This window comes from Myotis nattereri, assembly GCF_964212035.1.
Source record: "Myotis nattereri genome assembly, chromosome: 6".
Classification (NCBI taxonomy): Eukaryota; Metazoa; Chordata; class Mammalia; order Chiroptera; family Vespertilionidae; genus Myotis; species Myotis nattereri.
This window is the reverse complement of record NC_138081.1, coordinates 29,428,117-29,572,295: the sequence shown is the minus strand read 5'-3', so window position 1 is coordinate 29,572,295 and position 144,179 is coordinate 29,428,117. Positions and strand designations below refer to the sequence as shown.

At 39.8% G+C, this 144,179-nt stretch overlaps 1 protein-coding gene across 2 annotated transcripts; it reads right to left on the bottom strand.

Annotated features, from left to right (window-relative positions):
• Positions 1 to 30,126: 30,126 nt before the first annotated feature.
• On the bottom strand, positions 30,127 to 127,127 carry PHF3 (PHD finger protein 3). Of its 2 annotated transcripts, XM_081093642.1 has the most exons (16): positions 126,700 to 127,101; positions 113,435 to 113,703; positions 78,368 to 78,529; positions 65,728 to 67,501; positions 57,046 to 57,355; positions 53,296 to 53,479; positions 50,543 to 50,690; positions 50,304 to 50,460; positions 48,774 to 48,890; positions 44,861 to 44,992; positions 42,976 to 43,111; positions 40,246 to 40,441; positions 39,610 to 39,757; positions 36,472 to 36,561; positions 34,120 to 34,315; positions 30,127 to 33,754 (listed from the first exon to the last, which is right to left on the bottom strand). In XM_081093642.1, exons 2-16 carry the CDS (start codon positions 113,676 to 113,678, stop codon positions 31,650 to 31,652), a joined length of 6,099 nt encoding a protein of 2,032 aa, XP_080949768.1. In that variant the 5' UTR covers positions 113,679 to 113,703; positions 126,700 to 127,101; the 3' UTR covers positions 30,127 to 31,649. The 2 variants fall into 2 exon arrangements, with proteins under 2 accessions (XP_080949768.1, XP_080949769.1); XM_081093643.1 differs by lacking the exons at positions 65,728 to 67,501; positions 78,368 to 78,529; positions 113,435 to 113,703 and having other exon boundaries at positions 126,700 to 127,127.
• Between the last annotated feature and the right edge of the window lie 17,052 nt (positions 127,128 to 144,179).

The window sequence follows — 144,179 nt, the reverse complement described above, 5'->3', positions numbered from 1 at the left end:
TTTGTTGATGGTTTCTTTTGCTGTGCAGAAGCTTTTTATTTTGATGTAGACCCATTTGTTAATTTTCTCCTTAGGCTTAGTAGAAATATCTCATAGTAAACATATTGCTATGAGAGATGTCTAAGATTTTGATGCCTACAGGTTCTTCAAGGATTTTTATGGTTTATGACTAACATTTAAGTATTTTATCCATTTTGAGTTTATTCTTGCGTATGGTGTAAGTTGGTGGTCTAGTTTCATTTTTTTTGCATGTATCTGTCCAATTTTCCCAACAGCATTTATTGAAGAGACTGCCTGAGCTCCATTGTATGCTCTTTCCTCCTTTGTCAAATATTAATTGAGCATAATGGCTTGAGTCGATTTCTGGGTTATCTGTTCTGTTCCATTGATCGATGTGCCTGTTCTTGTGCCAATACCAAGCTGTTTGATTACAGTGGCTTTGCAGTATAACTTGAAATCTGGTATTGTGATTCCTCCAAATTTGCTTTTTTTCCCCTCATGATTGCTGCAGCTATTCGGGGTCTCTTTTGATTCCATATAAATTTTTGGAATATTTGTTTTAGCTCTGTGAAATATGCCATTGGTATTTTAATAGGGATTGCATTGAATCTGTAGATTGACTTGTGTAGTATGGACATTTTAATGATGTTGATTCTACCAATCCATGAACACGGTATATTTTTCCACTTGTTTGTATCTTTTTCTATCTCTTTTTTCAATGTCCTGTAGTTTTCCAAATAGAGATCTTTTGCCTCATTGGTTAAGTTTATTCCTAAGTATCTTAATTTTTTTTTGTTGCAATAGTAAATTGGATTGTTTAATTTCTTTCTGAAGATTCATTATTGCTGTATAAAAAAGCCATCGATTTGGGGTGTTGATTTTGTAACCTGCTACATTGCCAAATTCATTTACTAAATCTGGTAGTTTTTTTAGTGGAGTCCTAAAGGTTTTCTATGTACAATATCATGTCATCTGCGAATAATGAGGGTTTTACTTCCTCCTTTCCAATATGGATGCCTTTTATTTCTTCTTCTTATCTGATTGCTATGGCTAGAACTTCTAGTACTGTGTTGAATAAGAGTGGTGAAAGTGGGCATCCCTGTCTTGTACCTGTTCTTAGGGGAAATAGTTTTTGTTTTTGCCCATTGAGTATGATGTTGGCTGTAGGTTTGTCATATTGGCCTTTATCATGTTGAGATAATGCTCCCTCTATTCCCACTTTGCTGAGAGTTTTTATCAAAAATGGGTGTTGGATTTTGTCAAATGCTTTTTCTGCTTCTATTGATATGATCATGTGATTTTTGACTTTCAATTTGTTTATGTGATGTATCACATTTATTGATTTGCAAATATTGTACCAGCCTTGCATCCCTAGAATAAATCCCACTAGGTCATGGTGTACGACCTTTTTAATATATTGCTGGATGCGTTTGCTAATATCGTATTGAGGATTTTAGCATCTTGTTTATCGGGGATATTGGCCTGTAATTCTCTTTCTTTGTAGTGTCTTTATCTGGTTTTAGAATTAGGACAATCCTGGCTTCATAAAAAAAAAGAATGAAAGGGTTTCTTCCTCTTGACTTTTTTGAAATAGTTTGAAGATATAGGTGTTAGTTCTTCTTTGAATGTTTAGTAAAATTCCCTGTGAAGCCATCTAGACCTGAGCTTTTGTTTGCTGGGAGTTTTTTTTATTACTGCTTCTATTTCATCAATTGTTATTCTCTTATTCAGGTTTTCTTATTCCTCTTGACTTAGTTTTGGGAGATTGTATTTTTCTAGGAATTTGTCCATTTCATCCACATTGTCCAGCATGTTGGCATATAGTTGTTCTTAGTATTTTCTTACAATCCTTTGTATTTCTGTGATGTTAGTGGTTACTTCTCCACTTTTGTTTCTGATTTTATTTATTTGGGTCCTCTCATTGTCTCTTGATGAGTCTGGCTAACAGTTTAACAATTTGTTTATCTTTTCAAAGAACCAGCTCTTAGTTTCATTGATTTTTTGTATTGTTTTTTTAGTCTCTTGTTACTTATTTCTGCTCTAATCTTTATTATTTCCTTCCTTCTACTTACTCTGGGGTTTTCTTGTTCTCTTTCTAGTTCTTTAAGTTGTAGGGTTAAATAGTTTATTACTGATTTTTCTTTTTTGAGGTATGCCTGTAGTGCTATGACCTTCCCTCTCAGGACTGCTTTTGCTGTGTCCCAGAGATTTGGGGTTTCTGTGTGTTCATTTTCATTTGTTTCCAGGAAGTTTTTTATTTATTTCTTGATCTCGGTAACATATTCATTGTTTAATAACATGCTATTTAGCCTCCAGGTGTTTGAATGTTTTGGGGTGTTTTTCAAACACCCAAATTCTGCTCCAGAAAACATGCAATAGAACACCTCTCCTTAGAAGATTTTGAAAGCAGGAATCACCAGATGTCTCTATCATAAAGCAATCAAGTGATTTTATAGAGTACTTAACTTTTAAGTACTAACGCCCCATCTTGAGATCTGCAAAGATTGTTTAGAACAGAATAGCCACCCAAATAACTGAGTTAAACAATTAAAGACGAGTTGTTCAGCATTATCCATCTGGGCGCTAAAGAAAGCCTGACTAAAGGGATAATTTTTATTTTTTTCAATAATTGACACTTAAGCATTCCTTCTGTTAGCAATTAGCCAATAGGTTCAATTGCTTGTTCCCACCACTCCCAGTAGATTCTGATAATAATTCAGCAAAGAGAAAGGATGTTTATTTTCCATTTTTGCTCCAGTAATGAGGTGTGTGCTCAGTTAATCTAAAATTTGTCAAACAGCTTAGGTTGAAATGGAGAAGTAAAGTCTTAAGACTTCGTATGACATTAGGAAGGTTGAGAATCACTGGTCTAGACTAATCATGTAAGGCTAGGTTATGATGCAGTGAGAAACAATCCCAAAATCTCAGTATCTTAACAAACAAAAATGTGTTTCTTGCTCACACTATGCGTCATCAAGGAGGCTTTTCTCAAACTACTCAGGGACTCAGGTAGGTGGAGGCTTTTTGTGGAGTTTGTTTGTTTGTTTGTCTGTTAGTATATCTGATGCTTCTACAATCACTGAGCCCAGGAAGGGTAATACAAAGCTTTACCCTGGTTCTGGCCCCTCAAAAGGGACAGGAAAGTTCAATCCTATTATGTGCTGAAAAGGAGAGAAAATCTGAAATGTTAGGTGAGCAGCCTTCATGATTTCCACACCTCATCCCAATAACAAAGACCAGGAGAATTTCACACAAAAATATCTTACGCTGGAAATAGCTGAGAGGTCTTTTTAATTCTTTAAGTTGCCTTTTAAACTTTTAATATGGATGGCAAAAAAAAAAAAAAAAAGTAAAATCTGTCCTGGCTGGTGTACCTCAGTTGGTTAGGTGTTGTGCTGGCACCAAAGGTTGCCAGTTCAATTCCTGGTCAGGGCACATGCCTGCATTTCTGGCTCGATCCCGGTAGGGGGCGTGCTGCAGGAAGCTAATCGACATTTCACTCTCACATCGATGTTTCTCTCTCTCTGTGTCCCTTCCTCTCTCTGTAAAAATATTTCCTAAAATACAGTAAGTAAAGCCCTAGCTGGTTTGGCTCAGTGGATAGAGCATCAGCCTGTGAACTTTCAGGGTCCCGGATTCATTCCAGTCAAGGGCACATGCCCAGGTTGAGGGCTCAATCCCCAGGAGGGGATGTGCAAAAGGCAGCTGATCAATGATTCTCTCTCATCATTAATGTTTCTTTTTTTTCTTTTTTGTATCCTGCTTCATTCGAAATTCGTTGATTAAGTCTAGTAGTTTTATGGTGGAGTCTTTAGGGTTTTTTATATCAGTATCATGTCATCTGCACGTAATGAGAGTTTTACTTCCTCCTTTCCAATATGGATGCCTTTTATTTCTTCTTCTTATCTGATTGCTATGGCTAGAACTTCTAGTACTGTGTTGAATAAGAGTGGTGAAAGTGGGCATCCCTGTCTTGTTCCTGTTCTTAGGGGAAATAGTTTTTGTTTTTGCCCATTGAGTATGATGTTGGCTGTAGGTTTGTCATATTGGCCTTTATCATGTTGAGATAATGCTTCCTCTATTCCCACTTTGCTGAGAGTTTTTATCAAAAATGGGTGTTGGATTTTGTCAAATGCTTTTTCTGCTTCTATTGATATGATCATGTGATTTTTGTCTTTCAATTTGTTTATGTGATGTATCACATTTATTGATTTGCAAATATTGTACCAGCATTGATGTTTCTCTCTCTCTCCTTCTCCCTTCCTCTCTGAAATCAACAAAAATATTTTTTTGAAAAATAAGTAAAATCCGACACTGTAAAACCTGAAATGTTTAATGATCCCTTCCTGGAGACTATGTCTTTTGAATTTTCTGAGTCTCAACTGTAAGATCCTTTATATAACTTTGGTGGATCATGACCATTACAGAGAGTCACTCAGGCAGGATCTGATGCCCAACCACACAGAGCACTTAAAGAGACTCTGGAAACAAAGTAAACTGGAATAGGGGCACACAGGCCCTGGGACCACACACTAAAAAATTACAGTCAACCAGTGGGTTTTTTAGATTTCCATGCAAGTGCAGTCCCAAATTTTGACATTTCAGCAATATGAATTTTAAGAAGATCAAAGTGACCATATTCTACAAACTTGAAGTTGACTAAAGATACTGCTAAGGTTCATCAGCCTTGTCAGGAACTGCAGGTCAGAAGTGCCCTGAGTGGAAGGACACGGAAAGGTCCAAAGGACTATCTGATGCGACGGAGGACATTAGACAGCTGAGTAAGATGACAAACAGCTGCAGACAAAAAAGACCCTTCCGGTCTTATCACTGATCCTTAGTGTCATCTTGGAAAAGCTAAAAGCAACAAAGCAGCAAGGTGAGGGGGGGAGAGCAAGCATTAGCACAAATCAAAAACAAAAATAAAACACCCCGCTCCCCCTGATTTCATTTTCCAAGCTCAATCTGAGCTGTGGAGAAAGAATTGAATTAATTCAAATTGAATGGGATTTCATAATACCTGAGTGATAACATTTCATGTGACCTGAAAATGGTCAAAAAGCTAAGGAATTTGCCCAGGATATCGCCAGGGATGAGAATAAAAGATCCCACAGAGCATGTCTAAAGGGCAACCATAGGGGGAAAAGTCAAGCTACTTTCTGAGTGCCTCCTATCAAGTCCAGCTCTTTCAATAAATCTTTTCCAAGTCCTCACATCTTTCCCGCGATCTTTGATAATATGCCAACCTGTGCTCTTCCTAAAGCAATCTTTGCTCATGCTAAAAATGTCTTCCTCTGATGTCCCATATCCCCTACTCTGAAGTGTTTTGAAGAGATCTACAGAGGTGGGGGGAAATAAACTTAACAGTTGTTCATATAGAAAATAATACAATAATTAATAAATAATAATACAAGAATGAAGTTTGTGTTTTGCATACTCATAATTGTAAACCCACTTTTGCCCATCCCTATATTTACTCAAAATATTGTTGTTTTAGAAATCTATGGGTTCTTTTAGTCAGGTGGCGAACCATTGCAATCCAAGTGTTTACACCTCACGAATCAGCCCATTCTGCTTTCTTTTTTTCTTTCTTTTTCCTTTTAAACATGTTTCTATTGATTTTTAGAGAGAAAGGAAGGGAGAAGGATAGAGAGATAGAAATATTGATGAGAGAGACACATCAATTGGCTACCTCCCGCACACTGCCCCTCCCCCCACCACCACCAGAGATTGAGCCCGAAACCTGGGCATGTGCCCTGACCTGGAATTGAACCTGGAAACCTGTTGGGTCATAGGTCAATGCTCAACCACTGAACCACACCAGCCACACCATTCTGCTTTTTCCTCAGATTGCATTGGCCTGGTTTCAGTCAATGCCATGTTGTGAAACAGTGGTAAATATTAAGTAATTTCTCTAGGAGTCCTTTTTATAACAAATAAGGTCATGAAAGTGAGGTCATGAGTGAAACTTATGTGATTTGGAAGTTATGGGAATCATTAGCTATTATTCCTCTGAGAATTATCCCTTCTGAAACTGCCTCTCACGCTGACCAGCCCTGAAGCTATTGGCCAGAACCCAGTAAATGAGTTGTCCAAGAAAAGGGGTGTTGGTGTTTTTTCTTAACTAACCTATATTGATTAGCAAAGTCTCCTAAAGATGATTCACTGTCAGAATGACTGTGAGTCACTGGAAAACCCGGACTTTTCCCAAATTCTATCTCAGAGTGAAGAATAGTGGAAATGTTCTGCAGTTAATTTAGGAACGATAAAGATGACTTACTGAACCAGAGTTCTTTCAAGCTCTCTGTGTAGCTTCTACCTGTGTCCACAAGGCAGACCTACTCATATCTAAAAGGCATCAAAACTTTCAGTATCCTGCTTAAGCTGTAACAATTTAATGTACAAAATCATCATAATTCAGCAATAAAAGGTATTGACTAAGCATTGAAACAGTAGGTAAAATGTGCTAACATCAAACTTTCATGAAAATAAATTATTGAGTGGAAAAAGTATGTTGTGGCTGAGCCGGTGTGGCTCAGTGGTTGAGTGTCTCGACCCATGCACCAAGAAGTCACGGGTTCAATTCCAGTTAGGTACATGCCTAGGTTTTGGCTTGATCCCCAGTAGGGGGTATGCAGAAGGCAGCTGATCGATGGTGATGTTTCTGTTTCATGTTGATGCTAGTGTTGATGCTAATATCTCTCCCTCTCCTTTCCATTCTCTCTAAAATCAATAAAAACATGTTTTTTTAAGAAGTATATCATGCAAAGTTTATCTGTAACATGGTTTCATTTATGTGAGTATCAGATACTACTAGATATGCACACACAGTCATTGTATATGCATTGAAAACTAAAGTCTGGCTATCTATTAACAGGGGTTCCTGGGAATTAAGAGAGAAGAAAGCACAATGAAATTTCACCTTTTTATCTTACGCTCTTCTGTACTGTGTAAATGTCTTATAATGAATATGTATTACTTTAGTAATTCCTACAGGAACAATTTCAAAAGGGCACTCACTTTTTAAACCTGTATTTTTTTAATTAAATTTTATTGGAGTGACTTTGGTCAACATGAGCATACAGGTGGATTACTAAGTTATAGGCCCATGTGCCCACCACCCAAAGTCAAGTCTTTTCCTGTCACCTCATATTAGGACCCCTTCCTCCCCCTCCCCTCCCTCCCTCTGACATCCACCACATTGCTGTCTGTGTTCATAAGTTTGTTTTATATTCCACATATGAGTGAAATCATATAGTTCTTAGCTTTTTCTGTCTGACTTATTTCACTTCACATAATGTTCTCAAGGTGCATCCATGTTGTTGTAAATGACACTATGTCATCCTTTCTTATGGCCGTGTAGTACTCCAGTGTGTATATGTACCACATCTTCTTTATCCAGTCCTCTATCAGAGGGCACTTTGGCTGTTTCCAAGTCTTGGCCACCGTGAATAATGCTGCAATGAACATAGGGGTGCATATATCTTTGCATATAAATGATTTGGAGTTTTTCGAGTGTATACCCAGGAGTGGGGTTGTTGGGTCATGTGGTAGCTCTATTTTTAATTTTTTGAGGAATCACCAGACAGCTCTCCATAGTGGTTGTACCAGTCTACATTCCCACCAGCAGTGAATGAAGGTTCCCTTTTTACCACAACCTCTCCAACATTTGTTGTTGCTTATCTTGTTGATAATGGCCACTCTAACTGGTGTACGGTGGTATCTTACTGTAGTTTTAATTTGCATTTCCCTAATTGCCAGTGAGGTTGAACATCTGGCATATATGTATTATCTATTAGCTGTTTATATGTCTTCTTGGAAGAGGTATATTTTCAGGTTCTCTGCCCACTTTTTGATTGGATTGTTTATTTGTTTGATGTTGAGTTTTATCAGTTCTTAATATATTTTGGAAATTAAACCTTTGCCAGAGCTACTGTTTGCAAATATCATCTCCCATCTGGTTGGCCGACTGTTTGTTTTGTTGTCCATTTCTTTTGCTGTGAAGAAGCTCTTCAGTTTGATATAGTCCCATTCATTTATTTTTGCCTTTACCTCCCTTGCCTTTAGGGTCAAGTCCATGAAATGTTCTCTACCACCCAGGTTCATAAGTTTGGTACCTATATATTTTTCTATGTGATTTATAGTTTTGTGTCATAGGTTTAGGTCTTTGATCCATTTTGAATTAATTTTTGTACATGGGGACAAACTGAAATCCAGTTTCATTTGTTTGCATGTGGCTTTCCAGTTTTCTCAGCACCATTTATTAAAGAGACTATCTTACTCCAATATGCATTTTGGCTCCTTTGTCAAAAATTATCTGTCCATTTACGTGTGGTCACTTTCACCACTCTTGTTTGACATAGTACTGGAAGTACTAGCCATAGTGATCAGATAAGAAATATAAGGCATCCAAATTGGAAAAGAAGAAGTAAAATTGTCCTTTTTCTCAGACGACATGATACTGTACTTAGAAAACCTTAAAGACTCCATTAAAAAACTACTAGACTTAATAAATAAATTCGGCAATGTAGGAGGATACAAAATTAACACCCAGAAATCTATGACTTTTTTATACACCAATAATGAACTCATAGAAAGAGAAACTAAAAAAAAAAATCCCATTTACTATTGCAACACAAAAATTAAGGTACCTAGGAATAAATTTAACCAAGGAGGTAAAGGACCTGTACTCAGAAAATTAAAGGACGCTAAAGAAAGAGATAGAGGAAGACATAAACAAATGGAAGAATATACCATGTTCATGGATTGGTAGAATCAATATCATTAAAATATCCATACTACCCAAAGCAATCTATAGATTCAGTGCAATGCCCATTAAAATACCAACGGCAAACCTCAAAGATCTAGAACAAACTCTTCAAAAATTCATCTGGAATAAAAAAGAGCCTGAATAGCTACAGCAGTCTTGAGAAAGAACAAAGTTGGAGGGATCACAATACCAGGTATCAAGCTACATTACAAAGCCACTGTTCTCAAAACTGCCTGGTACTGGCACAAGAACAGATATATAGATCAATGAAACAGAACAGAGAATCCAGAAATTGACCCAAGCCATTATGCTCAATTAATATTTGACAAAGGAGGCAAGAGTATACAATGGAGTCAAGACAGTCTTTTAAATAAATGGTATTAGGAAAATTGGACGAATATGTGCAAAAAGAAATGAAACTAGACCACCAACTTACACCATAAACAAAAATAAATTCAAAATGGATAAAGGACTTAAATGTAAGATGGGAAACCATAAAAATCTTAGAAGAAGCCATCAGCAGCAAAATATCGGACATTTGTTGTAGCAATGTCTTTACCGATACAGCTCCTAGGGCAATGGAAACTAAGGAGAAAATAAACAAATGGGACTACATCAAAATACAAAGCTTCTGCGCAGCAAAAGAAACCATCAACAAAACAACAAGAAAGCCCACTGCATGGGAGAATATATTTGCCAATGTTATCTCCGATAAGGGTTTAATCTCCAAAATTTATAGGGAACTCATACAATTTAACAAAAGGAAGATAAACAATCCAATCAGAAAATGGGCAAAGGGCCTTTCCAAAGAGGACATACAGAAGGCCCAGAGAGATATGAAAACATGCTCAAAGTCACTAATCATCTGAGAGATGCAAATCAAAACAACAATGAGATACCATCTCACACTTGTCAGAATGGCTATCATCAACAAATCCACAAATGACAAGTGCTGGCGAGGATGTGGAGAAAAAGGAACCCTCTTGCACTATGGTGAGAATGCAGACGGGTGCAGCCACTGTGGAGAAGAGTATGGCGTTTCCTCAAAAAATTAAAAATGGAACTTCCATTTGACCCAGTAATCCCACTTCTAGGAAATATCCCAAGAAACCAGAAATACCAATCAGAAAGGATATATGCACCCCTATGTTCATAGCAGCACAATTTACAATAGCTAAGATTTGGAAACAGCCTAAGTGCTCATCAGCAGATGGGTGGATTAGAAAACTGTGGTACATCTACACAATGGAATACTATGCTGCTGTAAAAAAGAAGGAATTCTTACCATTTGCAACAGCATGGATGGAACTGGAGAGCATTATGCTAAGTGAAATAAGCCAGTCAGAGAAAGATAAATATCACAAGATCTCACTCATTTGTGGAATATAATGAACAACATGAACTGATGAACAAAAACAGAACCAAAGTCATAGAAGCATCAATTAGATTGTCCAACCTATGAGGGAAGGAGGGCGTAAGAGATCAACCAAAGGACTTGTATGCATGCATATGAGCATAACCAATGGACACAGACAGGAGTGGGGATGGGGGCATGTGCTGGGGTTGGGGTGGTCGGGAGAGGTCAATGGGGAAAAAAGGAGACTTATGTAATACATTAAACTGTAAAGAACTTAAATTTTTAAAAAATGACATTGAGATTTTATGGGGCTTGCATTAAATCTGTATATTGCTTTGGGTAAAATGGCCATTTTAACTATGTTGATTCTTCCAATCCATGAACACAGGATATTTTTCCATTTCGTTGTCTTTTTCAATCTCTTTTAATAATGTTTTGTAATTTTCAGCATATAGGTCTTTCACATTCTTTGTTAAGTTTATTCCTAGGTATTTTATTCTTTTGATTAAGATTGCAAAAGGAATTGTTTTCCCCATTCCTTTTTCTGAAGTTTTGTTGTTAGTAAACAGGAAGGCAATGGATTTTTACACATCGATTTTATATCCTGAGACTTGACTGTACAGTGGGGCCTTGACTTACGAGTGTCCCAACTAACGAGTTTTTCAAGATACGAGCCATCTCTCGGCCGATTTTTTGCTTTGAGTTGCGAGCTAAAATTCGGGTTATGAGCCAGCTTAAGATACCCCACCGCTAGTTGGCGCAGCGAACGTCACAGTGAACGCCACAACATCAGCCCAGCATCACGTGTTTCACTCGTTCACTTTTGATTTGACATACGAGTAATTTGAGTTACGAGCTCCATCATGGAACGGATTAAACTCGTAAGTCAAGGACCCACTGTATTTGATTATTGTTTCCAGTTTTTTGAGGTAGAGTCTTTAGGGTTTTCTATATATAGCATCATGTCGTCTGCAAAAAGTGACAGTTTGACTTCTTCCTTCCTATTTGGATGCCTTTTTTTCTTTCTCTTGCCTTATTGTTCTGGCTAGAACTTCCAGTACTGTGTTGAATAAGAGTAGTGAGAGTGGACATCCTTGTCTTGTTCCTGATCGTAGGGGAAAAGCTTTCAGTTTTTCACCATTGAGTATGACATTAGCTGAGGGTTTATCATTTATGGCCTTTATTATGTTGAGATACTTTCTTTCTCCTATTTTATTGAGCATTTTAATCGTAAGTGGATGTTGTATCTTATCAAATGCTTTTTCTGCACCTATTGACAAGATCATATGATTCTTAGCCTTTCTTTTGTTAATGTGGTGTTCTTTTGTTATGTTGATTCATTTGCAATTGTTGAACCATCCTTGTGCCCTTGGAATGAATCCCACTTGATCATGATGCATTATTTTTTTGATGTATTGTTGTATTCAATTAGCTAGTATTTTGGTTAGGATTTTTATGTCTGTATTCATCAGGGATACTGACCTGTAGTTTTCTTTTTGTGTGTTATCTTTGCCAGGTTTTAGTATCGGGGTTATATTGGCTTCCTAGAATGTGTTAGGAAGCCTCTTCAATTTTTTGGAAGAGTTTGCAAAGAATAGGCTTTAATTCTTCCTTGATCATTTGGTAGAATCCACTGGTGAAGCCATCTGGTCCCGAACTTTTGTTTTTGGGGAGGTTTTTGATGGTTGTTTCAATTTCCTCACTGCTGATCGGTCTATTTAGATTTTCCAGTTCTTCATGATTTAGTCTAGGAAGGTTATATATTTCTAGGAACTTACCCATGTATTCTAGATTATTGAATTTGGTGGCATAAAGGCTTTCATAATAGTTTAGTATGATCCTTTGTATATCTCTGATGTCTGTGGTGATTTCTCCTCTCTCATTTCTGATTTTGTTTATATGTTTCTTTTCCCTTTTTTCCTCAGTGAGTCTAGCCAGGGGTTTGTCAATTTTATTAATCTTTTCAAAGAACCAGCTCTTTGTTTTATTGGGTTTTTTGTATACTCTTTTTGTTCTCTATTTCATTTAATTCTGCTCTAATTTTTATTATTTCCTTTCTTCTGCTAATTTTGGGTTGCTTTTGTTCTTCTTTCTCTAGTCTTTTAAGGTGGGTGTTAGGTTGTTTACTTGAAATTTCTCTTGTTTCTTGAGATAGGCCTGTAATGATATAAACTTCCCTAGAGGTTTTTGGTGTTTTTTTTTAATGTATTTTATTGATTTTTTACAGAGAGGAAGGGAGAAGGATAGAGAGTTAGAAACATCGAAGAGAGAGCAACATCAATCAGCTGCCTCCTGCACACTCCCCACTGGGGATGTGCCCACAACCAAGGTACATGCCCTTGACCGGAATCAAACCTGGGACCCTTGAGTCTGCAGGCCAATGCTCTATCCACTGAGCCAAGCCGGTTAGGGCCCCTAGAGGTTTTGATATGTTGTGTTATCATTCTTGTTTGTCTCTATATATCTTTTGATCTCACCTTTTATTTCTTCTTTGACCCAGTCATTTTTTAGTAGTATGTTGTTTAATTTCCACATATTTGTAGGTGTGGGTTTTTTTTTAACCTCTTTTTGCAATTGATTTCTAATTTTAAGGCATCATGGTCAGAAAATATGCTTGGAATAATTTCAATCTTTTTGAATTTGTTGATGACTGTTCTGTGACCCAACATATGGTCTGTCCTTGAGAATGTTCTATGTGAGCTGCACAAGAATGTGTAATCTAATGTTCTGAGATGAAATGTTCTGTAAATGTTGATTATATACTTTTGGTCTGGAGTTTCATTTAAGGCCAATATTTCTTTATTGATTTTTTGGGGGTTTGGTTGATCTGTCTAGAGCTGTCAATGGAGTATTTAGGTCTCCAACTATAATTGAGTTTGATCTGTTTCTCCCTTTAGATCTGTGAGTAGCTGTTTAATATATTTCAGTGTTCCCTGGTTGGGCACATATATATTAAAAAGTATTATGTTTTCTTGATGTAGTGTTTTTTTTATCATTATAAAGTGTGCATCTTTGTCTCTTGTTATCTTTGTTTTCTTGAGATCTATTTTATCAGATATAAGTATGGTTACACCTGCTGTTTTATAGATGTTATTTGCTTGGAGAATCATTTTCCATCCTTTTACTTTGAATCTACCTTTGTCTGTGCTTTTTAGATGTGTCTCTTGTAGGCAGCATATGATTGAGTTTTGTTTTGTGACCCACTCTGCTACTCTGTGCCTCTTTACTGGTGAATTTAGACCATTTACGTTTAGGGTAATTATTGATGTATGAGGATTTCCTGTAGCCATTTTATCTTTTGTTTTCTGGTAACTCTGTGCTTCCATTGGTTCTCTTCCTTTATGCTTCTATCTGTTGTTTTTGTTTGGTGGTATTCCATACATATTTCTTCTGTTTCTTCTTTTTTTAAGCTATATGTCTTGTTTGGGGGATTTGTGTGTGTGGTTGCCATTAGTTTTATAAAAAGCAAAGTTGCGTATATACCATGGTTTTTTCCCTTTTGAGTGCATCTGATCTTCATCTTCCTTTACCTACTCATACCTGTCCCTCTTCCCTTTGTATGTTTTTGTTGTCACAAATTATCCCTTTTATGCTATGAGTTTTTTGGCAATCCTACTGGTAGTGTTATGACCTTATGTTCTTTGTTTCCGGTAGAATAACTCCCTCCTGCAATAGAGGCTTTCTAGTGATAAAATCCCTCAGCTTCTGATGTCTGAGAATGTTCTTATTTCTCCTTCATATTTAAAGGATAATTTTGCTGGATATAATATGTGTGGCTGGTAATTTCTCTCTTTCAGATATTTGAATATTTGGTTCCACTCTCTTCTGGCTTGTAGAGTTTCTGCTGATAAGTCAGGTGAAATTTTTATGGGTTTTCCTTTATAGGTTACTTCCTTCTTTTCCCTGGATGCTTTGAGGATTTTTTCTTTGTCACTAATTTTTGATAGCTTCATTACCAAGTGCCTTGGAGAGGGCCTCTTTGAATTGAGGTCACTAGGTGTTTTGTTTGCTTCTTGGATTCGAGGATCTAGTTCTTTCCATATATTTGGGAAGTTCTCATCCACTATTTGTTTTAATAGACTCTCCATTCCATACTCTCTCTTCCTCCTCCACTATGCCTTATGATTCTGGTGTTATTTTATTTTTTTATGGAGTCAGAGAGATCTCATAGGGCTATTTTGTATTTATTTTTATCAGGTCTCTCTCTTCTTCCCTCTGCATCATTTCTTGATTTCTATCTTCAATATCACTAGTTATTTCCTCTGACTGGTTGGTTCTGTTTTCTAGGCTCATCAGCTCACTCTTAATTTCTTTAATTGCCTGCTTCATTTCCAGGATTTCAACTTGATCATTTCAAATTTCAATTTCTTTGGAGAAATACTCATTTTGTTCATTGATTTGTTTTCTGAGTGCTCTGAATTGCCCGTCAGTATTTTCTCACTTCTCATTGAGTACTAGAGGCCTGGTGCATGAATTCATGCACATTGAAAGGAAATTAATTAGAAGAAATATTTTAATATCGCTATTCGCCCTTTCTCTATAATAGAGGTGTCAACCAAATTCACGATCGACAATAACAGATGGAAACACATGCGTGCGTTGGTGCCATTGAGAGCTTTATATATATAGACTAGAGGCCCGGTGCACAAAATTTGTGCACTGGAGGGGGGGAAGTCCCTCAGCCCAAATTACAAGAGGGCAGAGGCTGAGGGACCCCACCAGTGCATAATCGGGTCCAGGGAGGGACACAGGAGGGCTCCAGGGCATGTCTGGCCCAATCCCGATTGGCCAGACCCCAGCAGCAAGCTAACCTACCAGTCGGAGCATTTGCCCCTGGTGGTCATTGCCCCTCATAGTGACTGGTCAACTGTCTGCCCCCTGGTGGTCAGTGCATGTCATAGCAAGCAGTTGAGCAGCCTTAGCATATCATTAACATATTACGCTTTGATTGGTTGAATGGACAACTGGACACTTAGTATATTAGCTTTATTATATAGGATAAACTTGCTTAATTAGACCTGCTTTCTGATTTAACTAAACTTTTTCCATCCCAGTGAAGCACGCCAATTTGTCTTTCAGGTAATTGTCAGAACACAGCAGTAAATATCAACACAAAGCAGATTATTATTGTAGATCACACAGGGAGAACAAAGGGTGAAATATTTAGCTGCAGCAGTGTTTGACTATATTCTGCACAGTGAGAAAACCTGAAGTCATTTTCAAGTTCCACCATTTCTTCTTTTCAGTCCGGTCAAGTTTCTAAACTTTCTAAATCTCCATTTTCCAGCTAATGAAAAGAAAATAGGATTCCACCGAGTCTCCTATTTACCTACTCCAGGACTTCTGTGAGGATCAAATGAGATGAGGCACGGGAAAATGCTTCACAGACATTTGGTTAAAGTGTAGTGCAAGTCAGTTTCCTGGGCTGAAGAAACTCCAAGGAGGCTAGTCGCTAGGGAGAGGAAGCCGGGCATTGCTACGTGACATCATTACCCAGCGCCCACAGCCACTGTTTCCAGGCTGGGCTGTGGGCTGCATTTTGTGCCATGGGATCTCGGCAGCATTAGCTGCAATTTGATGGGCTGTCGCTCTGGGGTGGTGGTGGGGCCTGTGTCCCACTTGGGAGAAGCCGAGTGTTGCTTCGTTGGTGCCAGGTCCACGGTGCTGTTTCTTTGTAAATGGCCAGTGTGTGTCACAGCAGCTCCTGTATTAAGCATCTGCTCCCTGGTGGTCAGTGTGCGTCATAGTGACAGGTCGGATGGTCGGAGGGACACTTAGCATATTAGCCGTATATATATATATAGATAGATAGATAGATAGATAGATAGATAGATAGATAGATATATTTATGTATGTGTGTGTATATATATATATATATATATATATATATATATATATAATTTTTTTTTTCTTTTCAGAACTGCAATCTTGAAATCTCTTTCAACTCTCATAATTCCATGTATTCCAGCCTATTTTCTGGGGATTTTTCATTTTCTTTCTGGTCATCGTTGTTGTAGGAGTTGTTCATGGCATTCACTGTTCTCCTTTGTTTTCCCATCTCTGAGGAGGTCTTTCTACTCCGTTCCAGTAGATGGCACTGAATTGCAAGATTTTTTTATCCTCTTTGGCCTCATAGTTTTGAGCCTCTGCAGCTTCCGTAGGGCTGTACCGCCTCTGTTGCTTGGAGGTGAGGTTTGTTTTTCTCTCACAGTAGTGGCAACCACTGACCTCCACAGGTCCATCCCAAGTGCCCCTCCTGGGGTTCAGTCACAGAGGGAAACTGAGTTTCTACTGCAACAACTCTTGGCCTACAGATAATTCACTGCTGGAGCCAACTCCAAGGGCAACAGGAAGCACGATTTTGGAATCGAGTCAGTGGCAGGGCTCTGTGATTTACTTTCTTTGCCTGAAAGCCCACAGCCAGGCCACCCGTGTGGAGCAGCTCTGTAGGGCATGTGTCTGCTGACTCCAGCTCACGCATGCAACTCAGACCCCATTCACAACGCGCCCCCACGATTCAGACACCCTCTCACTGCTGTGTGCATGACCACACAATGCCGCCACTCCAGTGGCTACTCCAACAGCCAGCCACTGGCTGGGTTTGCTCTCTGTTCACCCTGACCGGCTGAGGAAAGGGCCCGTAACTGCTGCTGCCAGTTCCCAGCTGCACTGCAGACACGCTGCTGCACTGTGGCTGTGTTCGGCTTCCTCCCTTCTCATCTCCCCACTTATTCCAGGGAGCCCAACTAGTTCCAGTGTGCAGGTCTCTCAGGCATGCATCCGTGTTGAGCAGGGACTTATTTGTTGAATTGTAGGTGGTGATTTTGTTGAGATGTTAACAGGGAGAGGATAGACACGCCCTTACACCGCCATTCCTCTGACCTCCACCTAAACCTGCATTCTTAAAATAAACTTTAGTTCAGTGTTTATGAACATGGGTCTAAGAAACACTATGTCAGAGACACCTGTGTGTTTATGAAAAACATGCTTCCTAGACCCCACCTCAGCTTTAATAAATCAGACCCTCTAGGAGAGAGGTACACGACTTCCCATTCTTGGCAACCCCACCACGTAGATCTAATCCAGCCATGGGCAAACTACGGCCCGGATCCGGCCCGTTTGAAATGAATAAAACTATTGAAAAAAAAAAGACCGTACCCTTTTATGTAATGATGTTTACTTTGAATTTATATTAGTTCACACAAACACTCTATCCATGCTTTTGTTCCGGCCCTCCGGTCCAGTTTAAGAACCCATTGTGGCCCTCGAGTCAAAAAGTTTGCCCACCCCTGAATTCTCTACCATTCTGAATTGCAGTGAATCAAAATGAATGATGTTGTTGCTTAAACATCAGCAACTGCCAACATTTCTTTGATGAACACACATCAGTTGCCTATCAATCTAAAAGTGAAAGTAAAAGTTAGTGTAGGCCTGGTCCAAAGGGAGAAGAGCCCAAGTAAATAAATGAATGGCTCAAAGCACGTGGTGAACCAGAGCACGCTCTATGCAGCACTGTCTCATTACAAACAGAGGAAGAAAGAAGGAATGTGGATTCCATAAGGAGGTAAAAACTGCCAAGTGCTCAGAGCTTCCCTTCTTCCCCTCATGGTCCCCGTCTGGTTGGTTGTACATAGACGCAACAACTCATATCTGATGGACTAAAAATAGATTAATGACTCTACTTCAGTTCATATTGAAATGAATCTTCTCATGCTTAACATGAAGCAAAACTCCAGAGTTAGCACTTTCTGAGAAGAAAGGGGCCTAAGTTATTCTCAAGTAAACTGACATTTATTTTCATTCATGTAGTCACTTCAAATGTATCTTGACTTGATTACACTCTATATTTTGATCAGCGATATAGAAACAGAAGAATAATTCATATAGCAGTGCCTTCTATGTTCCACTATTTGAACCATCTTTCTGAAAGCATTGTTCATGTGAGACATCCCGAGAAGCTCACATTCTTGAGATAAGAACAAGACATTCTCAGAATCGATGCATCTGATGCCTGTCTGTCCACAATGCACTCTAGGGCAGAGGATTTGTGTCACACAGTGCCAGCAATAGGAGCCTAGGTACCAGAAATAACAGCAGGCTTTTCAATAACTGGCCCCATTACCAAGTGCCTACTGTTAGTGGGATTAGAACAGAGTGACCAAGGTTCAATGTACATGCAGCAGGGAGCAATCCTTGGAAGATAAGGTAAGTGGCAAAATTTTGAGTTCACCGTACTGATGCATTAATGAGCAAGATTGTTTTTCCAAACTGGTTTTTGTCTTGTGTTGTTCTTTAGTTTTATCTATAAGTGACCCATCTTTCAGAAGCCATGAATTATCCTGGATGTCTTTTGCTTTCTTTCATATTTGTAAAAAGACACATATTCAAATGCAGTTCCAGGTTTTTTCCACAGATGGCATCCTTCTTTACGTGGCACAACACCTAACAGCACAATCAGGTAAAGTTGACAGGATCTTTGTTTGCAAAGTGGAAAAAATCCTAATGAATTCCCGATAGTCCATTAAGTAATAGGTGATGAAGTATTTTTATTTTAAGTCACCTCGCCTATCAATATGTAATCACTTGATACTTTCATGTTCTATGGTTACTCTGAGCGTTATGTTTATGAATTGACTCCTTAAATATAAATGTTAATAAAATAGCAAGAGCTTTGTTAGAATTAAAGTTATCAAAATCTAAATATAGTATAATCTCAGCTTTATAATAATCCCATCAAAAAGCGGTTGAAGCCATATCTGATAGTCTATGGCAAAAGGAACAAAATATGCATATAACAGATTTGTTTTTTTAAAAAAAGAAGGCATGCTGATAGTTTGCCAATAAATCTGTCCAAATTAACAGCTCCAAAAATTTTTCTTTAAGTTGTTTTGTCTTCTAAATGATAAAAATGTAGGATCTACATCCCAAATTAAGTTTATAAAAAATCTTAACTATAAAAATTTGCATAACTATTGTAAAAGAATATGAAATAACAATATCTAAGTACTATGCTTCAGTTTTAAAAATTAATATTTGAGTTTTTACTTTGTTCTAAATTACTTTTTTATTTTGTTCTCCAGAACTTAAAAAAGACATTTGCATGCATTTTTACTGCAAAATATTTTTTAAATTTTACATTTAGGATTTTTTTTTCTTTTTTTTTCTCAGAAAATGAAATTTTTGTATTGAGAAATACCTCAGTTTTCTTCTCATGGTCAACAAAAATAGTACAGGATTTTCACAATATAATTATTTTTAAGGTGCTTTAATATGTTACTAAGTGATAATATCAGAGAATTAGACCAAAGTGGTTCCATCTCAATGCACTGTTGAAATACCTTCAAAATTAATTCAAGGAGAAAAAATGATACTCCCCCCCCCAAAAAAGGATAACATGATTGTGTTACAAAATATACCTTAGAAGACATTTTTCTCCTGAGATTTGATATTATATTTGGTTTTAAATTCATAATTAATTTAAATATCTGTAAAAATGCTAAATGGGAGAATCATGCACAAATAGAAATTTTCTGTTTATAAATCAAGAGACATTAAGAGGTAATTGGCTTCAGTTATATTGCTCATTAAAAATACCCTCAGAGTTAACCTTTGTACAGTAAGGGCAGAAAATCAAGAAATATTTGGGACTTGCTAAGAATGCTGTACCATAATTTTATAATTAGTATATATACTTCACAGTATATAAAATTAAAAGCCATACATACACATTAATAATCATAGGAGGCAAGAACACTTTTTGCCTATTAAAAAGTATCTTTTTATATTTTTAAAAGGCATTGTATTACAGTTCATGAAAGTCAAGATTTTCCTTTTATCTGCCATAGACACAATTTACAAAGAGAACTAAAAATATACTAATTAGTTTTATGTCATGATTGGTGCTATATCTGACACTTAAGTAAGGAAATAATAAAAACTTTAAAATGTAAAAAGAAAATCTAAGCTCTACATTTGTAGACTTAGATTAACCTAAAGGTAATTATCAGTTGAAAGGCATATACTTATTTATTAGCAATCAAGTGGTGTAACGAGGGGTGAAGTATGTTTCATTTATTTAAGGTTGCATAAAATAAAGGTAACTATCCTGTACTTTGTACCTTCTCTAAGAACCGCATCTGATGGAAACATTAACTGAGCCTTCTAGCTCATCCTCTGCTAAGAAGAGCTATCCTATCTAATAAAAGGCAAAAAGGGTAATTGACCATACCTTAGCTACGCTTCCCATTGGCTAATCAGGGTGATATGCAAATTAACCACCTACAAAGATGGCGGCTAATTTGCATACTAGGCTCCAAGTGGTGGAGCGAAGCTAAACGTACCCGAAGCCTGCCGAGCAACGAGGCCTCATGCCCCCGGATCAGCGGAGCGGCAAAGCCTGACGGCTGGGGGGGTGGGGGGGGGGGGCGGGGAGCTCTGGCCGGAGCCCAGCCAGAGTGAAGGCCTGGGTCCCGGGTGCCAGAGGAAAACCGGTGCCAGCAGCCAAAGGAAGGGAAGGCCTAGTGCACGAATCCCTTCATGCAACAGGCCTCTAGTTAATAAAAATAAAAAAATACCCACCCTGGCCAGTGTGGCTCAGTTGGCTGAGCATTGACCCATGAACCAAGAGGTCCCAAGTTCGATCTCTGGTCAGGGCACATACATACCGGGGTTTCTGGCTCAATCGGCCGTGCAAGAGACAGCAATCTATGTTTCACTTTCACATCAGTGTTTCTCTCTCTCTCTCTCTCTCTCTCTCTCTCTCTTCTCCTCTATCTCTCTCCTTTCCTCTCTCTCTAAAAATCAAAACATAATTTTTAAAAATACCCACTTAATACATAATGTCAAAAATCACAAATTTAGATTTTCAGCAGCCAATTAGGCTTTCATATGCGCCAAACCAAATTCTTAATTAACAAGGTTTCTGTCTTTTTAGAGGTAAATAATTGGAGTAATCTCAAATAGTGTAAAATTTAAAACAAAGGATCATTTGAAAATTACCATAATTTATTTTAGATCTCTGATTTTGGAAAGAGATAAGTCTATGGCACCTGTTTATCTGTTTCTGCTAAATATTTAATATCATAAAACTAGTTTTTGACACAATATCATGTTAAGCATAAGTTAGTCACAGTTGGCTGAATTCATCTTGATATAGTTATAATCCTCCCAAATGTGTATTAAAAAGCCTAGTCAACTACAATGTAAAGTTAAAGCATATTCAAACAACTGAATAATAAAAGATAAGTTCTATTATCGTTGCTTTCCTTTTCTAGAGAAAAAAGTATACAAAATTTCCCTAATACGCTGCCTATAGTGTCTTCACAAATGTTAGGGCCTCCCAGGTTTCGTTGAACTGGGATGCATGGTGGGGGCAATGACAGCACCGAGCAGGCAGGCGGGGCCCTCGCCTGGTTAGACGTGGTTAAATAGCCAGAGCACATTCACTCATGATCTTCATTCCGCTTCTGAGCGCACTTTCTTGTAAGGACCATCCACTAGTGGTGAGCTTTTAACATTTGTGTGCCTAATGCCAATTTTACTCATGACCCATGACTACAGCACCATTTCCTAGCCAACTAAAATAAAAGGCCTGCGTGCCAAAGAGCTGCAAATACAGCTCAGAGCAATTTTAGCTCCCAGGGCCACAGAGGGAGAGAAAACCCCTTTCTTTGTCAATTCTTAAGAATGTACCAGCAAAGCCCTGTTAAAGTAAGTAGTTCTCCTTACTTTTCTTCCAGGTGGCAACTTGACCAGTGATGTAATAGATCACAGCTTCAGCTTTCCTAATCATGTTTTAGCTGCTTTTTATTCCAATGTAGCGCTTCACTGTAAGATTGTTTGCTATAGGACAGTACAACAAAGGTAGCAACAGAAACTTCTCCCACTGTGCTGTGAAAGAGAATTGTGTCCACTTGCAAGGCACAAAGTATATTCAAAGTGTTATGAATTTTTATTTTTTTATTGATTTTTAGAGAGAGGGACAGAGAGAAAGAAATATCCATCAGTTGCCTCCTGCACATGCCCCAACCAGGGATTGAACCCACAACCTGGGTATGTGCCCTGACCAGGAATTGAATCTGCCGCCTTTTGGTGTAAGGGACAATGTCTCAAACATCTGAGCCACACCAGCCAGGGCCAGAGTGCTATAAATTTTTAAGACTTAATATCAATTGTTTCATTATTCTAGTTTCTTATGGGATAAACATTTTAAGTAATTCTACCTGAATTTAATATTGTCTTATAAAATGTTTGCATTGCTGCTTCTCTTTCTTTAGACTTAAAATGTGTTCATGTTAGAAAATATGAAATAAATTGAATTTCTTTCTCTTTGGGGAAATTAACAATTTTAAAATTCATGTAGTATAGGATTTTAATGCCAGAAAACCAGTATTTGGGAACTATTCAGTAATCTCACCCCACAACTATACAAATGTATTTCTTAATGCAGCAATTACTTATTGAGTATCTCATTATGTGCCAGGCACTGTGCTCCTGCTGGGGGCCAACTGTTGGGCCAAATCAGATACAGCCCCTGTTCTCATGAAGCTTACAAGCTAGTGAAGGCAGCCGCTATTATTCAAATAATAACAGATGTAATGACATAGATTATATCCACCAGAAATTATGAGAAAATGTTTGAAGCAGGAGTGTCATACTTTGCATTGTCTCAGGTGGAAATGATACGTTTAGGACCATAGAGCTGCCAGGTCCCCACCCGCCCGAGAGTGGTCTGGTGTGGGCCACAAGGGGGAGAATGAACATTATTTGCAGGTGGGAGGTGAGGCGGCCTGGCACTTTGAAAGGGGGAAGAGGAAAAAGTAGTAGCAGGTGCCAAGAAGTCTTCTTGAATAGAAGAGGAAAGAACTTTTCACTGGTCGTGAAATGACAGGGGAAAGGGAAATGCTCTTTTGAGAAAGATTCCCGTGGGGTTTGCTGTGTCCACCACTCGACTCCCTCTAGAAACAAGACTGTGCACTGAAGGCCTGCCTCGTTTTCCCAGGCGGGGACAGTTGCATTTGCTTTTCCTCTGAGTACCTCAATGCAGCTTCATATACACGCTGGATCATTTGTTCAAATGTTTTCACACAAGACTATATAATTGTGAGATAAATATTGTGAAGGAGAGAGACCTAGTGCTATTAAAACACTAATAGGAAAACAAAACAAAAAACCCTGACCAAAAAAGACTTGTCCGAGGAAGTGGCATTTGATCTGAGAGCTCAAATAAGGCTGGAGTTGCCTCGGTGAGGTGGAGGGGTGTTCCAATAAAACAGCATGTGCATGTGCGAGGGTTCTGAAACAAGAGGATGAAACTCTCCAACAAGGTCAGTGTGGCTGGAGTCGAGTGGAGGAACAGGGAGAGAATACACTCCAGGCAAAGCTGGAGAGAGGGGCCCAGAACCTGCAGAGCCTTTGTCGAAATGTCAAAGATTTTAAGTTCCTGTCCCAGCAGTAGTGAATGCCATTAAAGGTAGGAGAATAATGAGAATTTCACTTGAAACAATCACTTGAGCTTCAATGTAGACGAGAAAGTCAGCTGGAAAGGGAGAAGAGATGATAGTCCATTTAAAGTGGCAGGAGAGAAGTGGACAGAATCAAGATGTTTACAATGAACCCAAGTGCTAAAAAATCTGTTTGATCAGAGACCCATGTTTGGCAGGTTATGTGTGGACCAAAGAAATGATGAATCCAAGGATCACACCTAAATTTCTGGTCTGAAGAACGGGATGGAGGGAGTGACTCACTGAGTTGGGGAAGACTAGAAGAGGCCAGGTGTATGGGAGGCGATTCACACACTGAGAGACAAACTTGGAGTTTGAGGTGCCTTTAAATCCCAAGCAGAGATCTCAGCTAGGGGTCTGTGTGCTTGATGCCAAGGGCATGGCTGAAACATGTACACTATAATAAAAGGTTTTCAGAGCATAACTATGAACTGCTCTTGTTTCTTTCACCTACCTCCCCAATCTGTCAAAAACAAAGTCAGTGGCTTGGAGCAAACGTTGCTTATTTTTACACATTCACCCTTTACTAAAATTATTAAAGGAACGCCTCTCTTTAACTTAGTACCACCATACATTCATTCACTCGATGGAAAATATTTATAACTAGGGAAAACTTATGTGGCCAATTCCGGAACAAAAGAATACAGAATGTGTGAATGAATGTACTAGTATACACATATACTTTGATCTGTAAATGGAAAGAAAATTCTCTACCATAATTATGACCAAGACTTGTTACCTTCTTTTTCCAAAACCACATTTTATTCAAGTGGCCAGAAAGAGCAAGTGTTTTTAATGGAGTGACATTTCACTGTTACTAAACTGGTTTTCTTTCTCAACAGGTGATTTTTTATGTATCCCTTTAGTAAATGGTGCTGTTCAACTTCCTTACAATCTGGGTGACATAACTGTCATTCAAGAAACTCTCCAAAAAGTAAGTACTAACGGAAGCAGTTGGCATGTGATTAAAGCAGGACGAGCCGGTGCAAAAGGCTACCTGGATCTGGATGGGATAAATGTAACAGAGAAGGCCGACGTTAAAATTAGCTACCTGGACACAAACACTGACTTCTATCTATATTGGAGGAGTGTCTTCCTTAAGTCTTGTAAATCCCATGGCAACAGCCAATGGACCGGTAGGTTTTCAAGGTTGTGTCCGAGAAGTTATAATCAAGAATTACAATTAACTGAACTAGGAGCAAAAGGTGGCTCAAATGTAGGTGACTGTGATGGGACAGCCTGTGGGTACACTGTGTGCAGAAATAGGGGTGAATGTACAGTAAATGGCACTTTCTTGTGCAGATGTCCACCACACTGGACTGGAAACACATGTGACCCATCTGTGTACTGTTTGAGTCACCTTTGTCTCCACCAATCTGTGTATACCTGCTGGCCGTTCTCTTACAGTTGTGTTCTTTGGGTTGGGTGGGAAGGTTTTGTGAAAGCAAAACTTCATTTTCAACTGCAAAATTTATGGGTAATTCTTACATTAAACACATTGATCCACACTATAGAAAAAGAAACCTCTAGCTCACTACTGTATCCTTAAATTTCAGTACTACTGAAAGAGCGGCTTAATTGTGTGGATAGGAAAAGTTCAAAGTGAAGTGATTTTCTGGCAATTGGTCTCCATAATCAGACTTTGAAAATAGCAGTTAACTTAGGAGAATGCAACTCTGTACCGATGATTTATAGCAATGGTACATTCTGTTGTAATAAATGGCACCATCTACACTAATAAAAGAGAAAAATGGTAATTGGCATACGGCGATACCTTTTTCATTGGCTAATCAGGGCTATATGCAAATTAACTGCCAACTAAGATTGGCAGTTAACTGCCAACAAGATGGCGGCTAATTTGCATATGTAGGCACAATGCAGGGAGGCGAAAGGGAAAGCAGGAAGAAGCCCCCTGCCACTGACAGTGATCGGCAACCCAGGGGGGAGCTAAGAGCTGGGGGGCAGGGCAAAGGCGGCCCTGGGGCCGCCTTTGCCCTGCCCCCCAGCCATGATTGGAGAATCAGGCGCCTTTGCCGCCCTGGCCAGTGATAGCAGGAAGTAGGGGTGGAGCCAGCGATGGGAGCTGGGCACGGTCGAAGCTGGCAGTCCCAGGAGCTAGGGGCCCCTTGCCTGGGCCCAAAGCGAAGCCCACGATCGCGGGGCCGCTGCAGCTGCGGGTCCCCGCTGCCCGAGCCGGACTCCTAGGCCAGAGGTGTCAGGCCTGGGCAGGGGCGGAGCCTGCAACCGCGGGGAGCTGGGGGTCCCCTGCCCAGGCCTGACACCTCTGCCGGAGGCCTCAGGCCTGGTCAAGGGGCCGATCCGGTGATTAGTGATCGGAGGGTGATGAGGGTCAACTCCTCTGGCTGAGGCATCAGGCCTGGGTGGGGGGCGGAGCCGGGGATTGGGGGGATATGATGGTCCCCTTGCCCAGGCCTGAAGCCTGGGTCAGAGGCGTCAGGCTTGGGCGGGGGGTGGAGCAAGCGATCAGAGGGAGATGGGGGTCCCCTGCCCAGGCATGATTCCTGGGCCAGGGGCCTCAGGCCTGGGCGGGAGCCAGAGCCAGTGATCGGGGGGAGATGGGGGTCCCCTGTCCAAGCCTGACACCTCTGGCGGAGGCGTCAGGCCTGGGCAAGGAGGCGATCGGAGGGTGATGGGGGTCAACGCCTGAGGGCTCCCAGTATGTGAGAGGGGGCAGGCAGGGCTGAGGGACACTCTCCCCCCCCCCCACCCAGTGCACGAATTTCGTGCACCGGGCCCCTAATATCATTATAAGTCAAAATCAAACTCTTATTAAGGCCTTCCTAGATGGCAAGCTAATTCTCTCTGAGGATATTGACCCACACAAAAAAATTTGTTGCTCTGAACTATGATGGTATTAGTTACCTAGGGGGTTTTGAATATGGTCAAAAGATAAACATTGTTACTCAAGAGATTTTTAAAATAAATTTTGTTGGTAAAATTAAAGATGTATTTTCTCAGGATTCAAACAAATGAGTTAATTGAATCAGAGGGGTACAGAGTTTATAATGGAGATTAACACAATTAGGTTACACAAACTTATAGTGGTTACTTTAATATACTATATATGTAAATGTAGTTGCTTTGTTAGTAATTTCTTTAGCACATTATTTTGCTGAAAAACAACTGTTTACTATTATCTGAAATAGTCATAAATGCTAACACTTTTATAAGCTTATATAACTAAAGAAAGATTCTGGTTGTTTTTCCGACATCCAATTTATCTGTATGTTGATTGCTAAATTTTTACTCCATTAGTTCATTCATTAATTCATTTAGTGTTTATTCATCTGTGAATTTTTTTAAATAAAATTTAGGTGGGAATGAATTATTGATATAAACGAAGAAAAATAAAATAAGCAAATGTTATTAAAAAGAAAATTACATAAGAAAATATTCTATTACATAGCTCAGCTATAAATATTCACATGATTGGCAATGTGAAGTTTGAATATTGACTTAAAAATTACATGAATGTGGGAAGGTGGAAGGTGGGGAAAGGAGTTGGCTGGTGAGAGCTAAATCCTTATCTTCTACATTGTCATCAATAAATATTGGTTTTTATAACCATTTTTAAATAACATATAAATATCACTTACAAATATGACGGCAAATATCCTAATGTGTAAAATACTGAAAGTCAAGTCTACATGTCTCAAAATTGGGCAGAAAAAGAGGTTCTAAATAAAGCCATTGTAAATTTTCTTGATATCTGTACTGTTAAAGGATAACTTGAGAAACTCAGTTTTGCCCAATATCAGTGATGGATATAATTGTGAATAGCATTTTCACCCCACCTGTACTCCACCACCATTATTGCTGTTGTTACTTAACGTTTTGTTTAATATTTATAATAATTTTGCCACTGACAACACAAGAAAGCAACTGACAACACATGACTGATACAAAGCACTAATAGACAGGACTGTGGAGCAGAGAACTTACTAACAATCAGCATGTGACGTTTAAAAGGAAAAACAGTAATTATCTGTTAAACGGAGAATTTACAAAGAAGACTGGTGCAGTTTAACGTCTTAATGCAAAGTCTGCCTGCATGGGCTCCAGCCTATACAAAGACACTAGGTAAGTCATTTGAAGAACTTTACAGGTAATTTTTTTTTGCCTTATTTTTGCAATCAGAAAGCGATAGACATTCTTGGAAGGCCCGAGAACTAAAGCTGAGAACTTTGGCACTATTGCTGCCAGACATATCATTCTTAACATTGAAGAGTGTGTGAGCAAAATAGGAGGTGGGATTCCAGAATGTCTATATATTGATTCAAAGAGGGTTTTGTTTGTTTGTAAAAGAAACCACAACTCTACCCAGTGTTTCCTGAAAAACTCAGACCTTTTCTGTTTTGGTCCATACCACTTCATTTCACTCTTGAGATATTAAGATCATAAGGATAACTGCTCTAAAAAACTTCCTTGATAGTGATAATGAAATCTAACTTTTAAAGATACACATCTTATAGCAAGAAAGCTGTTAAGCCATTCTCTTCTCTATTATTGGCATTATTTTCCTTAACATCTAAACATACTTACTATAGCAGTGATGGCGAACCTTTTGAGCTCGGCATGTCAGCATTTTGAAAAATCCTAACTTAACTCTGGTGCCGTGTCACATATAGAAATTTTTTGATATTTGCAACCATAGTAAAACAAAGACTTGTATTTTTGATATTCATTTTATATATTTAAATGCCATGTAACAAAGAAAAATCAACCAAAAAAATGAGTTCACGTGTCACAGGTTCGCCACCACTGTACTATGGCCTTAGATGTTTTATAACTCCCAATTTTTAAGATTTATTATTTCACCCACAACTGAGCTACAATTAGTGAGTCAAGAGCTGTGATGAGTGGAACGGCCCCCAAAGTTGTCCACATCCAAATACCTGGAACCTGTAAATATGTTAGATTACATGGCAAAGGGGAATTAAGGTCACAGATGGAATTTAGGTGCCACCTTGGCTTAGCTGGGTGGGCCCCAGGAATCACAAGGGTCCTTTACGGTAAAGAGGGAGCCTCAGCGACAGCAACTTGAGACTCAGGCCCATATTGTTGGCTTTGAAGATGGAGGAAAGAACCGTAAGGCAAGGAAAATCCATGGCCCCTGGAAGCTGGAAAAAGCAAGAAAATGGATTCTCCTCTAAGCCTCCAGGAAATGCACACTCTGAGACATCTTGATCTCAACCCACTGAGACCCACAGCAGACTTCTGATTTACAGCAGTGTTAAGGGAATAAATTTGTGTGGTTTTAAGCCACCAACTTTGTAGTAAGTTTGTCGTAACAGCAATAGAAAATAAGGGCTGCAGAATTAGGATTTGAGATGAAAATAAACTTTATAAATCTATACAAGAGAACCCACAAGATTTTGGTTACTTTTGAGGAATGGATTGCTCTGTAAAGGGTTTCAGATAGCAGAATGGGGAGGAAAGGGCTGGGAAAGGTATACCATAACCAGGCTTGTCCCTCCTGCTCTCAATTCTCAGAGCACTGCTGCCACACATAATGACTTTGGAGAAAAATAAAACTGAGCTAGAATCCCAGTCCTGATCACAGCAGTCTAACCTTTCCAAGCACCAGTTTCCTCAGTTCTAATATAAGCCTTTACCTCTCAGGCTGAACAAGGTTTACATAAAGCACTCGGCACAAGGTTTGCAACAGGGTTTGTGGAGGCTTTGTTGTTGCCACAAAGGGTGGACTTTATAGATACTGAGTCACCCTAGTACATTTTATTTCAACAGAGGTATGTATAAAACTGTCTGGCATCAAACTTTTCAAAGAGCAAGTTTTTCTTAAAACAGAAGTAACGATGAACTTCATATAACTCGCTAGTTTGTAGAAGGCTGGCTTTGAAACTTAAGGACAGAGAATGGCTTTGGATCTACTACTCATTGAAAACTTTTCTTATTCCCCCCTGCATTCCTCAGAAGTTAAAACCTTAGCGAGTCCATATGCCCATACTCTCCCTACTTGCCAGTTTCAGTGAACCAGGGGTTAGGAGACACGGTTCGAATCCTTAGTAGTCCCATAATCCCAGGAGATGGTTATCACTAATAGGGGCCTATAGAGGATGTGACACGATCCAATGAGATATGAATAAACAACTTTAAAGTAAGCATCACAACAATATGTGTAAGGAACCAGTTAAGAGGCAAGCAAAACTGACTTTAAGGTTTTCTTCACTGGTTAACCCATTCTTGTACTTTGCAAAAAAAAATCTGGTGTCTGAACAACCTCCTACCAGATCAGTAAAATCAGATTTACTAAACAAACATACATATTTGAAATCAAAAGGCTAATTTTGGAGGATTTGGGTTAGGTGGGGGTTTTTTTTTGGGGGGGGGGGGTGGGGGCGGAGTGGCAGGGGGAATTCCTGACAATTTTTTCCTGATTATACAAAAGATGACCTACCAAATTGTTTTGTTTACACTGTTTTTAAGTAAGTTAGTTTCCAAAAGAAAAGCAGACCAAAATTAAACAAATTTTATTTAAATACAAGTCTTCTGTTTCAGAACTTTTATGATGAAAAACTTCAGAGAATAAGGATGACAAAAAAGATGCAAATTGTTGAAATTAGACAAAATGTATGGTTTTGAATTTCCACTCCTTCTTTCGCCAGAGAGAATAACAAAGTTGATTCCATTTCAAACCTATTTTTAACTCTAATCCTTGGACTTTTTAGGAAATCAAACATTACCTTCTTAATTTTGTGAAGCCATTTATATTTTTCTTCTTTAATATAGGTAAGTAAAAATACCGGTTTCTTTTTTGTTGGCCTCAAGTATTAATCACGTGGTAGCCACTGCTTTAAATTTTATCAATACAATGTGTAGTTTAAATTGTAAATAACTTTATATTTGAATTAACAATAGCCTCCATATGCTTTCTATATCAAACAAAACTGCAATTACCTCCAAAACAAATTAGGGTTAATTACACATTTTACAAAGAGATTCACAACACATTTCTCGTAAATTTCTAATCACCATGATTAGTCGGCGTACCAAATTTTGAGAGTGACAAGTCTTCAGAAACATACCTACAAAATGGGCTACTCGCTGCAGTTTTTCATTGGTAGTTCAAAATTCTACCCCTTCAGAACATGATTTTTATCAGAAACCTCTAATAGGTGAGGTTTTCCCTTCACCTAATGTCTGACACAGATAGCTATGCCTGTATGTATGTTCTTGGCTGAGTAAAAAAAAAAAAGTAGGAAAGTAAAGTTTTAGAGAAGAAATTCTTTTACTGAATTTCAAATCACACACACAAAATAGGTGAGAAATTCTTTTTATCATATTTAGAATCAAAATATCCCTTAAAATATTTACATTTTACAGTAAAAAGGATAGCAAAACACAAGATCATGTACAAGCTTAAGTATTCAAGTTCCTGAAGAGGCAAAAAGGAAAAGGAAACTACTGGTCTACCACAAAGCTGTCATATACATGGTAATAAATGCCTTCAGGGAGTGCAGATTAAAGCAGTAAATGTTCTCCTTGGGCTTCTGATTCTTGATCAGAAACTGCCCAATAAACTGATTAATATAATCTGATTATGAAGTTGCTTGTCTTTGTGTTGCTTCTCTAGTTTCTTTAAAAACAGTGCAATTTAAAACAAACTTACAGAGTACACATTACTCTCAAATTAGTCATAAAGAACATTCACTAGAGGCAGTAAATATATTCCAGAGTTAACTATATTTACCAATTAAGGAATAAAACTAAAATTTCTAAGCCTTTATTGCATATTAATAAAACAAATCTTTGAATATACAGCAATGTAAAACTTTTAAAAATATTCCTATAACTAGGACAGTTGGTATGAAGGGACGATGAGCACTGGTACAGAGCACTCCGCACCAACACATGGAATTTATTGTTCTGCAAACCACCAATAGTAAGTCTGAAAGATGGCACAATCCTAGCAGGCAAAGTTTTTAAGATGCAATATTTAACATTGACTTAAGAGTAATCTTGAAACAGCTGGCAGATTTTACCTTTTGCTTTTAGCTCTGTCAGTGTGGTCCCTATCTTTGTGGTACCTATCTCTGTCCTTTTCTCCTTCTCTATATTTACTTTTCTCTCGTTCTTTGTCCTTTTCATGGTCTTCACTTTTAGGTTTGTCTGGTTTCTTACCATCTCTGCTTGCTTTTCCATCTGCTCCACGATCGCTGTGTGACAACCGTGGCCTCTCTTTTTCTTTGTGCCCTTCCTCCCTGCTTTTCCTGTCTCTGTCCTTGTCTTGGGATCTGTCTCTGCGTCTATGCCTTTCAGATTCTTGCTCCCATTCCTTTTCATGTCGCTCTCTCTTCACGTGGTGTGAATCACTATAAAATCTCTGGCGATCCCCTTTGCCCCTATTAAATGACCTATCCAGTTGCTGTTGGTCTTGCCTATTACCCCAAGGGTCACTATGGCGCCTTTCTGGTCTTCGAATGTCTTTAGCCTGGTAAAAATTTTGTGGGCCTACATATCTTGATGTTTGTGAAAGGGGACCCATCATACGTTGAGGTTGGCCTGTCAGGTGAACAGGTGGCCAGGGAACTATGGGATTTTGAGCAAAGCCAAAGCCGGGAGGGGGGAGTAATGGGGGTGGCAAATGTGGTGGAAATCCAAACATGCCTTGTGGGGGAAAATTAGGAGGCCCCGGAAATGGAAATCCAGGGGGACTAGACTTGAGATGCTGAAGGTTTGGTTGCTGTGGCCTCATGGGTGAAAAGTTTGCACTTGCTCTGGGACTGCTGCTTCTGGAGGTAAAGTTGATGCTTTTAGAAGGAAATTCTGATTGACTTGTGTTTTCAACTTCAAAATGAGATGTTGTTGCTGCTGATCCTCTTCGAAACGGGTGCACAGTTTCAATATTTTGCATTGAAATATTCTCCTCTGAGGGTTTTGCTTGTTCTGTTTGCGAAGTGTGTTTGTCTTCTGATGCCAAGTTTTGTGCAACCCCTGAATTATCACTCTGCTGAGCACTTGAGTTTTTCTCTACGGAAGACAACTTTTCCTCTACATTGGTTTGTTCTGGTAAGTGCTCCTTGTGTGACGGCCCGGGCGGGGTGTGCTTTTCTCCATTCCCGCAACTATCTCCTTCTTTGCTTTCTGAAGCAGTTACCTGCTGACTTCGTCCTGCTGCCTGCCTAGGATCCCTTTTCAGATTGATAAACTGTGGGGACTTGGCTGTGTTGGCAACAAGGTTTTCACTGCCACTCACACTACCCTCTGTGTTTCCTTTTCCTATATTCGACCTGCATGGAGAACTAGTATCTGAAGTCTGATTATCTTGCAAATTATTCTCCTGATCTTGCAGCAGCTGTCTTTTTAATGGTCTCTCTTTACTCTCCACAGCTTCCTCTTGTTTTGACTGAATGGATAAATTTGTTAGGAAAGCTTCTGTAGAAACATCTGGTGGTTTGCCTCTGAGACTAAGACTCGCCGAAGGTCCAGGAGAAATGGAGGAGGGCCCCGTTACCGGGGTTTCTTCGTCTACTGGTACTGAATTACCTGAAGATTCTGAAAGATTATCTACTTTACCCTTTACCTCCTTAGCTTCACCATCCATTGCTTCTACTTTATCTACGTTCTCTGCTTTGGGGTCAGCTTGCTCACTGATAAATGGAATTTCGTTGATAGTGTTTTGTTCTGTCACTGACTGAGCCTGTTCATATACTTCACCAGTAGTGCCCAAAAGGCTCTGAAGTATGTCGTCCACAGGAAGAGGCTTATTTGCTAATTCCAGAGTGGAAGGCTGACTTTCCCAGCCAATCAATACTCCAGGAAGGAATCTTAAAGGTTTTGGTGGCTCCTGTTTGGTGACTTCCACTAAAGGTTCCACTACAGCTGGAAGGTCTTCTTGAACAGCTTGCTGAGGCTTAGTTCTCTGCTTGTGTAATACAGTTGTGAAAGAATTGAAAAAGTCATTTTCTTCCTCTGGTGCCTCCTCTGTGGAAACTTCCATTTTACTTTTTTTTTCAGGTGGCAATGCTACCGGTACACTTTCAGAGTTCTCAGCAGTATGGCTGGCACTAGCACTGTGTTGCCGCTTCAGTTTTTGGCGAATAATTAAGCCCAACAACAGATTAGGTCTATGCAGTTCAAGCCCTGTATAAAAAACATATAAATTAAGTCACTTTCAATTTCCTAAAATAAAGGGTAAATTGCCCTGGCCGGGTAGCTAGTTGGGTAGAACATCATCTCAATATGCCAAGTTTGTGGGGTTGGTCCCCAGTCAGGACAATAAGAATCAGCCTCTGAATACACAAATAAGTGAACCAATGGATCGCCCCCCCTCCCGTCTCTCTAATATCAATAAAAGTGTAAATGTTTGCATCTAGCATATTACAGCCTATTAAGTGGGTGTCCTTCCCTGTTGGGTCAGCTCCAGAGACCTGGATCCCAAGACAAGCAGAGTCAGTTTTTTCACTCTGGTCCCACCTCCCACTTTGTTTTATTCACTCTATACCTACCAGGTCCATCAAAAGGCACGAGAGGGTGTGGAATTTTATCTGTGGCACCCAAAGGAATAAGGTACATGTCCTTAACCTGCTTCATGTTGTTAGCAGCTACTCCATAGCGTTTTCTGCTACTGAAGTATGCAAACAGCAAAGTATAAGAAATTTGATCTTCTTCAGTTACAGGTGTGAAGCGAACCACACAAATTTCCTGTTCAAGAAAATAAATGGTTGTTTAAAATAATAACCTAAACGATAGCTTGGTTTTAAATACCACTTCTCAGCCAGTTGAGTTGTATAATGATGATTACCAAATAACGTGGTATACCAACTTAAATGTAGAGAAGAATATTAAAACAACTCTTGGGAAAAGGTCTTTGTTGACCCATTGATGGACTTACTAAAGGCATCCCATAAGAAATTACATCCCAAGATAATGTGTTCAAAATGACACACTTCTCAGTGGCAGAGATTTTTAAACCCAAATCTTTCGATATCGATACTATATCCTTATTTCCAATGTTACCACCTCCACTGAGAGCTGCCTGTATTCTCCACATACAGCAAATTAATAGCACCTACCATCACCACCCTACCATGTACACATACCCACAAATTCACTGATAATCCAATCTACAGGGACTGAATTTAGGAATAAAGGGACTGGGTGAAAAGACCTCAAATGCACATAGGCCATATATTTTGGAAAACCATTTGGTTTACTTCAGGTACCAATGCGCTTGCCTCCGGGTTCTTGGTTTTGTTTCAGAGAAGAGAGTCCCAATTTGGTAGTGTAAAAAAAAAAGGGGGGGGGGGGATTCTTTTTCACGAAGGTATACTGTCAAAATGGGGAAAGCTAGATCTGTTACAAGCTTAAATTATGCAGATCCTATAGAAAACATGTGAATGAGCTGAACTATGGCTCTACCTCTTATTAAAAGTCTATCATCTAAACTGTCCTTTTAGAGGTAACAACTAGTATAATGTTTTAGTCAGTTCAAGATGGAGGCATAATATACAGTGTTTGGCAGTAATATATGAATAGATCAAGAGGGATTCCCAAAATGTATAAGAGTAATACTACTACCCAATACTTTCCCATGACTTTTGCTGTCATGAAAAAGTGACAGCAAAAAAAAGTTAATTTTTTTAGAGCTTCAAAGTTCAAATGTATTCTAATACTATCAGTTTCAATTCTAAAATCTATATTGGAAAATATTCTTTTTAGCTTCAGATCCATTTTGGATTACTTCTAATCTTACTAGAGACTTCTAATCTTATTTTAAGAGAGAGATAAAAAAATTGTTTGCTTACTTAAAATTTATTTTTTAAATGTCTATAATATGCTATGTACTATCATCCTTGGAGGGAGAAACAACTTCTTCTAATGATTAATTTTTCCCTTTTAGTACTGTTCTATGAATTAAAGAAATGATAAAAAATAGAAATTATTGTTAAGTGGCTACTAATGATCTCCTAGTATCTATTCCCCTCTTTTCCTCCTATTACAAAGAGAAGCCCTTAACTTTTAGCTAGCACATGGCCAACCAATACTACATTTCCAGCCTTCTTAGCAGTTATGTGACTAAATCTTACCAATGGAAGGTAGAGGAAGTGAAATGATACTTGCAATTTCTAGGTCTGAACAGGCACTGGCCAGTGTGGCTCAGTTGGTTGGGTGTTGCCCCGTGCACCGAGAGGTTACTGGTTCAAATTCTTCATCAGGGGTATATGCCCGGATTGTGGGGGTGAGGTTGAGGTGGGGGAACAGGAGACAGCCACTCGATGTTTTGCTCTCACATCGATGTTTCTCTCTCTCTCAAAAAAAAATCAATACAATTTTTTTTTTTTAAATAACTGGACAGGCATTCTTCATTTTTGTCACTGGTGCTGCAGATAAGGACAACACTCTTAGAACCAGCAAAGTAATGAGAGAAGAGGCTGGTCCCTGAATAATTTGTAGAACCAGAGTCGCTGAAGCACCTTGAATGAATGGCCTTCCTAACATAATAAAAAAATAAACTTTTGTATTTTTGAGGCATTATATTTTAGGGTTTTAGCCTGTGCTCTCACTAAAACAAATGTCTATAATCAAAGAAAGGTAAAATTCCAGGATGAATCTCAATATTTACTCTAAAACATTTCTTCCAAAACACTGAGGAAGTCACTGAGAAAGCACACCAGGAGGGGAAAAAAAGAACACAAAAGGAATAATGGGCTGTTCTGAGCTTTAGCAAATGGCTTTAGTTCAGTTTTGTCAACCACATTATTTAGATTTAGAATTCGTACTGGTCCCCTCCCCAGGGGACCTTGCATAAGAACTCTTAGTAGTTTACTTTCCAAATACTCTCTCAAAGTTTTCCTTACCTTGGTTCCTGATGCTTTAAGTTTTTCCACATAATCCCAAACTGTCTGAGGTGATATCCTGCCACCTACTTGAATACTGTCTGGTAGATCCTGTGGTAAAAATGAAGGTGATTAATGTGTAAACATATTTATTATAATCATAGCTCATACAAATTTAGCTCTATGACTAATTTGAAATAGTAATATAAAATAAGTAAATAAAAAGATTGTGAAACTGCATCATCAGAGAACAAGAATGCAGACAGTAATTAGACTTTACCTCAACTGTCAGTTCCAAATGAATTAGGTGGATGCCCAAAATACAGTTAAACAATCTGAGGTCATGTTCATTTTCAGAAGGAAAGAGAAATAGTGGAAAACACTGACAATCCAGGAAAAATGCAGAATATTTCAGAATATTAGGGGAGACTGTTTTTTTTTCCCTCACATACATCTGCCCGCTTATTTGGTGGTAGTGGTCAGGGGTATGCCTTTATAGTATACATTTTTGCACAGAAAAGAATATCACTAATAACATAAGGTTCACTTTTATTAAAGGCACAATTTTTCTGAAAACAATTACAAATAAAATCAATTAAGAACTGCAATTAAGAATATTTAAAACTTTAATCAGAATACTATTTTTTCCATGGACTCAAAAATCAAAAATTATAATTGATATTAAATTCAATTAAGATTAAATTATTAATTGCTTTAAATATTTTATTTGGGGTTGTTGTCCCAACCAAACTAAAAATATGCAGAAAGCAGAAGTGGAGTTCTAGAAAGCAATCACATAGAAAATGGCTCATCACCCTGGCCCAGTAGCTTAGTTGGTTAGAGCATCATCCTGATATACCAAGTTTGAGAGTTTGATCCCCGTTCAGAGCACATACAAAAATCGACCAATGAATGTATAAATAAGTGGAACAAACTGATGTTTCTCTCTCTCTCTAAATCAGTGGTTCTCAACCTTCCTAATGCCGCGACCCTTTAATATAGTTCCTCATGTTGTGGTGACGCCCAACCATAAAATTATTTTCGTTGCTACTTCATAACTATAATTTTACTACTGTTATGAATCGTAATGTAAATATCTGATATGCAGGATGTATTTTCATTGTTACAAATTGAACATAATTAAAGCATAGTGATTAATCACAAAAACAATATGTAATTATATATGTGTTTTCTGATGGTCTTAGGCGACCCCTGTGAAAGGGTCGTTCGACCCCCAAAGGAGTCGCGACCCACAGGTTGAGAACCGCTGCTCTAAATCAATAAATAAAAATTTTAAAAAAGAAAATGGCTCAGAAAATAGAATAATAGTTTTGTTTAAAATCTAAAGGGGCCCATAGTTCAGGACTTAATTCTCCATTTAAAGGAAGAGGGATCTTCACATTGGATTGATCAAAAACTAAGTTTATAAATAGATATGTTCAAAAAGAAGAGCATTATGGGTCTACTTAATCTTTCTCTTATAAAAGTGACAAACCATACATAAAAATAATAATTACTCATTAAAAACACAACCCCTAAACAAACTGATCAATATCAGATAATCAACATTACACTGAGTTAAACTACAGCCTAATACAAAGAAAAATTTATGATAGTCTTAAAAAGAATAAACATAGCCCTGACAGGGTATGGCTCAGTTGGTTGGAACATTGTCCCACATAACCAGAAGGCTTTGGGTTCGATTTCTGATCAGGGCACATAACTAGGTTGCAGTTCAATACCCAGTTGGGGCACGTATGGGAGGCAACCAATTGTTTATCTCTCATATTTATGTTTCTCCTTCCCATCCTCTCTCTAAAATTAAGACAAAGCACATCCATGGGTGAGAGAAAGAACCCCCCCGCCCCCCCAAAAAAAGAAAAAGCGCCCAGCCAGAGTGGCTCAGTGGTTGGGCGTCGATCCGTTACCCAGGAGGTCTCGGTTGGATTCCCAGTCAGGGCACATGCCAAGGTTGTGGGTTTGAATCCCAATAGAAGGGAGGTGCAGGAGGCAACCAACTGATGATTCTCTATCATTGATGTTTCTATCTCTCCCTCTCCCTTCTCCTCTCTGAAATCAAAACGTTTTTTACAAGCATATATATGTTTAGGCTTCCTGAATTACTGAAGAAATTAAATTTCTTTTTAACTTTTGCCTTTATGATCAGTGGACTGAGAATGGAAAAGGTTAATGTCAGATATGAACATGATTAATAGAAAAATATACAGTATAGGAGCATTGATATATTTTCCTTCTGCATAAACATGAAAAAAGCAAGCTTCAGTGTTTAAAAATTATACTTTCTCATTTATTATACTATATATAATACTACAGCTGTTTATTTTCCATAAATATTGCATCATAGTCCCTATTCCCTCAGATAAAAAACCAGCTAAGCTCTTGGACCCCTTCTCTCTTGCTGCTCAAGCATGACTCCCGGCTTTCAGGGCTCTCAAGCTCCCATAAACAACGGACTGATGGACTGGAATTAGTCTGATGCTATACTGGACCCAGCTTCGCCATGGAATGGAAACTCGGGACACTGGCTTTGCTTTTAGCTCTACTAAAGCCCCAGCTGCACCTTTTCCAGGACTGGTGTAAAGGAAATGGGACTTTGAAAACCAAGGGTTATAATTTCACGCAAATAAAGCTTTCTACCACATCCCAAAAAATAATAATAAAATTAAAAACCAGCCAAGGATACCACTACAGCCAACTACGATCATTGGTCTCATGGGAGTGTCAACGAGCTCTCGAGTTTCAACTACAGTCTATATCTCACTGACAGCAATAGGTAAGAACTGTAGTCATGAGTTGAGAAAGCAAGCAGTAGGAAAATTAGAAGGCTTGTTAACAATGAAAAATCTTCCTGAAAGCTATAATTTTTAAACAAAAATTGTACTTAACAAAATCTTAAATATCCATGCAGATTCTAACATGTGGATCTAACACTTTCAGAGCAGTTTTCTATAGTTCTAAAACTCTATTTGGGAACTCATAATTCCATTAATTGAAGGGTCAATCAATGTCAATAAATATTTTTATTCTGAATAAAAATGAAGTATTTTTATTTAACATTTTTATGATATTTATTACGTTGTTTCCTTGCTACTGCTTTCAGAAACACGTATGTCAAGAAAGGCAGAAAAGTTCAGTTACCTCTGTCAAGTACTCAGGGGAACCAGACACTGGGTAGGCTTTGGTAACAAATTTTGCAACAGAAGGCATGTTGATAAAACCTTTCCAGATGAAGTTCAATCGAGCCAAGAATGTAGACTCAACTTCAACAGTTCCAGGCATCTCTGGACTAAAAAGATGACATTAAAAAGTTTTCAGCCTACAGATATGTTCATGAATAAATGTATTTTCTACACCGTCATCAATTATTTCTCTATTTTTACATGTCAAAAAGGCTAGAATATGTAAAGGCTATTAATTAAAATATATTTTCACTTTATAAAATTATACTCATATTTACATGGTCATGCTTTACAATGTCATCCTTCTTAGTTGGCTTAGAAGTGCCAACAATTTTCCTTTAATGACCTTTCTCCTGCCTTTTGGTATGAACATAATTAAAGGCAGTTTTATAGTCAAGTCCTCACATATTCAAATCTCTAAATTAACTTTCCCAGTGTTGTTCTTTTATCTCAATTAATTTAGAGCATAGGGAGATACAATTACTTTCTCAACGGTTCCTAAAAAATATATCATTTTTCTGTTATTGAAGACCTCCATGTGTAAGTTGGCAAGTATTTATAATAATCGTTATAGGTTATATTAAGAAAAAATTACCGTGGAGCAGGAGAGAATGTTGACTTTGGAGACTCTTGTTTCTCTTCCTCAAAGAATTCAGAAGTCAAAATATTTGAGGTTGAAGACAATGCATCTGCTATACTTTCTGCTTCATTGTCTGAATGTTTACGAGATACTCCAACAACAACTTTCACCTTTTTTGGAGAAAGATCATCCACAGGTGGTGCCATTCGACCTAAAGCCAGAAACACCAAAATAAGCTATATTTGTGAACTGAAATTTGTGTAACTTTATTCATTTTTACTCCTAAAGTTATTCGGTTTCTCTGACTGAATTGTTGCATGACCATACATTTCCTGGAGTAAATTTTAATCATATAATTTCTCATACTGATATATTATACCTCTCTGATTAATGTGAAAAATTAGATAAAAAAGGATGTTAAGCAGCTCAGACAAGCTGAAATGGAAATATAACTGGAACCTAAAATAGGTTTCATGATACCCTAGCAAATTTTTTAAACTAAATGACAACAAATTCCAACAATTTTCAGAAGTATCTTAAGAACTAAACTAAGTAAAACAAATCCATAGCCTACTTTGTGGTACATGAGTAGTTCATGTAACACATGCATAGTGCAGTGCGACTTCATTACTAAACATGAAAAATATTAGTAAAGTTTAGAAAATGACAATGCTATTACATCAAAAAGAAAAAAAAAAATCACTAAAACGTTCAGAAAATACGCCTAGTAGCATTAACCAATGTTTTGTGTGCTACCATTACCAAACAATTGCCATAAAAATATTTAAAAGTAATAGAAATAACTTAAAGTATTTTTATTAAGATTTTTCCCAGATAAATGAACTGGGTATATTTAAATACTAGTAAACATCGTGGATAGCTTTCTTTAGGGGTAACAGTGTGTAAAAAAACACTCTGCCCTTGAGTCTTTACCACTGTACAGAGACTGTACAATTCTGGTAAGATATTTTTATTATAGGAAATTACATAACTTATAATACATTTCATCTAGTCTCTAGTATAATGATGGAGAGCAACAATCAACTAACTTAAAAGAATTTTTCATGTTCTGAACAAAGTATTATTCCTTTAGTATACTACTGTAAAAATATAAACATTGAGAACTATTATCTCTCGAGTTTAAAAAAAACTCTTGATCCTTTACCTTAATGAATAAACTGAATATAAATGTAAAATCTTCCTTAACACATGACCATTTCTTAGGCCCTAACTCCAGTCAATCTCTAACGTGTTAATATTACTAACTTGGGTATTTTCTCAAAACCCCTACTTATTTCCATCTCCAATGCTACTACTTTAATTAAAATACCACCATCTCCCACTTGGACTCATCTATTCTTTCTCCTTTCTGTTAACTTCTTCCACTGTAATCTCCAGGCAAAGTCAGATATATCTTCATAAAATTCCAATCTTATCAAGTCATTTCCCTTCTAAAACCATTAAGTCACTATCCACTGCTCTTAGGTAAAAAAATAAAATCTTTAATGTGGCCTACAAAAGTAGATTTTTCAGCATTTTTTATTATGATCTCTTTTTACAGCATGATCTCTTACTACAGGGGTATATGTACATGTGCTTATCCTTTATAGATATGCGTGTATGTATGTCTGTATTTTTTGTTATATATAAATAACTGCTTTTCCTTGAAATTCTAGTCACTGGATTTTATTTCTACTATTAAGTTACAGTCTGCAGTTTGAAAAGCAACGGCTATAAGATACTATGAAATCTGATTTCTAAATATCTCTTAAAACAAATCATGTGCCTTTCTCTTTCTTGAATTCAAGTCAAGCTCATGCCATTCCCAGTAGAATGGTCTATTCCTCTCTTTGCAGGCATAGTTCTCAACCTTCATGTCTCAGTGTAAATGTTAATTTCTCAGCCAAACCTCCCCTAACAATGCAATCTAGGCCAGGTCTTTCTGCTACCCAAATACATTGATAACAACTGTACTTCTGTAACTCAAATCATCACCTGTCTGTCTTTTCCATTAGACTACAGTTTCTCTTAAAGCCTGGATAACATCTGTTTCACTACTACTATATTCCCTTCTTCCAGCAAAGTGCCTGGCAAGGATTTATTAAATGAATGACCAAAAATACAAATATTAGAGAAGCCATAGCCCATTTGACTCAGTGGACAGAGTGTCAGTCTCAGAACTGCAGTGTCTGTCACAAGCTCAATCCCCAGCAGGGCACATGCAGGAGGCAAACCAATGAATGTGTCTCTCTCACATCGATATTTCTCTGGCTCTCCTCTCCCCTTCCATTCTCTCTTAAAAAAAAATTCAAATGGACACATATCCTCGGATGAGGATTAGCAACAACAACAAAAATACTAGAGAAAAAGGTAATTTCTGAAGTTTCATTACATATAATACGTTATGAATATTATTTCACTCCTTCACTTACTAAATGACAGTACCATCACGACTGCTCTCAATTTCTGAAGTCTATTGTAATGGTTAAATTTTAGTCATTTGACAATGGGTTGATAAATTCAGATATTATATAATACAACTGATTTTAAATAGTAAAGTACACAATAGTATAAAATTACATGCCAAGCCTGAAGTCACAAACAAAAAATGTGCTATTGCTCAAAGGGAGTAGGTAGGTGTTCCACCACCAATACTGGGAAAACAAAAATCTACTTAAATTATAAATACAAGTAACCCCCTTTCCAAGTGAAAGCAACATTTTAGGAAGAAAAATTTCCATTTACCAATGCAAATTTTGCAGTTAAGATCAAAAAGATGTTGTCTGTGTTGACTTGTGGTATCTTTAGACATAGAGTCAATCTCCTCCTTTTGTTTTTCAGATCCTTCAGTCTTTTCCAAAGACTTGTTACCTGCAGGTTCCTAACAAAAGTTAGAGCAAAATTAGTTTTAACAGATAAAGTTTGGCCTCAATTAACATCAACTTTTATTTCATACTGGCATTTTTCTAAAATGAAACTGTTCCATTTACAGGTTGTTTTTAACTACTTTGTTAAATAACAAATGTTTAGATATTAATTGACTTAAAACAGAGCAAAACTTAAACATTCCTTTCTTCAAGATGTCTAATAAGATTTCATATTATTTTCTAATATCCTCCTATCTAATAAAAGACAAAAAAGGTAATTAACCATACCTCCGCTACACTTCCCATTGGCTAATCAGGGTGATATGCAAATTAACTGCCAACAAAGATGGCGGCCAGCAGCCACACAGCTGAAGCGAACATGAAGCTTGCTTGCTCCAGTGATGGAGGAAGCCAAGGTTCCCCGCCTGCCTTGGCCCGGCTCTGAGCCCAAAAGCAACAATGTTTCAATTATAGCTAAACAAACCCCAGATAACTGCTTTCAGTGGCTGAGGCCTCAGAGCTGGGAGCACCAGTGACGGCAACAATGTCTCAATTATAGAAGGTAAATAAATCCCAGAAAAAAAAAAGAAAAAAAGGAGAGGCTGGGAGCTTCAGTCCGGGCCAGCCTGAAAACGGCCCTCAGCCCCTCACCCAGGCTGGCCAAGCACCCCAATGGGGACCCCTACCCTAAAGGGGGTGTGGCCAGCCTGAAAACAGCCATCAGCCCCTCATCCAGGCTGGCCAGGCACCCCAGTGGAGACCCCCACCCTAAAGGGGGTGTGACCAGCTGCAAACAGCCATCAGCCCCTCACCCAGGCTGGCCAGGCACCCAAGTGGGACCCCCACCCTGATCTGGGACACCCTTCAAGGCAAACCAGCCAGCCCCCACACGTGCACTAGGCCTCTATCCTATATAGTAAAAGGGTAATATGCAAACTGACCCTAACAGCAGAAAGACTGGGAATGACTGGTCACTATGATACACACTGACCACCAGGGGGCAGACGCTCGACGCAGGAGCTGCCCTCTGGTGGTCAGTAGCTCCCACATGGGGAAGCTCTGCTCAGCCACAAACCAGGCTGATGGCTGCCAGTACAGTGGTGGTGGTGGGACCCTCTCCTGCCTCAGCAGGGCTAAGGATGTCTGACTGCAGCTTAGGGCTGCTCTCCGCTGGCAAGTGGACATCCCCCGAGGGCTGCCGGGCTGCCAGAGGGATGTCTGACTGCCATCTTAGGCCCAATGCCCCGGGGAGCAGGCCTAAGCCAGCAGGTGGTCACCCCCGAGGGGTCCCAGACTGCGAGAGGGCACAGGCCGGGCTAAGGGACCCCCATCCCGAGTGCACAAATTTTTGTGCACCGGGCCTCTAGTTTATAAATAAGAAGTTTCACTTCTTATTTAAAAAAAAAAGAAAAAAGAAAAAAAAAAAGTTTCACCAGCTCTCAAACTACAGTCTGCCTAAGAAGCACTTACACATGTCAAGGCCTACTAAGGAATTCACTACGTCATGAAGACCCCAGGAATATACATTTTAACAACTGCTTAATAGCTGCCCATAATACAGATAGTCTATCCACTACATACAGAGAAACAATACTTTAAACACTCCCAGAAATCCTTTAAACCAAAAAAAAAATAGGCTACTTTAAAATATATACATTTTTTTTAAGACTCTTCTTTCTACTTTAAAAACATTAGGCAAAGAAACCTTTTCTGAATCTGTATGCTTTGAGCACTATAAAACACAACATTTTTATTATTTTTACCTGAATCTCCATGGCTGCTTCCTGTTCTTTCATTGGAGCATCACTCTCAATTTCTATTTCACCCTTATGAGTTATTTTTGTGATTGGTCGTCTTTCCACTTCTCTCTGCTCTTTCTCAATCATCTCTATGGTCTAACAGAAAATATTTTAAAAAAAATAAAGCTCAGCAATAAAACATAATAAAGAACGTGTAGCAAGAACTTAAAAGGTAGATGAGAATGCAAGAGGTTAAGGAAGGTAAAGATGGGTCCAGTTATTTACCTCACCTTAGTTTAATACAGATCATCATTTAAAGAAAGAAATCAGGTACAAGGCCTAAAGATAAACAAGCAGGTCTTTACTGCAGATGATACTTACAGCCCCAGTTTCAAAGAAGAATGGCATGTGCATATTTGGGATATGGAGAATAAGAAGAGGAGATACTATTTTCAAAAAATAAAAAATAAAACAGCCCTGGCTGGCGTGGCTCCTTTGGTTGAGTGTTGTACCATGCACCAAGAGGTTGCCGGTTCAATTCCTGGTAAGGGCATGTGCCCAGGTTAGGAGTTTGATCCCCAGGAGGGGGCATGCAGGAGGCAGCCAGCTGATGGTTCTCTCTTATTGATGTGTGTGTGTGTCTCTCCCTCTCCCTTCCTCTCTCTCTCACTAGATTAAAAAAAGATTTTTTTTAAGTAAAATAACAGGAGAAATTACACAGTCTGAAAGTAAAGAAATATGTGAAAAAGCACATAGGAACCAAGATGACGGCATAGGTAAACACGAGAAATTGCTGCCTCGCACAACCACTTCAAAAATACAACGAAAAGACAAAACGGACATCATCCAGAACCACAGGAAGGCTGGCTGAGTGGAAATTCTACAATTAGAAGGAAAGAGAAAAGCACACTGAGATTCAGAGGAGCTGCAGAAGTAAAGTGCAGAGGTACGGAGGCACACACGGAAAGGGATGGCAACTGAGGATGTGGTTGTCTTTTTCGATCGGGAGGGAGTCTCGAGCTCCCAACAGCTCTGAACTCCAGTTCTGGGAGAGTCTCTGGGGTCCCAGACTCATACAGGGAGAAACTGGACTGTCTGTCATCGGGCGGAACTCGAGGGCAGCTTTCTCTCAGAGGAGAGCTTGTAGCAATTACTGTGGGACACTGAGACCTGGGGCCACTTAGGGCAGGACTGAGGATCAGCCATAGCTGTTTGCTCCACCCCCCTACTGATTCCCTGAGACCCTGCCCCACCCAAGCTATGCGCAGAGGCTTTTGCATATGAATGGTTTGGCCCTTTGAGATCTAAAATTACCTAACAAACTGCAGCTGGATCAGAGAGACCCAGAACATCCAAAAGAAGGCCCAAGGCCCCACAGCAGCTTCATTGCTTCACAGCTGGGCCTCATCTGGGCACCTCCAAAACCCAAACAAGGAAGAGGAACCTACAGATCTCTCCATAGCTCCTGCTGGGTAGCCTCAGACAGAGGCTAAATTAGCACCTCTTTAAAGATCGAAGAGCCAGTGGACCCAGTGGTCAGAGTGGGACCATCCAGATTACAACTCCTCAGATCCATAAGAGACACACTCGGGACAGACTCAGTGAGCACCAAAGCCCCACTGAAGCAAGTCTTGCCCCAGAAGGGTGTCTCCAGCACAGAAGTTCTCCCACGGCAGACAGCTGATTCTCACAGCCAATTGGCCTGAAGGTCAATTCCTCCCAGTGATACCTACAACAATCAAGGCTTAACTACAACAAGACTGTGCACAAAGACCACAAGGGGGTACACCAAGAGTGTCCTCCTCAGGTAATTGGGGAGGCTGAGCCACTGGGGCCTATAGGACACCTAGCACAGAAAGCCACTCTATCAACACGGGGAAGCAGCCAGAATGCGGAGACAAAGAAACAGGTCACAAATGACAGAAATGGAGGAAAGCAAACGACTGGATATAGAGTTCAAAACCACACTTTTAAGGTTTTTCAAGAATTTTCTAGAAACCGCCGATAAATTTAGTGAGATCCTCGATAAATCTAGTGAGACCCTTGAGGATTTGAAAAAGGACCAACTAGAAATTAACCATACACTGACTGAAATAAAGAATATTATACAGACTTCCAACAGCAGACTAGAGGATCACAAGAATCAAGTCAAAGATCTGAAATACAAAGAAGCAAAAAACACCCAACAGGAAAAACAAAAAGAAAAAAGAATCCAAAAATACAAAGATAGTGTAAGGAGCCTCTGGGACAGCTTCAAGCGTACCAACATCCGAATTATAGGGGTGCCAGAAGATGAGAGAGAGCAAGATATTGAAAACCTATTTGAAGAAATAATGACAGAAAACTTCCCCTACCTGGTGAAAGAAATAGACTTACAAGTCCAGGAAGTGCAGAGAACCCCAAACAAAAGGAATCCAAAGAGGACCACACCAAGACACATCATCATTAAAATGCCAAGAGCAAAAGACAAAGAGAGAATCTTAAAAGCAGCAAGAGAAAAACAGTTAGTTACCTACAAGGGAGTACCCATACGACTGTCAGCTGATTTCTCAATAGAACCTATGCAGGCCAGAAGGAGTGGCAAGAAATATTCAAAGTGATGAATAGCAAGAACCTACAACCAAGATTACTTTACCCAGCAAAGCAATCATTCCGAATTGAAGGTCAGATAAAGAGCTTCACAGATAAGAAAAAGCTCAAGGAGTTCATCAACACCACACCGGTATTAAATGAAATGCTGAAAGGTATCCTTTAAGAAGAGGAAGAAGAAGAAGAAGGTAAAGATACAAATTATGAACAACAAATACACATCTATCAACAAGTGAATCTAAAAATCAAGTGAATCAAAACAATCTGATGAACAAAATAAACTGGTGATTATAATAGAATCAGGGGCATAGAAAGGGAGTGAACTGACTATTCTGGGGGGAGGGGAAGAGGTGTGGGGATGCGGGAAGAGACTGGACAAAAATCGTACACCTATGGATGAGGACAGTGCAGGGGTGGTAAGGGCAGAGGGTGGGGTGGCAACCGGTAGAGGGGAGCTATGGGGGGAAAAAAGAGGAACAACTGTAATAATCTGAACAATAAAGATTTAATTTTAAAAAATATGTGAAAAAGTATAATATATGAAATCAAGGCCTTTGGTACTTCAAACTAGATTTGGCAGAAGATCTACTTGTAAACTTAATACCTAAGATGCAGATAAATATTATGAAGAATCAGGTAAATTATGTAGAGTTAACATGAAGTATAAGTAACCAGTATTTTCTAGAATAAAGGGCTAATGTTCTGAGGCCATTGTAATAAAATAGTGGATGATGGGTTACCTCATACCTCAAGTCACATACATACTCACTTAAATCTTTAAAGGTATTTCAAGTTCACAACCTTCAACTAAAAACTCTTAGCATCAGTGACTTTGAGAATTTTTTAGTTTTAAAAATGCAATATGGTGCACATATTGTATATGTTACATAACATTCCAGTTAGTGCTACTTAATTAAATACACAACATTTCTGTGAATACATTAAGACATGGCAATTCAGGTCAGTTTTATCAGTAAATTTGTTATAGGAAAAAACACTTTTCAGATCTTTCGGCATTTGAAACTTCAAATGGGGATTATAAACCTACAAAATTTTCATTCTGAATTAAATCTGGCTCTCCAAATTACTAATACTCATAATACTTTCAAACTGGGCTTCTGAAAAGTCAAGATGTGATTAAGGTGCACCTATTTCCCCACCTTCTGCTTTACAAATTATATAACAAAACACAAAGTATTTATGTAACCTGAAAACTTGAGAAAATGAAAAAAAACAGCAGAGATCAAGAAAAATGAAAGATAGCATTTAAGAACAAGGCTAAACAACTAGAAGGCTTAAAAAATATAGACTTTAATATAGTCAAACACATATTCATAAGTAATCTTACATGTCTGTTTTCTCTTCGTCTCCAAGCAGCTAACTCTTTGGAAGCTAGTTCTTCTGGACTCATTCTTATAAGATGATCAGGGGTTACTTCTCCTTTCAGTACTTTTTTAAATAATATCTGGAAGTATTTTAAAATGGGAAGGGGAGAAAAACATTTTCAGGAGAAAAAAAGCGGCTACCCAGAAACTTGTAATAAATAAGATGCAATTTTGAAAACTGATTTATAAATGTTTTATAATTTACATATTGCCTACTGTAAGATTAAAAGACAACCTTGTAGCCTAGGAACTTATCGAAGGCAGCAAAATACACATCTCATAAAAAGCAACACATGATGCAGAAGCACATACACTGGAAACATTACAACATCTATCCCAAAGCTGTATTATGTCTTCCCAAGGACACCCTGTTATAACAAAGTACTACATAAAAGAGCTTTACTAAATATGATGTCTTTCATATTTTTAAGATTGCATATGTTTAAATCTTAGCAGGCCTGTAGGAATTCCAGAGGGAAGAATCAACTGAAAAAAAGAAACCTAAAGGAACTAATTTCTTATTGAAGAAAAACTTCCAGATTATACAATTCAGAAAGTAATAGATCCCCTAGCCAGTGGTCGGCAAACTGCGGCTCGTGAGTCACATGCGGCTGTTTGGCCCCTTGAGTGTGGCTCTTCCACAAATACCACGTGCGGGCGTGCATGTACAGTGCGATTGAAACTTCGTGGCCCATGCACAGAAGTCGGTATTTTGTGGAAGAGCCACACTCAAGGGGCCAAAGAGCCGCATGTGGCTCGCGAGCCGCAGTTTGCCAACCACTGCACCATAAAGTAAAGATTCTACACTGTAGAATTCTCTTAAGTAGCTGTTAGAATATTTCAAGAAAATACTTAAACTACATACTATAGCAAATATAGGTATGCAAACTGACAAACTGCTATCACTTATGTGAAAGCTTTGTCAAATTTAACCAAATATGCAAGGCATTTGCATCTACACACACACACACTTTTAGATACTAAATCACAAACAAGAAATCCCAAGAAAGTTAAGTTTTCATTGTGAATGTTTACTCCACTGATAAAAGATACTTAGAACTAAAGTCATATTTAATGTAATAAAAATGTCTTAAAATAGTTTTGTTTTTTTATCTAAATGCAATTTATTTTAAGGAATGCAGTTATTTTCTGATTTAAATCAGAAGTATTAAATAGTATTGTCAATTTTAGCTTAATCATTTTTGAAGAATACATACGAATTCTTTTTAACAAATTGGACTGAACAAGGAACATAAAGCAAAGAAAATTCACATAAATCAGTTAAGACAGATTTAGTATTTTATATTTTAATAGACTCATTCTATAGTACTAGTCACCACTAAGCAGAATTCAATCCAGAAGCAAAAGACTATTAAAATTCCATGGTCTCACTCCAATAAATTATAGATCTACTGTATTACAATCTTAAATCCTTATGCATTCAGTAAAGTAAGAAGCGTAAGTATCTATGAACATGAACAAAACACACTTACATTGTTTTTAGGATCTTTCAGGTTGAACATCAAACTCCTATATTTGTTCTTATATTTAGCATCTGTGTCCCGAAAAAAAGAGAAAAGCTCTTTTTCAATTTTTGTGGCAACTTTTGCTGCCTTTTCCTCTGGTACCTTCAAATTTGAATCTGTAAGTCTTAAAATTAGAACAATTTAATTATTTTTCAAATACAAGAAGCACATATTATTCAATCTTCCACAACAGTAATGTGTATTACCTTTTCATCAGAATGTCTTTGAGAGAGTGTCTGACACTCTGTCGGATCTGATCTGCAGAGGGCTTGGCAGCAGGGGCAGCAGGAGGATGCACATTAGGCGCTCCTTTTTCAATCTTCTTCTTTTTTACCTCTTGCTTCTCGTGAGCACCTAATTTAAATAAATATAAAAACACATTACATTGTTTCTAAAAACATATTTTTCTTTTTAATACAGACGTAAATTTATAAACAAAACTGACTGATTAAAAATGACTATTTCTAACTACTCCATATTGAAATATTCTTGACATTCTAAATCTATATATGGTGACAGATGTGGTGATCATTTCATAATATACAGAAATATTATATCATTATGCTGTATAGCTAACGCTAATAACGCTGTGCCAGTTATACCTCAAGTTTAAAAAAATTTTAATTAGAAATTAAATAACTAAAGCTAAAAAATGATACAGCCTCTTTTCCATTTTAAATAATGGCTTTTAAAGCTAGTTTCTTTTCACATATATGCATTAACTTTTAAAAAACTATTTAGAAAATGTGGCCTGAACTTATTAAGAGAGCAAATAATGTAATGATCTTACTACTACCACAAAATTCATGAATCTCCTCTGGTTTTAAAACAAACGTACTTGGCCCTAACTGGTTTGGCTCAGTGGATAGAGCGTCGGCCTGTGGACTGAAAGGTCCCAGGTTCGATTCCGGTCAAGGGCATGTACCTTGGTTGCAGGCACATCCCCAGTGCAGGGTGTGCAGGAGGCCGCTGATCGATGTTTCTCTCTCATTGATGTTTCTGACTCTCTCTCTCCCTTCCTCTCTGTAAAAAAATCAATAAAATATATTTAAAAAACAAACAAACGTAGTTGATTGATATTGTAATTTGAATGTTAAGCTTTTCAAATGATTTTCCAATCCACCATTACTAATTCCTGTGCATCTCCAAAAAATGTCGAACATTCCACTACTCTGACCTCCTATCACACCAACTTATTCTAAAATCTCCTTCCTCATTCTTAAACCTATCCTTTTTATCGTCTATGCCAGTGATGGCGAACCTATGACACACATGTCAGACGTGACACGCGAACTCATTTTTTTTGGTTGACTTTTCTTTGTTAAATGGCATTTAAATGTGTAAAATAAATATCAAAAATATAAGTCTTTGTTTTACTATGGTTGCAAATATCAAAAAATTTCTATATGTGACACGGCACCAGAGTTAAGTTAGGGTTTTTCAAAATGCTGACACGCCGCGCTCAAAAGGTTCGCCATCACTGGTCTATGCCCTCACTCTCCCACATAACCAACTTTGATTAAACAGTCCAACACTATTACCACTCCTTTGCATACTTAATGCCTTTATTCTCTCTCCTTTAAACCTCCGCACTGGCAAAATCACAACACCGAATAGCCTACGAACAGCTTAAGATAACTGGAAAAAAGCTCTGGTGTGGACAGGTCTCACTTTAAATTTATAAGCCACAAATCTTAAGTAGATAACTCAATCTATTGCCTTAGTCCTGTTAAATTTTCTCAGAAAATTTCCTCTCCCACTTTCAAAACATCAATTTTACTCGTGTTCTCCTCTCTTCTCAAACCAACAACGCTTTTCCTCACCTTCAACCTCATTTGATTTTCTCACTTCATATTTTTACTAAGAAAACAGAAAAGTGTCAGCTATCACATCTTCCCATCACTAAATCAACCTGTATCTGTCCTCCCTATCATATACCATCTTCCTTTTCTATAACCTAACACTTCAATGTGAATCCCACCCCCTCATCTCATGGATTTTTAAACTTCATCCATCACATAATCTCTCCTATATCACCAAATTCTGTTTGTCTATGGGATCATTGCCATTAATGCTGTCTATATCTCCTTAAAAAAAAAAAAGTCCTGGGGCAGGCTATGAGTTCAATGGGACAAAAAGGTAACACAGGTAATACTTCCTCAATAATAAAGATTTTTTCAAAATAAATAAAAAGTGCTAGATGCCATATCCACTTCTAGTTAGCACACTATCTGTTCCCTTTAACAGCAAAATTCCTTGAAAGAGTTATCTGTAATCATCTTGTTCCTCACTTTCCATTCTTCCATAAGCCACTACAATTGGTTTCTGTTCCCACTGCTCCACCAAAATCATTCTAATCAAGGTTACCAATAATCTCTATTTCACTAAACCACATACTTAATCTATGTCCATCTTATTAAATGTCCAGACCAGACAGCATTTGACATGGTTGATTATTTCTTCCTGTATCAAACTTCATCTTGCTTCCAGGCCACCATGGTCTCTTACTACTCTTATCTCACTCAGGCCAACTGCCTCTTCTTCCCAACTTCTAAATGTAGATGCTCGCCAAGGGCTGTGCTTCTGTCTCTTCATTATTGAACTCTACCTGTATATATCTAAGTTTGGACTTTAAATTACTATGCACTGATAAATACTGTGATTCTCTATCCCATTACTCTACCTTTTCTTCATAGTGTCTAAATTCTGTTAAATAGCATACCATTTTCTTGTCTGTCTTCTCCCATTGGTATTTAAGTGCCATGAAGGAAGGAGTTGTACCTTAAATTCATTAGTACTTCCCCAAAATTTAAAGTAATGGTTTTTAATTTCAAGTAAGGTTAATCACCAAAACATTAAAATGTTAAAAATTTTTAATTTCCCTAAATATTTTAACTGATAGTATATGAAATAAAATATAAATACATTAGTATATAATAATTTCTATTAATCTCACTACCTGGTTTTGAAGCTTTTTCCCCTGTGCAAATAACAGCTGTGGAATCTTTTGGTATTTTTTCACTTTTTTCGTCTGAGGATCTCCGAGGTAAAACTGGTTGTCCCATCTTTCGAAGAGGAGCTAGCTGCCATTTTTTCATTTCACTATCTCTACAGTCTGATGAGTTTTTACCTTCACCAGATTCCTGAAAAAAAAAGAAGAAAAAAAAGTATTTAATTACTAGAATTAAAATTTCTACACTATCTTTAACTCAAGCCTCAAGAGATATAGACGAAAAAATTAAACTTTATTAGTATTACAACCTATAACAATATCAAACATTTTCTATTCTTTGGCCCAGTAACTGTTTAAAGGGATTTTTAAAGATGCACAAAAAATAATTCAATTAGCAAAAAGGAGAATCACCCTTTCATTCAAAATCCATTTGTTAAGCATGTTTTCTACAGAACACATACTAGACTATTTAGTTCTTTTATATAAAGGAGAACTAAAAAATAGAGATCACATTCCCAATAACAATATTAGAAAGAAAATTAGAGATATAAGATAGAAATAGTCCTCTTAGTTGCCTGTGGATATGGGAAATGGAGGGAAAAATTGTAGAGAAACAGGTATTATATTTTTCACTATTTTCTAAAACAAATGAAGTTCTATTCATCCATAGTAAGTGTATCAGTTAAGTTCTCAGTGTACTAATTGTGGCAATTTTAACTCCCATAAGGTAGAACAAACCTTCAGGATACCTGCTATTCTTATCCTAATATAACCCACAGCTGGTGGTGAAACTGGCATTCTGGGAACCCTGGGAGAAATCAGTCACATCACACTAGTGTTTAAAAGACGGGGAAGCCCGGCCTGCATGGCTCAGTGGTTGAGTGTCAACCTGTGAACCAGGAGGTCACGGTTCAATTCCTTCCTGGTCAGGGCATATCCCCAGTTTGTGGACTTGGTTCCTGGTGTGGGTGCGAGGCATGAAGGAGGCAGTCGATTGATGATTCTCTCTCATCAGTTTTTTTATTTTTTTCTCTCCCTCCCTCTCCCTTCTCTGAAATAAATAAAATTTAAAAAAGTAAATAAAAAACATGGAGAAGAGCACTGTATATAGACATAAAGTCATAGAGTACATACAAAAACTGATTTTCTCCAGACTAGGAATCTTCTAATTTTATTTATTTACTTTCTACTTCCCTAAATAGACTTACTTGAGAGCAGGAATATATTTCAATCAGGGCTATAAACCAAAGTCTGGTATCAGGCTTGGCATACAATAGAAACTCAATAAATGGTTTAACATAAAAATCTAGGGGTAACAAGTGATTTTTAAAGAGCAGACTTCATAAACTAAAAGCAGACAAGTCTAAATAAGATTCAACGGTTCATGAAAAAGGAAGCAGTTATCACTTGGATAGCACATGCATTTACAAAATCAGACTAAGTCTTTTTCTGGAAATGGGGGGTTTCTCAAACCATTTACAATGTTAATGTTTTTTTAAATGTCATTTTAGACAAGATGGAGACAACTCAGCTAAATGACAAAACAATGAGCCATATTTCTAAATGGCCAAGAAATTGTACCCAAGAAGTGATGAGTAATAGTTGATGATAAAAGAAGTTTTCCAAAGGTGTGTTATAAATTCTTCTCAATGGAGCTTTCAAAGTATTATCAATTCTTTGGTGCTAATCAGATCAATAAAGAAACAGCATATATCAGAAGGACATAATCTGATTCCAAAGTCTTGGCAGACAGAAAACAGTGGATACAAGAATTTGGCAAACTGGAACTTAATCCAGACTTGTCATATAAGGAGTGTCTGAAAGAACTGAATTTGTAAGTAATAGAGATTTTGGAGAAAATACGCGCATGCTCTTAAATCTGAATGGTAGGACTAAATGATTTCCAAGATCCCTTCCAACTCTACAATTCATGTTCACTGTTTTTTGGGTGATACTTAACTCTCCATGTACGTTCGTTGCCACTATGTTTCCTCCCTAGCGCCATCTATAATAACGACGAATCAATTAGAAAAATAAACAACAGTAAAAAGGCAGACAAAGAAAATTTATACATTGCTCCTGTAATTGACTAAATATCTTTAAATATCTATTTATAAAATACTTTTAGAAGGTAGTTAAAAATATAAGAATGAGGGAAAACTGACAACTTTTTTAAAGAGTCCACATTTTAAAAGAAAAATTATGAGGTGAGGGTTCCAAGCAAATACTAGGACAAAGGTAAGACAAATTGATTACTTTTCCTTACAGAGAAAAATAAAACTCTTTCATTTGGAAATAATAATACCAAACATAGTTTAAGGATTAATAGACATTTACGAACCGAAAAACTTTTTAAAATTTTTTTATTCATTTCAGAAAAAAAGGGAGAGAGATATGAGAGAGAATGATGAGAGAGAATCCTTGATCAGCTGCCTCCTGCATGCCCCACATTAAGGATCGATCCCAAAACCTGGGCATGTGCCTCAACGAGGAATGAAACCATGACCTCTTGGTTCATAGGTTGATGCTCAACCACTGAGCCATGCCAGCTGGGCTGAAAAGCTTTGTAGAGAAATTTTATCAGTAAGCACAATTTACAGTTAACAATACAAGATCACACACACACATCCTACACAGAAAATCCAAGTACCAAACTAGAGATTAGAAATAGCAAAAATAAAATCTGTATGTTACATAAAAATCCATCCACTCTTATGGAAAAACTAGGGGCCCAGTGCACAAATTTTTGCACAGGTGGGGTCCCTCTGGGTGGCCTGCAGGGATCGGGCCAAAACCCGCAGTCCAATGCCATCTGCAGCTTCTACCTGCCACCCCTGCTCATCCCAGCCCCACTGTGCCTGCCGCGGGCTTGCACCCAATCAGTCCCGATCAGGAAAGGCTCACACTGCTGCAGCAGTGCTTGCCAGCCATGAGCCCTGCATCTGGCGCCCTCCCAACGGGAATGGCCTGCGGGAATGGGTTGAAACCAGCTCTCAGACATCCCCCGAGGGGTCCTGGATTTCGAGAGGGTGCAGACCAGGCTGAGGAACCAGTACACTATCGGGCCGGGGAGGGACCACAGGAAGGCTCCAGGGTTTTCCGGCCCATCTCACTCAGTCCCAATCGGCCGGACCCCAGCAGCAAGCTAACATACCAGTCAGAGCATCTGTCCCCCAGTGGTCAGTGCATGTCATAGCGACTAGTCGACCAGTTGACTGCCCCCTGGTGGTCAGTGCACATCATAGCGAACAGGTGAGCAGCCTTAGCATATCATTAGCATATTACACTTTGGTTATTCGGTTGTTCTGCCATTCAGTCTATTTGCACATTACCCTTTTACTATATAGGATAGGACTAGAAACCCGTTGCACGAAGATTCGAGCAATAGGCCTTCCTTCCCTTGGCTGCTGGCACCTGTTTTCCTCCGCCACCCGGAACCCAGGCCTTCGGTCCGGCCGCAGCAAAGAAGCCAAGCCTCTTCAGTCTTCAGTCTCCACTCTGGCCGGAGCCTTCAGTCTTTGCTCCGTGCCTGCATATGCAAATTAATCTCCATCTTTGTTGGGTTAATTTGCATAGTCACTCTGATTGGCTGGTGGGTGTAGTGGAGTGACACAATTTGCATATTTCTCTTCTATTAGTGTAGATAAGTTTGAAAATGTACACTAGAACAATAAATCCTAAGGAGAAATTTCAAATTCTAATTATTAGCCTACACAAATTTATTAAGATAACAGAAAACATTAGCGAGAAGCTCACCCGTTTTAAAATTTTGACCTTGTGCTTCACTGTATCATCTGTACATTTGGTTTTGTCATTTGTTGATGTGTGCTTTGATAATCCAAGCTTTTCATAGTCCATTGTTTTATCTTCAGTATGGACTTCAACTTTAGCTTGGTTTTCCAAAATATCTGGATCTGTTTCTTCAGTCTTTTTATCTTCTTCAGCACAACATTTCACACACACATATTCTTTGTCTTCCTCTCCCATTTGCTGTGCTTGAGAAAGACTTAACCCGACACAATCACCGTGAAACCAGTCATCACATCTTCCACAGCCAACCATAAACCTGGAAGAAGAAAAAAAAAACTTTGATACATTTTCTTTAAAATCAATGTCAAAAGCCTAAATTTTCAAAAATTAACTTTTTTTGTATGTTTTCTATCTTTAACCCATTCTATCAGTTCAACATGGAGCAAGTTTTCAAAAAGAATATTCAATGAAAATGAAACTTTTCTCCTCTGGTATGAATGAGAAAATACTGAAAACAAAAAAAAAAACCATAAGACTAAAATAAAGGGCAACTGACCCTCGTCAGTATACTTTATAAAATAAGAAATTATAGAATTTCTCTACTGAGAAGGGTGGTTAAGATCTGTAATATGAAGAAAAAAAAAAAGATCTGTGATGTGATCACAATCCACCAAAGTTACATTTAACACAGATCTGTCATACATAAAATTAGAGAATTTATCCAATGAGTAATTTTAAATGACAAAAGCAGAAAACAAAAATGCAACTCAAAAACTAATATAATGGAGTCTCTCAAATTGTTTATTAACCATCTTAATTATATAACTATTCCTTGAGCTTAAAATACTGTGTTTCAGGGTGTGACATTGATTTTGCTAAAAAATCTTTAAGTACTTTTGAGTGTGGACTTCCTTAATTCTGACCACTTCACCTAGTAAACTTTTTCCAAAATAAAGATCAATACTATATGTTAATGTGAAAATATTGAGGATGACTTTTAAAAAAATTTCTAAGCAATGTCCTTATAAAAGTTTTCCTTTTACGGCATTTTATCTAAGAAATAACTTCACGCCCTAACCAATTCGGCTCAGTGGATAGAGCATCGACCAGTGGACTGAAAGGTCCCAGGTTTGATTCTGGTCAAGGGCATGTACTTGGTTGCTGGCACATCCCCAGTTGGGGGTGTGCAGGAGGCAGCTGATTGATGTTTCTCTCTCATCAATGTTTCTAGCTCTCTATTCCTGTCCCTTCCTCTCTGAAAAAATTAATAAAATATATCTAAAAAAAGAAATAACTTCACTAACCCATGAAAACGTCCAGGGCCATGAGATTTATGACTCTAAAATGGCAAATCAGCAATTTCAGGGAGAAATAATTTACATATTTTACAACCTGTTAGAAAAACTACAAAACTCAATCATGTTTAACATTTTCATTTTTCAGGTTAGTAACTCATGCTATGTTCAGAAAATTAAGATAGAATAATTCGGGTCTATTCTTTAACAATAAGACTTTTTATTGATTTTAGTAGTAATAATAGTGGCACCTCATGTCAAAGGTTTTATTTTTTTTCAAAACTCCTTTTAAAAAACTGTGGTCCAGGGAAACCAAGATGGCGGCATAGATAAACACCGGAAATTGCTGCCTCGCACAACCACTTCAAAAATACAACTAAAACTTAACACAGACATCATCCAGAACCACAGGAAGGCTTGCTGAGTGGAAATTCTACAACTCGAGGGAAAGAGAAAAGCATACCGAGACTCAGAGGAGGTGCGGTGTGGAAGTAAAGTGCAGAGGTACGGAGGCGCACGCGGAAAGGGCTGGCAGCTGAGGACGTAGTTGTCTTTGTCAATCAGGAGGGAGTCTCAAGCTCCCAACTGCTCTGAACTCCAGTTCCGGGCAAGACTCTGGGGACCAAGGCTCATATAGGGAGAGGCTACACTGCCTGGCATCGGTCGGAACTCGAAGGCGGCTTTCTCTCAGGGGTGCTTGCAGCGATTACCGGGACACTGAGAAGCGGGGCCTCTTAGGGCAGGACTGAGGAGCAGCCATAGCTGCTTGCTCCGCCATGTTGATCCCCTGGGACCTGACCCGCCCAAGCTGTGCGCCGGCTTTTGCATATGAAAGGCTTGGCCCTTTGCAATCCGAAAATTACCTAACAAACTGCAGCTGGCCCAAGGCCCCATAGCAGCTTGCATTCCTTCATAGCTGAGCTCCTGCTGGGTAGCCTCAGGCAGAGGCTAAATTAGCACCTTCTTAGAGATCCAAGAGCCAGTGAACCCAGTGGTCAGAGTGAGACCATCCAGATTACAACTCCTCAGATTCATAAGGGACATACTCAGGGGACAGACTCAGGGAGCACCAAAGCCCCACTGAAGCAAGTCTTGCCCCAGAAGGGTGTCTCCAGCACAGAAGTTCTCCCACTGCAGACAGCTGATTCTCACAGCCAGTTGGCCTGGAGGTCAATTCCTCCCAGTGATACCTACAACAATCAAGGCTTAACTACAAAGCTGTGCACAAAGCCCACAAGGGGGGCACCAAGAGTGTCCACCTCAGGTAATTGGGAGGCTGAGCCACTGGGCCCTAGAGGACACCTAGCACAGAAAGCCACTCTATCAAGACAGGGAAGCAGCCAGAATGCGGAGACAAAGAAACAGGTCACAAATGACAGAAATGGAGGAAAGCAAACTACTGGATATAGAGTTCAAAACCACACTTTTAAGGTTTTTCAAGAATTTTCTAGAAACCGCCGATAAACTTAGTGAGACACTCAAGAAATCTAGTGAGACCGCCGATGAATTTAATGAGATCCTCAATAAGTCTAGTGCAGCTGTGGGCAAACTACAGCCCGCGGGCCAGATCTGGCCCGTTTGAAATGAATAAAACTTAAAAAAAAAAAAAAAAAAAAGAAGACCGTACGCTTTTATGTAATGATGTTTACTTTGAATTTATATTAGTTCACACAAACACTCCATCCATGCTTTTGTTCCGGCCCTCCGGTCCAGTTTAAGAATCCATTGTGGCCCTCGAGTCAAAAAGTTTGCCCACCCCTGGTCTAGTGAGACCCTCAAGGTTGTGAAAAAGGACAAACTAGAAATTAAGCATACACTGACTAAAATAAAGAATATTATACAGAATTCCAACAGCAGACTAGAGGATCGCAAGAATCAAGTCAAAGATCTGAAATACGAAGAAGTAAAAAACACCCAACCAGAAAAGCAAAAAGAAAAAAGAATCCAAAAATACAAAGATAGTGTAAGGAGCCTCTGGGACAGCTTCAAGCGTACCAACATCCGAATTATAGGAGTGCCAGAAGATGAGAGAGAGCAAGATATTGAAAACCTATTTGAAGAAATAATGACAGAAAACTTCCCTTACCTGGTGAAAGAAATAGACTTACAAGTCCAGGAAGTGCAGAGAACCCCAAACAAAAGGAATCCAAAGAGGACCACACCAAGACACATCATCATTAAAATGCCAAGAGCAAAAGACAAAGAGAGAATCTTAAAAGCAGCAAGAGAAAAACAGTTAGTTACCTACAAGGGAGTACCCATACGACTGTCAGCTGATTTCTCAATAGAACCTATGCAAGCCAGAAGGAGTGGCAAGAAATATTCAAAGTGATGAATAGCAAGAACCTACAACCAAGATTACTTTACCCAGCAAAGCTATCATTCCGAACTGAAGGTCAGATAAAGAGCTTCACAGATAAGAAAAAGCTCAAGGAGTTCATCAACACCAAACCAGTATTAAATGAAATGCTGAAAGGTATCCTTTAAGAAGAGGAAGAAGAAAAAGATACAGGTACAAATTATGAACAACAAATACACATCTATCAACAAGTGAATCTAAAAATCAAGTGAATAAATAATCTGATGAACAGAATAAACTGGTGATTATAATAGAACCAGGGGCATAGAAAGATTAGAATAGAACTATTCTTGGGGGGTGCGGGGATGCGGGAAAAGACTGGACAAAAATCATACACCTATGGATGAGGACAGTGGGGGGCGGGGGCGGTGGTAAGGGCAGAGGGTGGGGTGGGAACTGGGTGGAGGGGAGCTATGGGGGAAAAAAAGTGGAATAACTGTAATAACCTGAACAATGAAGATTTAATTAAGAAAAATAAAATAATAAAAATAAAAAATTGTGGTCCAATAGGAAGAAATTAAAGGTAAAACACAGTTACATGCCCAACTCTCCCTAAATACACCAGGGGTTCTGTTTTAATATTGGAAATACAAAAATCATAAGAGGTTCATGCTTTACATGGTATCCTGAAAAGTTATCCCAAATCTCTCATTCCTCAATAGCAGCACTCTTGTTCTGTGCCTTTCTACTGTATACCAAGCTACTGCTGTGCATGAAGGAAACCAAGACTTCAAGTCTATAATTCACCATTCTTTACCCTAACTGTGCTGGCTTTGTAAGTCACCATTTCCCCAATGATCATTTGGTTTAGGAGGAAAAAACAAAAAATCTCGTGCCTTATGTAAAAACAAAAACTAGAATGTTTTGGATTCATAACCCTATTATGTAAGCTTTTAAACAACATGGTTAGTTTGCAATACAGAAATTGTTTCTTTAGGTGTGGGGACATTTTAGATGGGTCCATGTTTCAATTATAAAAACTTGCAGCCAACAGAAAAATAAATTGAATACAGATGCTTAAAAGTTCTATTCACATTGCAAAGTTGCTATTGCTTGAAAACAATGTCTTTGAAATATTAAAGGAAAGCTAATAGGGATTTCCCTTTATTTCCATTGTCAGAGTAAGACACTGCTTAAAAACCTATACATTATGACCAGTTATAGTGTATAGATTCACAAAGGTAAGATTATATATTTTCTTCCCTTTTTGTATTATTTCTCATGGGGGGAGGAAGGGTATGTATCACACTGCTAACAGGGTTACTCTCTCATTTTCTGCTGTCCTTGATCTGGTTACTACTAGGTAAAAATCACTTAAAAGGCTACAACCTGGGCCCTGGCCAGCTTTGCCCAGTGGTTAGAGTATTGGCCATTGAACTGAAGGGTCACAGGCTCTATCCCTGGCCCCATTTGGGGCGCATGTGGGAGGCAACCAATGTACCTCTCACATTGATGTTTCTCTCCCTCCCACCCTTCCACTCTCTCTAAAAACCATGGGGAAAAAAATATCCTCCAGTGAGGCTTAACAAAATAATTCTACAACCTGGATGTTAACTCTTTCACTGAAATCATATATATATATATATATATATATATATATATATATGTATAATTTGTGTATGTATATGTATATATGGTGTATAGTTTAGCTCTGGATTAATTAAGGGGACCAAGTCAGCATATATCAATTAAATTGAAGAGTCTGGAAATATTTTTGTTCTATTATAGGTTCATACACAAAATTTTAAATAAAAATTTAAAAAAATTAAATGAGATCCACTATAATTAGAATCTAATTTAATATTCTAATATTTTTGGCATAAGCCAAAACATATTTTTAGAAAATTTTCAAGTTTTTTCAAAGTAACCCCCAGAGGCAACACTGAACTCCTATTCTTAACAAATTCATGTCATTAATTCACTGACAATGTAATTGTTACAAGATGGGCCTTCAGTTCTGTTAAGTGGCAAATCTAGGCATTACTGTGAATGTATATACACTCATTCTTTTCTAAAATAAAAGGGTTCTGCCGAAACCGGTTTGGCTCAGTGGATAGAGCGTTGGCCTGCGGACTGAAAGGTCCCAGGTTCGATTCCGGTCAAGGGCATGTACCTGGGTTGCGGGCACATCCCCAGTAGGAGATGTGCAGGAGGCAACTGATCGATGTTTCTCTCTCATCGATGTTTCTAACTCTCTATCCCTCTCTCCCTTTCTCTCTGTAAAAAATCAATAAAATATATTTTTAAAAAAATGGATAAAGTAAGAGTTCAATTCCACATAAACTTTAATCCTGTTTTTGTCACTAACAACCTTATCTGCAGAGAAAAATACTTTTCAAACTCTTAAAGTCCTGAAAAGAAAAAACCCAGTATTATTTATTCTAGGCGAAAATTTCCTTCTCAGAAAAGGTTGCTTTGTTTGTAAAGCTTTGAATCCATTCAGCTAAAATTTGTTTTAGATTTCATCCAATAAACTAATCTTCTATAACTGAACAAGAAATTGTAATATAAAGATGCAAATGTTTTCAGGACAACTAATAACTACAAGGTAGTATGAAAAGACTATCTGTTCCTTCTGAAACACTAGCTGGCTTATGTTTACAAGTAGTTCAAAAGTGACATTAATTTTTTTAAAATGAGAAATAAACTGGTTTTTAAAATAACGTGTACACCTTTGTTGTATGGCTGAATCAAGAAAACAGAATCTAAAATATAAACAAATAAATAAAAAAACAGGCCAGTATGATGTGTCAATTGTTAGAGTCAATACTTACTGTTTCTGCTTATGGTCAAATATTACATTTGGCCATACCATGAACAAATTTATTTAAAAACATAATTTCCACTGGGAACACATTCAAGAAGCTAACCTCTATTGGAATACATGTAAAATGCTTAAGACTTATTAAAATAGTCTTTACAGAAGCAAAGCTGTCTGTCTTAAGTGCTAGAAAATAGCTTTCAATGGGCTAGTGCATGAAATGAAAAAGATGAAAATTATTTCCAAATATGTCCTTCCTAACTAATTCATATTCTTATGCATGAATTAAAGAAAATTACATGCTGCATGACTGGTACATTCTTTGAGTAACCTCAATATATACAAGCACAATGTGTCAAAGTAGTGCAGGCTAGTTAATATGTAAAGAAAAAAACCAATCATTTATTTAGGGTTCTTTATTCACAAAATTTAAGTAATGTGTAATGGTTCTTCCAAGACTGTATCCAATGTTATTATTCATATAAATTACATAGGATGAACTCAAAATCCCTATACTGTCATTTTCCAGACTGAAGCAAAAAAATTCTAGATCTTATAGAGTAGATCCAAAAGGCAGCACTCGATTAAAAAAAAAAAAAAAAGTAGGACTTAATCTTCACTTTAGGAAAATAACTGTTGATGTTGATAAAGTGACAGTCATCATTTAAAAGCCTGAGCAAAACTACTAAGGACCGATCATCAGAACAGAACTTTTATCTGCAAAAAAAGTTACATAATAACATCCTTAACCTGGCTTCCAACTCTTGGCCAAAGTTTCATTTTAGAAATTCATTCACTCTAAGACTCCTATTCTATTCCTCTGACAACATGTCACTGGGATAGTTTATAGAAGATTCAGGAAGAAAGAAAAAGGGGCTGGCATAAAAGAGCACTTACATGTACCTTCCAGCCCCGAATTCTCTTAGACCTGAAAATTCAACAGGCCCACTTTAGAATATTTGAATAAAGTGTTTTAAGTTAAAAAAAAAAAAGCATAAAGATATAAGTGAGGGCAAATGTAGCACTACCTTCAAACAAGTCACAACTTTGAAAAACTGAAATATGTTGTTATAAAATAACCAATCACACTAAAAATAGGCCACAGGCTGAATCAACAATGAAGAAGCCCTTTGACATAAACTTGATTTTTTACAGGAATAGCCCCAAAACTACCCACACACTCTCCCCAACCACATTTTCCCACACTAAAATAATGTACAACACACTTTACTAAAAGGTCCCCCCTAAATAGTTTCACTTATGTAATCTGATAGTGCTGTGAAAGTCATTATAACATTTACTTTCATGAGTAAGGAGAACATTACAACGTGCAAGTTTTAATGTTCTTTTATCATTATCAATGTTGATAGAAGTCCCAACAGCAATCTTAACACTTGAACAGGATAATCTTGTAGCTGCAATATCCACTTCACTTCTTGTTTTCCTTTCTTAAAAAACTAGCAAATAAAATATATGGGCCGGGATGGGGGATGGGGAACAGGGGGTGGGAGTACCATCAACTACAAAAAAATTATTCCTAAGGAAAGAATGCCAAAGGACAGTGTTAAAAATCATTTCTTAAAAGATCAGAATTCACAAGAAATCCTCCAAATCACTAAAATTTTCCAAAAAGAAACTAATAAATGTTTTTACTCCATTCCATAATACATATAAAATTCACCTGGGTAATATAGCAGTTGTTTTAGCTGTCAAATTTCACTCCAAGGTTAAGTTTGATAGTTATGAAGTAGTTGAAGTTATAGTGTGCTTCATTTAACCCCCTCTCCCCAAACCTTCAAAAGAAACAGAATTTCCACTATGACCTTCACACTTTATTACTAATTTTTCTCAAGCCAAATAAAATATATAGAGACCCAAAGCAGTGTAACCATTTTCTGATTAGCAGAAAAAATTTGTTTCTCTATATGTAATGACTAAATTAAACCAACTGGTTACAATGATGGAACATTTCCACATATACCGACTGCTGGTCACGCTATACTTTTTAAAATGTGCTAAGATAATATATTTGCAAATTCAGTGGCTCCATCTTCCTATCACTAATCCAGGATTGATGAGGGGTTTTTTTTCCTGCAAAAGTCTCTGTATATTAATTTCTTTCTATTAAAATGTTCACACTAATCCCACACTATAAAAGGAATTTCTCTTCAATGTACACATCACACATCTCTCTCTCTCTCTCTCTCTCTCTCTCTCTCTCTCTCTCTCACTCACTCACACACACACACACACACACACACACACACACACACCTGTTGCCATGGGGTTTTTTGCAAAACCCACACTGCTTGCTGGGAGTCCACATATATTTGCTTTCAAATGAAGAGCTATGATCTGAGCCTTCTTTTTTTATGGTAGCTATGTTATCTGGAATGAACAATGGTGGCTCATCCAAAGAAAAACTTTTGCTGCTTCTTCTTTGGCGGGGTTGTAGGTTCTTCTCGGGTTTTTTTTGTTTCAGTTTATCCTCCTCCTTAAAATGTTCTGCACCACTTGCATGTTCAAACTCTTCTTTCACATGACTATTGGTTTTTACTGCTGGAGCCAGCTGTTGGGGCTTGTGGCACTGTTTCTGGCAGGAAGGTAATAGATGTCCAGTTTGTACAGGATGATGAGGTTCTTTAGAGCAACCAGGCTGATCATGAGGCTTATCACTCAACCAATGTGTTACAGGTTTGGAAATCTGTACTAAATTTTGATCTTGTGTTTTTTTCAAATTAGAATGAGCTTGATTTTTCACAGACTTAGCCCCAGAATTGCAACTCTGAATCTTTGAATGCTTATCAACTTGTTTTTTTCTCACTTTGACTGGCCTATGAAAATTTTGCTGAGATTCTAGTTCATCGGCATTCCGTTTCACACTTTTGACACTAGCTTTAGTTTTGATATGCGTTAATTCATGCTTTGCTGCAACAATTTTTTTCAAAGTATCTGTGCTCATGCTTTGCTTAGAGTGAATTACAGGTTTTGTGTGTTTGGATTTTATGTTTTTTGACTCTAAGCAAGAAACATTATTTGATGGGCTGTTTCTGTCATCCTGAAGGGTTGCTGTTTCATGAGACTCCATTTTAATACTTTCAACAATATTCAACTGTTTTAAATTTTGGTCAGGCACATCACAAATAGCATTTTCTACAATATTACACTCTGGTTCAAAAGCACTAGTAACCACCTCATCAAAGTTTGATTTGTTAAATTCAGTGCTCTCCAACTGTTTATGATTAGACTCTATGTCTTTACAATAACTCAATGGTTCTAGTTCATTTCTATGAAGAGAGTTCTTAGCTTGATCAAATTCCATCGTATTCTTCAATTCCAAATGGCATTCATTTACTTCATCCACAGTGCTAGACAAACCTACAAGGTTCTTTTCGGTCTTATTTGGATTGGTACAAGAAGCATCACCACAGAGAGCAGCAGCAGATTCTGGTTCCTCAACAATTTGGTCACCTTCAAGGGATAATTTGACCGTTTCCTTTGATTCTTGTTCAACCTTTGTACTCATTTCTTCAACAATAGTCTCATCCACTTTATCTGAAATAGAATCATTCTGTTCATGTTCTTCTTTACCTGAAAATGTAAACAATGGGCTACTAACAGTCTTGATTTTACATTCCACCAGAGCTTCATTTTTCTTTTCTTCAATACTATCACAAGTCTCTGAAAGGAGTGGACAATTTAATTCATCAGATGGCACATTTGCTTTTTCCTGATTATTACACTTCTTAGAATCTAATCCAACTTCATCCTTCATTTCAAGACAAGATGACACTGAAGAGTGACTTGAAGACACAGATACTTCCGATACTTCAGTTTGTTCAAGATGCCGACTGCTCCTTCTGCTCTCTTTATGATACTCAGGTTTCGGTGATGTACAAGCTTCTTCTTTTATCTGACACCTTTCTGGTTGTTTTCCCCCTGCTTTAGGGGCAGATACAGTCTTCACAGGTGCTTTTTTTGTGCTATTTAAAGGTGCTGCATTTGAACGCTTGGCAATAGTGCTTTGTCGCAAACTTCTTACTTGTTCTATCACAAGGGAAAAAAATAAAAATAACTTAGCTATTTTGCCATGTGTTTTTATTTCAATACAACTTAGAATATACACTTCTTTATTCTGAGCTACAAAATGTATCATTTCAACGAAAATGTCCTGAACAGTTACTCATGATGGTGATTTTAAGATATATACATACATATGTTAAATTTTATATTTATCAAAGTTCTATAAATTCTGGCGGGGGGGGGGGGGAACCTCTAAAGTTTAGACTATTATACCTTATTATAAGACAAATGTTTTCATCATCTCTTTTTTTTAATATATTTTTATTGATTTCAGAGAATAAGGGAGGGATAGAAACATTAATGATGAAAGAGAACCATTGATCGGCTGCCTCTTGCACTCCCCCTACTGGAGATCGAGCCAGCAATCCGGGCATGTGCCCTTGATTGGAATCGAACCCAGGACCCTTTAGTCCACAGGCTGACCCCTCTACCCACTAAGTCAAACCAGCTAGGGCTCTTTTAAAAAAAAAAAAAAAACAAAAAAAAAAAACAAGTCTCTTTTCGATCAGAAATAAGCTGGGGGGGGGGGGGGTAATGGGTGGATAAGGACACATATGTAATACCTTAATCAATAAAGGAAAAAATAAAAAGAAATAAGCTGGGAGTAAAATAAGTTGAAAAAGCTTCATTTACATCAATACCCATCCTAAAGCAAGGCTGCCATACCATTTTAAACATTAAATATTTTTAAATATATAAAACCCAAACAAAAATTCAACTACCAATAAAATGAACTAAACTACCTATTACAAACAAGCTCTGTCTTTTAAAGCACAACTTCAAAAGAACTCAAATTCTTTTTGAATGTGCTTCACTTATATTACCATTTTAGCATCCAAGCTATTCCTAAAAGAGGAAATGAAGTATATACTAGACTAGAGTATTAGATCAACAGAAAGAAAAATTACAATGAAAAACACTTAAGCCAAGAAAATGTATCATAAAAGAAAATGAAGAGTATGAAAATAATTGAATAAACCTTCTCACCTTTAACAATGCTTCTAATAAAAAAATCTATTAATTTTCCTTCTTTCCCTATCTGTATATTTTATCTACGGGAAGGAGAAACATAAAAGTGTGGGAAAGAAAAAAAAATATTGGAAAAAGAGAAAAGCTAAATAATTCACTAAGTTAAAAAGAAAAAACAACTCACAAACTAAACTATAAAATAAAAAGCTAATTCCAAACCTATGCATATCCTATACTTCTGAATCAATTCTGTATAACTAAACACTATCAGCTTTTTTTAAATTCCCCTTCCTTTTAATGCAAAATCCTACTATGCACCCATATTTAGAACACTTTCCTAATTTGTCGTTCATCACTAAACTGTGGGACTCTTAAAGTATAAATGTCCCTATCTGTCTATAACAGTCCTATGTCAGAGCATACCCTTTCACTCTTAAGTGCCCCAGCTTGGACAAAAAATTATATGGTCATCCAAATCTATAATATTTGGTCATTAGGTTAAGCACTCAAGTTTTTTCTTAGTGGATTATGAACTGTTTATCACATGTTCAACTATATAATACTGTTAAATAACTAAAATTTTAATGGCTGGTTATTAGTATTTAGATAATTTGTAAAGCTTTGACGACAGCTTGTAATAATTTACAGCTCTATTTTATTCACCTGCTCTGACATAAAATAAATGAAGAACGTTTAACATCCATTACCTAAGTCAGGGGTCCTCAAACTACGGCCCACGGGCCACACGCAAATACAAATATTGTATTTGTTCCCATTTTGTTTTTTTACTTCAAAATAAGATATGTGCAGTGTGCATAGGAATTTGTTCAGTTTTTTTTTTTTTAACTATAGTCCGGCCCTCCAACGGTCTGAGGGACAGTGAACTGGACCCTGTTTAAAAAGTTTGAGGACTCCTGACCTAAGTGGTTGCTAAAAATGATAAATAGCATATTTAACTGAGAAGGTATTCAGATTAAAAAAAAAAAAAATTGGCCCTAGGTGGTTTGGCTCAGTGGATAGAGCGGACTGAAGAGTCCCGGTTTTGATTCTGGTCAAGGGCACATGCCCATAGGCTCGATCCCCAGTAGGGGGCGTGCAGGAGGCAGCTGATCAATGATTCTCTCTCTCATCACTGATGTTTCTCTCTCTCTCTCTGCCTTCCTCTCTGAAATCAATAAAAATATATTTTTTAAAAAATGGTTTTGCAATAGTAATTGATTTATTGAGCAAAGGGTAAAAAGTCCCTTTTTCTCCTCTAAATATCAACTGCCTTAGTCTGAAGCCTAGCTGTATAGGCCAAAAATTTGCCTATAATATGCATTCTATTCTTTTCATTTCTCAAAGTCACAAGTATATACAAAATAACTGATTAAAAATATAAATTGAGAAAAAGATGACAAAGCAAATATATGCATCTAAGTCAATCCACTTTTCAAAACCCCACCAAAGCTATAAAAAGGCATAAATCTAAAAGGAAATAACACAAGAGAAAACTGACAGTTTGGAAGCCAAACAAGGATGATCAAGAAGCTACTAATGACCCAGCTGATGAGCATCAACCCATGAACCAGGAGGTCAAGGTTTGAATCCCAGTCATGTCACATGCCTGGGTTGTGGGCTCCACCCTCAGTCAAGGGCATGCAGGAGGCAGCTGATCAATGATTCTCATCATTAATGTTTCTATCTCTTTCCCTCTCACCTTCTATCTATCTATCTATCTATCTATCTATCTATCTACCTACCTACCTATCTATGTGTGTGTGTGTGTATATATATATATATATTTTTTTTTTTTTTTTAAAAGAAGGAACTGCCCTAGCCGTTTGGCTCAGTGGATAGAGCATGGCCTGCGGACTGAAGGATCCCAAGTTCAATTCCAGTCAGGGGCACAATCCCCAGTAAGGGGCATGCGGGAGGCAGCCAATCAATGAATTCTCTTTCATCATTGATGTTTGTATCTCACTCCCTTTTCTTTCCTAAAATCAATAAAAAAATTTAATTTAAAAAAATAAAAACCTCAGCTCTAAAAAATAAAAAAAGAAGGAACTGCCCTAACTGGTTTGGCTCAATGGATAGAGCTTCGGCCTGGGGACTCAAGGGACCCAGGTTCGATTCCGGTCAAGGGCATGTACCTTGGTTGCAGGCACACACCCAATAGGGAGTGTGCAGGAGGCACCTGATCGATGTTTTTCTCTCATCGATGTTTCTAACTCTCTATCCCTCTCCCTTCCTCTCTGTAAGAAATCAATAAAATATATATTTTTTTTTTAAAAAAAGAAGGAACTAATGAACTGAGAAGTCCAAAATAAGACCAACACTAAAAGTTGACAGTGCTGACAAAAACTAATACTATTAACACCTCAAAAGGCTTAGGAATTGGTGACCTCAGATGATTCTAATGTGGGGATGAAGGAAGGTGGTTAAAATTAGGATAAGTAGAAAGCTATTAAAGAAGTAGTTAGATCCCTACATTCCTCTCCCAGACTCCATCTGTTTGGGCAACTTCCCTTGCCTGGTCCTAATCCAACACTGAAAGATTTAGTCTGTGGAGAGTGTAAAACAAGAGTTTCTAGGCTAAGGAACATCAGTCACAGATAAGAACTGAAGAGTCAAGTACACTGAAATTTGTGAGATTAAGTGAATAAATAAATAACAGTAAACAGAAAGTGATAAGGCTAACAGCTTCAATATAGTATTAAAAACCAAAAGGAAAAGAAGACTTTCAAAATATCCATAACATATTTATGTAATCAAATTAAAACGATCCTATTTGAAATCCAATCAAATCAATCCAAAGGGGTGAGGAGGTTGAGGGATAACTGAGACAGGAAAGTATAATTCATCACAGGCCCAGGGAACCAGAATTTTCCCCAACACAGCCACATCACCATACAGCAACACTCAGAGTTAACAAAACCCAATCTACACATTAAAAGGTTTCATACAATTTTAGTTCCCTACTCCTAAGCATGACCAAACAATCAAGATCAGACATGTCTCTAACATGAAAGACAAAAATGACACGGAAAAAAATGAAACTATGAAAAAACAGACAAAAAACTTTTTAAAACACCGTAAGTACCTTACAAAAGAAAACAAAATACAGCATACATGAAACAAGACTAAAATGCTACAGAAAGACTATTCCCAAAGCAAAAAACAGAACATTCACAAATTATAAATGCAAATCTTAATGAAAAAGTTGAAGGACAAATATGAGAAAACCTTAGCAAATAGAGGAAAAAGACTGAGGTGAAAAGTAGGCAAGATAAAGAAAATGGAAAGCCTAGTCCCTGCTATCTAATATTTTAGAACTAGAGGTTCGTGCACGGGTGGGGTCCCTAGGCCTGCCCAGCAATCAGGCCTATCAGGGCTGTCTCACCCAGTCTTGCCGCCTGCTGAGCGGGGCCTGCCGGTTGGCTGTGGGAGGGCACTGACCACCAGGGGGCAGCTCCTGTGTTGAGCATCAGCCCCTGGTGGTCAGTGAGCATCATAGCAACTGGTTGACCAGTTGTTTCGGTCATTCCAGTTGTTTGGTCTTAATGGTTGCTAAGGCTTTTATATATATACTAGAGGCCCGGTGCACAAAAATTTGTGCACTCGGGGGGAAGGGGGGTCCCTCAGCCAACCTGTGCCCTCTCGCAGTCTGGGACCCCTCGGGAGATGAACGACCTGCTGGCTTAGGCCTGCTCCCTGGTGGCAGAGGGCAGGCCCAATCCCTAGGTGCAGCCCCTGGTCGGGCTCAGAGCAGGGCCGATTGGGGAGTTGGGGCGCCGCCCCCTGTCATGCACAGAGCAGGGCGATCAGGAGGTTGTTATGCTACCCTCAGTCATGCTCAGGGTAGGGCCGATTGGGGGGTTGGGGCACCATCCTGTCACACTCAAGGCAGGGTCGATGGGGAGGTTGCGGCGCCACCCCGTCATGCACAGAGCAGGACCAATCAGGAGGTTGGGGCACTGCCCCCTGTCATTCACAGAGCAGGGCCAATCAGGGGGTTGGGGCGCTGCCCCGTGTCACGCACAGAGCAAGGCCCATCAGGAGGTTGGGGCACTGCCCTCTATCACCCACAGAGCAGGGCCGATCAGGGGGTTGAGGCGCCGCCACTCTCACATTCAGGGCAGGGCCGATGGGGAGGTTATGGCTCTACCCCGTCACACACAGAGCAGGGCCCGTGGGGGGGGGGGGGGGGGCGGTTGGGGCACCGCACCGTCACACACAGAGCAGGGCCAATCAGGGGGTTGGGGCGCCGCACCCTGTCACACACAGAGCCGCAGGGCAATCAGGGGGTTGGGGAGCTCCCCCCTATCAGGCACAGAGCAGGGCTGATCAGGGGGTTGGGGCGCCTTCCCCATCACGAACAGAGCAGGGTGGATAGGGAGGTTATGGCCCCACCCCCCGTCACACACAGAGCCGCAGGACGATCAGGGGGTTTGGGCGCTGCCCCGTCACGCTGATCCCCGTGCCGGGAGGCCTCGCGGCTCCGCTGATCCCTGTACTGGGAGGCATATTACCCTTCTACTATATAGGATAGAGGCCTGGTGCATGGGTGGGTGCCGGCTGGTTTGCCCTGAAGGGTGTCCTGGATCAGGGTGAGGGTCCCCACTGGGGTGCCTGGCCAGCCTGGGTGAGGGGATGACGGCTGTTTGCAGCAGGTCACACACCCTTCAGGGTGGGGGTCCCCACTGGGGTGCCTGGCCAGCCTGGGTGAGGGGATGAAGGCTGTTTTCAGGCTGGCGGTGACTGAAGCTCCCAACTGCTCTTTTTTTTCTTTTTATTCTGGCCAGCTTTAGCTTTGAGGCTTGGCTCCAGCTCTTAGGCTTCCACTGCTGAAAGTAGGTTTCTGGCCTTTGCTTACAATGTTGCGATCCTGCTGGCTGAAGCACTGCGGACTAAAGCAGGTTTCTGGGGTTTTGTTTAGCTTCTATATTTGTTACATAGTTGCTTAGAGTTGCAGCTCAGAGGCCTGCAGTGGCAGGCAGGGAACGTTGCAGTCCTCCGTCACTGAAGCAAGCAAGCCTCACGTTAGTTTCAAGCTGCCTGGTTGCTGGCCGCCATCTTGGCTGGCAGTTAATTTGCATATCTCACTGATTAGCCAATGGGAAGGGTAGCGGTCGTACGCTAATTACCATGTTTCTCTTTTATTAGATAGGAGGACTAGAGGCCCGATGCATGAAATTTGTGCACTGGGGGGTGGGGTGCCCTCAGCACAGCCTGCCTTCTCACAGTCTGAGAGCCCTCAGTGGATGTCCTACTGACGGCCACAGTCTGGCAGCAGAGGCTCAGAAGAGGCGTCCTGTGTGTGTGTGTGTGTGTGTGTGTGTGTGTGTGTGTGTCCACTGGGGGCCTGCCACCAGCCACACCATGGAGGCTTGGAGCAGGCGCCCCTCTGTGTTGATATCTCAGGTTCCTGGCCTCCACTGCGTGTTTTTCTCTCCCTTGAGCTGTGGCCAGGGTGGGGTGCTGCCTGCAGGCTGCGCTTTCCTGCTCATGGATCACCGGATCACTTCAGAGACCAGGGGCAGGCCCTGCTGGGCCCTGCCTATGGGAAACTTTCCTGCTCTGGGATCGCCATGGTGATCCCAGGAGCAGGCCCACCTGGGGGCACGCCGCCCTCCACACTTGCCTGCTCTGGGATCGCCATGGCATCCCAGGAGCAGGCCCAACTGGAGCCTGCCGCCCTCTGCACTTGCCTGCTCTGGGATCGCCATGGTGATCCCAGCAGCAGGCCCACCTGGGGCCCGCCAGCCTCCACACTTGCCTGCTCTGGGATCGCCATGGCATCCCAGCAGCAGGCCCACCTGGGGGCCACCCGCCTTCCGCACTTGCCTGCTCTGGGATCGCAATGGGGTCCCAGCTGGCAGCAGGGCTTCGGCGGCACACGGGGGTCCTGGCGGGGAGCGGAGCTTAGGTGGCACATGGGGGTCCCGGCTGGGGCGGGGCTTAGGTGATGCGATCGCACCGCCTAAGCCCGGCCGCCCAGGGCCGCACCCGGCCCGGATGGCATCTGGCACTGGCCAGCCCTGCCTGCAGTATGCAAATTAGCTGCCCTCTTGGATGGCGGTTAATTTGCATATGGTGCTGATTAGCCAATGGGAAGTGTAGCAGAGGTACGGTTAATTACCCTTTTTGTCTTTTATTAGATAGGATAGACAGATAACAGGAGTTCCAGAAAGCAAGAGCAGAGAAAATAAAGAGGGAATTACCAATGAAACAATCCAAGAAACGTTCCCAGAATTGAATAATAACAGTTTCAGACTAAAAGGACTTACTGAATACCAAGCTCAATATATAAAATACACCTACACCGAAAAAATACAATACCAGAAGAAACTAAGATGGCGGCATAGATAAACACCGGGAAATTGCCGCCTCCCACAACAATTGAAAAATACCGCAAAGGACAGAGCGGACATCATCCAGAACAACAGGAAGCTTGGCTGAGTGTAAATTCTACAACTAGAAGGAAAGAAAAGCACACTGAGAGCCAGAGGAGCTGCGGCGGCGAAGTGCAGAGGTACGGCGGCTCGCGCGCGCGGAAAAGGGGGTGGCACCTGAGGACGTGGCTGTCTGTTTGAATCACAAGCTCCCGACTGCTCTGAACTCCGGTTCTGGGAAGTCTCTGGGGACCCAGGACTCATACGGGGAGAAGCTGGACTGTCGGGCAGCAGGCGAACTTGAGGGCGGCTTTCCCTCAGAGGTGCTTGCAGCAATTATCGGGTCACTGAGACGCGTGACTCCTTAGAGCTGGGCAGAGAATCAGCCATAGCTGCTTGCTCCGCCCTTTGATTCCCTGAGACCCCGCCCCACCTAGGCTGCGGCAGAGGCTTTTGCATGTGAATGTACCTAATTGCAGCCAAGCCAGGCAGACCCGGAACTTCCAAGAGAAGGCCCAAGGCCCCGCAGCGGCTTGCATTGCTTCACAGCTGAGCCTCTTCGGGCCTCCTGCTGTGTGGCCTCAGGCAGAGGCTGAATTAGCACCTCCTTAGATCCAAGAGCCACTGTACCCAGTGGTCAGAGGGGGACCATCCAGATTGCAACTCCTCAGATCCATAAGGGACACACTCAGGGAGCAGACTCAGTGAGCACCAAAGCCCCACTGAAGCAAGTCTTGCCCCAGAAGGGTGTCTTCAGCACAGAAGTTCTCCCACTTCAGACACAGCTAATTCTCACAGCCAATTGGCCTGGAGGACAATTCCTCCCAGTGATCCTACAACAACCAAGGCACCAAGAGCGCACCAAGAGTGTCCACCTCAGGTAACTGGGGAGGCTGAGCCACTGGGCCCTACAGGACACCTGACGCGCAGGGCCACTCTATCAACACAGGGAAGCAGCCAAAATGCGGAGACAAAGAAACAGGTCACAAATGGCAGAAATGGAGGAAAGCAAACGACTGGATATAGAGTTCAAGGCCACGTTTATAAGGTTTTTCAAGAATTTTATGGAAACCGCCGATAAATTTAATGAATCCCTCAATAAGTATAGTGAAACCATGGAGGACATGAAAAAGGACCAACTAGAAATTAAGCATACACTGACTGAAATAAAGAATAATTTACAGAGATCCAACAGCAGACAAGAGGATCCCAAGAATCAAGTCAAAGATTTGAAATACAAAGAAACAAAAAATATCCAACCGAAAAAGAAAAGAGATTCAAAAAATATGAAGATAGTGTAAGGAGCCTCTGGGACAACTTCAAGCATACCAACATCAGAATTATAGGGGTACCAGAAGAAGAGAGAGGGCAAGATATTGAAAACCTATTTGAAGAAATAATGACAGAAAACTTCCCCCACCTGGTGAAAGAAGTGGACTTACAAGTCCAGGAAGCGCAGAGAACCCCAAACAAAAGGAATCCAAAGAGGACCACACCAAGACACATCATCATTAAAATGCCAAGAGCAAAAGATAAAGAGAGAATCTTAAAAGCAGCAAGAGAAAGACAGTCAGTTACCTACAAGGGAGTACCCATACGACTGCCAGCTGATTTCTCAACAGAAACCATGCAGGGCAGAAGAGAGTGGCAAGAAATATTCAAAGTGATGAATAGCAAGAACCTGCAACCAAGATTGCTTTATCCAGCAAAGCTATCATTCAGAATAGAAGGTCAGTTAAAGAGCTTCACGGATAAGAAAAAGCTAAAGGAGTTCATCACCACCAAACCAGCATTATATGAAATGCTGAAAGGTATTCTTTAAGAAGAGGAAGAAGAAAAAGGAACTCTTACCATTTGTCACAGCATGGATGGAACTGGAGAGCGGATAAATACCACAGGATCTCACTCATTTGTGGAATATAATGAACAACATAAACTGATGAACAAGGACTGATCCAGAGACGGAGAGGCATTGATTGGACTGTCAGGCCTTGGAGGGAAGGTAGGGGAGGGTAGGGGTAAGGGGGAAAGATCAACCAAAGGACTTGTATGCAGGCATATAGGCCTAACCAATGGACACGGACAACGGGGGGGTGAGGGCATGAGTGGGGGGGGGCGGGGCGGGGGGAAGGGTAACGTGGGGATAAGGACACATATGTAATATCTTAATTAATAAAAAATATAAAAAATAAAATAAATAAATAAAACACACCTACACCAAGATGCAGTATCAGAAATATCAAAGCACTAGAGCTGATAAGGAAGAGATTCCACTAAGTTCCAGAAGAAAAGTAGCTAACATATCCCCCCCAAAAATGGAATAGTTTTAACTTTCTGAAGGAAAACTATTTCCAACCCTGAATTCAATGCTCAACCAAACCATGACTTCAATAAGAACAAATTAATCACATTTACAAACATACAAGAAGTGTGTCACCAAAATGAAGGCATTAAGCCAAAAAAGAGAAAATAGAAACTGTAATACACAACAGAATCCTCAGAATGGTAAGGGGAGAGCCCTTAGGAGTAGATCAAAGGCTCCCAGAGATATTTATTCAATGAAATAACAATTACAGAATATCTGATATGCACAGATATCTTTAGGAAAAATTTAGACAACTGGTAGAGTGGTTGGGGTGTAATTATTAACATGTATACAAAAGCTCTGAGTAGAGCCTGACCGGCATGACTCAGTGGTTGAGCGACAACCTATGAATCAGGAGGTCATGGTACAATTCCGTCAGGATACATGGATTGTAACCTAAATCCCCAGTGGGGGCATTTGGGAGACAGCTGATCAATGATTCTCTCTCATCATTGACGTTTCTCTCTCTCTCTCTCTCTCTCTCTCTCTCTCTCTCTCTCCCTCTCCCTCTCCCTCTCCCTCTCCCTCTCCCTCTCCCTTTCTCTCTGAAATCAATAAAAATGTATTTTTTAAAAAGCTGTGTGTACAAATATATAAAGCTATAAGCAAATGAAAAAAAAAATCTTACATCAGAAAGACAAAAAGATGTATAGGAAAAGTAACCACAGTTCACTAAACAGATCATCTCTGCTAGAATAGAAAATCACAGTAACATACATAAACACTACTGCTCTAACGAAATTATATAGAAGGATGAGAAAATGTACTTTTGTGTGATAGGGACAAGAGAAGAATGCTAAATCATCATAATTCACAGTGGGAAGTCAATAAATACCTACATCAGAATAATCATAAAGTAGCAATATACATGCTACTCAGAAACATGGAATAAATGTCTCTGGGGAAATGAAAATGGGTAGTGCGATAGTGAGTACTGGAAACTCATAGAACTAGTCAATTCTTTACATTATGTGAATGTATCATTTCCATTAAAATTTATAAAAATTATGTCAGCATATTGGTATAAGCTCAAAACTCATTATCAAAATGCTCAGCAAACTGACAATTTCTCACATCTGTCCCTACACCTTGGATTTTCTAGGTAATCTTTGAAAGGATTACCTTGTGCCATTAAACGAGGTGATTTTCTTGGTGATCTCACTGAATTTTCTTCTACTTTGTCCCTCAAATTCCTGTTAGGTAAAATCAGTTCTTCTTCATCAATGGTATCATTGCCACTTTCTTTAACAACTCCTTCGTCCATAATATCGTCAAGACCAACAACTAGAAAAAAACAAAAACAACCAAAAAAATTACTTCTAAAAAATATTGGGGATGTTTAAGTACGTAATGGCCTGTACAGAATATTGTGAGAACTGAATGCAATCGTACATAGGCTTGAAAATCTAGGTCTATTCCTAGTATATGATATTGCCACTACCAAGCTCCCAATTCAGGTTTACAAACTTCTACCTTATAAGGAAACTAGGAAAGGCTATAATCTTTCTTGATTTGACCTCCACTATCACTGTCACTTATTCACTGTTCCTTTGTGAACATAACAAGCAACTAACTATACCTGAGTACTTGATTACCAATTTTGGTTAAAGTAGTACAGAAGAGTTTAATATCCTAAAAAGCTTGTGATTCTAGATTCGTGCTAGAACCAAAAAGATTCTAACTTTATATGCTACATGTATGAAAGTATTATAGATAATACTTTTTAGTGGTAATACACAGACACAAATGAAAACAATGTGAAACTTCCCCTTCCCCCAAATGCTAGAAAAAAATGGTACTTGTTGCCCAGGTGGCATGGCTCGGTGGTTGAGCACTGACCTATGAACCAGGAGGTCACAGTTCTATTCCTGGTCAGGTCATATGCCCAGGTTGTGGGCTCAGTCCCAGTGGGGGTTGTGCAGGAGGCAGCCAATCAATAATTCTTCTCTCATCATTGGTCGGTCGGTCTCTCTCTCTCTCTCTCTCTCTCTCTCTCCCTCGCTCTCTCTCTCCCTCCCTCCCTCCCTCTCCCTTCCTCTCTAAAATCTTAAATGGTAGTTGTTTAATACAGCTATATAATCAAATTACTTTCTCCTACTCAAAAGAGAGAAAGTGGGAAGATATAGAAAAGGATTGAGAAATACTTAAGAAAATATAAATACTGAAACACTATACTTATATACTGTCACTGGGTTTATTTCTTTATATAACAAATATACCTTAACTAGCTGACATAAAACAATTCTAAATATGCAATTGCATGAAATCTAGTAAAAAAGAATGTGATTATTTAGATCAGAAGGCCCAAATTCAAATCCCCGCTAAAATCTATAATAAAAGCGTAATGCTAATTAGACCAGACGTCCTTCCGGACAAAGCCAAGGCAGCCAGGGCCCGGGCGGGGACCAAGCCCCTTGCACAAATTTCGTGCATCAGGCATCCAGTACTTAAATAAAACTTGACCAAGTCACTTAACCTAGCATATCAGTTTTGTTTATTTATCTCTAAAATGAGAATAACAATACCTCTCCTACCTACCTTACAGGACTTGTGAGGAAGAAGTAATGTATGAAAACTCACTTTGTAAACTTTAGAATACTAGACATATGTTAGTTATTATCTTTATCCTAGGGGGTTAGAAGGACCCTCAACAAGTTATCTAGTCATCATCTTTGTAGCCAAGTAGAACTTCATTTAAAAGAGCTCAACAAGATAGTAGTCTATCCTAAAATTTAAAGAGAACAAAATTCCTTATAAATATAGTTTCAAATGGTACAATCTTTTTGAAGAGCAATCTGACAAATGGAATCACAAAACTGCTAATGCACGTTGACCACAAAATTACAAAGAATAGAAAAGTGAATTATGGAAAAAATGCTGGCTTTTTAAAAAACATACTTTGATCCTTGTTAACAAATAAATGATATGTGTGTATGGACATTTAGATAAACAGACAAATTAGCAGGAAATAGATGAAAATTGTAACAGCTGTTCTGTAAAAGACAAGAATATCCCTTTTGCTGTTTTCCACATTTCCTGCCATTTGTATTGCTCTCACAGAGTATCACTATGCTTGGCATTAAAAGCTTAGAGAATATACTTTAGGAAAATTCATCAGGACTCATTTAAGATATAATTTAAGGAGAAACAGGTGGGGAGTTCAGTTAGAAAGCTATCCCACCATGATGGAAACTTATGTTGCCACACATTCACATATATTCTCAAAGAATTTTTAATATCATATTTACATTTCTACCATGTTCATTTTAAAAAGCAAAATTTAAGACTATTTTATCAATTTTATATAAAAGCATATATACAATATATGCATTACAAATATGGATAGAAATAGTTAAAAAAAAAAAAAAAAAAAACAAGTGTTATCAGTCATTATATTTCTAGTGGTAAGGTGGATAAGGAATTTTGGAGTTTTTTTATTCATTGTTATTTCTGTGCTTTCCACATTTTCTACAATGAACATGTAAAGAAAAAAAACAATTCAAAAGAGGAAAATAGTCCAGGAGAAAAGTGACTAAAGTCTGAATAATAGTGTTTGTTGATAGAGAGTGAAAAGGTATGTTATGAATTTTAGAGCTATATTGCAAAGCAGAGTCAACAGGATTTAGCAAGCCAAATTCAAATGTCAGTTATTAAGTCTTATCATATTTCATTTGCTGGCAGCATCTGACACAGCTGACACTTCTCCCTCCACACTTAGCTCCTAGACATCACATCCTCTAGCCACTCCTTAAAATTCTTTGATAGAGCCTCCCACTTCTTTCAGATGTCTACGTACTGCAAGACTTAAGTGGGTTCAGTCCTCCCTTTTCTCTTCTGTATCTACATTCACTCCTCCCTAAGCAATCTCATCTAGGACCCATCTATACTTGGATAACTCCCAAGTTATTTTTTCCATCCCCAACTCACAGATGACCTTTGGAAGAGTATAATTTAACATCTCCACTAGGTATGTCAAGCTTAACATATTGAAAATAAACACTAATACCACCTATTCTCCCACCCCTCAATAAAACTGCCCAACCTAGGATATTCCTAGTAACAGAACCCTCATTCATTCACCCTGTTGTTCAAGCCTCAACACTCTAGAACAGCCGTGGGCAAACTACAGCCCGTTTGAAATGAATAAAACTAAAAAAAAAAAAAAAAAAAAAAAAAAACGTACCCTTTTATGTAATGATGTTTACTTTGAATTTATATTAGTTCACACAAACACTCCATCCATGCTTTTGTTCCGGCCCTCCGGTCCAGTTTAAGAACCCATTGTGGCTCTCGAGTCAAAAAGTTTGCCCACCCCTGCTCTAGAACTATCTTTAGCTCCTTTCTCCTATCCCACGTCCAAGTTATAAGCATACCCTGCTAGCTCTATCTATAAAATATCACTCATCTGAGTCCTAGCCCATTTTGCTCAGTGGATAGAGCATCGGCCTGCAAACTGAAAGGTCCTGGGCTTGACTCTGGTGAAGGGCGCATGCCTAGGGTTGTGGGCTCGATCCCCAGTGGGTGGCATGCAGGACGTAGCCCATCAATGATTCTCTCTCATCATTGACATTTCTCTCTCCCTCTCCCTCTCCCTTCCTCTCTGAAATGTGGAATATTTTAAAATGTTTTAAAATATACATATCACTCATATGACCATTTATCTCCTCCACAGCTAACATTCCACTCATAACCACCATCATCTCTCATAAAGACTATAAGTTTCCTAGTATCCCAGGTTCCTCTATTGTCACCCCATCACACACAAAGCTTTTTCTCCATAGTCATCACTGTAATCCTTCTCAAATATGTATGTCCCAGGATTCTTATACTATCCAAGGATCCCCAACTACTAAAGCACCTACTAATTAACCTCTCAGTGCCTTAAATGCTTGTATAAAGTGGAGATACTAGTGATCAGAGGGTCACTGGGATCATCAAATTAATATGTGTAAAGGGCTTTGCTACATAGAAAGCCCTATATTAACTGTTAACTGTTTTGTTTCAAAGTATCCCCATTCATGTACCTCACAATCAAAAATTATGTATTCCTTCTCCCTTTTCTTCAACTTCCCTTAGAACAGCGGTTCTTAACCTGTGGGTCGCGACCTCTTTGGGGGTCGAACGACCCTTTCACAGGGGTCGCCTAAGACCATGGGAAAACACATAGATAATTACATATTGTTTTTATGATTAATCACTATGCTTTAATTATGTTCAATTTGTAAAAACGAAACTGGGGGTCACCACAACATGAAGAACTGTATTAAAGGGTCGCGGCAAAAGGAAGGTTGAGAACCACTGCCTTAGAACTAATTAACCATTAAAAAGGGTATCTGAGATTTCTTTCTTCTAAAGCACAATTGAAATAATTCACAGTAAAGAATAATCTCAGGCAAATCCTTCAAATTAGGTACTTTAAAAAGTTTAATCCAACTGCTTTTGCTAAGAAAATGAGTAGAAGTAAAGGAGAACCTGGGTTCTTTTCAGAACACTGCCTATTCTCAGGGCCCTCTCACATCTTCCCTTCCCAGGGCCACAGGCAAGCTAAGATTCAGTATTTGATATCCAACTTTTTAAAAAGTGACCAGTCCTATTCAATACAACCACTAAAATGGGAACTTTGGTTTACCCCAAAAAAGTACGTCCTGAATTGTTTAGAAGACAAGTTGTTCAGCCAGCCATACCATGCAGAAAAAACAATAAGCTTTTCCCCCATTCCCACATTTCAGAATTAGGTGTCATTCTCATTTGGAAATTTTGGCATAAAATCTAGGACCATATTCAGAAATCTCTTTTAACCTGAATTTAAATCACATTAAAATCCCTCCCCCATCCCTATACTGAAATGGCCCTAATTAAATGTGCTGAGGTCTGATGCCAGTCAGGTCTATGGGAAGTCCTCCTAACACTAACACTACTTTATTTCAGACTACTTAATTCTGATCTCTTTTTTGGAAAAGGAGACAAAAGAAAACAGAACAAAATCATTTGGAGTTAGATTTATTAAATTTCTCAACAACTGGAATTAGTTTAAATCACTTTAGTACCATACAAAAGGGAGAACCACATTTGACATTTCTTAATTCATGCTGGCAGTACAAAAGCCAACTCAACTACTTCCATGGCAAGTATTTCCTCTATTATAAAAGTTCACATTAAGAATCAGATTTAAGAAAAAAACTAAAGACCATGATGTCTTTGCAGAGTCACAAGAATAAAGATAAGTCTTGTGTTTTGAAACAGAGTTTCCTTCATGGATAATTCATACATTTATTCCTAAAATAGGCTGTATCAGTCCACTCGCCATCAAGTTTTATGTTATATGTAATTAACCATTTGGGATGAAGTTATCATTTTAGATAGTAGCAGTTCCTAATTTGAAAAATACAAATAATACTACTATACACATATATTTTTCTTCTTCAATTCCTTCTTTACAATAAACTTTAAAACATAGGTTTGCTGAGTTAAAGGCAAATATATATTATTTTACTATTTTATCTCATTATATAACTTTGCATAAAGATTACACACAATTTATAGTGTAAAGGGCTGCATATTATGCCTCAGTAAGAACTCACTGACACTGCCCTGGCCAGTGTGGCTCAGTTGGTTGGAGTGCAAGAGGCAGCCAATTAATGATGTTTCTCTCTCATTGATGTTTATATCTCTCTATCCCTCTTTCTTCTCTCTAGAAATCAATAAAAACATTTTTTAAAAAATTAGGTAGCATGCCAAATTGAGGAGTGTCTTGTAGGCCAAAAGGACATTAGCTTTTTTCCTTTGTGCAAAATGGAAAGTTTCCAGAGCACTGTGAACATGAGGCTGATATGACCTAACTTATTAAAGGATCATTCTTGGTGCTCGTTTGAGAATACACAGTAGAAATCCTCAAAGGCAGAAACAGGGAAGCCACTTACTGACTAAAGCTATAATCCAAGTGAGAGATGGAAATGGCTAAGACCACAGTGGCAGTTAAGAAACAGAAGTATAAGTAGCCAGACTGCTGACCAATTGAATATGCGAAAGAAAAGGATATGTAAAGAATGATGCAAAGTAAGAAACTCAAAAGAAAGGGTTGCCAAGGGGGAAGACTGTAAGAAGAATGGCACCAGGGAACCTGGGATGTGGGGAAGTAGGTATCAAGGAGTTCCGTTTTAGACACTAAGGTTAAGATGACAAATAGACATCCAAAGAAGTAAACACAGGTGTCTAGAGTTTAGGCAAGTTAAGGCTAAGGAGATATGTATGTATATATGTATGTATGTATGTATGTGTACTGGGATACTGAACTACAGTTTTTTAAATTATGAAATTGGGTAACATTACCACAAAAGTCAGTAGAAACAGATTTCTAAAATAAAGCCTAAAATCTGAACCCTGATATACTCCAGTGTTCGGTCAGAAAGCAGCAAAGAGGAAGAAAGGAAAGTGAGAGAATAACCAAGAGAGTTGTAAAAAGTCAAAGTCAATAGATTATTTCAAAAGGCAGATCAACTGAGCTAAGTGGCACTAATAGGTAGAATAAAAGAGAAATGGCCCTTGGATCTGGTAGTATGACAGTGACCAGTGAGGGTGAAATCTGAATTTGAAGGAGAGAAACAGCGGGGATAGAGAGCATAGAAATTCCAGGAGTTCTGTTGTGCACAGAGTGGAAGAACAGGGCAATATAAATATACTAGTGGATAAATATAAAAGATTATATGTCATGCCCTAGTTGGTTTGGCTCAGTGGATAGAATGTTGGCCTACGAACTGAAGGGCCCCGAGGTCAATTCCGGTCAAGGGCACATGCCAGGGTTGCAGGCTTGATCCCCAGTTGGGGGCATGTAGGAGGCAGCTGATCAATGATTTTACCTCATCATTGATGTTTCTATCTCTCTCCCTCTCACTTCCTCTCTGAAATCAGTAAAAATATGTATATTTTTTAAAAGCCTGCTTAAAAAAAAAGATTGTATGAGGTAACACTGAAATTCAATTGTAAGAATGACAGAGTATATACTTCTTTTCAATTCTGTCAAGCACAGATAAAACAAAAGGGAGCGTTGGATATTCCATCATGTTAACTACAACCCATATCTATGGAACACAGAATAGAAACCTAAAGTCAAAACATGAAAATCTAATTTCATAAAATAATCTAAATATTATCTAAGATATAAGGGCTGAAAATTTACTAAAGGTTTATGTTTCACTCCCAGGCAACACTGATTATGATTTTAAGGAAAATGCTGAAATATACATACCAAAATTTCAACTGGATTAGATGTGCCCCAATGTTTCTAAAAACAAGCACACAGAAAAGGCACTGGGACACCCACTGGCCAATTCTGGAAAAACTAGTGACCAGTTTAACACTGTCAATACAAGCTTGTGTGTTTGGGAAGCATCAGGGAGTACTTAGGTGCTTAAGAAAGATACATCAATTGGCCGCCTGCGATATGGGCTCCACCTGGGATAGGACCTGCAACCTAGCTATGTGCCCTGACCGGGAATCAAACCCATGACCTTCTGATGCATGGGACGACACTCCAACCAACAGAGCCAAAGCAGCCAGAGCTAAATATTACTTTTATTTCTTAGGTTTTTCTTTTTAAGGTGGGAGAGCACATGGGAAATAACTGTCTTCACAGTTCATTTGCATGGACCACCAATTAAGACTCACTTGTGTAAAGCTAAATATAAATATAATCATGTAAACACAACCCAAGAGGATACTAGAACTATTTAGTATCAACAATAGATTTTAACTTGATAAAAAGGACTAACTAATCACTTAAATTAATGTAGGTATACTTTTCATTTGCTATTTTTCTACTTGGAATGTATTTCACTGACTCAGGATCTTTTTGTTGCTGTTAATTCTCACCTGAGGATATTTTTCCATTGATTTTGAGAGAGAACAGAAAGGAGGGGGAGAGACAGAGAGAGAAACATCAATGTGCGAGAGATACATCAATTGGTTGCCTCCCGCATGCACCCTGACCAAGGCCGGGATCAAGCCTGCAACCAAGGTACGTGCCCTAGACCGGAATCAAACGTGGGACCCTTCAATCCGGGGAGCAATGTTCCAACCACTGAGCCAAAGCAGCTAGGGCACTTACCCAGAATCTTCAAAAGGCTGGCCATTACTTATCTCTAAGGATGCTGCTACTCTTAAGGTCACTTACACAGAGAGGCCTGCCCTAACCAGCCCAAATCAAATAAACCATGACTTCCCACTGCCAATCAAACAACCACACATTTTGAATCATCTTACACTTTATTTGTGAGCTCCATGAGGACAGGTATACTGTCTCAAACAAATCCTCCAGCAGTGGAAAGAGTCTGGCACACAATAGGGATATTTGTTAAATGAACAAACAGTACCAACTACTTTTATGCCAAAACAAATCATTATACCTCACAATTGTGGAACCATGAGCCAAACTGCTGATACCTGGAAATGCTATTTAATAAGAATGTTACCATAAAAAGAAATCAGTTAAAAAAAAAAATGCAACTCTACTCTTATAATATGGATCTTATTATTATTTATTGGTCTCATATATCAAAAACACAGATCTCAACCAGGCACTGTGTTTTATAACATTGTGTTCAATTTTACTCAAATAAAAGAGAAAAACCAGAGACAATCAAGGCTCAAGAAAAAGTTCTTAGAAGGTAACATCCCTAATCCGTAGCAGCCCAGGAAAAGATTTTAATGATATATCCAATATTAAACAGAACAGAAATTCCATGAGGACAGGAATTTATCATTTTACTTTCTGAGATATCCCTAATTCCTAGAATGGCAGCTAAAACATACAATACCCAGTGTTAAAAACAGCTCAAATTTTTTTAAAATGTCATGAGATTAGAACCTCCACATTAAACTACACTCCAAGCAAGAAGTTAGCCTCTACTCCCATCACAGTAGTGCTAATTAATTCCTTGCAGAACTCAGAGTAAGAATGCAATAGTTTAGAAAACAGAGATTAGAAGGAAGCATCCCAACATCGAGCAACCAAACAACAAAAAAGCTCCTTACTCAGAAAGACACCATTTTTCAGGGTATGTGCATAGCAACCAAGCACTCTCTAGGGCTACAACTGATAAAATCTCTATCTAAAAAAACTTTGATCAAGTATATTAAAACAGACTAAAGACATAACCTCCCATTAACAATGCCAAGGAGGTGAAAGATCTGTACACTAAAAACAATGAAAGAAACTGAAGACACACATACAAGATAAAGGAAAGTTATCCCATGTTCATGGATTGGAAGAATTATATTGTTAAAATGTCCATACTACCTTCCTGTCTGGGTGGCTCAATTGACTAGAGCATCGTCCTGTACACCAAAAAGTGGAGGGGTCGATTCCAGGTCAGGCATACACCTAGGTTGCTGGTTCGATCCCTGGTCAGGGTGTGTACAGGGAGACAAATGATCTATGCTTCTCTCTCATACTGATGTTTCTCTCTCTTTCAAAATCAAGAAAAACATATCCTCAGGTGAGGATTTAAAAAAAAAAATTAAAAGTGCCCTGGCTGGTAGTTCAGTTGGCTAGAGCATTGGTCCAATATGCCAAGGTTACAAGTTCGATCCCCGGTCAAGGCACATACAAGATGCAGCAATGAATGCATAAATAAGTGGAACAACAAACTGATGTTTCTCTCTCTCTCTAAAATCAATAAATGTAATTTTTTTTTAAAGTCCAACCCAAAACAATCTACACATTCAAGACAATACCTATCAAAATTCCAATGGCATTTTTCACAGACCTAGAAAAAACAACCCTGGCCAAGTAGGTCAGTGGTTGGAGCTTCCTCCTGATATGCAAAGGTTGCAGGTTAGATCCCTGGTCAGTATACATACAAAATCCAGCCAATGAGTGCATAAATGAGTGGAACAACAAGTCAATGTTTCTCTCTCTCTCTCTCTCTCTCTCTCTCTCTCTCTCTCCCCCTCCCTCCCTCCCTCCCTCCCTCCCTCCTTCCCTCCCTCCCTCCCCCATTCCTCTCTCAAAAATATTTAAAAAATCCTAATACTTATATGGAACTACAAAAGACCCCCCACCCCAAAAGCAAAGCAATCCTGAGGGGAAAAAAATAACAAAGCTGGAGGCAGCACACTTCCTGATTTCCAACTATATTACAAAGCTATAGTAATTACAAGTATGGTACTGGCATAAAAACAGACACATAAAATCAATGGAATAGAACAGAGTCCAGAAATAAACCCATGCATATATGGTCAATTAATTTATGACAAAGAAACCAAGAATATAAAATGAAGAAAGGACAGCCTCTTCAATAAATGATGCTAGGGCCCTGACCTGTTTGGCTCAGTGGAAAGAGTGTTGGACTGAGGACTGAAGGGTCCCGGGTTTGATTCCAGTCAAGGGCATGTACCTTGGTTGGGGGCACATCCCCAGTAGGGGGTGTGCAGGAGGCAGCTGATCGATGTTTCTAACTCTCTATCATGTAAATATATTATGTTATATTTATATATTATATTAATATATTAACAATCTCTCCCTTCCTCTCTATAAAAATCAATAAAATATATAAAAAAATAAAATAAATGATGCTGGGAAAACTGGAAGCCAGATGCAAGACTGAAAACTGGACCCCTTATCTTATACCATACCAATAAAATCAATGAAAAAGAAGACAAGACAGGAATTAAGCTACTTGCCATCACTGTTTGACAGTAAATTTTTGGATTTGACACCAAAAGTAAAGGCAACAAAAGCAAAAATAATCAAACTGGACTACATCAAATGAAAAAGCTTCTACACAGCAACGGAAACCATCAACAAAACAAAAAGACAACCTACGGAACAGGAGAAAATATTTGCAAATCATTTTTTGATAAGTGATTAATATACAAGATGTATAAAGAACTCATACAACAGCACACACAAAAAAATTTTAATAGGCAGATGAACAGAATAGACATTCCTCTGAAGACATACAAATGAACAAGAGATACAAGAAAAGGTGCTCAATATCATTAATTATCAGGAAAATGAAAATCAAACCACAATTCAGTAGTTCCTCACACCCTGTCAGAATGACTATTATCAAAAAGTTAAAAGTTAAGTGTTAGTGAGGATGTGTAGAAAAGGGAATCCTTGTGCTATTGGTGATATGTAAACTAGTGCAGCCACTATTAAAAACAATATAAAGTTCCTAAAAATATTTAAAAATAGAACTGCCACATAATCTAGCACTCCCACACCTAGGAATAAAGATATGGTATACATACATACACATACACACACACACACCACACTGGAATATTATTTATCCATGAGAAAGAAGGAAATCCTGCCATTTGGAAAAAGAAAAAAAAGAAAGAAATCCTGCCACTTGGGATAACAGGGATGAACCTTGAGGGCATTGTGCTAAGTGAGATAAGGCAGACAGAAAAGACAAACACTGCAGGGTATCACTTTCATGTGGAATCTTAAAAAAAAAAAAAAGTCAAACTAAGGATAAAAAAGTGATTGCCAGGGGTTTTGGGATGGGAGAAAACAGAGTTGGGTTGAGGTTGACAAAAGGGTACAAACCTTCAACTATAGATAAGTAAACTCTGAGAACTTAATGTAAAACAGGGTGACTACTGTGGATAACCACTGTATCATACTTTTGAGATGACTAGAATAGAACTTAAATGTTCTCACACATACAAAATAAGATAAATATGTGAGGTGATGGTTATTAACTAAATGGGGGAATCCTTTTATAATGCATATGTATACCAAATCACCATAATGTACACTTTAAATATCTTACAATTTTATGTCAATTATACCTCAATAAAGGTAATTTAAAAATGTATATAAGCTTGATATAAAAAAGTGTCAACTCTGCAATAAATTTAGAACATGTGCAAGTATTAGAACTTGGAACACAAGGAAAGGAATTCTAATAAACCTAAACATACCTGATAAACTTAAATATACCTAGGTAAAGGTCCTAATTTAATGACAAGAAATGAATTAATACTATATGTATTTAGTCTTAAACCAAAGACTATATACAGTAAAATATCTCTCATTCCATTCCACAACGTAAGTTTCAAAGTCAATAAATACTTTATCTTCAATAAGTCTCTCTTGGCTCTTATGAACATTTTGGACTGGGTGATCTCTTACCAGGTTAATTTCAGCCAAGATTCTAATTCAAGCCCTTCATAAGAAAAATGAAGTGAATAGCAGAGAAAAATGAGGCTCATTTTTGTTATTACACCTTCATAAGCATCTACCAGCTTTTTTTAAAAGTCCTCACCTGAGGATATTTTTTTCCATTGATTTTTAGAAAGTAGACGGGAGGGAAGAGGGGGAGAGAAAGAGAGAAACACCAATGTGAGAGAGACACGTCAACTGGTTGCCTCTCATACTTGCCCCAACTGGGGCAAGATCTAACCTGCAATTGAGATACATGCCCTTGACTGGGAATTGAACAACCTATGACCCTTGGGTCCCCAAGCCGACGCTTTAACCACTGCGCAAGATTGGCCAAGGCTAATCCCTTATTTTATTTCACATATTTTTATTAATCTGTTTTCCTAGTCTCTCAATTAGATGGATGAATATACTAGATGTTTAAGAAAGATACACTACTGCCTAGCTGGCATGGCTCAGTGGTTGAGCACTGACCTGTGAATGAGGAGGTAATGGTTCGACTCCTGGTTGGGGCACATGCCTGGGTTGTGGACTCAAGCCCCAGTGTAAGGGGCGTGCAGGAGGCAGCCAATCAATGGTTCTTTCTCATCATTGATGTTTATATCTCTCACTCCCTCTCACTCCTTTTCTGAAATCAATAAAAATATTTTTTTTTAAAAAAAGAAAGATACACTACTAAGTCCAAGGGCACTTCACAGAAGGTCTTTGAATAAAGTTCGTCATTTCAAAACATTAAGAACTTAACTCTTAGATAAATGATCCAATCAAAAAAATGGGCAAAGGATTTAAATAGACACTTTTCAAAGGAGGACATACAGAAGGCCCAGAGATATGAAAACATGCTCAAAGTCACTAATCATCCGAGAGATGCAAATCAAAACGAGATACCATCTCACACCTGTCAGAATGGCTATCAACAACAAATCAACAAGTGCTGGTGAGGATGTGGAGAAAAAGGAACCCTCCTGCACTGCTAGTAGGAATGCAGACTGGTGCAGCCACTGTGTAAGGCAGTATGAACTTTCCTCAAAAAGTTAAAAATGGAACTCCCATTTGACCCAGTAATCCCACTTCTAGGAATATATCCCAAGAAACCAGAAACACCAATCAGAAAGGATATATGCACCCCTATGTTCACAGCAGCACAATTTACAATAGCTAAGATTTGGAAAGAGCCTAAGTGCCCATCAGCAGTTGAGTGGATTAAAAAGCTGTGGTACATCTACACAATGGAATACTATGCCACTATAAAAAAGAAGGAACTTTTACCATTTCCAACAGCATGGATGGAACTGGAGAGCATTATACTAAGCGAAATAAGTCAGTCCGAGAAAGATAAACATCACATGATCTCACTCATATGTGGGATATAATGATCGACATAATTTGATGAACAAGAATAGATCCAGAGACAAATGGTAGGAAAGGGAGGGGTTAGAGAGCAACCAAAGGACTTGTATGCATGCATATTAGCATAACCAATGGACACAGCCACTGGGGGAGGTGGGAGCTTGCCCGGGGTGGGAATGGCTAGGGGAGGGGGGGAAGTCAATTGGGGTAAAAGAAGACATATGTAAAACTTTAGACAAAAGGAAAAAAAAGAAGTTAACTCTTGTTTATATATTAATCAGCCTATAGTAAAATTGGTTTCCTTATACATCCTTTCTCTTAAAGGCACAAAACCTATCAGTGATTTTAAGTGAGCACTTAACGTATTTTTAAAATCCATGAACCCACCCTAGCCAGTTTGGCTCAGTGGAGAGAGCATCAGCCTACAGACTGAAAGGTCCTGGGTTCGATTTCCGTCAAGGGCACATGCCCAGGTTCAGGTTCAATCCCCAGTTGGGGATGTGCAAGAGGCTGATCAATGATTCTCTGTCATCATCGATGTTTCTATCTCTCTCTCTCCCTCTCCTTCCTCTCTGATTAAAAAATAATAAAATAAAACCCATGAACCTATTATGGCAACCTAAAAAAAAAGAGCCAAAAAATAATAATAATAATAATTTGCCACTTCTGGCATTAGATGTGATCATTTCACCAACTCCTTACTTTGGAAAATGGTAATGAAACCTCAATTCTTTAACTTTAATCTGCCTCTTCAGTAGGCTCTGCAGTACAGAGTAACCAGATAATGAGGGAGAATTTTTCTTTACCAGAAGAATGCCAACAAATAAATGTAAAAGAAAAGATAGAATTAGAAAATCATCCCTTTGCTACAACTGATTTATCAATGAAGGCATAAAACCATTACAGGAAAGGCTAAAGAGGAACTAAAGATTTTCATGTTGCCAAGGTTATATACCCCTACAGAATATTTGTTATCCCAAGTATTTAGGAAGAAAAGTTTTGGCTGTTGCCACCTTAACCCAGTAATAGTTATTAATGTATTTTTTAATTGATTTCAGAGAGGAAGGAAGAGAGAGAGAGAAACATCAATGATGAGAGAAACATTGACCAACTGCCTCCTGCACGCCCCACTCTGGGGGATCGAGCCTGAAACCCAGGCATGTGCCCTAACCAGGAATCAAACGGCGACCTCCTGGTTCATAGATTGATGCTCAACCACTAAGCCATACCGACCAGATGCCACAGCAATCTTAAGAACAAAGTTGGAGAGATCAGTTATACTGATATCAGATATCAAGTTATACTATAAAGCCACTGTGACCAAAACAGCCTGGTACTGGCACAAGAACGGGCATATAGATTAATGGAAAAGAACAGAGACCCCAGAAATCGACCCAAGCCATTATACTCGATTAATATTTGACAAAGGAGGCAAGAGAGTATAATGGAGTCAAGACAGTCTCTTCAGTAAATGGTGTTAGGAAAACTAGACAAGTACATGCAAAAAAAATGAAACTAGACCACCAATTTACACCATACACAAAAATAAACTCAAAATGGATAAAATCCTAAAAGAAATCATAGGCAACAAACTCTCACACATCTCTTGTAGCAATATGTTTGCAGACTCATCACCTAGGGCAAAGTAAACTAAGGAGAAAAGTAACAATTGGGGCTGCATTAAAATAAAAAGCTTCTGCACAGCAAAGGAAGCCATCAACAAAATGAAAAGGGGGCCTACTGTATGGGAGAAATAGTTGGCAATGATACATCTGATAAAGGGTTAATATCCAAAATATAGCCCTAACCAGTTTGGCTCAGTGGATAGAGCATAAGCCTGCAGACTGAGGGGTCCTGGGTTCGACTCCAGTCAAGGGCATATACCTTGGTTGTGGGCACATCCCCAGTGGGTGGTGTGCAGGAGGTAGCTGATAGATGTTTCTCTCTCCCTTCCTCTCTGTAAAAAAATCAATAAAACATATTTTAAAAATATATATACCCAAAATATATAAGGAACTCATACAACTTAAAAGAAGGACAAACCAACCCAATTAAAAAATGGGCAAAGGACCTAAATAGACACTTCTCCAAAGTGGACATACAGATGGCAAGAGATAGATGAAAAAATGCTCAAAGTCATAATCATCACAGAGATGCAAATTAAAATGACAATGAGGTATCATTTCACACCTGTCAGAATGGCTACCACCAAAAAATCAACAAATGACAAGTGCTGTCAAGAATGTGGAGAAAAGGGAACCCTAGTACACTGGTGGGAATGCAGATTGGTGCAGCCATTATGGAAAACAGTATGGCGTTTCCTCAAAAAATTAAATATGGGACTGCCATTTGACCCAGTGATCCCACTTCTAGGAATATATCCTAAGAAACCTGAAACACCAATCAGAAAAAATGTATGCACCTCTATGTTCATAGCAGCACAATTCACCATAGCTAAGATCTGGAAACAGCCCAAGTGCCATTCAGTAGATGAGTACATAAAATGTTGTGGTATATTTACACCATGGAATATTATGCAGCAGAAAAGAAGAAGGATCTCTTACCCTTTGGTACAGCATGCAGGCACCTGGAGAGTATTATGCTAAGCGAAATAAGCAAATCAGAGAAAGACAAGTATTACATGATCTCACTCATATGTGGAATCTAATGAACAAAATAATCTGGTAAACAAAATAGATCCAGAGATATAGAAGTATGGAACAGACTATTGAAACTCAGAAGGAAAGCAGCGTGGGTGCGTGGGAAGAGATCAACCAAAGAACTTGTATGCAGATATGCATACCCACTGACACAGACAATGGATGGTGAAGGCCTGGGATGGGGACCCAGGGGGACAATAAGGGGACATATGTAATACTTTCAACAATATCATTTTTTTAATTCACATCCTATATAATAAAGAGGTAATATGCAAATTGACCATCACTCCAACACAAGATGGCCGCCCCCATGTGGTCAAAGATGGCCACCACAAGATGGCCAGCAGGGGAGGGCAGTTGTGGGTGATCAGGCCTGCAGGGGAGGGCAGTTGGGGGCAACCAGATCGGCAGGGGAGGGCAGTTGGGGGCGACCAGATCGGCAGGGGAGGGCAGTTAGGGGCAATCAGGCTTAGCAGGGGAACAGTTAGGTGTCGATCCAGCTGGCTGGGGAGTGTTTAGGGGGTGATCAGGCTGGCAGGCAGAAGCAGTTAGGGGCAATCAGGCAGATAGGCAGGCTAGCAGTTGGGAGCCAGCAGTCCCGGATTGTGAGAGGGATTCCTGATTGGAGAGAGTGCAGGCTGGGCTGATGGACACACACACACCTGTGCACGAGTTTCGTGCACCGGGCCTCTAGTCTATATAATAAAAGCCTAAGTGACCGTTATGGCAGAACAACCAGAACAACTGGTCGCAATAATGCGCACTGACCACCAGGGGGCAGATGCTCAACACAGGATCTGCCCACTGGTGGTCAGTACGCTCCCACAGGGGGAACGCCGCTCAGCCAGAAACCAGGCTCACAGCTGGTAAGCGCAGCAGCAGGAGCCTCTCCAACCTCCGCAGCAATGCTAAGAAGCAACGAGCCAAGGGGTAAGGAGCGAGCAGGCGGGCAGAAGAAGCAAGGGATCCTGGGTTGCAAGAGGGATGTCTGACTGCCAGCGAGGTGTCCCGGACTGTGAGAGGGCGCAGGTCAGGCTGAGGGGGTCTACACACACACACACACACACACACACACACACACACACACACACTGCATGAATTTCGTGCACCGGGCCTCCAGTGTAAAAATAAACTACACAATTGGGGGGGGAGGGGGGGAGGTATTACCACTAAATAAAGTATTTACCATTTTAACAGACACCCTTACATAAAAAGCTTTCATTAAACTTTAAGTATACACTAAGCAGGTGTTCTCCCAAAGAGATGTACATAACTAAAGGAATGCACACAAGCCTGGCAGGCATGGCTTAGTGGCTGAGCATCGACCTATAAACCAGGAGGTCACGGCTCGATTCCCAGTCGAGGGCACATGCCCAGGATGTGGGATCAATCCCCAGCAGGGGGGCATGCAGGAGGCAACTGATCAATGATTCTCATCATTGATGTTTCTACCTCTCTCCCTTTCCCTTCCTCTCTGAAATCAATAAAAACATTTTAAAAAGAAAAAAAAAAAGTAGCACCCTAAAATCTGTCCTTTCAAGACAAAGTTGACAGTTTAGTAATGAGTAAAAAATATAACTTTTCTAAAAATTATTTGGGCTAAGGAAATTATGCTTAGAAATGTTTCCATCATTCTGTGGTTTGTGACTAAAAATGTAATGTGGCACCTATAAAAACTCTTACTGGACACTTAAAATTTTCCCAAATAAAAAGATTTAGTGGAAAAATTGAGGAAGAGTAGGAGGATGCTGCACAAACATGCTCCCAGTAACAAGCTGGAATTACAACTGAAATATGGAAAGGCTTCCTGAATTAATCAATGGAAAACTCACAGAAGAGAACCCTTATACTCAAGGACCAAAGGTGAAACCGCAGAGACTGGTAGAAGGGGTGGAGGCATGAAAGGGCTGGCCAGGCACCCACAGATGGCAACTGAAGTCCCAGAGAGATAGCTCAGCTGTGTGTGTGTGTGGGGGGGGGGGGGGGGGGCACAGATAACTCTGGGATCTAATCCCAAAGCTGAGCTCCCCAGCAGAGAGCACCAAACTGAGGAGGGTACCCACATAATATCTGGCTGTGAAAAGCAGTGGAGTATTGCCTGCCAGGGAGTGGCAGCTGAAAATTCAGGCACCCTCTTAAGGGCCAATGCACAAAAATTCCCTGTGGAGCCACCCACCTTGTGCTGTGGCAGAGGGAAGGTGAAGTGGACTAGAGCTGTGAGAGCAGAACCCAGGACTGGGGTCTCAGGGGATAGAGCTCAGAAGGCAGATACCCCAAGTTTCCTGGGCTGAGTCATTCCCTCACACAGCAGAGGACATCTTTCCCACACAGACATTTGCCTTGCCTGGGGGAAACACACCCTACTGGCCATTTAAGAGATTAAAAGTAACAATTAACCTCTAGGCAGAAGCAACTGCCCCACCCTGTTAAAAAAAACTCTCTCCACACTTGAGGACGATTGCCTGGGGGCAATTCAAGTCGGAATCCTATTAGTCCATAGTCAGAGAAGGTCTCTGGAAGCTTTGAGTCTTTGCCTGATCCAATTAGTCAGAAACAACCTTTAACACTGTCCTGCAATAGAGATTGAGAGGCGTAGAGGATCTACCTAAAACATAGTCACAAACCCAGACAACCAAAATGAGGAAACAAAGAAACAACCCCCAAATGAAAGAACTAGTGAATTCTCCAGAAGAGATAAATGAAGCAGAGATAAGAAATTTATCTGAAACAGAGGCTCAGAGTAATGATGCTCAAATGCTCAACAGTATGGAAAAGATATAGCAACTATGAAAAAAGAACAGTCTGAGATAAAGAATGACATACACAAATAAAGAACACATTGGAAGGAATACACAGCAGATTAGGGGAAGCTGAGGACCAAGGAATCAGTGAATTAGAAGATAAGAGTTGAATATATCACTCAATTAGAGAACCAAAAAGAAAAAAACTATTAAAAAACAGGACAGCTTAAGGGAGCTGTGGGACAATGTGAAATGTAACAATATTAGAATAGGTGTGCCAGAAGAGGCAGAAAGGGAGAAAGGAAAAGAGAAGGCGTTAGAAGAAATAATGGTAGGAAACTTCCCTAACCTGGTAAAGAAGTGGTTCTCAACCTGTGGGTCGCGACCCCTGTGGGGGTCAAACGATCCTTTCACAGGGGTCGCCTAAGACCATCGGAAAACACATATATAATTGCATATTGTTTTTTTGATTAATCACTATGCTTTAATTATGTTCAATTTGTAACAATGAAATTTGGGGTCACCACAACATGAAGAACTGTATTAAAGGGTCACGGCATTAGGAAGGTTGAGAACCACTGTAGAAAAGGAAAAAGTCACACAAGTTCAGAGGCACAGAGAACCCCAAACAAGAGGAACCCAAACAGACCCAGGCCCAGACACATCATAATTAAAATGCCAAGAATTAAAGACAAAGAGAATCTAATGGCAGCAAGAGAAAAGAAAACTGGTACCTACAACGGAGTTCCCATAAGGCTGACACCTGATTCCTCATCAGAAACTCTACAGCCCAGAAGGGAATGGCATGAAGTACTTAAGGAAATGGAAACCAGGGATCAGAGACCAAGATCACTATATCCAGCAAGGCTATCATTCAAAATAGGCAGTCAAATAAAAAGCTTCCCAGACGAAAAAAGGCTAAAGCAGTTCATCCCCACCAAGCCAGCATTACAAGAAATGATAAAGGGATTGCTGTAAGGGACTGCTGAGAAGAATTAGAGAGAGAAACCTAGCCATACAAAATTAAAATGGCTAAAAATAAATACCTCTCAATAATAACCCTAAATGTAAATGAAATAAATGCTGCAATCAAAAGGTGTAGGGTAGCTGAATGGATACAAAAACATAACCCAACTACAGTGGGGCCTTGACTTACGAGTGTCCTGACTAACAAGTTTTTCGAGATACGAGTCGTCTCTCGGCCAATTTTTTGCTTTGAGTTGCAAGCTAAAATTTGGGTTACGAGCCAGCTTCAGATACCCCACTGCTAGATGGCACAGCGAACGCCACAGTGAACGCCACAACATCAGCCCAGCATCACGTGTCTCACTCGTTCACTTTTTGATTTGACATACGAGTAATTTGAGTTACGAGCTCCATCACGGAACGAATTAAACTCGTAAGTCAAGGCCCCACTGTATATGCTGTCTACAAGAGACCCATCCCAAAAAAAAAGACACACACAGGATGAAAGTGAAGGGATGGAAAAATTTTTTCCATTCAAATGGAAAAGAAAAAAAAGCTGGAGTAGCAATACTCATATTCGACAAAAGAGTCTTTAAAAGAATCATGCTAAGTGAAATAACCCAGTCAGAGAAAGGTAAATATTATATGATCTCACTCATTTGTGGAATATAATGAACATGAACTGATGAACAAAAACAGGATGGGAGGGGAGGGGAATATTCTAGAATATAATATAAGTAATCCTGTTATTTGCAGATTTTTAATATTTCCTACAACTTTTGTGATATCATACTATGTGAGTACAGTTTGGGTATTATTATACTTAAAATCCCTTTATTCTTGAAATATTAATGTTTACTGCATGTAATATTATTATATGTAAGATCATTTTTCTTGAGTAATTGATATTGCATGTAACATTATATTTAAAATCATTTTTCTTGAGATATTAAAAAAAGATTCAGAGAATTTTGAGCTCAAATGGTAAATATTTTAAAACATAGACTTCCTATTGGTGTAAAAGAACAACAGACACACTAAAGGTGGCAGATATGTTCCAATGTAGCTGCAAATAACAGACTTTGTATACTCAATAAAACAAAAAACTAGGCTTATGACTTGTTAGTAGAACCTACAGTGAACTTTTTCTATTTGAATACATGTATCTTTCTTGGGTTTATCTTTTTCATCCACAACAGACATTAAAATCAAATTCAACTTAGAACCAGATGTATAAAAGATTGTATCAGAATAAGATGAAATTTTCAAAAAAAAAAAATTAAGTACCATAGCCGAAACCGGTTTGGCTCAGTGGATAGAGCGTCGGCCTGTGGACTGAAAGGTCCCAGGTTCGATTCCGGTCAAGGGCATGTACCTGGGTTGCGGGCATATCCCCAGTGGGAGATGTGCAGGAGGCAGCTGATCGATGTTTCTCTCTCATCGATGTTTCTAGCTCTCTATCTCTCTCCCTTCCTCTCTGTAAAAAGTCAATAAAATATATATTAAAAAACAACAACAACAACAAAAAATTAAGTACCATAAACCCTCAATTTTGCAAACCTCGATTTAATGGACTTTGGATTTAGCGGACAAAATTTCCAGTCTGTATGTCATGTAAAAATTAGCACCCTGTTAATTTTTAAATGATTTTAACCAAAATTTGCTTATAAGTTAACAGGTTATTTTTTGTAATTAATTTACTGTTATGTTTAATCAATTTTGACGAATAGGTCCTAAGTTGGAAAAACACTGTAGTAATTTCCTGACATAATATTACATATCTACAACTACAGTCTACATATTTAAATCCAAGAATCACCAATGTAAACAACGTTTGCTGAATGATTAGCATGTAACCACACTGCAGTAACTGGTTCTGTTGTGGGGTGGGGTGAGTTTTTGCAGCAGTTTAAATGCATACTGGCCAATGTTCCATATGCTAAGGCATACGCCAGCAGTGTGCATGTGTTTACTCACGGTGATTGGTGAATACACCAATTTACTAGTCAGTATAAATTTAAAATTACAGTAATACATATAGAAAACTTTTCTGTGAAATTAAGCTTTTAATACATACTTAATTTTAATTACACAAATGTGCCTACAAATGTTAAAAACTGGTAAACTAATTTGTCAATTCTTAACATATGCATTCAGAAAACCTACTAGTCTTTAAAAAATAAAAAAGCATTTAAAAAAGTAAAATAAATAAGTATATCCAATCATACTGCACTCCAAAAAACATTTTTATACAATTGTAATTAATTCTTAAAGTGTAAATACCACTTACGTTATCTATAGCTAATCATTTTAATCTTTTTTATAGTTAATTATTTTTAAATGCCTATTGTATGTTACATTGGACAGTAACATATTAGCACAGTAGGACAAGTATTTTTAAAAATAAAAGTACTCATAAGTACTCAAAAAGGTCTTAAGATAAATATACTTAATGAAATGAAGCCTGAGGTACACAATTAGTGATTCTGACACCTACCCCTTCAGGGTGAAGCAATACAAGAATCTAATCTCCCTTTAAATTTTTTTAAATGTTTTCATTGATTTTTAAAGAGAGAGGGAGAGAGAAGGAGAGAAACATCAATGTGACAGAGAAACATCTGTCAGCTGCCTCCCGCACACACACTACCACCCCATCCCCACACTGAACCTATGCCCTGACCAGGAATTGAACCAGCGACCTTTTGTGCACAGGATGACACTCAACCAACTAAGCCACACTGGCCAGGGCCCTTTAATATCTTTAATATGAGCAACTGACCATGATCAATGAACAGAAATCCGAATTTACAAACTGAGACCCAAACAAGTTCCACTAGCTAGGAGTAAAAAATAGATATGGAACATAGAAAAGTTTTTGACAAGTGAAGCAGAATCAGCACTGAAAACAAACCCAGTATTCAAACCTCACAAGATGACCTGTGAGCTGGGGTCCGCTTACCACGTAAAAGGTTCTAATCTTAACCTAACCTCCGTGGAGTAAACTACAGAAGCTATGCTTGAGATGGTTAGCTGTTGACCAATATCCATTCAGCCATCCTTCCTCATTTACTAGAATTCTTGTTATTTACATGGTCACCCAAAATAAAGACTATACTTTTCAATCCACCTTAACTACTAGATGTGGCCACAAGTTATGGCCAACAGAATATAAGATAAAATGGTACATACAACTTTCAGGATATGATGGTAAAAGAAGGAGCATACATACCTTCCCCTTCCCCTTTCCCCTTTTCTCTTTTATTGACTAGAATTCCAACCTGACAGCTGGAGGAGCCATGTCAAACTATGCAGTAAGCCTTGAAATCGGGATCATACATGTAGAGGAGCTTAGGTCCCTGACACTGTGGAGCTCCATAACAGCTCTCAGTTATTTTTTTGAGTTAATACATGGCCAAATAAATTTATTTCGTTACATCACTGTTATCTGGAGTTTTCTGTCACTCCCAGCTGAACCTAATCCTAGGCCAAAGATGACCCAGTCCATGAGAACCAAATCCATGACAGCAACCAACTAGGAAAAGAACAAAGAGCCTGGAATACAGAAAGCATTTCTGGGGTCAGCCTAAATGCTGAAACTACCTAGGTCTGGTTAGGGAAATCCAGGTAACTAATTTTCTTAATGTTCTGTAACAATAGGAATCAACAACCACCAAGGAATTATAAAATTCAACTCTGGCTGCAAGGCAAGTACACCTGTTAGACAGGAAAGGGGTCCTATTAACAAGCAAATTTCTCTCGGCCCACTGAAAGTCAGCCAGTCTCAACCTAGAGATCCCAGAAGAATCACAGATACAGCTCTCCTTTATCAGAATTCTTTTTAATCAACATCCTCAACAAAGCAAAGGGCATAGAGATTTTATTATTCATTTTTCATACTAGCTGGGGGAAAAAACAGGAAGAGGAAAAAGTATGGGTTAATATGACAAAGGAATAGAAGATCAAAACCTAGGTCAAGGAAGTATTTGCTCAAGGATCCTTAATTTTCTTTACACCAAAATTATTTTTGAATTTTAAAGTAGAATAATTCACTACTTTAAAGATTAAGTTAAATATCAACTTTTGCACATCTAGTATGAAATAATATTCTATGATTATGAAAAAGAAGTACATTTGATCAAATTGGTACCACATTAAATAATTATCAAACCAAGAATCCTAGCCTTTCAAATTACAAAATCATAGTTCAGCCTTTCTGCCCAAAGACTACCCATTATCCACATACGGTACCATAAAAATTTTTTTAAATATCTTTTATTGATTTCAGAGAGGAAGGGAAGGGAGAGATAGAAACATCTACGATGAGAAAGAATCATAGATTGGCTGCCTCCTACACGTTCCCCAATTGGGGACCAAGCCTGCAACCCAAAGCATGTGCCCTGACCAGGAATCGAACCCTGGACCTCCTGGATCATAAGTCGATCGATGCTCAACCACTGAGCCATGCTGGCCAGGCCATAAAACTTTTTTACTCCATAATTATTAAAATGTATGAACATCCAATAATTGCACAATCATTTGCATTAGAAAACATCCTCTTTTAATAATACAAATAGTTCTGGAACTGTTAAAGAACTATCTATCAGTCAAGTTTAAATTGGGTATATATTAGTATGATAAGCTTCTTGCTTAAATGCTGACCTGAGATCATGGACGAGGTATACTGATAGAGTAAGCAATTAATTCTGAAAGGAAAAACCTTGTTTTCAGATAAAGAATGAAGCTGAAAAGAATTCAGCTGGCAAAAAGGAAGAGGTAGACAGGTAACAGAACTCAGAAAATAAACTATAAGATGGTAAACAAGCATATTACACACTTCAAAATGTTCCAGGATAAGAGGTTTAAAAACAATTCTCTTTCATACTTCTGTACAAAACCAGGACTCAAAGTGGTCAGGCTCATTCTATTATAATTCTAAAACAACAAAGTTACAGGTTTTAAAAAGCATGTTAAAGCTAATTTGGAAATATGACCATTCCTAACCTTCCTAATGAGAAATTTCAAACTTATACTGGTATATCTTCAGAAATGACTCATAGCTGTTTCTTAACAATACTTTAATAAAATTTAAGGTATCTTTAATATCTGACATGTATTCTCTATAAAATATAAATTTTATATTTATAAATAATAAAAGTGTTTCCTGACCAATAACAGCTATAAAATGATCAGATGATCATTAATTTTGTGGGGGGGGAAAATACCTTTGCCTTTCTATTCTAAAACACAGGTAATTAGAATACATCATCAGGTGGTGGTAGTCCAATAACCAGATATCAATCTTGTTTTTAAATTTTATTTTGTTTTTTAGTGAGGGAGAAAGAGAAACATTGGTTTGTTGTTCCACTTATTTGTGCATTCACTGGCTGATTCTTGTATGTTCCCTGACTGGGGATCGAGTCTGCAACCTTGGTATATCATCGGGACAATGCTCTAAGCAACTGAGTTACCAGGCCAGGGCCAGCAATCTTGTTTTAGACTAGTTTTTCAAAGTAGTCTTATGAGATTTGTCAAATGTATCGTTTCTCCTATTTAAGAAAATTAAAAACTAAAATAACCAAACTATGCCTCGGCCAGTGGCTCAGTTGATTGGAGCGTCGTCCAGTACACAATCAAACCCGGTTGCAGGTTTGATTCCTAGTCAGGGCACATACCTAGGTTGCAAGTTCCATCCCCAGTGAGTGCTCATATGAGAGGCAACTGATCAATGTTTCTCTCTCACATCAAAGTTTTCTCTCTCTCCCTTCTCTCTCTTTCTTTCTCCTCTCTAAAGATTAATTAAAACAAATCCTCAAGTGAGGATCTAAAAAATAAAATAACAGAATATAATCAAATAAGTTTCAGACATAATTTTGAATAAAAATATCTATAAATTATTGTTCACTCTCTTAAACTATCCCATGCCACTGTCCACTCACCTTAAGGGGGCAAATTCACATGTTCTCTGATTGGTACCTAGTACAGTTGTGCAACCCAACTAGTAAAGTGCCCTCATGCTAATCATAGAGTCTGGCTACAGGTAAATAGCTTTACCAGGAAAAGAGGAATTAGATCATTTACGCTTAGAAGAATGTCATCATTTTGGATATTCCTCTGCTTTAACTCATCATCCTATGACAATTTACCTCTTTTGTTATGTAACTATAATTGGCAAGTAATTTGTCATTCAAGAAGCACTCAAAGACATAAAGTCTATAATAAAAAAAATCAAAATTAGGGAAAGGTGATACTTTAGGGAAGAAGAGACAGCTAAGGATACCAATGTAGCTCCAGTTCAAAAATCTTTTCAGAAAATTCTCCAACTAAGACAAATAATTATGGAATGGGTAAAAAGTACAAAGGGTAGAAACAGAAAGACCTGGTTTAAAGAGTTCCGAAGGAATCCAGACAATGATTATGATGAAAATGGGAACAAGGGATTCCACAATCCTGCCACGACTAGAAGAAAACAGCAAGATTAGTCAACTGGAACTAAACATGATAGAATCTATGAATTTTACTCAATGTTTTGCCACTTTAAATATGGTCTATGAAACAAAACTTATCTATGCCAAAATTATCTTCATTTATGTCTGAAATTATGAGGCTTCTCCTGACCAATTCTGTATTACAAAGGGTCCCAAAATTATCTTCTCAGGAAAATCATGGCTCTGTCCTTCTCTGCTCAGGATGGGCAGAACAGCCTCCTATCCAAACAAATGCCCCCATCATAGCCTTTAAATCTACATAATCCCATACATAGAACTATTTCTTTATAAAGTTTATACCTATGCACTTAGTTGGAAAAGGGGGTGAGGGGAGAAACTGCATTCCCAGCAGTTCTCAGACAGTATTATAAACTCACCTTCACATCAATACATTTAAAAATCTGGTGGGAGAAAATGATATCCAAGGAAGTTGTTTGGAAGGTAACTTAAGCCCTAGCCAATTTGGCTCAATGGATAGAGTGCTGGCCTGTGGACTGAAGGGTGAAGGGTCTCGAGTTTGATTCCAGTCAAGGGCATGTACCTCAGTTGCAAGCTCAATCCCTGGCCCTGGTTGGAGTGCATGCAGGAGACAACCAATAGATGAGTCTCTCTCACATTGATGTTTCTCTCTCTGCCTCTCCCTCTCCCTTCCACTCCCTTAAAAAAAAAAAATGAATGAAAAAATATCAACTGGTGAGGATTAACCCCTAGAGTGCCGGGGAGCATGATCGGCTCCTCCTATCTTTTGCCAAAGTGCCGGGAGCACTAGCGGCAATTTTTTTTTCTACTAGTATTTATAATACAATCAGCAAACAATATATGTCAAAGATGAAAACAAATGTAGTAAAGGTTTCTTAAGTTTTTTAATATGGAACCAAGATGGCGGCATAGGTAAACACCAGAGATTGCTGCCTCGCACAACCACTTCAAAAATACAACTAAAAGATGGAACGGACATCACCCAGAACGACAGGAAGGCTGGCTGAGGGGAAATTCTACAACTAGAAGGAAAGAGAAAAGCATACCGAGACTCAGAGGAGGCACAGTGCGGAAAATACAAAGGTGCGGAGGTGCGTGTGGAGCGGGCTGGTGGCTGAGGGCACGGTTGCCTATTTCAATCAGGAGGGAGTCTCAGGCTCTGAGCTCCAGTTCCCGGCGAGTCTCTGAGGACCCAGACTCAAACGGGAGAAGCCGGACTGTCTGGCATCGGTCTGAACTCGAGGGCAGCTTTCTCTCCGAGGTTTGCAGCGTTTGCTGGGACTCTGAGAGGCAGAGCCTCTGGGGACGGAACTGAGAGCAGCCATAACTGCTCGCTTCGCACGCCCTGTTGATCCCCTGGGACCCGCCCTGCCCAAGCCTTGCACAGAGGCATTTGTGGGATAGCCTTAGGCAAAGGCTAGATTAGCACCTCCCTAGAGGACAGAAGTTCTCCCACTGCAGACACAGCTGATTCTCACAGCCAGTTGGCCTGGAGGTCAAATCCCCCCCAGTGTTACCTACAACAATCAAGGCTTAACTACAACAAGACCGCGCACAAAGACCACAAGGGGGTGCATCAAGAAAGCATAAAAAATGCGGAAACAAAGAAACAGGACAAAAACGACAGAAATGGAGGATATAGCATTCAAAACCACACTTTTAAGGTCTCTCAAGAACTGTCTAGAAGCCACCGATAAACTTAGTTAAGGCCCTCGAAAAGACTGGTGAGACCGCCGATAAATATAGTGAGATCCTCAAGAAATCTAATGAGATCCTCGATGTTATGATAAAGAACCACCTAGAAATTAAGCATACACTGACTGAAATAAAGAATATTATACAAACTCCCAACAGCAGACCAGAGGAGCGCAAGAATCAAGTCAATGATTTGAAATGCGAAGAAGCAAAAAACACCCAACCGGAAAGCAAAATGAAAAAAGAATCCGAAAATACGAAGATAGTGTAAGGAGCCTCTGGGACAACTTCAAGCGTACCAACATCAGAATTATAGGGGTGCCAGAAGAAGAGAGCGAGCAAGATATTGAAAACCTGTTTGAAGAAATAATGACAGAAAACTTCCCCCACCTGGTGAAAGAAATAGACTTACAGGTCCAAGAAGCGCGGAGAACCCCAAACAAAAGGAATCCAAAGAGGACCACACCAAGACACATCATCATTAAAATGCCAAGAGCAGAAGACAAAGAGAGAATCTTAAAAGCAGCAAGAGAAAGAAACTCAGTTACCTACAAGGGAGTACCCATACGACTGTCAGCTGATTTCTCAACAGAAACTTTGCAGGCCAGAAGGGAGTGGCAAGAAATATTCAAAGTGATGAATACCAAGAACCTATAACCAAGATTACTTTATCCAGCAAACTATCATTCAGAATTAAAGGTCAGATAAAGAGCTTCACAGATAAGGAAAAGCTAAAGGAGTTCATCACCACCAAACCAGGATTATATGAAATGCTGAAAGGTATCCTTTAAGAAGAGGAAGAAGAAGAAAAAGGTAAAGATACAAATTATGAACAACAAATATGCATCTATCAACAAGTGAATCTAAAAATCAAGTGAATAAATAATCTGGTGAACAGAATGAACTGGTGATTATAATAGAATCAGGGACATAGAAAGGGAATGGACTGACTATTCTTGGGGGGGGAAAGGGATGTGGGAGATGCGGGAAGAGACTGGACAAAAATAGTGCACCTATGGATGAGGACAGTGTGTGGGGAGTGAGGGTGGAGGGTGGGGTGGGAACTGGGAGGAGGGGAGTTATGGGGGGGAAAAAAGAGGAACAAATGTAATAATCTGAACAATAAAGATTTAATTTAAAAAAAAATTAAAAAAATACCTGGGGGGAAAAAGAAGTTTTTGAATATGTAACTTCATTTACTTGCGATTCATTTTTTTCCTAAACTGCTGTAAAATCCGCAAAAATGCCTTGGCAATTTTAGCATAGTTCCTAGGATATTGGTTGGCACTCAACGGGTTAACAACAACAAAAAAGTGACTTAAAATCTAACCTGTGATTGGGCCAAACCATTATACTAGCCCTGTAATATGTGTGTACTGTGATGCATATTGAGAGAGATTATAGAAAAAATGCCCAGTTCATTAAAAGCATGTTAAGGATTTTCCTTTATTATATCACACATCATTTCTGATTTTAGTGTCAGAAATAGTTTTCCTTTTCCTGGGCACCGATTTTGTTTTTATTTTTACTTCAAGGACACTAATGTTTCACTGTGGAATGTTGGACTTTCACACAATTACTGCTAGAAATCTGAAAGCCAAAATTGTGTCCCAACTGCAGCAAATATTTTACTATCTTAACTTCTGATTCTACTACCTGGCCCTACATTTTTCCTTTCCTTGTGTGTTTTGCAATAAACGAGCTGTCATCTTTTTGCTGGCAGAGGATGTCTTAAATTTGTAATTAAAAAAAAAAAAAAAGCAACACAACACCTGTGAATCGCAATAAAATGAGGTATGTGGATCTGATACCTAATTCCCAATGAAACAACCCAGGCTAGAGGGTCATACCCAGCAAAAGATTAAATCCCATATTCCCACAGGGAACTATCATTCTATTCGGGGTGAATTCCAAGTTTCTTTTAGTCAAACTTTGTCTCCCCCTAACTGCTACATTTTGAATCTTGCCTCTCTTTTCTGTTTGTTCTCTTCTAAACATACTCCACTTTCACCAAAATCCCTTTAAGTATAACTCAAAATGATTATTTAATATTAATCATCAACCTTACAGAAATAGTTTTATTCTTAGAGGCTATGCATGTTCTTAAAAGGCTAATCAGTTACTCTTCTCTAACACTCAATTAAGAGTATACACTGTCAGCCCTAGCCGGTTTGGCTCAGTGGATAGAGCGTCAGCCTGCGGACTCAAGGGTCACAGGTTCAATTCCGGTCAGGGGCATGTACCTCAGTTGCGGACACATCCCCAGTAGGGAGTGTGCAAGAGGCACTGATCAATGTTTCTCTCTCATTGATGTTTCTAACTCTTTATCCCTCTCCCTTTCTCTCTGTAAAAAAAAAAAAAAATCAATTAAAAAAAAAGAGTATACACTGTCTTAACCAATATATTTTCATCTCATTTGCATGACTACTTTACATATATTGTTTGTATTTTCTTGTTCAAATGCAATTCTCAAAAATAAGAACAATGGCACAAGAGGTTCACTGAAGCTCAGAAGTTAAAAAAAAATTTTAAATGAGATACCACTCAAAATAATGTGCAGTTAGATCCATTATCTGTAATTAATTTGTACAAAAAGTTTGCTCCCCCCCCCCCCCACAAATAAAGTACAAATAAGAATAATTCTGAAAACATGAATTTTTTGGACTAGAGGGCCACTGTGGTTAGTTCAATGCACTGTCTTGAAATACTGTCCAAGAGAAGTATGAAGCTATAAAAACTTGTAAACACCTTTCAAACAAATCTCAGTGATACACTAAGGACACTAATCATTTCTCCAGAACAAGTACAATATAATTTTTCCAATATTACAAATGAAATCTGCCTCAAATGATAAAGCCCCAAGCTATAGATCTATGATTAAAGATTAAAAATTTGTGTGTCAGCCCAGCCAGTGTGGCTCAGTAGTTCAGTGTCAACCTATGAACCAGGAGATCACGGTTCATTTCCCAGTCACGGCACTTGCCCAGATTGCTGACTCGATCCCCAGTAGGGAGCCTGCAGAAGGTAGCCGATGGATGATTCTTTCTCGTCATTGATGTTTCTATCTCTCTCCCTCTTCCTTCCTCTCTGAAATCAATAAAAATATTTAAAACAAAATCTGTGTACTAATAAAAGGACCATATCACACTACTACCGAGAAACTTGTAACATGCTATTACAATACTTTGCTCGGAAGGAAGCAGCACGTGCTAAAATCCTTATTAAATAACACTGCCTGATGTCATATATTACCAATGTCATTCACGATAAGAAAACAACTATTATATATGCATGCTAGCACAGTTTCCTTTACACTTAAATACACAATGAGTCAACATTTAACAAATATGCCAAGATACTGTAAGAATTCCATGACTTTTTTATGTATTTAACCTCTAAAATCCATGCTACAAAAGGGCTATAATTTTTTAATTTAGTGAATGATAACTTTGCAAGCCCGATGTAGCTTGGAAAGGACATCTTGGTTTTCATTAAAGGATGCAATACCTACAAGTGCTTTTAAATGAAAGGCTGCTCTGAATATCCTTATATCTACAGTGTGTCTTCCTGGTCTTAATGCAACAAATCAAATTATAGTTACTGGACATTTATTTTCAATATATCATATAAAGAAATAGATCATAAATGCAAGACTTATTTCACATTTATGAATCATAGCTATTTATGTAAAAAGGGAACACATTTGTTTCTTCATGACCCTATAATGCCAGGTTTTCAAACACCATTATAATGACTTTGAATACATTCCTCAAGTAGTGTATATACACAATATATTTGGTATCTTGAACATAATACCTGGGAAAATCTAATTTTCATTTTAAGGATACCAGGATTTTTTTAAAAACACTAATAATTGATTTTATCATCAAGATCAAATATTTCTCTCACACGTAATGATTTTCCTCACTTGGAGTTTTTTTAAAATGTATTACTGGGCAAATCCAAAAAAATACCATATTTAACAGTGTGGTGGCAGGAGGGATAGGGGGGATAAATCGTGATGGAAGAAGACCTGACTTGGGGTGATGAGCACACAATACACAGTGTACAGATGATGTGATGTGGAATTGGGCACCTGAAACCTGTATAATATGGTTAACCAGCGTCACTCCAATAAAATAAAAACCATATGCAAACACTGTAGTTAAAGAAACACTTTACAGCAGCAGTAGCCAACCTTTCGGACGTGGTCCACGGACCACCGGTTGGTGACCGCTGCTTTGGAGAGTTTAACAATTAGTATCCTAACTTTTGTGCATATGACAGAACACTAGACATAATCTTCCCTTTTTCTTTCCTATTTTTAAACTTTAAAGTGCCTTCTATGATTTTTGGAGACAGCTTAAATATAATGCAAACCACTCAACTATGCCAACCAAAATACTGATCTTTAACAATTAGAGCAAACCAACCTGGTTCAGCATAGAGAACAAGATATAAGAGTTTAGCACTACCAAAACCAATGTTACCAAATAACCATAATCTGTAGCTTTTGTTGGCCTGAGAAATACCGATAGGGTCATTTCCCTGATAAGCTTCAGTTAAGACCATTAGTAAAAACCTATAGATCCAAATATAAACATACAGGTAAGAACTGTGTCATATGGCAAAAACTGAAGTAGTTTCTGACTATCTGAAAATTGTACAAGTTGCCCACATTGGGTTTTCAGTAAATAATTTACAATAAAATTTCTTCTTTGCAATGCTCTTTAATCTATTATTTCAAAACAGATTTTAAAAGAAAAACTTTTTCATGTATTCCACTTTGCTATCATTAGAAAATATATAAGCCTTTTACTGAACCAAATATCCCAATGGGCAACACAAATTCTGAAGCAATCAAGATAAATCCCCTGCCTGATGGCACAATGAAATCTAAATAATTCAAGACAGAAAAACTTTACCTTAAGTTTCCCCCCACATATTCCCTTGTATATCTTAAAAACATGTACTACACATATATTAATAGAAACAGTCTGTTCGGAACCAAAATAAATAATTGTAGCAAACAAATTTAAAATAAAATATTTAAATAATTTTACTTAAAACTCAAATAAAAAGTTAAAGTTTACAAAATAATAAAATCACAAACAAATAATAATCATACCTCAAAAAAAGTTTAAGCATGTGAATAAAGATGTTCAAAGTATTCTATAAGCAAAAGAAAATGTTCACCAAAACTGAAGAAAAAGGAAAAAAAAAAAAAAAGGATTGCATGTAGGAATACCAATATTACTAAAGGGCTGAAATTCTTAAGTAAATAAGTCTAGGGGATGTTATACTTGCCAATTCAAGGCCTAGTATAGCATCTTTGTGGATTACTGCATTCCCAGTAACAAGCACTGAAGTACTCAATAAATGTTTTTACTTAATTTGGACTAAACTGAAATTTTGTACATACAATCAAACATTGTCAAAAGTACTTGACAATAAAGATAATTCAATATACTGTACTGACACAGGAACCAAAGTAAAAAACTTGAACAATGCATATACATAAAACAAATTTTTTACAGCTTTAAAACATTTAGAATACAACAAAACAATGTAAGCCTATGCAATAACACAAACAATGTATATAATTCAGAGATACATCATTAGCAAGCAATTCAAAAGATACAGTAGTCAGAATGAAAAGATTCCTAGTTAGCCAAAATGTCGAGGTCTTTAGGCAGAGTTATCTGATAAATTTATGGATAAATAGCAGGCCACCTAATCCAAAACTTTAAGTATTATTATATTAAGTAGAAAAAGTTAAAGGAAAATGAAAAAATATACTGAAAAACTGTAATGCAGAGGAAGTCTAGAGTCACTGAAAAATAGACCAACACAACCTAAACCTCTGAACTACTCTAGGGAACAGTGAAGGGAAGGCCTAACTTCTCCATCTGAAGCTGATTTCCCTTATCTAATTCTAGCTTAAAGGATAGGTTAATTGCACCGAAGTTTGTTGTAATATTCTCTTTGCACTATGTAAGAAAATCTATATATTTTTCCACATATTAATATTAGCTCCAAAATAATTTCTTTTTGAGAATTAGTTTAGCCCTACAGAAAGTTACTTTCCTCAATCTTTCATTGACTTCAACTACATAGAGATCCTAGAGCAGTGCTGGCCAACAGAAATGTAATGTAAGCCACATATTTCATTTTAAATTTTCAAGTAACCACTTTAAAAACAAAAATAAAATTTTAAAATAAGGTGAACCCACTGGCATGGCTCAGTAGTTGAGCATTGACCTATGAACCAGGTCATGGTTTGTTCCACAGGCCCGGTTGTGGGCTTTATCTCCAGTGGGAGATGTGTAGGAGGCAGGCGATCAATGATTCTCTCTCAATCTCTCTCCTACTCCCTTTCTCTCTGAAATCAAAAAATATATATTTAAAAAGTTATTATTAAAAATATATTTTAAAGGTGAAATGAATTTTAAAATCTTATTTAACAAAAATTATTCAAAATATCACCTCAACATTAAAAATTTTTGATGAAATATTTTACATTCTTTTTTTCATATTGAGTTTTTAAAATATGGTATGCATTTAACAGCACATCTCAATTAGGAACAGAGTCATTTCAAGTGATTAATAGTTAAATGTGGCTAGTAGTTACTATGTTAGATAGCACAGGTCTAGAGTTCTTTCTTTGGTTCTGAGGTACTTGTAAAAATATCAAAAGATCTGATAGGAGCAGACAATATTGAACTTGAAAGGCTGGAAAGGGCAACAGAAAGGTCAATTCAGCTGTTCCCCTTGACTCCAGCAAGCCTAGGGTCATGTCCCAATTTGCTAGGCAAAATCCTAATTACACCTGTTGTCATGAAATAATTATTAACAGCATCCCCTATAATTCTCAGTGTCCCACTTAGGATGATAAAATTATATGGTTGCCCTATCTATATCCATAATATCCTCGAAAATAACTCCACACTCCTTAGAAGGAAATTTAGTTTAAATTCTAATTCTGATGCCTAGAATATCTAAATTCAAAGGAAAGAACCCTAAATTCACTGCCCTCATCAAAAAAAGAAAAAGGAAAAAAAATGCTGCTAAAAATTCTTTTTATTTTAAATTGCAGACTAAAAAAAAAAAAAAAAAAAAAAAAAAAAGTTAAGAATTACCTGTTGAACAAGGCATCTGGAAATTGGGATCATTGCTATCCAAAACAGGCAAACAGAACTGGTTACTTGCAGATCCTAGCATAGGATCCTTATCGCTGAGCATGTTCTTCAGCGAGTCCTCTAAGACATTTTGACTTGTACTAAAATCCTCACAGACTTCATTCTCCAGGTTGGATCCTAGAAATAGGGCATCATCTAAGTGTTCAGTAGGAATTAAATGATTAAATGTATCAACTATATCCATGAAGACTTCTGTGTGTCTTTCAACCCTATAGAAAGACAAAAAAAATACCATAAGAAATAAAGCTACCAATTGATAATCACCTAAAACCAAATTATTTTAATAGTTCTGAGTCTAAGAACACACTTGAATTGAATTGTTAAAAAAAAAAAAAAATCCTCACTGTTTCCAATATACATTTGGATATGTAGAATGAATCGTTACTAAATGTTTCTTCATCATGCATGTAGAATATCATTGTACCAGAAACCCTATTAAATGTTTACTCACTTTTAGAAAAGAAAAAAAAAACAACACTATGTACATACTCCATTAATTTCACATATTTGAAAGAACTACAAGGCTTAAACCATAAAAATCATGTTTTCAACCATAATCTTTCCATAAATTAAGAATAAGACATTGGCTTTACAATAAGTCCATATGAAACAGCTAAAGTCAAATAATTTATTGTCCCATACATATTAAAACTGTAAAATAGCCTTGTTTTATTTACAAAGCATTTAAAGAACGATAATATAGAGAGAAAAAGATTTCTGGTGGGGGAGTGGGGAAGGTAGAAACTATTAAACTAAAACCAACAAGTCAAAACTCAAAAAACTACACACATTCAGGAACAGATGTGCACATACACACACTGAGGGGGGAACCCTTTTAGGATACAATGAGATAAACAAGACAGCAACATATCAGAGACTTAAATTTATTTTAGTGAGGTATGTGCAGCTCATACACATATCAAGCTAGTCTCCTATTTGAAATGTACCCTACTAGATATCACTCAGTAAAAGTCCCCTTATACCAGGGGTGGGCAAACTTTTGGACTCAAGGGCCACAATGGGTTCTTAAACTGGACCGGAGGGCCGGAACAAAAGCATGGATGGAGTGTTTGTGTGAACTAATATAAATTCAAAGTAAACATCATTACATAAAAGGGTATGGTCTTTTTTTTTTTTTTTTTTTTTTTTTAGTTTTATTCATTTCAATTTGCCCACGGCTGTCTTATACTCTAGAGGAGCCTCAATTATAAAAAGCTGAATTATTTTCAATATTGGTTTCAGAGAAAACTGAAGTAATGTACTCTAGGGGGCAGGGGAGTCAACAAAAATCTAGTAATATTCAGTTAGCTAGAAAATTCCACTAATTAAGCAAGATTCCAAGGTTTTTTAGATTAGCCAAATCTACCAAAACTTCTTCAAACTGTCCTTGAATTATTTTCCCTATAAAAATGAGGGGACCCTGGCTGGTTTGGCTCAGTGGATAGTGTTGGCCCACAGACTGAAGGGTCCCAGGTTTGATTCTGGTCAAGGTCAAGGGCATGTACCTCAGTTAGGTCCTGGTGGGGAGGCAACCAAGACAGGAGGCAACCAACTGATGTCTCTCTCTCTCTCCCTCTCTCTCTCTCTCTCTCTCTCTCCCCCCCCCCCCACTCCCCCTTCCTCTTTCCCTTCCCCTTCCCCTCTCTAAAAAACAATGGGAAAATAAAAAATAACAAAATAAAATAAAAATCAATGGGAAAATATCCTCCAGTGAGGATTAAAAAAGAAAGAAAGAAAATGAGGAGAGAGGAAGTTCAAAGATATTCTACAATTTACTAGGTATATATATATATGCTGCTAACAGTTTACCTACATTTAATTAATGTATTTCCAATCAGAACAGACTATTGTTTTAAGAACAAAAATGCATTCAAATAATTTAAATGTCTTCCCAAGTCACAAAACAGAGCCAAGATTCAAATAGGTTTACAAGTTCCACAGCCCAAGGCCATAATCCTTACACACTGAGCTACCTAGCTAAAACTGACTAGATTTGATTCATTAAAGGCACTTGTGTTTTGTTTTAAGAATAGCCTATTGATTTTTAGAGAGTGCGAAAGGGAGAAGCAGCATTGTTGTGACAGCATAACATTGCTCAGCTGCCCCCTGCACGCCCCCCACCGGGAATGAAGCCCTCAACCCAGGCATGTCCCCTGACAGGGAATTGAACCAGCAACCTTTTAGTGCACAGGATGACTCCCAACCAACTGAGCAACACAGACCTAGTAGGCTAAAGGCTCTCCTTTAAAAACTATTTTCCCTAATTTTCTAACAAATCAGTGGTTGCCTTGGGCCTTGAATAAGAGAGGGATGGACTACAAAGGAACAGGAAGATACTTTAAAATTTATAATGAAACTATTCTAAATTTTGATTGTGGTAGTAATTTCATGAATGTATATATACCCACCAAAATTCATCAACCTGTTCATTTTAAATGGATGCAGTTATTGTAACTGAATTTTAAGTTTTTTAAAAAGGAAAGAAAATTTTCTCTCACAAAAAGTAATCCTCTTCTAAATAGACAGATCTCAATATCTCTTCTACAATGTATTTATATTAAAACTAGAGGCCTGATGCATGAAATTCGTGCGGGGGGGGGGGGGGGGGTGTTCCTTCAGCCCAGCCTGTAACCTCTCCAATCTGGGATCCCACAATCCTGGACCACTGGCTCCTAATCGCTCACCTGCCTGCCTGCCTGGTCGCCCCTAACTGCCGTCCCCCCCCTCCCCCGCTAGTCTGATCGCCCCTCACTGCCTCTGCGTGCCAGCCTGATCATCCCTAACTGCACCCCCAACCCCCCGCCGGCTTGGTTGCCCCCAACTGAACCCTCCCCCAACCCCCACCAGCCTGGTTGCCTCTTACTGCCCCCCCTGCCAGCCTGGTTGCCACACACAGCCTGCTTGTTCAGTCGTTTGGTCGTCCCTCACTAACCCCCCTGCTGGCCTGGTCATAGGCAGCCATCTTATGAGGGCATGAGCATTAATTTGCATATTACCTCTTTATTATATAGGACTAGAGGCCCGGAGCACAAAAAATTGTGCACTCGAGGGGGAGAGGGGGTCCCTCAGCCCAGCCTGTGCCCTCTCGCAGTCTGGGACCCCTCGGGAGATAACGACCTGCTGGCTTAGGCCTGCTCCTGGGTGGCAGAGGGCAGGCCTAATCCCTAGGTGCAGCCCTTGGTCGGGCTCAGAGCAGGGCCGATTGGGGAATTGGGGAGCCGCCCCCTGTCATGCACAGAGCAGGGCCGATTGGGAGGTTGCGATGCCACCCTCAGTCACGCTCAGGGTAGGGCCGATTGGGGGGCTGGGGCACCACCCCCTGTCACACTCAAGGCAGGGTTGATGGGGAGGTTGCGGCGCCACCTCCTGTCACGCACAGAGCAGGGCCAATCCGGGGGTTGGGGCGCTGCCCCCTGTCACGCACAGAGCAGGGCCGATCAGGGGGTTGGGAAGTTCCCCCCTGTCACGCACAGAGCAGAGCCCATCAGGGGGTTGGGGAGCTCCCCCCCCCCCCCCCCCCCCCCCGGTCACGCACAGAGCAGGACAGATGAGGGGGTTGGGGCGCCGCCCTCTATCACCCACAGAGCAGGGCCGATCAGGGGGTTGGGGCACCGCCACTGTCACACTCAGGGCAGGGCCGATGGGGAGGTTATGGCTCTACCCCCTCACACACAGAGCAGGGCCGGTGGGGTGGGGGGGTTGGGGCGCCGCACCCTGTCACACACAGAGGCGCAGGGCGATCAGGAGGTTGGGGAGCTCCCCCCTATCAGGCACAGAGCAGGGCCAATCAGGGGGTTGGGGCGCCTTCCCCTGTCAGGAACAGAGCAGGGCCGATAGGGAGGTTGTGGCCCTGCCCCCTGTCACACACAGAGCCACAGGGCGATCAGGGAGTTTGGGCACTGCCCCCTGTCATGCTGATCCCGGTGCCGGGAGGCCTCGCGGCTCCACTGATCCCAGTGCTGGGAGGCATATTACCCTTTTACTATATAGGATAGAGGCCTGGTGCATGGGTGGGGGCTGGCTGGTTTGCCCTGAAGGGTGTCCTGGATCAGGGTGGGGGTCCCCACTGGGGTGCCTGGCCAGCCAGGATGAGGGGATGATGGCTGTTTGCAGATGGTCACACACCCTTCAGGGTGGGGGTCCTCACTGGGGTGCCTGGCCAGCCTGGGTGAGGGGCTGAGGGCTGTTTTCAGGCTGGCGGGTGGCGGAAGCTCACAACCGCTTTTTTTCTTTTTTTTCTTTTTTAATTCTGGGCCAGCTTTAGCTCTGAGGCTCCAGCTCTTAGGCCTCCGCTGGTAAAAGTAGGTAATCGAAACAATGTATAACTCCAGCTCTGAGATCCCAGCTCGCTGAAAGCTCGTTTCTGGGTTTTTTTTTGTTGTTGTTGTTAAAATGTTTCAAACTGCCGGCTCAGAGGCCTGCAGCAGCGGGCGGGAATGTTGGTTTCCTCCCTCACTGAGGCAACCAAGCCTCTTGTTAGTTTCAAGCTGCCTGGCTGCCAGCCACCATCTTGGCTGACAGTTAATTTGCATATCTCGCTGATTAGCCAATGAAAAGGGTAGCAGTCGTATGCCAATTACCATGTTTCTCTTTCATTAGTGTAGATTAACACACATTTAAAATGAAATAGAAAAAGGACAGTAGTTGGGAAACTGGTAAAATCATAATGTCTGGAATTCAGTTAATAGTAATGTACAAATGTTAATCTCTAGTTCTGATAAAGGCACTGGCATGTCAGATAAGACAATAAAGGAAACTAATTAAAGGGTATATAGAAATTCTATACTATGTCTGCAACTTTTCTATAACTCTGAAATTATTCCAAAATTAGTCCTTTTTTAAAAAAATAAACACAATCTAAAATATAATGCCCTGAGATACCTAGTAATGTAAATAGACGAAGATAATCAAATCTAATTAAGAAAACTTGAGTTGATTAATTAAATAGACTATTAGTCAACTTGATTTAAACAAATTCCTATTTCTTACATTGAAATTTTAAATGCTTCCTTATATTTGGGATTATAAATTTAATAATTAAAACATAACAAGTCTATCGAGGGTCTATTTTAGGTGGCTAATAAAATGTACATATCCAATTAGACCAGTACATATATGCTAAAATCAGAAAATATTTCTGAGTTCACAGTCACACCTCATGGTTACAGATAATAAATGTATCAATCTAAATCAGGAAATTGGATAATCTGCTTAATTCAAAATTACTCATTTATTCATAGTGTACTTATTAAGCATCATAGGTGCCAGTGAAACAAACCCGTCTCTAACTCAAGGAACGCACACCCCAAAACAGAGGACAGACATAAAAACTAATATATGTAAATATCACAACAAAATATAAAAGTGTTATATTGAAGTGCTGCAGACAGTATCACAGAGAAAGGTGAAAATCCTTGAGACAAGAAAAGCTAAGCAGGTTATGTGAGTGCTGGCTCCTAAAAGTCCAGAAGATACTCAGGCAAAGAGAATAGCATTTGCTAATTATATACAGGCAACTTTGATCCTAATGGACCATTTAGAAAGATTCAAGTATTAGTTCTAAGATTCTGAATAAAATTTAACCTAAGTCTAGAGATAGATCCCACTTTAAAATGCTTGTTTCATCTGAACTCTCGAAGAATTATACATTCATTTACACTCATGAAACCAGCATACATTGTTTTCCAAGTGTTTCATGTATGAACAGAATGTAAAAAGATAAGATTTAGAAAGTACCAACAACAATAATGTACTTCTACAAAGATCCCCTTTAACTTAAGAGTAAATTAAGCTCAACTTTTCAGAAACATCTTCAAGTAAAACTAGATATCTTATCTTCTTTAAAAAAAATAGTACATATAAACCTAAAAATTAAATCGGTAAAGCAATCAAAAGGCCCTAACAGGTTATCATATTAGGAAGCTGTCTCGTGTAAACTATAGTCTTATGTATATTTGGGTGGCAGAGGACAACAAATATATATCAAGAGATTACAAAATCTAAGAAGAAAAACAAAGCAGGGTAATAGTGATTTGGGAAGGGGGGGGTTTAAGGTTAAAGAGGGCATTCTGTATATGATGGTAAATGAAGGACCTGCTAACAGGGAAACATGTGAGCCAAAACTTGAAATGAAGAAATGATCCATGCATAAGAGAAACAGCAACCCAGGCAAAGACTTAAATGCAAAGGCCCTAGGAATGAAACAACTACTTGGTGGCTTCCAGCCCTTACACCACAGTTTAAATTAAGCCATCAATTAATTAAGCATGCTTACAATGAACAAATTTCTAATAAGCAGTAGTAGTACTAGTAGTAGTAGCAGCAGCAGCAGCAGCAGTAGCAGTAGTAGTACTAGTAGCAGAAAGAGAAGAAAAATAAAAATACCACTACTACTAATCATGACAAAATGTAAAACTTAATGTGCTCTAACTTCATGCCAGGAACTGTCCTACATGCTTTACATCAGTTTTTAATCAGAAGTGATTACATCCCTCCAGAGAACATTTGGCCAATCTGTACAATCTACTATGCCATGCAAAATTGTCTAGTAAAGATAGACTGGCCCTAGCTGGTTTGGTTCAGTGGATAGAGGATAGGCTTGCAGACTGAAGGGTCCCAGGTTTGATTCTGGTCAAGGGCACATACCCAGGTTGCGGGCTTGATCCCCAGTAGGGGGCATACAGGAAGCAGCTGATGGATGATTCTCTCATCACTGATGTTTCTCTCTCTCTCTCCCTCTATGAAATCAACAAAAATGTATTTTTTTAAAAAGATACACTGCTAAGAAATTAAAACTCCTGTGTAATATTTTGAAATTTTTAGTTAGCTATTTCTCTTCATCCCATCTTCATTATACAAATGATCACAAAAACTTAAATCCCTTGACCATTAAAAGATAATCTAAATTACACATGGAATTGTATGGAGACATTTGTGGTCATAGCAACTGGAGAGGGAAGGCTGACATCTAATAAATATACTACAATGCACTAAGAAAGCCCCACAACAAAGAATTAACCTGCCCCCCAAAAATAAATGCTGAGATTAAGAAACTCTGCTCGACATTTATTAATATAATCCTCACACCAATGCTGTATTATAATCCCAATTATACAAAAAATAAAATAAAAGTGGAATCAAAAAAATTATTTGAGCCCTAGCTGGTTTGGTTAATTGGATAGAGCATCAGCCTGTGGACTGAAGGGTCCCAGGTTTAATTCTTGTCAAGGGCACATGCCTAGGTTGTGGGCTGGATCCCCAGCAGGGGGCATGCAGGAGGCAGCTGATCAATGACTCTCTCTCATCACTGATGTTTCTATTTCCCTCTGCCTTCCTCCCTTAAATCAATAAAAATAAAAATAAAATGATTTGACATAGTAAGTGGTAGAGATGAAATCTGAACCCAGAATTTCATTCAAGAGTCAATGCATTTAACAGTACCCTGTATTTATTATCTCTTTGTAAAATTAAATTGAATGATTATTATGTGTAAGGCACTGTGCTACATTCATTTAAGTGCATAACGTCATTTAGTCTTCACAACCACACAATTAGGCAGGTACTATTACATTCTCAATTAATGAGAGAGGATAAAGCTTAGCAAAGTTACACACAATATTACAAAGTAAGTGACAGAGCTGGGACTCAAATCCACTCTGACTCAAAAGTCAGTTCTTAACCACCATGATATGGTAACATTAAAAGGAAATAATAGGTTACCCTTCCAATGTAAAGTCAAGGAAAATCACTAAGTGGTTACGCCATGTGATATGACAAAAATTCCACGAAGTGATACAACCTAATCACCTGTTCCGCATACCCATGTTAAATTATGGTACAGTTTCATTGGTTAGAATCTATTAACAAGATTTCATAAGAAAAAGCCAAGAATCACAACTTCTTTTCTGAATTTATCAGGAAAAATAATATATAAAAATCCAAGGTATATGACTTACTAAGACCAACGCAGAACCAAGAACCCAGAAAAAGAACTATCAAGTGTAAGGTGAACAGTACTAAGATGTAACTTTAAAGTTCACAACCATCCCAGCTGGTGTGGCTCAGTGGTTGAGCTTGAACATGGACCCATGAACCAAGAGATCATGGATGATTCCCGGTGAGAGCATATTCCGGCTCAGTCCACAGTAGGTGGGTGTGCAGGAGGCAGCCAATCAATGATTCTCTCTCATCATTGATGTTTCTACCCTTCTCTCCCTCTCCCTTCCTTTCTCTAAAATCAGTAAAAACATACTTACCAAAAAAAAGTTTACAACCATATCCTACTGACATTATGGGAAGCATTAACAGCTTGGATTAACCATAAAAACAGTGAAAGCAACTCACCACTAAAATTATGGCCTAAGTAATAGTAGTTCAAACTAAGATGTATTTAGCATGTACAAGGTACCAACCAGGCTCTATGCATTATCTCATTTGTTCCTCACAACAACTCTGAGGTAAGTGCAATTATTATTTCTATTTTACAGAAGAGCAAAATGAGATCCGACCATTACATAATTTGCTTAAAGTCACATACCCGGTATACCTAAATCAGAACCCAGGCAGTATGATTCCCAAGTCTGCAGTTTATGCACTCTGCTTGCGTAACATATTTTTATGTTGTTAATATACCATTAATGAAACCTTTAAAAAATACTGGAAACAGCCCTAGCTGGTTTGGCTCAGTGGATAGAGCATCGGTCTGTGGACTGAAGGGTCCAGGGTTCAATTCTAGACAAGGGCACATGCTGGGTTGTGGGCTCAATCCCCAGTAGGGGGTGCACAGGAGGTAGCCAATCAATGATTCCATCTCATTATCTCTTTCTCCCTCTCCCTTCCTCTATGAAATCAATAAATAAATAAAAATACTGGAAACAAAGTGATGTACACTTCTTCCAAAATAAATTAGGAAATATGCATTTAGCCCCTCCCTACACATAAAAAATAAAATGGCTATCCTCTATGTGTATAAACATTTTACAAATTATCAACTACAGCCGAAACCGGTTTGGCTCAGTGGATAGAGCGTCGGCCTGCGGACTGAGGGGTCCCGGGTTCGATTCCGGTCAAGGGCATGTGCCTGGGTTGCGGGCATATCCCCAGTGGGAGATGTGCAGGAGGCAGCTGATCGATGTTTCTCTCTCATCGATGTTTCTAACTCTCTATCTCTCTCCCTTCCTCTCTGTAAAAAATCAATAAAATATATTTAAAAAAAAAAAAAAATTATCAACTACAAACTTCGCCATTTATTTTCAGCCTACAATATTAGAATGTTTTCATGTGGCCAGCTCACACAAATTATGAATGAATTAAAACTCTAGCCAGCTGGCATGGCTCAATGGTTGAGTGTCGACCTATGAACCAGGAGATCACAGTTCAATTCCCGGTCAGGGCACATGCCCAGTTTACAGGATTGACCGCCCCCCCCCCCCCAGTGGGGGTTGTGCAGGAGGCAGCTGATCAATGATTCTCATCACTGATGTTTCTATCTCTCTCTCTTCCTTTCTCCCTGAAATCAATAAAAATATTAAAAAATAAATAATATATTTTTTAAAAGACTCTAAAGTTTTGCCTTCCTGTACAATCTACTATGTCATACAAAACCGTCTGATAGTTATATTTGTGCTAAGATATTAAAACTTGTAATAGTATGAAGTTTTTACTTAACTATCTCTCTTCATCCCCTCTGCATTATACAAATTATCAGAAAAATTTAAATTCCCTTATTACAAGATAATCTAAATTAAATGCACAATGCATAGAATTTCCAGTCCATACTCTGGGCAATTTCTCATACAATAGCTTTTAACTCTAATAAATCTAATATGATTTAACACCTCATTTCTCTAAATCTTTTTCTCAATCTAGAATGTTCCTTGAGAGTACAAACAGCACGTGGAGCTCAAATACTTTGAATCAATTCAATATTCTCGATATCTTTCCCTGTTTAATCACAGGGCAACAATTTAAAAAAGAATCGTTTCTGCTCTCAAAAATGCACCAGTATCATAAATGTGTAACAATTTGCCAAGTCAATTTTGTAGTTAAAATGTAAAATGTCTATGCTTTTGAAAAGATACTCCAGGATCCTCAGAGGGTGCTCCAAGAAATAAAAGAGAAATAGAGCCCAAGAAAAGAAATCCAGCAACCAAATGTGAGAATTCTTGAAATGTAGATGCATGAAAATATTTAGAAAACAGCACTCAGCTATGGTGGCTCAGTGGTTGAGTATCAACCTATGAACCAGGTCATGCACAGTTCAAATCCGGTCAGGGCATATGCCCAGGTTGTGGGCTCGATCCCTAGTGAGGGGCATGCAGAAGATAGCCAATCATTGATGTTTCTACCTTTTTCTTCTTTTCCCTTCCTCTCTGAAATCAATAAAAAAATATTTTTTAAAAAAGAAAACAGGACTCCAAGAACCCTGAACTCCCTGACAGTGAGTGGTGAAGTAGTTATGATAATCCACAAACCTGAGATGCTAATCAATAAAACTCATTATCCCCAAAATATAGAAAAGATATCTCCAAACCTTAAGTAAAAAGAATTTCATGAGAAATCTTTCTGAAGACAAAACAGTACACTTAAAAAAGCCAAATGTACCACTTGGCTGGTATGGCTCAGTGGTTGAGAGTCAATCTTATGAACCAGGAGGTCATGGTTCAATTCCCGGTTGAGGCACAAGCCCAGTTTGCAGGCTCGATCCCCAGTGTGGGGTGTGCAGGAGGCAGCCAATCAATGATTCTCTCATCATTGGTGATTCTCTCTCTCCCTCTCCCTTCCTCTCTGAAATCAATAAAATTTTTTAAAAATTAATAAAAGCAAAATGTATCAAAAAGGCAAACGCCATATTACCTTGTCAAGGAAGATAACCATTATCTATATTTTAGTACCCCCCCCAAACAGAACTGCATACATAATTTACATTTACCAGTTTTTCCAAGTATAACCCATACAACGTAAAAATCTAAACTCTTAAATTTTGCACTAATCCAAATCACTTGCTTCCTTCCAACTTTAATCAATTGTTTTATTAAAAAGCTATTACATAAGCAAAGATTAACCTTTCCTAGCTGATTCCAACATTAAATACAATTTAAATTTTAATAGTATGGTTATAAGTAATTAACATACAAATTCCTTTCAATTTTTCTATCCTTAAATTTGAATTTGACTAAAACTATTTTTCACCTACATTTACAGAAACCACTTCTCTTAGATTTGAGGTATCTGAATCTGCAACCCGATGAGTATACTACAGGATCAGCTAGTTAGCTGAGGTCTACCCAAACAGCATGGAATGCATAATTAATTCAGTGTGATAAAGAAGTTCACTATCCTCCATAAGGATGCAAAAGCAGTATAATAAATCACATGTCCGTGCTCTTCAATAAACGGACCTATAAAGCATGCAAGGAATGGGAAAACTGGCCCTATCACTAACTCATTTTTTTATCCTTTTGACAATTCTCCAGTACAGCTATCAAATAAAGCTCAAAATCTTAGGTTGTAAGTCTGCATCCTTAAAAAATGGCCAACTTCCTGCTGCTAAGGAATCCACTGAACTGTGCGTGCAATAATAACTCCTAAAATCCCCCTTTAAATTCTGTTACTATCTTGGGGAAATGGAGTATGCAGTTCAAAGCAGTAATAGTGATGATGGTGGAGGGAAATTAACATATGGCCAGTAAACAAAAGAACTGAGAAAAACAGTAAATTCAGAAAAGGTCCACGTGGCAGTGAATGTTAAAAATTACTATTTTAACTAACAACCTTCTTGCAACACCTTATGGGCTCTGGAATGAAGCTACAAGTTCAAAAATAAAAGAATACTACAAAGGTTTCCTGGCTCTTTGACTCGTGTCTCTTTTCTACTACACACGCACATCCAAACATTTTCACAATCCCAAACACCTGTCAACTATCCAAAAAAAATGGTAGGAAATGAATGAGCAATGGAGGCGTCCTATTTTGGAAGATCTCAACCAACCAGTTTGGGAAAAAGGCAAGTTCGACACCCCCCCTCCCCCCCAAATAGTAACCAAATAGAACGTAGTACTTAAGTATTCCCCAGTAGTTTGCTATATCATTTATTATTTTTTTTTTTTAGCTTAAAAACAAGGTGGTAAATTTCTCTGGTGAAGGTCCAATGACCTATGCCTCGTTGCAAATTAAGCCTCTCTACACGTGATGAAGATGAACGAGGGCCAGGCGGAGAGGAAAGCTTTGTTGCTACTTACAAGAATGACTCTCCCTAGCCATCCATGGTCGTATTCTGCGAATGATTCCTGAACGGCACCCACACACCAAGCTCAAATGACCTCGAATCCTAAGTCCCTAGGAAATGGCATTTCCCACCCGAAGGCAGGAAAGGCTCCTCGGGCCGGGCCGAAGGCGGCAGGCAGGGGCCGGGGCCGGGGCTGCGCGCCGCTCCCCGCTTCTCCCCGTTCCTCGCCGCCCCCGCCCCCGGTGCGCGTCAGGTGATTAGTGACCGGGCACCATTAGCAACACGCACACAGCGACAAGTGGTTCGGTCAATGACACGGGTCCTCGGGAGGCCGGGCCCCAGGCTTCTCCTTTCCAACCTCAGCAAAAAGGCGTCGACAGTTTGGCTCCCGAGCACAAAAGCGCGCGGCAGGAAGAGGATGGATGGAGCGCCAACTCCCCCGTCTCCAAACGCGGGAACCGCACTCGGCCTCGCAGCCAAGGCCGGTCCCGGCTCCCCGGACCCGGGGCCCCAAGCTCGATGGCCGGGCTCCCTGGGAGGGAAGAGGCCCGAGTGGGCAGGGTCGGGGCCTGCAGGCCGGGCCTTCCCAGCCAGGCCCGCCGCGCCTCCAGGCCTGCTCGCCCGCGCGGCAGCGACGGGGCACACTCACCCCGGAGGGCCCGGGAGCGGGAGCGGGAGCCGGGACCGGGGACAGACCGCGGTCCCGACGCTCCGCGCGGCGACCTCGGCACCGCGGCTCCCTCCCGCCCTCCCTCCCCAGCCCGCGGTCCAAACGGTCCCGGGCGGCGGAGGCGCGGCCCGGGTAGGCCGAGGACGTTACGCAAGAGGCCAGAGAGCTCTCCCCGCCGCGCCGGGGAGAGGCGCGGAGTGCCCGCCGCGGGAGGGGCGGGGAGAGGAGCCGAGGCGTCGTGCGTGTGGAAGGGGATGGGGGAGGGGAGGGTTGCCCGTCTCGCTGGCCGCGGCCAGAGCCGCAACTCACCCAGCTCCGCCGACGAGCGCTACCACTGGCAGCAAGAGGAAGATGGTGGCCGCCGCCGCCGAGGAGGAGGAGGAGGAGGAGGAGAAGGAGGAGGAGGAGGAGGAGGAGGGGGCCCGGTGGGTGCCGCGGAGAGGGGGTATGCGCAGGACGTCGGCGTCGCTGCCACAGCCTCTTCTCCTCACGGGGTCGGGCGGCTGCTGCTGACGACACCTTCCTGGCTTCTGCGCCGCCCTCCCAGTCCTCGCTGCAGCCGCCGCCGCCCGGAACCCGAGGGTCGCTCGCCTCGCGGGGACTGGACGGCGGTGCGAGACCCCACAGCCATCGGCGTGCGGCGGCGGCGCGGGGGTAAAAGCCAGACCGCGTCACGTGACCCCTCTGTTTACCGTTCCGGGGCCGCGGCCGGAGCCGCCGCCGCGCCTGCGCACCGTGGGCCCTCCCGCGCCGCGCCGCGCCGCGCTGCGCCTCTGCGGGGCCCCCGGCGGCCGCGCTCCGCCTCGCCTCCGCCCGGTTCCTAAGCTTTTACACGACCGCGTACCGCCCGCGGGCTTCTAGCTTTCACCTCGCCGGCAGCCGGAAGGGGAGAGGCGAAGGGTCGGTCTTTTTCTCGGTTGTCATAAGCAGCGAGGCTTCGTAGTTAGTGTGATATCGATGGGCAGATCTGCTCCCCGGGTACTTTGCAGAGGAGAAAAAAGGAAAGCCTCTTGCCCAAGAGCCCCTGCTGGCGCGGCACCGAAGTCCCAGCAGGAGCCACCTCCACCCTCAATGGCTGCTGTCCTTCAGGACTCAAGTTGCCGCCTCCAAGAAACATTTCTGGCCCAAGTCAGCAGTTCTCAAAGTGTGGCCGGGGCACCCCCTGAGAGGTCCCCAAGACTTCTCAGAGACTCTTGAGCCCTTTTGCCATTCCATATGTATAAGGCCAAACTTTCTTGATCTCTTTAAACCAAAACGATAAGGAAGCAAGAATGAGAATTCAGCCATCTCATAAGCCACACGTTGAAGAAATTTGCAAAAATGTAAAAACAGTGCCACTCTATTAAAGTTTTGGGAAAAATGTTTTTCATCATAGCTATATGTGATCACAGCGAATTGTTTTTAAATGTCATTTTGCTTAGGTTTAATTTCTAAGAGGGTAAACGTCAATAAGTGTAACTAACCCATATAAACAAAAGCTCTTGGAAGTCCCTCAGTAATTTTTAAGAGTGTGTGTAAAGGTCCTGAGACCAAAAAGTTGAAAAACCACCACTCTAGCTTATGTGTTTCCAACAGCAGTTTGGACTGACCCCTATCTCAGCCTTTACTAAGCGCTCCGAGTAACTTGCTAGTCATCACTCTAACCAAAACGAACTTTTTTTTTTTTTTTTTTTTTCCAAAATGAACCCGTTAAGGACAGGAATTACGTCTGCTATCTGCAGGGACCATTACAGTGCCCTCTGACAGCCATACTGTCAGCAATAAAAAAAGAAATTTTAAATGGCAGCCAGCACCTGCTGTGCTCTTCGCAAACCTTTGTTGATTTAAGCCTCACGCCAACCACAGGCCACATCTTAAGATTTGTACAGAGTAGAATAATAGTTTACAGGCATGTGGTGAAGATCTCTTCTGTAACTCTCTCCAGTCTTCGGATATTTCAAGCACTCCAAATTCTAAATGCTTGCCCACAAAGGAAATTTAGGTTGTCCTAATTCTACTGGAATCCTAGAATTCCAGCCCCTGCCTTAACTCATCAACCCTTCAAAACTTTGTTTTACAATCTTTTTTTTTAATTGTTTTTTAGCCCTGGCCAGTTTGGCTCAGTGCTTATGAAACGGAATTTTTGGACTGGAAAACACACGGTATTCTCCTGGGCAGACTAGTTCCCCGGGCTCTTGTCGGACGGAGTCAAAGAATGAATCCCCAGACCGAAGGTGGTATAGCAAAGGTGGAAATTTATTGAAGAACAACTCCCACGTGGGGAAAAGGAAAGAGTCCCACTGAGCTCCTTTTTCCTACAGCTTATAAAGGCTGCAGATCTTTGTGCCTTGATATCCCCTCTGATTGGTCACTATTCCCTTAGACTGGTTACTATAGTAACTCCTGGGCTCAAAGGTGGAACCTCACATTTCCTCCCCTCCTTTCTTATTGTTTTCCTATTCCCTTTTAGGATTTTTTCTCCTTTTGAATGAATGGCTTCCTTCCCTTTATTGTGTAAATATAGATCTTTTGCTGTTTCCAGATCCCTCATTCATGGAAATATACCTGCTGCAGCTTTTCAGCTCCCCTATTCTATGGAAATATATCTTCCGCTGCTCTGCAGCCCTGAGCTTCCTCCATGGCCCTCTTAATTTCTAAAATTTCCTAAACCTGTCTTGTTCACCACTAAAAATTCCTGTTTCAATTAGAGTGTCGAACTGAAGGGTCATGGGTTCAATCTGGTCAAAGGTATGTACCTCAATCCCCAGCCCTGGTTGGGCCTACGCGAGAGGCAACCAATCAATGTGTCTCTCTCATATCCATGTTTCTCTCTGTTTCTACCCCTCCCTTTCACTCCCTAAAAAAAAAAAAAGAAAAGAAAAATTGTTTTTTTAAAAAAGGAAAATAGAAATGAGTAATTTTTAAAAAATATATATTTTATTGATTTTTCACAGGGAAGAAGGGAGAGGGATAGAGAGCTAGAAACATAGATCAGCTGCCTCCTGCACACCTCCTACTGGGGATGTGCCTGCAACCAAGGTACATGCCCTTTACCAGAATCGAACCTGGGATCCTTCAGTCCGCAGGCCAACGCTCTATCCACTGAGCAAAACTGGTTAGGGCTAGAAATGAGTAATTTTTTTTTTAATATATTTTATTGATTTTTTACAGAGAGGAAGGGAGAGAGACAGAGAGTTAGAAACATCGATGAGAGAGAAACATGGATCAGCCGCCTCCTGCACATCTCCCACTGGGTATGTGCCCGCAACCCAGGTACATGCCCCTGACTGGAATCGAACCTAGGACCTTCCAGTCCGCAGGCCGAAGCTCTATCCACTGAGCCAAACCGGTTTCGGCGAAATGAGTAATTTAAAAATGTTTTTTACGTGGAACGTCTGGGATGAATTGCAAAAATAAATCTAGTTTTATCTTTTTCTGGACTTCAATGTGAAATTTGAAAAAAGTGATACGGGATTTTTGGATTGGAACACACGGTGGTCTACTGGGCAGGATGGCTTCCCCAGGCTCTTTGTCCATCCAAGTTGAAGAATGAAACCACAAATGAAAGGTGGTTAGAGCAAAGATTATACAAAACTGCTCAAACCTCTCCTCATTCCCAGCACAAATTTGGCTCATAATAGAAATCTAATAAACATTCCTTGGCATAATTACTCAAATCTACCAAAAGTGGATTTGCATGAGGACTTTAACCTCTAAGAAAGCATTTTTGTTGTGTCTCATTACCATCTTTTACTGTCTCTATCTATCCAATCACCCCACTCCAACATCCCCTATGCCTGGGGTCAAAGAGAGTGGAGACTGAGCAACAATGGATATTGGTTCATGAGCCAGGTAGGTCCAGTATAATTCTGTCCCAGTGCTTCTCCAGGAAGAAGCCAAAGGAGTTGTTTTCAATTGAAGGAGTTCATGAAATGTGAAGATGCAAAGCACTGTTCCTTGGTATTCAGAATGCCAAGTGTCCGATCTGGTGCACTCCCACAGGGGGAGTGCCACTCAGCCACAAGCCAGGCTCGTGTAGAAGAGGGAGGAGGCATTTCCTCTATTTCTGAGTAGAACACAGACAGCTTTGACATCCACCAGACTTCGGGGGATGTGTTGCTTTGTTAGCACCTTGGAGGTTCACACTTTTGACAGCTTTGAGAGATGTGACCTTCAGTCTGGCCATCACCATTGTCATGGTGTCTCCCCCTCCCCAAACACAATACTAGTGATTTAGTAGGCAATGACCTTGAGGAAAGCTGGGGCAGGATAATAGGAGAACACTGTAAGCTCATGTGAAACCCATTAATAAGATTAAGCTAAATATCTATAAACCAAAACTTAGCCATTGATATTTTTATGGGATCACTGGACTCTTGTTCCCCCACCTCCACCCTCAATAAAGGTGGCAAGAGGGATGCACTACAGGATAAGGAGATCAAATTCCTACACACTACATAAGAACTGGAGCATGCCAGCTCCAGCAGCTGAAGGAGGAACTGGGTATCCCTTTCATATTACAATGAAATGAAGTACATATTTAGTCATGCAGAGATTAACATTTTAGGAAAATGACAAATGCTTGCATGGTAGTTAATATTTAGCAAAAACTGGTGCCAAACCAAATGGCACCTTAAAAGAATGAGCTTCTAGAAAACAATAATAAATCCGAAAGTTAAAAAAATTATTGTTCTTGCCGAAACATGTTTGGCTCAGTGGATAGAGCATCGGCCTGCGGACTGAGGGGTCCCAGGTTCGATTCCAGTCAAGGGCATGTACCTGGGCTGCGGGCACATCCCCAGTGGGAGATGTGCAGGAGGCAGCTGGTCGATGTTTTTCTCCCATCGATGTTTCTAACTATCTCTCTCCCTTCCTCTCTGTAAAAAATCAATAAAATATATTTTAAAAAAATTATTGTTCTTATATATTTATTATAAAAAGTATTAGCGGTTTAATTTTAAAAGTTTGATATTACAGGTCAGGAAAAATTATTGTCAAACACACAGCAATGAAGTTGCCCTTATAGTGCCTATGTTTTGGTTGCTCCCCTAAAAAATGGAGATAATAAGGGCACCTATCTTCTAGAAGAGTTCTGAAGATTAAATAATGTAAGGCTTTTAGAACACTGCTTAGTGTGATCATGGACTACAGAGAAAAAGGCCAACACAGAAAGAGGTAGATACACCTGTCAACCAAGGACAGAGAGTTCAGGAGAAACCAACCCAGCTGGCATCTTGATCTTGGCTGTCCAGTTTCCAGAACTGTGAGAAAAAAGAAATACTGTTGTTGAAGTCATCCAGCCAGTGGTATTTTGTGATGGCAGCCTTACCAGACTAAACAAAAAAAGAAAGAGAAGAAAAGAAAAGAAGAGAAAAGAAAAGATTTGGTATATGGTAAATGTCCAGGTTCTGTCAGCTCTTGTTATTATCTATTATTCCCCATGAGGGGCCTAGAACCTCTCCTGTTAGGTTATCAAGATTAAAAGACTATTCTGTTTTTCACACTTACCCACTCCCCAGGTATTACTTTTTATAGTTTCCAATTCTTCAGTCTTGTCTTTTATTTATTTAAATGGTCAGCATAGTATTTTTAGAGCCTGCATTTGGTAATTCCAATATCTGAATTCTCTGAGGATCTGCTTCTTGCTCATGGAAGCAGATTGTCTATGGCTGTCATGCATTGTGATGGCAAATAAAATACTTTGAAGTTACTTTCCTCCAAAAAAATTAGCATTTGTGTCAGGGCATGTATAAGTCCTGGACCATAGAAACCCAAGTTCATGTCTTGAATTTTTTGGATGTCCCAGAAGTTTCTACTGGGCTGTAATTCTACATGGGCTCTTTCTCAGTTTGAAAGTACAGCCCCTACCCTAGCCAGTTTGGCTCAATGGATAGAGCATTGGCCTGCAGACTGAAAGGTCCTGAGTTCCATTCCAGTCAAGGGCACATGCCTGAGTTGTGGGCTCCATTCCCAGTAGGGGACATGCAGGAGGCAGCCGATCAATGATTCTCATCATTGATGTTTCTATCCTCTCTCCCTCTCCCTTCCTCTCTGTAATCAATAAAGAATATATTAAAACAAAACAAAAAAGAGCCGAAACCGGTTTGGCTCAGTGGATAGAGCGTCGGCCTGCGAACTGAAGGGTCCCAGGTTCGATTCTGGTCAAGGGCATGTACCTGGGTTGCGGGCACATCCCCAGTGGGAGATGTGCAGGAGGCAGCTGATCGATGTTTCTCTCTCATCGATGTTTCTAACTCTCTATCTCTCTCCCTTCCTCTCTGTAAAAAATCAATAAAAATATGTTAAAAAAAAAACCAAAAAAACAAAAAAGAAAGTACAGCCCCTGTTTATTGCAGGGATAATCCTTTAGAGCCCCCCACCCCCCTTCCCACGCTCACACACACACACACACACACCTTTGCTCAAGACCTGGGTGGACTTATCTTCCTTGCACTCCATAAAGATGTCAAATTCTACTCCCTCCCTGGACCTTGGGAAAATGTTGGCCAAAAGCAGTTTCCTTGTTAGAGTAACTCTCCAGGTTCTTGTTTCCTTTTTCAGATTTGGCCTAATAATTCCTTAATTATTCCTTAATTGTTCCTTGCTGTTTACTCTATACTCTTAAAAATTTTCGGAAGTCAGACTGAAAGGAGTAAGAGAAAGGTGAAAATACCTAAGATAAAAGTAGTAGGAAAAGAGAGTTCAACTGCTGGTTTAGACAGTGTGCTTTTAGAGAGAGAGGAAGGGAGAGGGAGAGAGAGAAACATTGATATGAGAGTGAAACATCAACTGGCTCCTGCACAACCTCCCCAAAAACCCTTCTGGGGATCGAGTCCACAGCCTGTGCATGTGCCCTAATCAGGAATTGAACTTTTCTGTGTGTGGGACGACCCCCAACCAACTGAGCTGCACTGGCCAGAGACATTTAGTTTTTCTTAAGAGCTGTAGTTATGAGTGTTAGAGCCCTTTGTGTCTTACATATGAAATAAGAGGAAAAATGGCCTCCCAAGAATGGGAAATTTTACAGGCCAAGAAACCAATCTCATGTTAATTTTAACACCTCATATGCTCTCAGTAAATATTTTGAAGACAAATAAATAAAATTAACAGATTGAGTGCACTTACTGTTCATCCCTCCCTAAATATCATTGAAATGATAGTAAAGCAATACAAATGGGAATAAAACCATAGCAGTAAATAAAATGGGAAAACAGTTGATTAAGCAGAGTTATCAATGAATTTCTGTAAGAAGGAAAATGGATAGTAGTTTGCTGACAAATAACACAAAGCAGAAGCTTCAGTTTAAAATACAAGCATGGGAAAGCTACCGATAGGATCTGAACTTGCCAGCGGAAGATTCTACAGAGGCTCCAGTTGTGAAATTGTCATGTTCCAACATGGTAGTTAGTAAGTCTATTTCTGGAACAACTATTGTGTTTGTCTTCCTGGTATCCCTCTTTCTGAAAGAGCACAGCAACTAGAAGCCCTGAATTTACCAGTAGGCTAAGAGTGGGGGCAGTTTTCCAAAGACGTTTTAAAAAATTTCCTAAGGAGGCCTAAGGATTCTGCTATGAGAGTTATATCCCAGAGCAGTCTCCCCACCCCCATCCTGACTTTTGGTAGTCCTCCAAACTGTCCTCTTTATCTCTACCTGGAAAGCCTGCATAAAGTTGGCCAACCAGTACTCTCACTCATTTACTTATATATTGCTCCTAGCCCCGGGTGAGGCCTATTGGAGGAACAATACGCAGCAGTAGAAACCTACATCAGCATCTATACTAGTTAACCTGGCCTTTTATTTTGTAAATATAAATGGAAAAGTACATATCCCCAGAACTATGAAGAAAATTAAAAATCGGAATGTAAAAGGCCATGATGAACAACCAAACAATCAAAAAAATTGGTGGAAACAGCCAATTTGGGATGAGAAGAGAACTTAAGTACTAGTAAGACGGAATTAGTGCCCTCTGAAAAGCTCAACGTGATATTTTACCCATAAAACTATGCTAGATACAATGCTAGGAATTATTAAAAAGCAATCAGAAAACACAAATAGCTTTGGAAGCAAAAAAATGATTGTTAAAAAAGAAAAGAACTACAAGGAAGTCTCCCGGAATGAAGAGGAAAAAGATGGAGATGGAAAGATGGTATATAGAAGATCAATCCAGAAACTCCAACAGTTGACTGATATGTACTTCACAAACAGAGAATTAAAGAACCAGAGGACAGAAGATTATAAAAGAAATTTGGGGGGATGGGACTGAAAATAAAGTTTTGTGTTTTTTAAAAATATATTTTTATTAATTTCATTGAGGAAGGGAGAGAGAGAGAGAGAGAGAGAGAGAGAGAGAGAGAGAGAGAGAGAGAGAAAGAGAGAGAAATATCAATGATGAGAGAGAGCCCTAGCCGGTTTGGCTCAGTAGACAGAGCATCAGCCTGCAGACCAAGGGGTCCCGGGTTTGGTTTTGGTGAAGGGCAAACCTTGGTTGCAGGCTTCTCCCAGCCCGGACCCTGGTCGGGGCTCATGCAGGAGGCAACCAACTGATGTGCTTCTCTCACATTGATGTTTCTCTCTGTCTTTCCCTCTCTCTTCCACTCTCCCTAAAAATCAATGGAAAAATATTCTCAGGAACATCCATCAGCTGCCTTCTGCACACCCCACACTGGGGATCGAGCCCGAAACCCTGGCATGTGCCTGGCTGGGACTCAAACCATGACTTCCAGGTTCATAGGTCAATGCTCAATCACTGAGCCACACCAGCCAGGCTGAAAGCAAAATACCTATGAAGAATCAGGTAACTGTATAAAACATAAAATAAAATACACATATTTTTCCTCATTATATTTCACCTTACAAAGAATAAAGATAAAATTCTAAAAGCTTCCATAAAAAATAATAAATAAAATAAATAAAAGCTTCCATAAAGAGAATCCAGGTTCATTCACTTGTATAGTAATGAAAATCCAACTGACATTTGTCTTTTTTCCCCAGTGCATTGGTTTACTAATAATTCCAGGCAGCACAGAATTCTGGAAAGAACAAAGGCTGAAGAATAGAACATACTTTGGAGAATTCTGTGCTGGGTTTACTCTGTCCTGACAGTCAAGGTAGACACTATGAATGGGAGAACTAGAGAGAAGATGAGCCACTGCATGATGACGACTGTTATTGTTATTACAAAAGTTTATACTTAAATGTACAACAGGCTCCAAGAAAGCACTTCATTTTAGCTTTGGGTGACAACAGATGTGATGGCAGGGAATCCGTGTATTAAAACAGGAATGGAATTATGGATCATCATTGCCCTGCCTAGGCGCAAGGAACAGCTTACTTTTTGCCAGATTTCTTCTTTCCACCTGTGGCCAGTGGGCCCTTCTCCAAGGCCTTCCCTTTTAGTTCCTAGGAGTTTCTTCTCTTTTTGCTCCTGCTCAAATGCCTGCCTTATTTTCCTCGTTCATCTCCTTGGCCTGCTCCTTGAGCTGATTCAGAGGCTTTCTGTTTTGTTTTTGTTTTGTTTTATCAGCAAGGCAAAAGAAAAGCAATTAGGAATACCAGGAAAAAATAAAAGCTTTATGAGAAACAGTGGTTTAAATATAGTAAACTGAAATATAGAATGACTTGCATAGTTGATTGAATATAAGAAGAGAAAATATTTTATTTTAAAAAAAATATTTTTATTGATTTCAGAGAGGAAGGAAGAGGGAGAGATAGAAACATCAATAATGAGAGAAAATCATTGATTGGCTGCCTCCTGCACATTCCACGCTGGGGATCAAGTCTGCAACCCGAACATGTGCCCTGACCAGGAATCAAACTGTGACCTCCTGGTTCATAGGTCGATGCTCAACCACTGAGTCACACTGGCAGAGCAGGATTAGAAATTCTTGTACACTCCTAGAAGAAATATAATTATTTCCATTACTTGGGAAAATAAAGAAAGCACTGATTACTAAGTTTTTATCAAATCCATTCTCCTCTTCTTCCTGGACATAGACTATCTTTCCCAGCTTCTCTTGCATTTAGATGTGGTCATGTAACTGAGTGTTACCAGTGGAATGGGATGAAAAGTGATGTGCTTTATAAAGTATGGTGATTACCAGAGGGAAAGGGGGGTGGAGCGAGGTAGAAGAGGGTATAGGGGGGATAAATTGTGGTGGACGGAGACTTAACTGTGTAGTGAACACACACACGGCAGTATATAGATGATGTGTTATAGAATTGTACACCTGAAACCTATAAATTTTATTAACAAATGTCACCAGAATAAATTCAATAATTTTTTTTAAGTGATGTGCTTCTCCATGTACTTTTCCCTTCATGGCTTACTGGGATGGCAATGCACGGGGAAACTTGGAAAGCACATGTTAAAAATGGCAGAATCCCTGACAGCATGGTTACCTGAATAGCTGTACGGAGCAGGGTCCCCTTCACCGAATCCACTCTGCAAGTTATATGTAACTATGAAGGTCTGAGCACATGCTGTTGTAAGCTTTTAGGTGAATGAGAAGTAAACTGCTATTGAACTGAAGCAGGCATTTTGGGGTCTATTTCAGTGGTTCTCAACCTTCTGGCCCTTTAAATACAGTTCCTCATGTTGTGACCCAACCATAAAATTATTTTCGTTGCTGCTTCATAACTGTAATGTTGCTACTGTTATGAATCGTAATGTAAATATCTGATATGCAGGGTGGTCTTAGGCAACCCCTGTGAAAGGGTCGTTCGACTGCCAAAGGGGTCGCGACCCACAGGTTGAGAACAGCTGGTCTACTTATTACTGTAGCCTAACCTTCCCAGGAGCTCACAGTTTGATTCCTAGAGATGCATTTGGCTATATTTAATATCTATATATGGTCATTGTGAGCAGTTCTGTTTCTGGGTATATTTATTCCCTAAAGAAACACAGTCATGTCAACAGGGATGCCTGATGAAGGGAACCAAAATTTTCCACCCTGGAGCTGCATTTTTGGATATTAATTTTAAGCTGTTTATTAAGAAACAAAATACTCAGAAAGAACCACAATTTATTCATTCCTGTATGAGAGTAGTTCATTTTTCCCCTTTTTCTTTATATTGCCATCAGTGTTGCAATGAACATCCAGGAACAGTGTGGGGACAAAAATAATTAATACTATTACCAGACTGAAGGGCTCTGTTTGCCTGAACACTTCAAAGCCCAATAAGACACAAACAGGAGCTTGCAGCCAAGAAAGTAAGGATTTATTAAGCACATGGCGCCATGCCCGGAGTCACAGGTAGCTCATGCTCAAAGACCTGGCCCCTCAATGGCTTTTTGGAGATGGATTACATAAAGAAAAAATCATTAATCATGGTGACCAATAGAGTTAGGGTTGTGGTCTCTACTGATTGATTGGTGCTAGGGTAGGGGGTAATTGATCATTGCATTTAGTTCTGATGTCAGCCATGGAGTTGTTTTGTCCAATTTTGCAAGGATTTGCTTTGTGGTATCGTTTTGCTTTCCTGGTTCCAGCTAAAACATCACTGAAGCCAAAATTATGTTTAGTTTGCTTGAAAACTCTGTCTCAATAGTCAATAGACCCAGGACTTTGTTTGTAAGACTACTGGATACTGACCAGAACCTCATTGTCCTGCGGGCTCAATGATTAGGCAAGGGAGAGGGAGGTGAATGAATCAGGGTGCCAGGGAGGCCCATGTGAGTCCAAGAAAAACAAAATCAAAATAAAAGGCCAGGTTAAAGAAATAAGATTTCTAAGTGGTTACAAAACTTTTTTCTCCCACCTTCTCTAAGTTCTTCTAACTGGGCTAATAATTAAATTAACAGAGACAGATCAACAGGAGAAAAGAAAGTTTTTAATATAAGCACATGGAGAATTCACATAGGCATGAAATGCCAAAGATGGTGAGGCACATTGGAAATATATATATATATTAGAGGCCTGGTGCACAAAAATTTTGTGCACTCGGGGGTGGGGGGTCCCTCAGCCCGGCCTATGCCCTCTTGCAGTCTGGGACCCCTCGGAGGATGTCCACCTGCTGGCTTAGGCCCAGTCCCTGGGGGATCGGGCCCAAGCTGGCAATCAGACATCCCTCTGGCAGCCCGACAGTCCTCAGGGGATGTCCACTAGCCGGTAGGGAGCAGACCTAAGCTGCAGTCTGACATCCTTAGTGCTGCTGAGGAGGCAGGAGAGGCTCCCGCCACCACCACTGTGCTGGCAGCCATCAGCTTGGCTTGTGGCTGAGCAGAGCTCCCCCTGTGGGAGTGCACTGACCACCAGGGGGCAGCTCCTGCATTGAGCATCTGCCGCCTGGTGGTCAGTGTGTGTCATAGTGACCAGTCATTCCCAGTTGTTCTGCTGTTAGGGTCAATTTGCATATTACCCTTTTATTATATAGAATAGAGGCCTGGTGCACGGGTGGGGGCTGACTGATTTGCCCTGAAGGGTGTCCTAGATCAGGGTGGGGTCCCGCTGGGGTGCCTGGCCAGCCTGGGTGAGGGGCTGAGGGCTGTTTTCAGGCTGCCCACACCCCCTTCAGGGTGGGGGTCCCCACTGGGATGCCTGGCCAGCATGGGTGAGGGGTTGATGGCTGTTTTCAGACTGACCAAGCCCCCTGGTGACCGAAGCTCCCAGCCTTTCCTTTTTTTGTTTTTTTTTCATTCACTCCAGCTCCGTGGCCATGGCGACTGGAAGCAGATATCTGGGGTTTATTTACCTTCTATAATTGAAACTTTGTTGCCTTGAAAGGAGGCAGCAGCGGGCCGGGAAGATTGGCTTCTTCCATCGCCGGGGCAACCAAGCCTCCTGCTTGCTCCAGCTCCTTGGCTGCCGGCCACCATCTTGGCTGGGTGAATTTGCATATAGTCGCTCTGATTGGCTGGTGGGTGTGGCTTGGAGCATAGTGAAGGTATGGTCAATTTGCATGTTTGTCTATTATTAGGTAAGATATATATATATGTAACATATTTGGACAAAGAAGAAAAGGGTGTGTGTGTGTGATGGGTTATTAAATTTCAAAAGTGATTTACAGGTAGTTGAGGAAGAGAGGAACATACATGGCAGGAAAATCCTTGATAGGCAACTCAGAAGCAATGGAACCCAGGGGGACTCATAAAATGGAATACTATAGAGCAGTAATAATTATAGACACACACGTATTGACATAGATAAGGAAAGTAAAAAAACAAATTGCAAAATAAATCATCTATGTAAAAATTTCAAGGTCAACATGTGAAGAACATATATATATATAATCCTCATTTGTAGTGAAAGTATAAAAATGAGAATAATAATGAAAATTACTAATTTCAGTACATTAATACTGGGACTGCCATGCTTAATTGTGTTCTGCTTTGCATGACTTTCTGGGGCGCCATTCATGCAAACTACAATGATTACAATCTGCAGTCCTATATGGCAGAGCTAGAAAAGGAAGGTAGAAATATGGGGATGATTTTTTAATTGTATCTAATTTAGAGAAAGAGAGAGAGACAGAGAGAGAATGGGGGGAGGAAGGGAGCTGATGTGGTCAGATGTTTACTTTTGTTCAATCTTGTGGTTCATTAGTAAACGTATCTTTATTTTCATACTTTTTTATATACCTGAAGTGTTTTATAATTTAACTAGAGGCCCGGTGCACAAAAATTTGTGCACTCGGGGGGAAGGGGGGGGGGGTTCCTCAGCCTGGCCTGTGCCCTCTCCCAGTCTGGGACCCCTCGGGAGATAACGACCTGCTGGCTTAGGCCTGCTCCCGGGTGGCAGAGGGCAGGCCCAATCCCTAGGCGAAGCCCCTGGTCGGGCTCAGAGCAGGACCAATTGGGGAGTTGGGGCACCGCCCCCTGTCATGCCCAGAGCAGGGTGGATTGGGAGGTTGCGATGCCACCCCCAGTCACACTCAGGGTAGGGCCGTTTGGGGGGTTGGGGCACCGTCCCCTGTCACACTCAAGGCAGGGTCGATGGGGAGGTTGTGGCGCCACCCCCTGTCACGCACAGAGCAGGGCCCATCAGGGGGTTGAGGAGCTCCCCCCTGTCACTCAGAGAGTAGGGCTGATAGGAGAATTGGGGCACTATCCCCTGTCACACACAGTGCAGGGTGGATCAGGGGGTTGGGACGCCACCACTCTCACACTCAGGGCAGGGCTGATGGGGAGGTTATGGCTCTACCCCATCACACACAGAGCAGGGCCCGTGGGAGGGGTGGGGGTTGTGGCGCCGCCCTCTATCACCCACAGAGCAGGGCCGATCAGGGGGTTGGGGCACCGCCACTCTCACACTCAGGGCAGGGCCGATGGGGAGGTTATGGCTCTACCCTGTCACACGCAGAGCAGGGCCGATCAGGGGGTTGGGGCGCTGCACCCTGTCACACACAGAGCCGCAGGGCGATCAGAGTTTGGGGAGCTCCCCCGTATCAGGCACAGAGCAGGGCTGATCAGGAGGTTGGGGCGCCTTCCCCTGTCACAAACAGAGCAGGGCGGATAGGGAGGTTGTGGCCCTGCCCCCTGTCACACACAGAGCCGCAGGGCGATCAGGGGTTTTGGGCGCTGCACCCTGTCATGCTGATCCTGGTGCCAGGAAGCCTCTCGGCTCCGCTGATCCCAGTGCTGGGAGGCATATTACCCTTCTACTATATAGGATAGAGGCCTGGTGCATGGGTGGGGCTGGCCGGTTTGCCTTGAAGGGTGTCCTGGATCAGGGTGGGGGTCCCCACTGGGGTGCCTGGCCAGCCTGGGTGAGGGGCTGAGGGCTGTTTTCAGGCTGCCCACACCCCCTTCAGGGTGGGGGTCCCCACTGGGATGCCTGGCCAGCATGGGTGAGGGGTTGATGGCTGTTTTCAGACTGACCAAGCCCCCTGGTGACCGAAGCTCCCAGCCTTTCCTTTTTTTGTTTTTTTTTCATTCACTCCAGCTCCGTGGCCATGGCGACTGGAAGCAGATATCTGGGGTTTATTTACCTTCTATAATTGAAACTTTGTTGCCTTGAAAGGAGGCAGCAGCGGGCCGGGAAGATTGGCTTCTTCCATCGCCGGGGCAACCAAGCCTCCTGCTTGCTCCAGCTCCTTGGCTGCCGGCCACCATCTTGGCTGGGTGAATTTGCATATAGTCGCTCTGATTGGCTGGTGGGTGTGGCTTGGAGCATAGTGAAGGTATGGTCAATTTGCATGTTTGTCTATTATTAGGTAAGATATATATATATGTAACATATTTGGACAAAGAAGAAAAGGGTGTGTGTGTGTGATGGGTTATTAAATTTCAAAAGTGATTTACAGGTAGTTGAGGAAGAGAGGAACATACATGGCAGGAAAATCCTTGATAGGCAACTCAGAAGCAATGGAACCCAGGGGGACTCATAAAATGGAATACTATAGAGCAGTAATAATTATAGACACACACGTATTGACATAGATAAGGAAAGTAAAAAAACAAATTGCAAAATAAATCATCTATGTAAAAATTTCAAGGTCAACATATGAAGAACATATATATATATAATCCTCATTTGTAGTGAAAGTATAAAAATGAGAATAATAATGAAAATTACTAATTTCAGTACATTAATACTGGGACTGCCATGCTTAATTGTGTTCTGCTTTGCATGACTTTCTGGGGCGCCATTCATGCAAACTACAATGATTACAATCTGCAGTCCTATATGGCAGAGCTAGAAAAGGAAGGTAGAAATATGGGGATGATTTTTTAATTGTATCTAATTTAGAGAAAGAGAGAGAGACAGAGAGAGAATGGGGGGAGGAAGGGAGCTGATGTGGTCAGATGTTTACTTTTGTTCAATCTTGTGGTTCATTAGTAAACGTATCTTTATTTTCATACTTTTTTATATACCTGAAGTGTTTTATAATTTAACTAGAGGCCCGGTGCACAAAAATTTGTGCACTCGGGGGGAAGGGGGGGGGGTTCCTCAGCCTGGCCTGTGCCCTCTCCCAGTCTGGGACCCCTCGGGAGATAACGACCTGCTGGCTTAGGCCTGCTCCCGGGTGGCAGAGGGCAGGCCCAATCCCTAGGCGAAGCCCCTGGTCGGGCTCAGAGCAGGACCAATTGGGGAGTTGGGGCACCGCCCCCTGTCATGCCCAGAGCAGGGTGGATTGGGAGGTTGCGATTCCACCCCCAGTCACACTCAGGGTAGGGCCGTTTGGGGGGTTGGGGCACCGTCCCCTGTCACACTCAAGGCAGGGTCGATGGGGAGGTTGTGGCGCCACCCCCTGTCACGCACAGAGCAGGGCCCATCAGGGGGTTGAGGAGCTCCCCCCTGTCACTCAGAGAGTAGGGCTGATAGGAGAATTGGGGCACTATCCCCTGTCACACACAGTGCAGGGTGGATCAGGGGGTTGGGACGCCACCACTCTCACACTCAGGGCAGGGCTGATGGGGAGGTTATGGCTCTACCCCATCACACACAGAGCAGGGCCCGTGGGAGGGGTGGGGGTTGTGGCGCCGCCCTCTATCACCCACAGAGCAGGGCCGATCAGGGGGTTGGGGCACCGCCACTCTCACACTCAGGGCAGGGCCGATGGGGAGGTTATGGCTCTACCCTGTCACACGCAGAGCAGGGCCGATCAGGGGGTTGGGGCGCTGCACCCTGTCACACACAGAGCCGCAGGGCGATCAGAGTTTGGGGAGCTCCCCCGTATCAGGCACAGAGCAGGGCTGATCAGGAGGTTGGGGCGCCTTCCCCTGTCACAAACAGAGCAGGGCGGATAGGGAGGTTGTGGCCCTGCCCCCTGTCACACACAGAGCCGCAGGGCGATCAGGGGTTTTGGGCGCTGCACCCTGTCATGCTGATCCTGGTGCCAGGAAGCCTCTCGGCTCCGCTGATCCCAGTGCTGGGAGGCATATTACCCTTCTACTATATAGGATAGAGGCCTGGTGCATGGGTGGGGCTGGCCGGTTTGCCTTGAAGGGTGTCCTGGATCAGGGTGGGGGTCCCCACTGGGGTGCCTGGCCAGCCTGGGTGAGGGGCTGAGGGCTGTTTTCAGGCTGCCCACACCCCCTTCAGGGTGGGGGTCCCCACTGGGATGCCTGGCCAGCATGGGTGAGGGGTTGATGGCTGTTTGCAGCTGGTCACACACCCTTCAGGGTTGGGGTCCCCACTGGGGTGCCTGGCCAGTCTGGGTGAGGGGCTGAGGGCTGTTTTCAGGCGGGCAGGTGACGGACGCTCCCAACCGCTCCTTTTTTTCTTTTTTCTTTTTTTTAATTCTGGGCCAGCTTTAGCTCTGAGGCTCCAGCTCTTAGGCCTCCACTGCTGAAAGTAGGTAATCGAAACAATGTATAACTCCAGCTCTGACTCCAGCTCTGAGATCCCAGCTCGCTGAAAGCTGGTTTCTGGGGTGTTTTTTTTTAGCTTCTATTTTTGTTAAAATGTTTCAAACTGCAGGCTCAGAGGCCTGCAAGGCAGGCGGGAATGTTGGTTTCCTCCATCACTGAAGCAAGCAAGCCTCATGTTAGTTTCAAGCTGCCTGGCTGCCGGCTGACAGTTAATTTGCATATCTCGCTGATTAGCCAATGGGAAGGGTAGCGGTCGTATGCCAATTACCATGTTTCTCTTTTATTAGATTAGATATAAAAATATAAAAAGGTAACTAAAGTAGATCCCAAGAGCTATTTTCTTTATGATTTCGCTATGAAGTTTTTCTAAAAATACATAACTATTTGTAAGCCAATGAAATTTCTAATAAAAATCTAATATATTCAGTGATAATTTTATACTTGTTTGTTGACCGTGAAATTCTATGCATATATTGTGGTTTACCTATGTGCCATCAAATAGGAATATCAGATATGCTGGCTACAAAATGATGCTATGGTTTGTAGGGATCTCTACTC

Coding starts and splice junctions, on each gene's coding strand:
- PHF3 (XM_081093642.1), bottom strand. CDS start 113,678: ATGGATATAGTTGATACATTTAATCATTTAATTCCTACTGAACACTTA. Junction 44,993..48,773: donor GACGAAGAGAAAACAGACAT/GTAAGATTACTT, acceptor ATTTTCTGTTAG/ACCATAGAGATGATTGAGAA. Junction 36,562..39,609: donor CCCCTGAGTACTTGACAGAG/GTAACTGAACTT, acceptor TTTTTACCACAG/GATCTACCAGACAGTATTCA.